This window comes from Danio rerio, chromosome 12, assembly GCF_049306965.1.
Source record: "Danio rerio strain Tuebingen ecotype United States chromosome 12, GRCz12tu, whole genome shotgun sequence".
NCBI lineage: Eukaryota > Metazoa > Chordata > Actinopteri > Cypriniformes > Danionidae > Danio > Danio rerio.
Genome location: NC_133187.1, coordinates 36,937,406 through 37,081,584, shown reverse-complemented (window position 1 = coordinate 37,081,584; position 144,179 = coordinate 36,937,406). Strand labels below are relative to the sequence as shown.

The 144,179-nt window shown below is 37.0% G+C and overlaps 7 protein-coding genes and 2 long non-coding RNA genes across 34 annotated transcripts in view; 6 read left to right on the top strand and 3 right to left on the bottom strand.

Moving 5' to 3' along the window:
* Positions 1–51,613, bottom strand: part of si:ch73-127m5.1 — an 80,555-nt gene extending 28,942 nt beyond the window's left edge. For all 3 annotated transcript variants that reach the window (XR_012388102.1, XM_009306832.5, XM_073918681.1), the window contains exons 1-6: positions 51,283–51,613; positions 42,189–42,231; positions 24,482–24,724; positions 21,165–21,303; positions 12,660–12,838; positions 3,793–3,940 (exon numbers count right to left, since the gene is read on the bottom strand). Coding sequence is in view for 2 of the 3 variants with exons in the window: in XM_009306832.5 (XP_009305107.1) it covers positions 3,793–3,940; positions 12,660–12,838; positions 21,165–21,303; positions 24,482–24,724; positions 42,189–42,231; positions 51,283–51,342 (812 nt within the window). In the remaining variant the exon portion in view is untranslated. The remainder of the gene's footprint in view (positions 1–3,792; positions 3,941–12,659; positions 12,839–21,164; positions 21,304–24,481; positions 24,725–42,188; positions 42,232–51,282) is intronic.
* On the top strand, positions 37,348–42,237 carry LOC141376849 (uncharacterized). The gene is made up of 2 exons (XR_012388114.1): positions 37,348–39,352; positions 39,494–42,237. It is a non-coding gene; the product is annotated as an uncharacterized lncRNA (long non-coding RNA).
* Positions 51,614–62,865: 11,252 nt separating the features above from the next.
* On the bottom strand, positions 62,866–141,922 carry syt15 (synaptotagmin XV). 16 transcript variants are annotated; one of them, XR_012388105.1, is made up of 11 exons: positions 141,588–141,893; positions 100,934–101,123; positions 98,163–98,307; positions 97,781–98,076; positions 92,016–92,186; positions 89,133–89,244; positions 88,848–89,027; positions 86,550–86,745; positions 64,698–64,850; positions 63,706–63,852; positions 62,866–63,565 (listed from the first exon to the last, which is right to left on the bottom strand). XR_012388105.1 is itself a non-coding variant. In XM_073918699.1 (9 exons), the coding sequence occupies exons 3-8, from the start codon at positions 98,206–98,208 to the stop codon at positions 86,597–86,599; spliced, it is 954 nt and encodes a 317-aa protein (XP_073774800.1). In that variant the 5' UTR covers positions 98,209–98,307; positions 100,934–101,123; positions 141,588–141,893; the 3' UTR covers positions 78,116–83,436; positions 86,550–86,596. The 16 variants fall into 16 exon arrangements, 13 of the variants coding, with proteins under 13 accessions (XP_073774800.1, XP_073774789.1, XP_073774799.1 ...); XR_012388104.1 differs by having other exon boundaries at positions 62,866–64,309; XR_012388103.1 differs by lacking the exon at positions 141,588–141,893 and having other exon boundaries at positions 62,866–64,309; positions 98,156–98,307; positions 100,934–101,248.
* Positions 65,584–72,374, top strand: si:ch73-127m5.2. The gene is made up of 4 exons (NM_001278598.1): positions 65,584–65,708; positions 67,569–68,251; positions 70,318–70,447; positions 71,364–72,374. Exons 2-4 carry the CDS (start codon positions 67,612–67,614, stop codon positions 71,773–71,775), a joined length of 1,182 nt encoding a protein of 393 aa, NP_001265527.1. The 5' UTR covers positions 65,584–65,708; positions 67,569–67,611; the 3' UTR covers positions 71,776–72,374.
* si:dkey-21e13.3 lies at positions 74,351–86,485 on the top strand. 5 transcript variants are annotated; one of them, XR_012387457.1, is made up of 6 exons: positions 74,351–76,076; positions 76,168–76,272; positions 80,847–80,969; positions 81,207–81,332; positions 83,186–84,385; positions 85,873–86,485. XR_012387457.1 is itself a non-coding variant. In NM_001328017.1 (5 exons), the coding sequence occupies exons 1-5, from the start codon at positions 76,031–76,033 to the stop codon at positions 83,659–83,661; spliced, it is 876 nt and encodes a 291-aa protein (NP_001314946.1). In that variant the 5' UTR covers positions 75,716–76,030; the 3' UTR covers positions 83,662–84,461. The 5 variants fall into 5 exon arrangements, 2 of the variants coding, with proteins under 2 accessions (XP_005156435.1, NP_001314946.1); XR_012387460.1 differs by having other exon boundaries at positions 81,207–82,526; positions 82,570–86,485; NM_001328017.1 differs by lacking the exon at positions 85,873–86,485 and having other exon boundaries at positions 75,716–76,076; positions 83,186–84,461.
* Positions 101,043–115,608, top strand: LOC798089 (uncharacterized). 5 transcript variants are annotated; one of them, XM_073918683.1, is made up of 4 exons: positions 101,043–101,414; positions 103,414–103,519; positions 109,811–109,914; positions 111,706–115,608. In XM_073918683.1, exon 4 carries the CDS (start codon positions 111,716–111,718, stop codon positions 113,105–113,107), a length of 1,392 nt encoding a protein of 463 aa, XP_073774784.1. In that variant the 5' UTR covers positions 101,043–101,414; positions 103,414–103,519; positions 109,811–109,914; positions 111,706–111,715; the 3' UTR covers positions 113,108–115,608. The 5 variants fall into 5 exon arrangements, with proteins under 5 accessions (XP_073774784.1, XP_073774783.1, XP_068080905.1 ...); XM_073918682.1 differs by having other exon boundaries at positions 103,375–103,519; positions 109,811–109,907; XM_068224804.2 differs by having other exon boundaries at positions 103,375–103,519.
* zgc:112285 lies at positions 116,994–119,686 on the top strand. The gene is given in 6 exon segments (NM_001025514.1): positions 116,994–117,130; positions 117,373–117,482; positions 117,565–117,659; positions 117,776–118,056; positions 118,341–118,504; positions 118,593–119,686. Coding segments are annotated over 6 exon segments (951 nt in total). The 5' UTR covers positions 116,994–117,009; the 3' UTR covers positions 118,773–119,686.
* Positions 119,910–124,592, bottom strand: timm23a (translocase of inner mitochondrial membrane 23 homolog a (yeast)). Its single transcript, NM_001105598.1, is given in 7 exon segments — positions 119,910–120,417; positions 120,512–120,622; positions 120,726–120,784; positions 122,890–122,974; positions 123,047–123,140; positions 124,066–124,124; positions 124,242–124,592. Coding segments are annotated over 7 exon segments (627 nt in total). The 5' UTR covers positions 124,348–124,592; the 3' UTR covers positions 119,910–120,304.
* Positions 141,923–143,671: 1,749 nt separating the features above from the next.
* Positions 143,672–144,179, top strand: part of LOC141376847 (uncharacterized) — a 5,933-nt gene continuing 5,425 nt past the window's right edge. Inside the window, exon 1 of the long non-coding RNA XR_012388108.1 lies at positions 143,672–144,179. This exon is cut by the window's right edge and continues 1,301 nt beyond it. This is a non-coding gene — a long non-coding RNA (uncharacterized lncRNA).

Genomic DNA, 144,179 nt, shown 5'->3' with positions numbered 1-144,179 from the left:
TGTAGACCAATGGCTTTTTTGCAGACCTCACAGCTATACTGGGACATCATGAGCAGCAGAGAGCTGAAGGTTAGAGCAGACCTGCTGGCCCCAATAACACCGGTCCACCAGCAGCCTTAATCTTACTCCTCCCAGGCGGTCTCCCGTCCAGCTGCTGACCACCAGACTCAACCCAGCTTATACTATATAGCTTCAATAGGAAATCAACAGGCCCTGTAGAGCACTAAGTACAGTATGAAACCAAAAGGCACAAAGAGACCTTTAAAATGCGCTTTACTAAAAGGCAAAGTGTTCTGACTGTGACAAAAAACCTTCAGCTGCTTTAATGCTGCAGTAACTGAAGTGGTGCGTATCATTTCTGCAGCTGAGTGAGCCTGTGAGCGTGAGCCATCTCAACGTTTTTATCCTCAAAAACAACATGATGGAGATGTGTAAGAGAGCAAAAAATACAACAGCGCAAAATAAATAATTCAATCTTCCTCTCGTCGAGATATGAGCACCGAGGGATGAAAATAACTCACTAGCGATGCCGTGTGCACTTAAAACCTTAAAATCTGTTTGCAAAAGGAAGTTCTCCTACATAGAAATCTTTAAAAAATCAGATAGAAAATGACAAATACAGTATGAAATACAAGTTCCTATTTGGATACATATAGTGGGAGGAAAATATTATTGAACATATCCTGTTTTTTCCTGGTAATAATATTTTTAAAGGAGCTGTTGACATGGAATTGAGCCAGATTTTGGTAAAAACCCAAATAATACAAGCATAAAAATATAACAAAACAAATAAATCGGAAACATTAGTTACGTGTAATAACAATGAAATGGAGAAAGTCTTGAACTATTAAAATGCATTCAAAACTTTATATTAAAAGTTTTTTTTTTAGTTATGGCAGCTTAAAGACTAAAAGAATGAGATCACAAGAATTTCTCAGGTGTGAGTGCTGTCTGGGCTCTCGTTGTCTTTCTACACCTTTCATTCTTAATGTGTTTTTTGTCATTTCATTTCATCACACATAACTTTATTTATAAACTATTAAATTTGTTTTCTTTGCATATATGGATTTCTTTGGTTATTACCAACATCCAGTAAACATTTCAAGTCAACAGCAACTTTTAGAAGTATGTGTTCTAAGAAAAAACAAAAGTATTAAATAATATATGACATACATTGTACTGTATGTCATATTTGCAACATATCCTTCAAATTCTTATAACATATATGTTTCTTTTTTTTAAATATCCCAAATGATGTTTAACAGAGCAAGGAAATTTTCAAAGTATATCTGGTAATATTTTTTCTTCTGAAGAAAGTCTTATTTGTTTTATTTTGGCTAGAATGAAAGCAGTTTTAATTTTTTAAAAACCATTTAAAGTCAAAATTATAAGCCCCTTTCAGATATTTATTTTTCTAAACAAACCACTGTTATATAATAACTTGCCTAATTACCCTAACCTGCCTAGTTAACCTAATTAACCTACATAAGCTTTTGAATGTCACTTTAAGCTTTAAAGAAGTATTGGAAAAGATCTAGTCAAATATTATTTACTGTCATCATGGCAAAGATAAAATAAATCAGTTCTTAGTTATAAAAACTATTATGTTTAGAAATGTGTTGAAAAAATATTCTCTCCGTTAAACAAAAAATTGGGCAAAAAAAACTGGGGGGCTAATATATCTGACCAGATCTGTAGGTTAATTTATGGCCATCTCTAATATAACAGTTATGTACATATTTGTAATTACAATGTTTATAAAAAAAATATGTAAGTGGCCATGTTTGCTATAAATCAAAAAATATGTTGTTATATAACATGTTTTTTAATTAAAAGGTTCAGATGCAAAAACCTCTAAATGTCATCTGCAATTCTTTCTATAATTAGCATTTTTCTCAGCCTTCTATGATTATGATCAGTTATTTCACTTAAAAGACAAAGAAAAGAACCTATCTACTTCCATAAAAGTACAATTACTGCACCTACACACAAGATCTCAAAAGGAATGCTCATTTTAGAAGAATTTCAGATGCCACTTAGAGGTTTTTGCATCTAAGCTGAGCTCTTCATATGTAAAATCCAAATGTGACATGTTTATAATTTGCATACATTTCCATTTATCATTGTTCTAAAAGGGTTGAAAGAGTGGGAGATAAAGGTTTAGTTTACCACAAAATTGAAATTCCTGTCATACTAACCCTGCAGCATAAGAATTTTGTTAATCTTTGGAACACAAAAGAGGATATTTTTAATGATTCTGAGAGATTGTTGACACTCAGAATCCTAACGCTTCACAACTCGCTTAAAAAGATTAATACATAATGGGTTATGGACTGAGTGGTTTAATTAGTCTTCTGAAGAGACACAATGAGATGAATAAATTTCATTAATTTTCTTCTAAACTCCTGTGAGCTCACTCCAAAGAAATGTTTACTGGTAAACATGTTGAAGATTAGGGCACAGGCTGTCAATTAATAAAGTCATCAGCTGTTTCTTCACAAAAGTCAACATAACAACCTCCAACTTTCCTTCACTTTCCTTAAACATGACCCTTAGGAGCATTTAGAAATTGATCTATGATACATCAATACACAATCTGCAAATGCTTTTGCAAAAAGGGAGGTCTAGATGACTCCTTACATTTGTTTTCTGCAGTGTTTTTAAATAAAATCAGTAAAAATAGACCTTGAAAATTGATTTTTATTTACATTAATAGCTGCTTTTTTCCATTTCAAGCACGAGTACGCCATGCGCATGATGGCTGCTGCTTCTCATCATCAGTTTCTTTGTTGCAAGCTGTGTTCCTGCTATGTAAAGTTTTATCTATAAAGGTTTTTGAAAGGCACCATATAGATAAAACTAACACTGGGCAAAAATTTATCGGGGTAATCCAAAATTAAAGTTAGTTTTGACAGTATATATGTGTGTTTACTGTGTATATTTATGAATAGTATAAATACACACATGCATGCATATATCTGAAAACACATGAAAAAATGTGCACTTACAAGTTTTGTACTTAAACAGAGGTCGGAACAAGCTGGGAACATTTTAGGCGGGTGAACAGGTGTAAAATAAATCCTGTGGAAAATCGTATAATTTTGTTCATGTATGGAAATTGAGATATATTTTATATTTTTAGATACCATCACAGATCTTAGACCAATATTCAGGAATAAACAGAACCCCCAGATCCCGTTCCATAGTTCAAGATGTCAAACTGAGGATTCAGAGTAAACTAAATGAGCCATAGAATGTAGAAGAACTTACTGACAGCATGGGTTCTTCCAGTTCCGATAATTTAAAATCAAATTTGTTTTTGCTTTAATAGGCACTCTATAAAATGACAAATTTGAGAATATTTTTAAAAAAGTCTTTAAAGGAAATATCAAACTCTGCTCTAATTTGTTCAAATGATTTCACAATTTCAGAAGTAAACATCCCTGAAAAGTCAGACAAACCTTTTGAATTCCAGTCCAGCAATCCGTTGATCCTAATCTGAGTGGGTATATCCAGGTTCAAAGCTGGCATGCCATTTTTAACTGTTTGTTTTGCTCATCTTTGAGGGTTCTCTTTAGAGGGAGGGCTCTGATAATGATTACATGCATTCATAATTTTATGAATCATAAACTGCCAAATTGGCTAGTGTGTTGATATGCGATACCTGCCACGGTCAATTTTCACACTCATTATAATTTACAACCCTGTGTCTCTGTGAAATCCTCCACTATATGTCATATACAGGGGTGTGTGGGGTCAGCATTTGATGTATGAGCAGTAGACTGGACTCACCCCAGTCCGAGTTGCCTGCAGACCACCTCAGCGTCCATGTCATCCCACTGATCATCACAAATGGTCCCCCAGCGTCCATCATGGAAGACCTCTACACGTCCCTCAAAGTCCTCCTCCCCACCAACCAACCGCAGCGGCGGGCCATTACCTGAGAGAGCAAACCAGAAATCATGACCCAAAGCCACAAACACATCAATAAACAGAGTGACTCCCACAATGCTCTGCATGAAGAACTCTCTCTCTGCAATAACCTTGCAGTTCTTAATGAGTCAAAGGTCTAATATGGACAAAGATGAGAAGGAAAAAATGAAACTAAATAAAAATAAACATAATAATTATGCATAGTTGGAATAGCAAAATATGCTTATTAAATGGTGGAAAAAAGAAAAGTAATAGTTGCTGAAAATTGAGCTCTGCATCATAGGAATAAATTATATTTATTAACAGTAAATTTATAATTACAATTACCTATTTAAAAGCCTTATAATAACATAATATAATGTCATAATGCATTAATATGTATTAATGATAATTATTGTACAATATAATTTTTTTCATTTTGTCATTTTTTCAAAAATAATATAGAAAGTTTTTTCTGAAAAAACAATTGTCGTTTCAAAGCATGAATCAAAATATATATATACCTTTTGCAGTGAAGCAGTGTACCAGAGTATGATTCCTTTTGCCATAATCATTGATGAGTGCCATGATCAGTGAAGTCTAAAGCTTTGTTTTCGCCTATACCCATGTGACTGCTTCGAATTTGATTAAAAGGTTTAAACATGGGTTAGTAAAGTTTATAGCAGGTAATTAGGCGTTCATTACATACATTTCTACTATTTCAAAGCACTGCACCAGTCCCACACACCAACTAAAATACAATAGTAATTTATAGTAGATAGCTTTTGAACCATACAAAAGTGTATTAGTGTATAACTTACAGCTATTTGTAAAGAAGGCCACTGCAAATTGTAGTATACTGTGTAACGGAGGCCAGCTGGCGAGCGCAGCACAAAAGCCTCCTTTTAGTGCATTTTCCTCCCATGCAGGAATTGCCGGTTTGATCCCAATCGGCAACATCCCCTCTCCCTCGTGAAGCAAATACTGAATTAACTGAAACTGCAATTCCTCGACTGGCCTTTGGGGGCTGGCTCCAGGAAGTTTAGATGTTTTCTGATTGCAATGCTAAATTGGCCAATTTTACAACTGATAAAAACATGTTTACAGAATAGTACAAAAGATGGTTTTGGTGCATATGGCTAATATTACCCTTCATGACAACTATGAGGGGGTGAATTTTTTCATCTGAACTCATCTGTTTCGTTTTTTTTAAGTTATATTTAGTCTGCATAATTAAGGGCGTGGCCACTTGAGTAACAGCTAGGCCTCGCTGGTCGCTGTCATGTAAATATAAGAATTCGATTTCTTTGACCATGGCGATGTTATTTCCTCAAATCTTAAACATGTGCACATATGAAAACCGCGGCACAGAACACACTACAAAATAATATTAGGATTAATATTAGGATTCGTGCCGGTGAAGCACATCACCTGATTGTTGTGTAACTTAATTTATCAGTAGGCTATTTATTATTTATTACAGACTATGTTACAAATATTTGACCAACTGCCACTACATGTAAAACACTCTTATGTACTTAGAACTAGTGGCAGTTATGAATTAGATAAATGGGTATATCTGCACGCAAAGTGAGCCGCATATTGTTCATCGTCTGTTCATTTTCTCTGTTCATTTTTCTATCACACGCATGCAGAGAAAGAAAGAAAAAATTAGCTTGTTCAAAAAAAGCGCATTATGTCTAAAAATAATAATAATATTAAGCTAATATATAATGCCAGGATGCGTGGTGTTTTGACTGGATATCTAAGTCAAAAGCAAAATTGTTACCTGTTGCTTAGCATAGATAGTGTGGAAAAATATAATTCACAACCTGGGGTGCGTTTCCCAAAACCATTGTTAGCCAACTAAGGTCGCAAGTTCGGTCGTTACAAACATAGTTTGTTGATTTGCCGTTTCCTAAAACCATTGTTTCAGCGAACATTCGCAGACTTCATTGCAAATTTGTGCACTTGCAACTACACCTCTGAGGCTGTAAAAAACGTAGTTCCTGGCTGTGTTCTATCCCCACTTATCCCCCCCATGCCCTATTCCGTTGTATTTTTGTTTTGTTTTATTTGGCTTTACACAGCCAGTTGCCTTTTGGAATTATTTCCTACAATTATCAGATACTAGAGGTCCTCATTGAGCTCTATTTTTGTAAGCTTTGAGTAACAAATCATTTTTCAGCATCACTACTGAAAAATACCAAAGCAACTTTACTCAAATTTGTTTTCAGTATATATGTTAAATACAATTCAATAAAATTGTCTTAGCTGTACTATGTAATAAAGCTCGCGCAATGAGGATTATCAAAGAACACTTATTTATTTACACAAAACACCTACAACAGGAAACATCCAAATGCAGGCAGGAGTTGTGACAATACAATACCAAACAAAGCAATAAACTGAACTAAATCTGCGGTCACTCTAGAGTTTGAGCTTGCGAAATACTGTAGTACGGCACTGCAAAAAGGGGCGGGATTAAACAAGATAATTAGACATTTAAAAAAGCGAGCGATTGGTCCATATTTGAAAATTCTGTCCAGGGAGGTCATGTTTTGATCTTTAATTGGTCTCATACTGTCATGTGATGCGATTTCTCAGGTCAGAGTTCACAAAGCTTGAACTTTGCAACACAGCGAACTGTGAAACCTCTTGCTCGAGCTTGCATTTCTGGTCTGACGCATTCGTGTGCGTATGAATGAAAGTCTATGGGGAGAAAAGTCTAGTGTGACCACAGCTTTAGGGGTACAAACACAAAAGACATGATTAAATGGATTACAAACAGGGGTGTGATACAGGAACTACTGAAACTTACGAATGGCGGGAAAAGTGAACAAAGGAATCACATGACAATAACAGAAAGCACATGGAATGCAACACAATGAAGAGATCAGATTGTGACAATTTTCTACATCAAATATTTCAAACCACATTTGAGAAAAATAATATGTAAAATTTGAAGTTAATTAAAGTTTCATCATCATTCAGTGTAACATATATTATGCAAAAATGGACAAAAAAATTCATTGATGCACATTGGTTTAGGACAATTTTGATTAAAGGCTTTGATCCACCTCAAATGTTGACTATTGTTTGTATATTGCTGACAAATGAGTTTTCATTTTTGTCCTACATACAGTATCTCTACATTGTTGAATCCAACACAGTTTTATAATTTAATTATAATAATTCTGTACAACAAAAAATTAGCCCTGTTGGATCAACAATCGATGTACAATTGTACAATCCAATGTACAATTTGAGTCTTGAATCAAACTAGCTACAACAACTCTATGCAATGTTTTATGCATATCTACCATAATACTGCAAATATGCTAAAAATAATTCAAACCAGGGACAAATTATATACAGCCATTTTCTCAATTGACACTAATTCGATGGACAAATACATGCTTTGCTGCCCTGGTAACTCAGCGCAGTGCACATCTGTCCGTGTGTCCTCAGACTGTGTCTTCAATAAAGCTCTCAGCAGGCAATCATGATTTCAGACGCCATTGATTTGCTTTCCAACCTCTTTTCTAGTTTTTTTTTCTCTGCTTTGTTCCTTTCTACAAAAGAAAGTATGGCTCTTTTGATTTGACCAATGAAAGTATAAGCCCCCACTGAAATGTTTCATTAAAATTTCTAATCTCAGTAAGCGACGATTTAATAAGTCAATATGAACAGACAAAGAAGCAGAAATAAAGGCAATTCAAAGGTAACACAATCATCTTGATGATGTGCCATCAAAAACCCTGTGCTTTTCTGTTCTCCTGTTCATATGGATCAGAGATGCTCAAATTACGTGGCTGAGGGTGAATTTTTGGAGACCAGAGAATTGATGATAGTTATTAGTTTTCATTCGGCTTTATATTAAATTCTTCATTAACCATCAATTAATAAAACTTGAAGTCTCAAACAAGGCTCATATTCATTAAACAACATTCAACAAAAGCCAAAGTGTCACAAGAGATAGGCTAGAGACACTTTTCACACTTCAGTGCTATTTTTAAGAGCAAAATCTGTGAAATGGATCGTAATGTGGTAAAATGTGACAGAATCGAGAAGAGTTTACTAATATCAGAAAAGGAAATATTTTATGTATAGCAAGTGAAGATGCTCTTAAAAACTTCACCAATTTTCTACAACAAATGCTCTCTTTGCACGATTTGATTAATATCATCTTATCCAAATACTTTATAACAATATTTCAAAACTCCTTTGTTGTTTATTGTTTTTAGTAAATATATTTTGGCTATGCCCCATATGGTCCAAAACCTGACAGGTGGACAAATCTAAGCTTGTTTTTAATAAAACAATTAAAAATATGCATATAACAAAACATACAGAAATGTTACAGCCACAGTAAAGCGTGTGACTGCAGGTGACAAACTGCAGTAAAGCCATATCTGCAGGCGTCTTGAAATTTAACAAGAACTGATAAGCCCTTGAAGAGACCCTACCTGTCACTGTTATGAGCTCTGTGGTTGTTAACTGATTGTATATGCTCTTGTTGAATCCATCTGTTCACATAATTTTTTAAAAATTATTTATTAACAACAAATACACATTTATACAGTAATATACACAAATAAAAAATTTCAGTTTCACTTTAAAAATCAATTCAAAATCTTATATTCCTTAGGAATATTACAAGTCCTCTTTGCTTTTTTATTAACAATGTTCTTCAAACTTAGCAGTCCTTAGTCTCTTGAGGGAGGTGAACAAAATTTGGCTTTGATCCGGTCCATTTTGTTAAGTATAATTTTAATAAATTGTACTAAAAAGGTACATTTTTTATAATGTATTGACATAATAAATGCAAACATCAACATTTTGTAACTTGAATACAATATATATAATATATTTATTCTTTTAAAGAAATTTTTTCACATCCACCCAGAAAATCCTCCGTAATCCTATGTATATACACTTACAAAACATATGGACAGTAGATTCCTTTTTCATCATTTCAAAATCTAAAGCAAAACCAGAAGGGTCTGACTTCACTGTAGTTTTTTTGGAAACAAGCTCATTTTACAACTCCCCTAAAGTTAAACGGTTGAGTTTTATATCCATTAAGCTGATTTCCAGGTGTGGCGGGAGCACTTTTATCTTAGCTTAGCAAAAATCATTAAATCCGATTAGATCATTAGCATCTTACTCAAAATTAAACAGTCTCCTCCCTTGACTCATTTGTAGATACACTGTGTATACGACAGACAGAAAATAAATGTTATGGCTAGGAACTATACTCTCATTCTGGTGTAATAATCAAGAAACTTTATACCATAGCTGCAGCAGACGTAATGATATTACGCAGCGCATGAAAATAGTCCCAGGTATTTTTCAACATGAACGCCTGGAAGTGTTTGTCAGTCATGCATGGATCCTCACACTTACTTCAATCAATTATCGACCGTTCATGGATCATTTCATCCCTGTTTGTCTCGAAAATGGATGATTTGGTTCATGCTTCAGCTCTTTATGGAAAGGCTTTTAAAAAAATCAATATAAACAAATAAATGAACGGAAAAAATTCTTCTGGCACCAGAGTTACTAAGAGTTACTAAGTACTAACAAGGGCATTAAAAATGTTCACTGATGGATCACAATATTTGCAAAATAATCAACCCAGATTGAGCTTGGGTTGCAAATAATGCATTAAAGTCCATGTGAATCTGTAGTTGTCTGAGACTTTATTTTAAGTATGCTGATGTACTTCTTTTGAGCATCATTCCCTTGCAGTAAACTAACAGTAAGAGTGGCATGGTTAAAGAACCGGTAGCTACGACAAAAGCAGTTCTTAAATGAGAAAACAGTGAGTGTGGCTCATGAAAAGATCATGAAAAGAGTTTCAGGAGAGTTATTAAAACCTAATAGGCACCTTCTCCTCACCATTTCTGTTTGTTGTCAAAACTGACAGTGGTTACATAAACTCACCGACCACTTTATTAGGTACACATATCCAACTGCCCGTTGGTATGTAGACACGGTCAAGACCATCTGCTGCAGTTTAAACTGAGCATCAGAATGGGTAAGAAAGATGAAGAAAGCAAAACTACGGTTCGCTTAAAGAACATGTTAACAAATTTAGTTACAAGCTAGCTAGTAGTTACAAAACCTCTAATGAGGACTTTACCTTTCAATTTTAGACAGAACTTACGAACAGCTGGTGCAACCCTAACCAGGAGATAACTAATGCCATAACGCAGTACCTCACTAAAGACACAGTGCCTTTTAATGCAGTGACCAAACAGGGATTTAAATAAAACTCATCTAAATGCAGGATTGGAGATACACACTTACATCTCGCACCTATTTTAGCTATTTTGGAGTACCACAGCTGTACATTTGGCGTCATAATATTTTGTGACACATCTGGGATAATTATTTGGTTTAATACAACATAAGCTACAGAAAGGCTCTTAACAGCCATATTAGTTTGCTGAGTGTTCTATACTTTTATCATTATTATTTTTTGTTTGTATAGTAAGCTACACTATCTCCCTATTTGAGTTCAACTTGTTTACTAAAAGGTAAGGTCAGTTTATTTGTGTTTACCGCTTGCTCTGGTATAAATATCTGAATAAATGTTTAAGTAAGTTAATATCTTTTTAGCTCCTTTTTTTAACTAACACTCATTGCATTTTAGAAGTAAGAAGCTATGATACGGTAAGTATGTAAAGGTTTATTTATACAGCACCTTCTCCAGACATTGAGTCACAAAGTGCTTTACAATAAGAGAAAACAAGTAAAGAACACATATCAATAAAAGAAAACATGTTAAAACATATTCCCACATGATAGAAACTATATGAGGACATATGTGCATATATGAAACCTACTGTATATGCAGTATATAGTCACATATATGATAATATATATGGTGCACATATGTGTATGTATGCCACATATAGTCAATATTGAGGTGCATATATGTGCATATACAGGCCAAATAGGTCTCCAATATTGCTTCTTCATATCCACATATAAACCCTATATGTTCATACATAATATGTCTCCTATATAGCTCATATCTCACTTTGGCAACTGTCATACATGATGTCTTGACTAGCTCATATTTTTTATTATCAAGGCAATAACTAAGAACTAACTTTAAAAAGTGCAAAAAACGTATGTATGTGCCACTTAAATGTGGTATCACTTGTAATTGGCATGTTATAGATTTTAACTATGGCAAATAAGTGAGAGGAGATGGAAAGCTATGATGTCTACACGTTTTCCTAAAACATTTTTAAGGTCAATTCTTTCTTATATTAAGATAGTACAAAAAAAGAAAGATATATAACACTATGGTTTGCCTTTTTTTTTCTTTATTGTTGTTTATTCTCTTATTTTTGTTCTTGTACTACATTTGTTTGTTGTACTATTTGATTAAGTAAATAAAACTGAAAATTTCTTTTAGATAATGTTGTCTAGCAGCTGTATTTTAATAATTTTACTAAAATATAGATGAATATGTATGTACCCATATATGCGCATATATGTACATATAATATAGAAAACGGCCAATTTTATATATGTATATATGTCACATATATCAGAAACCTATATCAACACCTATATTAAAACATATATGTTTATATAGTTTCTTTCCATGTGTGTTAAAACAAGTAAAAAATCCAAATAAAGAAACACCAATACTGTTAATTAAAAGCTTTACCAAAAAGATGCATCTTTAAATGCTTTTTAAAAAGATCAACTGAACCCAGAGTTCTCAGTGCTATCTGGAGATAGTTCCAAACCCGTGGGGCCACCACACAGAAGGCACAGTCACCTTTGGTCTTTAGACAAGTTCTGGGAATGGTTAAATGTCTTTGTCAGAAGACCTCAGAGACCGGCTACATGAGTGACTACGTAAAAGATCTTGAATATATAGGGGTGTTTGACCATGCAAAGCTCTATATGTAATGACAAGAATCTTAAAGGTAAAAAGCAACAGATTATTGAGCTGAAGCTTGACAACAAAAATAAATCGCAAATCAAATCGAAATTGCAATATCTGTCAAAAAAAAAAGAAAAAAAAAAAGAAATCGCAATTAGATATTTGCCCCATATCTCATAGCCCTAATGTTGACCTTCAGGTGGAGGTGTAGAAGGTGCAGTGCCCTTTATAAGAATAATGGCTGTCAAACTGACGTCAACTGAGAAGGACCGCCACTCCAAACATAGAAGCAAATGGTCAGTCTTTGAAGATTACTAAAATAAACTTACTTTATCAGTGGATTACTTGCACGAATGAATTGTTCACCTAACAATAACAATGTGTGCCAGCAAAATGAACATTTCACATAGACTTTAATTTAGATTATAAGAAAAATGAATGAACATCAAATCCTTTCATGAATAAATCTGCAACTGAATGTCTTTTAATTAACAAGTTTTACACCCCATCTGCAAGCAACGAGGTGCAGCACGACACAACATGGAGAGAAAAAAAACAGGACGCTCGCATTATAAGCACTTGCAGGCAGCTTTGTTGATTATAATAGAAGCAATCTTGTTTGTCATATTGCGGTGTTTGTCATAAGTGCAGACATGGAGGCGTTAAAAGAACTCTCGAAACCAGACTTTGAGTAACCCTGATGAGCTTTTATATTCTATTCTGCTGCACTGCAGCTTGAAGGTTTGTCGAGGGCATCTAAATGCATGAGTGTTTACATCGGCTGTCACTTTAAAGGTCATTAAAGCTTCACTCTCACTGAAAATACACTGACCTTCAGGTGGTTCGCACACCACTCCGGCTTCGCTTCCATGGTTACAGTCGCTAGTAACAAACTTCCTGCTCCTGCACTCCAGCAGGGATTTCTCATCTCCCCGGCAGCCAAGACGAGCGTAGTGAAAGAGCCCGGAGCCAGGGCCAAAATATGAGTGCTGGAGAGCCGTGCCAATCTCTCTGCAACACACAGAAAGACATGTGAAAAGGGGAGGAAAGAAGCACAGAGTTATCCCAGAGGAAAGTTGTTTTCCAGCTACTCATTTTATAAAGCTAATTTAAAAATGCAATATACATAAATAATAAATAATAAACATACATAACTGTTTAAATATGGAAATTAACAACCTTGCCTTCTTGAAAAGCTGATCAACCATAACCCAAAGACTGACAAGACTTCTTTTATTTGATTACATTAGTGATTCAAAATTATATGTGTGTATATATATATATATATATATATATATATATATATATATATATATATATATATATATATATATATACTTTTATGTCAGTTATAAGAGGCTAAACATAACCCTGAACCACCAAACCTTTTCTTGGTTTAGCCAAAAATGTAGTGTATGAGTAACAATGTTAGATTTTTACTCTATGCCAAAAATCATCAGAATATTAAGATCATCTTATTTGAGAACATCTTGTATATTTGCCACCGTAAATATATTAAGATAATTTTTTTGATTAGTAATATGCTTTGCTAAGAACTTAATTAGACAAAATGTAATGTTTTTTTAAACTTTGAGGTTCCAGAGCTGTATATTTGCCAAATGTTGGCCTAAAAAAACTATAAAATATCATGAATATCATAACAAACCACATGCTAATGAAAAGCTTCTTTATTTAGCTTTTATATGACACATAAACCTAGATTTCCAGAACCTGACACTTGTATGCATATGTAGACATTTTGATCTGTTAATTGCCTTTTTCAAGAGTTCACACTTAGCTGATGATTGATTATAAAGCTTGCTTGGCATGCTGTCCCGGGAGAGAGCCCTGAGCTCATAGGATCTTCAAGCCAGAGCTCCCTCCCGCTTGCAAGAGAGTTTGAGCTCAGGTAGATCTCGATAACTTTCCTGCTGTAGTAGCTAATGAACAGATAGGGATTGCTCTTAAGAGATAATTGCTTACTAGGAGCACGTATATGGTGCTGATTTGGATTAGTCAATTGACTTAAGTTGCATGTTTTTGGACGGTGGGAGGAAACCGGGGAACCTGGGGAAACCCACGTGAGCACGTGGGTTCCCCTTCGGTTGGGGAACTTCAGTGCCATGAATGGGAGGATTCGGATCAGAAGCCGCTTATCTGGAGAGTATTGAACGGGCCAATGAATGAAATTAATTGGCAGCGTAAGCTTGCGCAGGTGTGCGACATCTGCAATTATCTCAGCATATAAGCACACCTGAGCCAGCAGACGCCATCCTTTTCGCTTCAGATCCTTTCTGAGTGAGTCGATGAGGGTTCCTCTTGCTGATCAGCACTTCAGAGCGAACGAGTGTGTCTCCCGGTCCAGAGTGGGTCTTCGCGGTGGCAGACGGTCGAGCTGGGTTACTCCCTTGCCTGCGGTTCTTTGGGTCCGGTCCTCCAGAGCGGTGCGTATAGTTGCAACTTTCCTAAAAGAGCAACACAGTCGTGCAGCACGTCCTTTTCAGGATGGCGCTCCGACTGTGCGTTTCTGGATGCGGGGGTTTCCTGTCTCCGGATGATGGACACGATCACTGCATTGCATGTTTGGGGGTCCAGCATGTTAATGCGGTGCTCGCGGGCGGTTCATGTCGTCATTGCGATGCCATGACCGTTGCACAGCTAAGATCGCGGCTAACTTTCGCAAGAGAGCGAGCCACCCCAGTTGCCTCCTGTTCTAAAAAAGCAGCGGGCGCTCGGGCAGATCTGAGGGTTTCAGCGGGAGCTAATCCGCCGCCCACGGGCTCGCGGACCTCTCGCTCCTCACGGCGCTCCATCCAAGCTTCGGGTGGTGAGAGTGATCCGTCTAACCAGATGGTAGCTCTCACACTCGCTGACACCGGAGATCAGATGTCCTCCGCGGCATCGGAGGGTGGGCTTTCACTGTCCGACGAAGATCCGGACCCGCTCGCCCCCTCCGGGCAGGTGAGCGCTGTCAAATCGGATCCTGAAGCGGACATGTTAGCTGTGCTTTCCCGGGCTGCTTCGGCCGTGGGGTTGGAGATGGTTTATCCCCCAGCTCCGCGGCCGGACCGACTAGATGGGTGCTACGTAGAGGACCAGAAGGCGAAGCCTTCGAAGCCTCTCGTCCCCTTCTTCCCGGAAGTGCACAGTAGGCTCACGCAGTCCTGGAGGGCACCTTTCTCTGCCCGTGCTGCGAGTGCCTCCGCCCTCACCGCCCTTGACGGCGGAGCTGCCAGGGGGTATGAGGCGATCCCGTCAGTGGAGCGCGCTATCGCGGTCAATCTTTGTCCGCGCGGCGCCTCTACGTGGCGGGGTTTGCCCCGCCTCCCGTCCAAAGCCTGTAGGTTGTCTGCCTCCCTCGGAGCCAGAGCTTATAAGGCTGCGGGCCAGGCTGCTTCTGCTTTGCACGCGATGGCCACCTACCAGCGCTACCAAGCGCAGGCGCTGGCCGAGCTGCACGAGGGCGGGTCCAACCCAAGCTTATTACATGAGCTGCGCACCGCGACCGACTATGCTCTTCGGACTACTAAGTCCGCCGCGTGTGCGCTGGGGAGGACGATGTCCACACTTGTGGTTCAGGAACGCCACCTCTGGCTAAACCTGGCCGATATGCGCGACGTTGACAAAGTTCGCTTTCTTGACTCGCCCATATCCCAGGCTGGCCTGTTCGGCGACACCGTCGGTGAATTCACCCAGGAATTCAAGGCGGTGAAAGAGCAGTCGGATGCGATGGGCAATGTCATCTATCGGCGTGGCCGTAAGCCCGCTCCGCCCGCCGAGCCATCCACCTCCGCTGTTCCTCGCCGAGGGCGCCCGCCAACGAGTGCTGCCCCGCCCCCGCCTGCGCCTCCGGCCAAGCGGGCGCGGCGTTCACCTCGAAAGCAGGCAGCCCCTCCTGCCCAGGGTGCCGTTAAGTCCGGTAAACGGACCGCGAAGCGTCCCTGAGACAGGCCATCCGGAGAAGAGGAAACTTGCTCTTTCCCCGCTGGAGGGCGGGGCCCCGATAACAACGGTACTTTTCAGTGCCACCAAAACATCAGTAAAAGAGCACTTTTTCCCTTCCCCGGATGTGACTGCACGAGTTCTGCCAGTCCGGGACGCGCTGCCTTCCGGCTCGCAGACTCTACGTGCTTCGCCAGTGGCTCACGAGCGCTGGGGGGACGGTCTCCCTTCCCTCAGCCCTCCAGCCCCCTCTCCGGAGTCAGGGTGCGGAGCCAGAGCGAATCGCTCTCCTCCAGCTTTTCCGCGGGACCCTGGTGCTTCCCGGATCAGCACACCCACTCCGCGCTGCCCCACCGCTGGTACGTCAGCGATTGTAGCGATGACTCCATTAGCGAGGGCTCTGCCTGCCTGGTTAGCGCGGGCCAGCCCCTCGCGGTGGCTCATACGCACAATCAGACTCGGTTACGCGATTCAGTTCGCGAAACGGCCCCCCAAGTTTACGGGCGTGTATTTCTCCAGGGTCAACCCCCTGTCCGCCCCTGTCTTGCGAGAGGAGATTGCTGCCCTCCTGGCGAAGGGTGCAATCGAGCCGGTTCCTCCAGCCGAGATGGAGAGTGGGTTTTACAGCCCATACTTCATCGTACCCAAAAAGAGCGGTGGGTCACGGCCAATCCTAGATCTGCGCATTTTGAACCGCTGTCTGCACAAGCTGCCGTTCAGAATGCTCACGCAGAGGCGCATTCTCCAATGCGTTCGTCCTCGGGATTGGTTTGCAGCCATAGACCTGAAGGACGCGTATTTCCATGTCTCCATTCTTCCACGCCACCGCCAATTTCTGCGGTTTGCGTTCGAGGGTCGAGCGTGGCAGTACAAGGTCCTCCCCTTCGGGCTCTCTCTGTCTCCGCGGGTCTTCACCAAACTCGCGGAGGGTGCCCTAGCGCCCCTTCGGCTCGCGGGCATTCGCATACTCAGTTATCTCGACGACTGGCTGATTTTAGCCCACTCGCGGGAGCAATTGATTATGCACAGGGACGAGGTGCTTCGGCATCTCCGCCTACTGGGGCTTCAGGTCAACCGAGAAAAGAGCAAACTCGCCCCCGTGCAGAGGATTTCTTTTCTCGGGATGGAGCTGGACTCGATCACCATGGTAGCGCACCTCTCCGAGGAATGCGCTCGCCTGTTGCTGAACTGTCTGAGGGAGCTCGACAGCAAACTAGTGGTCCCACTGAAGTTCTTTCAGAGGCTCCTGGGACATATGGCATCCGCAGCCGCCGTCACGCCGCTCGGGTTGCTCCATATGAGACCACTTCAGCACTGGCTTCACGATCGGGTCCCCAGACGCGCATGGCACGCGGGCACACACCGGGTCTCGGTTACTGCGCTGTGTCGCCGCGCCCTCAGCCCTTGGAACGACCCCTCGTTCCTACAGGCCGGTGTGCCTCTAGGACAGGCGTCCAGCTATGTTGTTGTTTCAACAGACGCTTCCAACACGGGTTGGGGGGCCGTGTGTCGCGGGCATGCGGCTGCGGGCCTCTGGAAGGGTGCCCAGCTGCATTGGCATATCAATCGCCTAGAGCTGTTGGCAGTGTTCCTCGCTCTCCACCGCTTTTTACCGGTGCTGGAGCGGCAACACGTGCTGGTCAGGACGGACAGTACGGCGGCGGCGGCGTATATCAACCGCATGGGGGGTATGCGCTCTCGCCGCATGTCTCAGCTCGCCCGCCGTCTGCTCCTCTGGAGTCACCCGCGGCTGGAATCGCTGCGCGCCATTCACGTCCCAGGCACGCTCAATCGTGCAGCCGATGCGCTCTCACGACAGCTGTTACGCCTAGGAGAATGGAGACTCCACCCCGAGTCTGTTCAGCTGATATGGGCGCGATTCGGGGAGGCCCAGATCAATCTGTTTGCTTCCCCCGAGAACGCTCACTGCCAGTTGTTTTTTTCCCTGACCGAGGGCTCTCTCGGCACGGATGCACTGGCCCACAGCTGGCCTCGGGGCATGCGCAAGTATGCGTTTCCCCCAGTGAGCCTGCTCGCGCAGTTTCTGTGCAAGGTCAGGGAGGACGAGGAACAGGTTCTGCTAGTTGCGCCCCTTTGGCCCAACCGGACCTGGATATCAGAGCTCTCACTCCTCGCGACGGCCCTCCCCTGGCGGATCCCTTTGAGAGAGGACCTACTCTCTCAGGGACAGGGCACCATCTGGCACCCTCGCCCCGATCTTTGGAACCTCCACGTGTGGTCCCTAGACGCGAGGAAGACTTAGGTAACCTACCGACTGCGGTGGTTAATACCATCACTCAGGCTAGAGCCCCCTCCACGAGGCGCGCCTACGCCCTGAAGTGGAGTCTATTCACTGAATGGTGCGTCTCTCGCAGAGAAGACCCCCGAAATTGCCAGATTAGTGTTGTGCTCTCTTTCCTTCAAGAGAAGTTGGACAGCAGGCTGTCGCCCTCCACTCTCAAGGTTTACGTGGCCGCCATCTCCGCTTATCATAGCGCGGTAGCTGGCGGCACCGTGGGAAAGCATAACCTGGTCATCCAGTTCCTTAGGGGTGCTAGGCGAATTAATCCATCTCGCCCCCCTCTCATGCCCTCTTGGGATCTCGCCCTCGTTCTCACGAGTCTGCGATCCGATCCCTTTGAGCCACTCGAATCAGTATCTCTAAGATTTCTGTCCCTGAAGACAGCTCTGCTGGTTGCGTTGGCCTCCATCAAGAGGGTCGGGGACCTGGAGGCATTTTCGGTCAGTGACTCGTGCCTGGAATTCGGGCCGGATTACTCTCACGTTATCCTGAGACCCCGCCCCGGTTATGTGCCCAAGGTTCCTACCACCCCCTTTAGAGATCAGGTAGTGAACCTGCAAGCGCTGCCCCCGGAGGAGGCAGACCCAGCCCTTTCTTTACTTTGTCCAGTTCGCGCTCTGCGCATTTATGTGGACCGTACTCAGAATTTTAGATCATCTGAGCAGCTCTTTGTCTGTTATGGCGGTCGGCAGCAGGGAAGTGCCGTATCGAAACAAAGATTATCCCACTGGATTGTGGATGCCATTTCACTCGCTTATTCGAGTCGAGGTCAGCCGTGTCCCCCGGGAGTACGTGCACACTCCACTCGGAGCGTTGCATCCTCTTGGGCGCGTGCACGCGGCGCCTCTCTAACAGACATCTGTAGAGCTGCGGGCTGGGCGACACCCAACACATTTGCAAGGTTTTACAATCTGCGAGTGGAGCCAGTTTCCTCAAGGGTATTAGGTAACCCTTTGGTGATTGAGGAGACAACTCGGTAGGGTGTTGAAACACGCTTGCTGCGCCATTCTCCCTAACACGGAGGTACGTGCGCCTTTTTTATCTGTCAGTAAAGTTCCCCGTCAGGTGAGCCCTGCAGATTCCTCCGTGGCCCCCAGCACTGACTCAGCGGAGGAGTCACTTGCTGGCCCACTACGTTGTAGGTCTGCCCGCTGGTCAGCCCGCGTTTTGGGTATAGGTGCCTGCTATGCGTGATCCCCACTAGGCGATCCCATATGCTTATTCCGCCACGGTTAAGTCCCCCCCCTGGGCGGACCCGTGTCTTCCCTCTCCGCTAACCACTCTTTGCTATGCGTACTCCCCCTTTTTAGGGCTAGTCCATAGGTAAATTCTGCCATCTATCCCCCCCTTGGGTAACGGATGGCCTCCGCAGCGTCCTCCCTATCGGGATTGCACGCTTCCCAACGTACTGTCGTATTTCCTAGAATTATCTAGATGCTCACGACTTCCCAAAAAATATATCTAAATCCGTAAAACTTCTGTTGAAGTAGGATAAATTAGGGCCAGGGACACGTTGGAGGACCGCGCCCCCCATGATGTGGGTGCGTCACGCTTGCTTGACTATCTCCTCATCGGGGGTGTTGGTAAGGTGCAGTCATTATGGCGCTTTCCATATTCTCCCATTCATGGCACTGAAGTTCCCCAACCGAAGGGGAACGTTCGAGGTTACAGAAGTAACCCTTCGTTCCCCGAGGAGGGGAACGGAAGTGCCATATTCCGTCACCATAATGACTGTCCCTTAGCTGTTTGAAAGTCTCTTCAGCTTAAAAGGATGGCGTCTGCTGGCTCAGGTGTGCTTATATGCTGAGATAATTGCAGATGTCGCACACCTGCGCAAGCTTACGCTGCCAATTAATTTCATTCATTGGCCCGTTCAATACTCTCCAGATAAGCGGCTTCTGATCCGAATCCTCCCATTCATGGCACTTCCGTTCCCCTCCTCGGGGAACGAAGGGTTACTTCTGTAACCTCGAACGTTTCCCAGGGTTCCCCGGTTTCCTCCCAGAAACGTCAGCTAGCTTGGTAAGGACTAGAACCAGAGATGTTCTTGCTGTGAGGCAACAGTGCTAACCACTGGGCCACCGTGCCACCCATCTAGCAAAGGAGGAGGAGTAGGGGTGGAAGGGAGGATTCTTCAAAATGAAGATGGCTGTTATAAGGAAATTAGGGTATTTCTTGGGGTTTAGGAATCGTCTGATTGGGGAATCATCAATTAATTAATGTGGGACCAGCTGCAAGCAATCATGAGCATCTGATCCTCTCGAAATTAGTTTATAAATAAACTTCACTTATAGTAAAAGTAAAAATAGTTTGTGTTTGTTTGTTTATAGTTTAAAGAACAATTTTTTATAATTTAAAGGTCCTTTCTCCAATGTGAAAAAAAAACATTTCTGGGATGAAAAGTTTCCATGAATCTTAGAAATTCCTCATGAAGTCTTTAAGGCCAAGAAAAAACCTTTAATTTTAGGAGTGAGACTTTTTATGAGTAAAGGACTATAAATGTTTTTGGACATGGTGAATATGGTTTCCCCCACAGTCTAAAGACATGCAGTATAGCTGAATTGGATGAACTAAATTCATAGTGTATAAGTGTGTGTGTGTGAATGAGAAAGTGTATGTGTGTTTCCCAGCATGATGCTGGGATTGTGGCTGAAAGGGCATCCGCTCTGTTAAACATATGTATTTGATGGTTCATTATGCTGTGGAGACCCCTGATATATCAGGGACTAAGCCGAAGGAAATAATTGAATACAAATGATGTCTGCAGTGTCTCTATTTTACTTTGTGAAACATGACACAAATGGTTAAATATCTCAAATTTATTGCTAAAAGGGTCATTCAGTAAGGTAACATCTGCTGGTACTTTTCCATTTAGTATGGTTCAGTAAGGATAGTTTTGGGGGAAGTTACCACTGTGTTTAGTAACTGGTACCTTGTATTTATTTTGGTTGAGGTTCCAAGCATTAATTGGTTCCAAGCAACCAATGAATAAACATGATGTGTAAGCCCTGCAGATACTGACTGGCCAGAGAACTGAGTCTCTGAATTCTACATAATTACCCCTTTAAAGTAAAGTACCCATAAGTTTCATACCCTAATCCAAGCTGTCGGCAAACAACGCTGGCATCACGATCTGTCCAGTGTGTGTCACAAACTGAGCCCCACTGGCCATTCAGGTAGACCTCCAGTCGGCCACTCTTTAAGGAAGAACCTCCTACTAGCCTGACCGCTCCTGAATGACAGAGAGAGAGAGAGACATTTAGCACACAATGTCTGAAGCAATTTCTTTCTTTTAAAGAAGATGACAGAAAATACTGGTCAAACATTTTCATATGTTTTGATTAAAATACTGTTTTCATATCTTTTCTGAAGTTAAAACCTCCTTATGTGAAAAGATGAACATAAATGCACCTTTTTGCTAATTTGTCCAACTGTCATTTTATGCTGTAAATAACATTTTTAGTTAATGTTTTATTTTTTACTAACCACTTTACTTTGCTATATAGCTCTGGGTTAGACTCCTACATATTCTATTTATAATAGTATATTTAGAAGCCTCATTTTAAAATCAGATGCAGATTAAGATAAAATTGTTGTTCTTATCAACGTATTCGTGTCTCTAATCCTAGCCCTAAACACAAACGCATGATTGGTTGATAACAGGAACAGACTGCTGATCCAGGAACACGTCCCACATTGGCAAAGTCACTCAACATTTGTCTCAGCGGTGCACAGAATGCAAAGAGGGTTTCTACCTGAGCTTCTTCTTTTTCTCTAACATCAAACCATCCAATTTTCCACAGATATATGCAGAATATTCTTCTCAAGAATGTCAACCGCTGATGTCTAAATATACAGTTTATGCAAAATGCAACAGTCTTCACAGAGAGACAGAAGGGGAAGTAGGACAACAAGGAAAAAATGGGTACTAAAATAACATATTTATCATCTGAAGAATGTTAGGATGTTCTAACATCTAAAGCTGAAGTCCCACTTGCTGATTTTGAGTCATAAATGCCTGTGTTTCTCTTAGCGGGGAAGCGTTAACAGCCTCAGAGGCTAAACTCCCTGATGAGTTAATGGATCTGCTGCAAACTTTTTTTTCGGCAGAACCGAAACTACATATTGCAAAACATTGATTGTGTTTTTCTTGGATTCTCAGAAAGCACAATGAATAAAATAAAAACAGCAAGGGCTTTTTTATATTGAAGGTGCGTTTTTTTGTTCATCACTGAAGCTCTGCGTCAATATTCCACAGTAAAATCCTGAGGGATTCAGGGGTAAAGGTACAGTGTTTAAATGCAGGATTAAAATAAACAACACAAAAACAGCAGCAACAAATCTGAACAATACAGGTTCCGAAATAGAGCTTTCACAGTGAACCAGTTAGAATTTTTTTTTTTTTTTTTTGTGTGAAGAACATTTTTAAAATCTTAAAACGTGTTTCATCAAAACAAGAAGTTGTGGAGTGAAAAGGTTCCAATAGTTTTTCATAGAACCTTTGATGTCAATACAGTAAAAAGTAATAAAATCACATTTAAAGGGTCATGAAACCCCCCTCTTTCGGTTCAAGTCAACCTCAGAATTGTTTCAAAAAATGCTTCATGATGAGCGTGGAGCCCTGTGAGCAGAGGGAGGAGTGGGCATGGCCAGCAGAGCAGGGGAAAAAGAGTTGTTTTTTCATTTTGCGCCACGCTGTTTAAATAGCAAATGCATTTGCACTCATATGTGCGCATATAGGCGTTCTGGTCTAAAAAAGCAGGCATGTTTTGGCGCGTTGCTATTTTGAGAAACTATAATAGTCTGTTCTTTAGACCAGAACAAATCCGGTCTATTGTCCGGCGCAGGGTGCGCCTCGCTTACACACTTCTTAATACACACAAGATGCAGAGCAATACGCAAATATATTTACATATGAAAAATAATTAAAATATTAATATATTATTATCACATGCCATATATAATAAAGCTGTATGAATGCATATTGCCCATCAGTCTTGTTATAGTCCTGTTATTGCCTGTATTGTAAGAAGGTCTATGTATTGTACACATCACTGTAAAAAAAAAAAAAAAAACACCCTAGCTGCCTCATGGAAAAAGGTTAATTATTAAAATTTACCAGAAATTAAAATTTATGGAAATTTCTGTCATTTAAAGTTATTTTTTTATGGTAAATGTCTGTAATTTAATGGCCGTTATTTTACACTTTTTTCCTGCACCCATGAAATAAACTGTAAAATTAAAAAATTTTAACAGTGTTGTTTATACTGTATTTTCTGTTTTTAAATAAAAATAATAATAATATACTTGAAAGAAGTGCTTAATATTAACCTGAAGTTTTTGTTACTGCATTAAAACTAAAAGGAATCATATCTTTGGTTTAAAAGATGTGGTTAAAGTGATAAGATGAATTGGAGTTATACTGTTATTCCACACTAACTGAACATATATCATTCTTCCACATTTGAGAAATATAAATCCCAAAAACTTTTGATTTTTAATGCTGACACTGAAAAATGTTATCTTCGTTGAATTGAGAAGCTTTTGTTTTTTATCTTCAAGTTAAATAAAAATATATAACTTTCACAATCCAAATGAAAAAACCTTATTATGCACTTTTATGGTTCTTTGTCTCAAGGCGTCATTAACTGTACTATACTAGATCAATAAAGCATTCTCAGTGTAGGCAGAAGAGCCTTTCATATATGAAGATAGCGATATTGTTATGTATCCATTATGTTGGTGCCATGTTTGTTTTTAAGTGTAGAGTATTTCTGGTATATGCTGTGTACTGTATGGATGCTGGCTCTCCAAGCTGCAATCTACACGTAATTTACATATTTCTTTTCCTACAGGAATATGATTGGAAAACAATATATATTTAAACCTTGGTTTCATTCAGGAAGATTCCCCACATAAGGCTTACTCTTAAAACACAAAATGACCACTTTAAATTTATTTATTTATTTATTTTTAATGTGGTTCGACACATAACCCAGCTCTGGTAGGAGAGTGATGGAGTAGTAAAAAATAAATAAAAAGAAAAAAGAAAATAAAAATAAAAAATAATAAACAAATAATATAATTAAATTAAATTAAAATAAATAAAAAATGTAAATAAAATAAAATACCATAAAATACAAAATAAGATACAAAAAATAACAAAATTATATTAAATTAAAAATTAAATAAATAAAAACAAAACAATATAATAAAAAAAAATTTTTATATATAAAAATAAAACAAAAAAATACAAACAAAAAATAAATAAAATAATAAAAAATAAATAAATAATAAAAACTAAATGAAACTGAAGTAGTATTTTCTTGTAAAACATGCTCCACACATCTTTATTTACCTAATTTTTTTTAGAACATTTCAGAGTTTTAAATAAGCGCTATGGCACTCACCTTGATGACAGTCACAGTAGGCCCAGCCAATGGCACCTGAACTCTGTCTGAAAAAGCACCATGGGTTGGATTCGCGGTCAGGATTTCGACAAAAATTGTGCTCTCCTAGACCTCTGCCCGGATACTGCTGCACATAATCTGGGAATTCAGTCCACTTCAGACAAGGTGAACCTGAGTCTGTCTGGGAAACAGTGCCATTGTAATAGCCCAGCTCGGTGAAGCCCTCGGAGCAGGACAGAGGAACTAGGGGTGGGGGGAAAGAGAGAAAGAAGGATTTTATACCACAGGCAAAGCCGATTTAAGTTTCAAATCTTATCTTTAAGGCTGAATGTTCGCACTGGAATCCACTTGTTCAGACAGTATGTCAATTTCTGCTGTATCTACATAATATGAGCGTCAGCACGATGCCAAGAGAACTTCTCATTTAACAACCGAAAGAAGCTGTCAGCGTGGAAAGAAAGGGCAGAAAGTGGAAATTTCACCTCTGCTTATATCTATCATGACAACTCGCTGAAGTCATGAGGTGCTCAAGAGAACAGAAGTGACAATATGATGCACTCACACGGATAGCATTACATTCATTATTTACATACAGTGAAATGACATAATTGCAGGTACAAAATGTTAATAATGTAATCTTATAGATTTGAAAAACACTGCTTTCCCTATTAAGCATCTAAATATAATATAAACATGGAAAAAATTAATTAATTTTATCCTTATTTTAGAAACAAATAAGCTAAATGAGCATATTTGGATTTGGACATGAATCCAGACAATTTTTCAAAAGAGATATTTTTCTAAAAATACATTCCAAAATTTTAGGATTTGTTATCCTAGGATTTAGGATTTGTTTAGGATTTGTTTTTTAGGATATGTCATACCCTCTTACTGTGCATTTCAAGAGTATTTTACTGTTTTGTTGACACAAACAACTCTGTTCCCAAACTAAAGAAAAAAACTTATATTAAAAATTATATTATTCGGACTTCTACTCAGCATGCAACTGCATATTTATTTATTTTTGCAAAAATTTAAATTTATAATAAAATAAAATAAAACATAAATAAATAAATTTTCTGTTTCAGACCATAAATATTAGTTCTGAAAAGGCTCAGAAACCATAAAAAATAAAATAAAAAAATATAACAAATTTTTTCTTTAATAAAAATACAGATAAAATAAAACAAGCAAACAATAAATAAATAAATAAATAAATAAATAAATAAATAATAAAATAATAAAATAAAAATATGTTCTGAAAAGGCTCAGAAAAAATGTATTAATTAATTAAAATAAATAATAAATAAACAATAAATAAATTAAATAATTTAATAAAATAAATTAATAATTTTTATTAATTTAAATAAATTAATAATCTGTTTCTGACAATAAATGTATGTTCTGAAAAGGCTCAGTAAACATAAAGAAATAAAACTAAATAAAATAAAATAAAACATAAAATAAAAAATAAAATAAAAAACAATAAATATATTTTTCAGGCAATAATATGTGTTCTGAAAAGACTCAGTAAAATAAATGTTAAAAAGTAAATAAATTAATGAAAATAAAGTGAAACAAAACAAAACAAAGCAAAATAAAATTAAATGAAAAAATAAGTTTAAAAAAAATAAATAAATAAATATATGTTCTGAAAAGGCTCAGTAACCATAAAAGATAAGATAAATAAAATGTAATTTAATTCAATTTAGTTTAATTCAACTTAATTTAATACAGTCAAATTAAACTAAATAAAATAACATAACTGTATATTGTATATTTACAACATAAATATATGTTCTGAAAGAGCTCAATAAAAAATAAAATAAAAAATAAATAAACAGAATTAAATAAAGGTCAGTTTCATATATACTTCCAAAAGTGCTTACTATCTACCTAACTCCTTTGTTAAATCCTAAAATGAGTCCAAAATAATAATCCCTATCACAAACTGCCAGTGTGTAGAGCTCTATCAAGACAACTCTTCTGCCAGCATCTCATATCTGCTGTAACAGCAGCCCTTTTGTTTATCTCTCCAGAACACCCACCTTGGCCTCTACATCTCCTAAAAGCCATGAGAACTGATTCCTTAGCTCCAGGCCTGGAGACGGAAAAAAGATGGAGACATCTGGATCCTTCATCCAGCCTCCTTTCCAGCATAAAGGACGAAGGATTAGACAAGGCTGTGCTCAAAGCAGGTGCTGAGAAGCCAAGATGAGCAGCCAAGAAAGCAGCAGGGAACAGAACTCTCTCTGACCTGCCCTACTTGAGCCTCGCCAGCAAGAGCTCCACTAAACCACCCGGGCTGGATTTAAAGGCACAGTTAGTGTAAACGTCCACCTTGTATTGAGGAAAACAGGTGGCTGTGGTTTCTAAGGCCCAGTATCGAAACAGCACGCATTAATCTCCTTTACAAAGACGAACCATAGGGTTTCTATGAATATAACGGTAAAACTATGTACAGCAATTTTGTACAGCATTTATTAATAAGTTAATATAGTTAATAAGCAACATTTATCTTTTAAAGGGTCCTAGCAGACTCATTTTTAGACTATTTGTGAGGTGTGTGTGTGTGTGTGTGTGTGTGTGTGTGTGTGTGTGTGTGTGTGTGTGTGTGTGTGTGTGTGTGTGTGTGTGTGTGTGTATTTTTTATCTGTTTTTTATATTGACAATGTTAAATATCAATTCATTCATTTTCTTTTCGGCTTAGTCCCTTTATTAATCTGGGGTTATCACAGTGAAATGAACCGCCAACTTATCCAGCATATGTTTTTAGGCAGCGGATGCTCTTCTAACTGCAACCCATCACTGGGAAACACCCATACATTCTCATTCATACACAAACACTACGGACAATTTAGCCTACCCATTTCCCCTATACCGCATGTCTTTGGACTGTGGGGGAAACCGGAGCACTCTGTTCTCGGGGAGAACATGCAAACTCCACACGGAAATTCCAACTGACCCAGCCGAGGCTCAAACCAGCAACCTTCTTGCTTTGAGGCGAGAGTTCTACCCATTTTTTCAAAATCCAAATTTTATGTCAAATTTAATATTATAGAATTTTGAATTACCTCTGGATAAGGTTTTGTCTTCTATCCTTGTAACTTTTAAGTGTAAAGCACTTTAGTTTTAAAGGTGCTATATTAAAATAAATTATTATTATTATTATTATTTTATTTATTTTTTGCATCACTAAAATCCACTAAGATGCTTGTTTACATGAGGTAATGCACTGTGAGTTAATTAGAACTAACATTGAACCTTTTTTTTTTTTAACTAAAATTAACTAAATTAATGAATACGATAATGAATGTGGTGACGCAGTGGTGCAGTAGGTATGGCTGTCGCCTCACAGCAAGAAGGTCACTGGTTCGAGCCTTGGCTGGGTCAGTTGGCGATTCTGTGTGGAGTTAGCATGTTCTCCCTGCATTTGCCTGGGTTTCCTCCAGGTGCTCCGGTTTCCCCTACAGTCTAAAGACATGTGGTACAGGCGAATTAGGGAAGATAAGATAAACACCTGCTGCCAGCAAGTGCTTTGGAAGTGTTATTGCGCAGATGTTTTACGCAGCGGATGCCCTTCCAGCTGCAACCCAGCAAGTACCCATACACTCTCGCATTCACACACATACACTACGGCCATACGCTAGCTTATTCAATTCGACTATAGTGAATATCTTTCGTCCAAGTAGATGTTTTTTTTATTATTATCCCAGGGTGCATTAATAAGGATTAGCATTTACACTACAAATGTCACATGCATTTTTGACAATCTCCGCAATGCGAAGTGACTCTTCACATCACACGCACTTTGTATGTAGAATATCTTGATTAAATTCGTGCTACAAGAGCCATTTTGACAAAGAATTCTAAATCTCAGCAATGCAAACGCCTATGAGACTGAAATTATCACAAAGCTTTATTCACAGACAGACATCTGCCATGCCTAGCAATTATACTGTCACTATTATTACAATGCGTCCCAGCAGGTATGAATTGACAAGCTTCCAGTGACAAGTAATTTGTCTGTCCGAACTCAAACACAAAATTCTGTGAAACGTGACACAATTACAGGAACATGAAGAATGAAGAATGAAGAATATCTAATGTTTAATTGAGAGTATTAGTGCCCCTTCCCCCCCTCCCCTTTTCCAGTGGTGTTTTTTTTTTTTCAGATGTATTTTCCCATTCATTTTTCCTATAGAATAAAAGTCTACATTAAAGTGCCGAAAACCAAACCAACAAGCTATGATCATAAAATCACAAACACTGAATTTGAGGCAAAGAAGTAAATGAAAATCAGACATAAAGACAAAGGTACAATAATTACAATAAATGAAGTATTGTGTTTGCCATCACATATAAAACAAAAATTAAATACACTGATAAAAAATTATTTATTGGATTTACAAACGTTTTGTAAGGTACCATGGTTACAAACAGTTTATATGGGCTGAATTTCAACAAACTGATTATTTTGAACATTACTAAAAAAAAAAAATTGTTTTGTTTAAATTTAGCCCATATTAACCGCTTACCTTAAAAAAAAAAAGTGAATTGAATGATATAATTTTTTAGGGTATATAAATAATATAGTATATACAGTTGAAGTCAGAATTATTAGATCCCCTTTAAATTATTATTTTTTTTTTATATTTCCCAAATAATGTTTAATAGAGCAAGAAAATTTTCACAGTATGTCTGATCATATTTTTCTTCTGGAGAAAGTCTTATTTGTTTTTTTTTTTTTTTTTTTTATTATTATTTTTATAAAAGCCGTTTTTAGTTTTTTAAAAACCATTTTAAGTTTAAAATTAGTAGCCCCTTAAGCTATATTTTTTTTCGATGGTCTACAGAACAAACCGTCATTATACAATGACTTGTCTAATTACCCTAACCTGCCCAGTTGACCTAATTAACCTAGTTAAGTCTTTAAATGTCACTTTAAGCTGTATTGAAGTGTCTTAAAAATATCTAATAAAATATTATTTACTGTCATCATGGCAAAGATAAAATAAATCAGTTATTAGAAATGAGTTATTAAAACTATTATGTTTAGAAATGTGTTGAGAAAATCTTCTCTATGTTAAACAAATTGGGGGGAAAAACAAACAGGGGGGCTAATAATTCTGACTTCAACTGTATATATAAATTTTGTAAAAAATTTTAAAAACATATTTCAAGTTTATTACAAAATATCCACATATTGATACCCAAATATGTAAGTATTGAGAGTGTAAGATGATTTGTTGTGCTCCATGGGAATAGTCATAGCTAAATATAAATAAATTGTCTCGTATTGGTAAATACAAGTCTACTTTTATTTGGCAATATTAGATAAAAAAATCAAAAAAGGCATATACACCAGCCCATATGCCTTGTTTCCACCGAGTGGTATGGTTTAAGAACAGTACGGTTCAATATAGGTCACCAAACTGAGTTGAGTATGTTTCCACTGGCAATAGTACCCTTACTTATTAAGTGTGATGTACATTAGTAAGACTGAAGTAATTTTTTCTGGAAGAAGAAAGCTGTACAGGCCATTCACATATCTCATCTTTCTCCAACTTAAGTGGTTATTTAAAATGTATATGCACAGCAGGGTGGCACACTGGCTCAGTGGTTAGCACTGTTGCCTCACTGCAAGAAGGTAGCTGGTTCAAGTTTGTATGTTCTCCTCGTTTTCGTGTGGGTTTCCTCCGAGTGCTCTGGTTTCCCTCACAATCCCCCACAAAGACATGTGCTCTAGGTGAATTGGATGAACTCTATTGGCCATAGTGTATAGGTGTTTTCCAGTACTGGATTGTGGCTGAAAGGGAATCATCTACGTAAAACATATGTCGGAATTGTTGGTGGATAATTTCGCGCTGGTGACCTCTGATAAATACGGGACTAAGCTGAAGGAGAATTAATGAATGAATATATGCACAGCACTTTCCACACACTTAGATACAATCATTTTTATAAAGTCTATGGACATGTGAATGTACATGTGAATGGCCTCATTGTAAACAAAAATAGAGGACAAACAGTAGATCCCATTCTTGCTTTTTAGCTTGTGGATATTTGTCATAAGAAGACCATCGGTTTGTTTGAGCATGGGCAATGCGTACTATGCAACCCAGGCTCATTCTAAAAATGTACCCCTATATATATTTCTAGAGGGAATGTGCCAAATACGTCCCAGGAACTACGTCTTTTTCAGATCTCAAATTTCTCTTGCGAGTGCCTTCCGTGCCGGCTCTTCTTGCGTAAATCAACCAGGCTGCTGTTGACTGAATGACTGACCGATCGACTGACCCACCCTCCTCCTTCCCTGAACCCAACCGATAGTGTGTTAAAAGTCGTCAACACGGGGGTAAGTCATATCATAACGCCCCGTAGTGCTCATTTTAAAGACGAAATGCAGCCATACGTACTCCTGGCTACATAATTCACAATCTCCAGAAATGTATTTAGGGGTACATTTTCAGACTGAGCCTGTGTTGGTACTATACTTAACCGAATAGCTTAGTGGAAACGGTCCAATAATCCATCGCTTTAAAGAATGAAAGTGGTTAAAGGTGGTTCAAAAAAGATGGATTAAAACATGTGGGGTAGACAGGAATGTGTCTTTCCAGTCTGTGTGATGAGATGGACCAAATCTTAACTTAATACTAGGCGTATATAAGACACCAAAAGAAAAAAACTGTGAAAAAAATGACTGCAGTAAACAGAAATCCTTACATGATTAGGGCTGGATCACAGCTAGCTGGATGGAAAAATCATAGCCGGTCTTCTTCCAGAACTAAAACTTGATTACGCTAACTCGATTTTGGTGTTGTAGTGCTGTGAAAATCTGGATCAAATTGCATTCCGCCCATAATAACATCACACACGCTGCGAATGGCTAGATAATGTGTAGGAAAGATTATTAGCGGTGCCTTGGCGAAACTTTCTAAGAGTTTCAAACGCAACTTTTCTTCGCTAGGGGGCTTTAGAGTTTGAATTTATAGCGCAGTGCTGATGGAGACACAAACACATCTCTCGCCGGATGACTGAACACATGGTGGGGAAGAGAACAGAACTATGGGAAGTGCTCGTGGAGAGTTTCGATGGTGCGGTCCATATGGAGTGTGAAATGCTGCAGACATGGCACAAAAAAGCCTCCGAGAGATGTCAGCAGATTTTCCACGCTTGTCTGCAATTTGTGAGGAACCCAAAGACAGTCAGGAAAGGACAGAGAGGCTGTGATCTTTCACTTCCCGTAATCCTGCGTCAACCAACAATTCCTTTAATCCCAGAATCCAGCACTCAATGACTCAGCAAAATGTCCTTTCCGACCTGTCACTGGAAAGCGCTGTAGATATGAAGGCTCCTCCACCTTTCCGTTTGCCTTTGAAACCACATCTCTGACAGTGGGAAGAACAGGCTGTTAATCACAGTCACGACTGGCACGTCTTGCAGCCTTTTTTGTCTGCATACTCATGGCACTGCACTTTCTGAGCCAGGCCGTCTGCATTCAAGAGATATCAGAAAAACATATATTACAGAGGAACAGTGTGTGTGTGTGTGTATGTGTGTGTGCGCGCGAGCGACAGTAGATTAATGTCTCCATCTGCAAGCTCAGACAGACTCACTGCAATCAGGGCAGAGCTGAATTAGACATATTAAAACAGGATGACGGAGAGCGCTCTCAGAAAGAGTTGTGCCAACCTCAGGGAAATCGTTCGCTGCGTTTCTGCTTAATTGGATGCATAAAGATGTGTGGGCAGGAAACGCCATAATGCTGTCGATAAAGTGTCTGGAACAAACTGAAGAATATTTCATCCATAGAGAGTGGCGTTGAATAAAAAAAAAAGCTCATAATTGCATTTTACGTTCATTTTTGTCTTAATTAGCATTGTGTTTTGTTTTTTAATAAAATATCTAAACAATCCTTAAAATAGATCAGTTTGCCTATGAGGCAGATAATGACTTGTTTTCAGGAAATTTTTCTTTATTTAAGATGATTTTTCTTATCCTATAATCCAAATTTTAATAAAGAGTTTATGCTATGAAAACAGGTCTCCAGTGTTGTTCAAAAAGCTAAGGTGGGTATAGTATTTTACCGCGACATATGAGATAAATGACGTCACTACATAATAACTGGTTATGATCTATTACTAAACCGATACCATTTTGTCCACATCTGCATCGCGGTGCACAGAAGAAACAATAAATTTTGACACCCCATCATATGTATTATAAACAACATACGGATAAATAACGTCAAAATGCCTGCTGCACCATCCCTTTAGAACTGCTAAATTCAGCTGACATTTAAATCCCTTTCCAAAGGAGAACAGAGGTGATAGACATCTATGTGATGGAATAATACGTTTGGCTGATAAAAAGAACCAAAGGGAATTTTTAACAGCAATGACAAGGAAGGTCAGGCAATGAAAGAGTGTAAAACAAAGGCGTCAGGGCATCAGGCCCAGAACCAGGAGTCGACCAAGCTTACTCAGCACAGCCTCAGACATTTCCATCCTATTTCATTACGATGCAAGAAGAAAAAAAAAAGGCTGATCCCCAGGTGCTAATGACTCCTATGACATGGAAAAGCATGGGGGAGGGGATGCAATAAAGAAAACACAAAGAGAGAGAGAGCGATGCATGTAGAATACATGCTCTACAACAAATCTGATAAACTAACACCTCTAGTTCATTAAAAGGATGCCTTAAAACAAGAAATCATCTAATACTGACATTCTTTTCCAAATCTGAACCAAAAGCACACAGATCTGAAGATGGGGGATGAAGCATCAAAGCTATCCGAGAAGCAAAGACTGGCCCAGATGCACAGACGAAGCTGAGAGTCTTTCCTGGGATGTTTTGATGTGGTATTCCAAAAAGAATGATTAAGAAAACGACCTTATGAATCAACTATTATAACTGGAGGACGTAAGCGAGTCAATTAAAGTCAGCCACGGGTTTCCACCAATGGAGAATTTCAATTTTGTGGCACAACAAAAACCATTTTGAAAGCAAATATCAAGTAAATAAGTGAACATTCAATCAAATGGCTTATTTATCATTTCAGTTTTGAGATGATACGCAGTTAGCAGTGGGAATATGCAGACAAACTATTCAAAATAATAATAAAAAGAATGAAAAATAAATAATGCAGTGCATTGTATTGGAGCTCTTTGGCTGGGATTGATTCACCTTCAGCCACTGACACCCTCTGTGCCACTTCTAGCTAATGGAAGCACACTGGCAGAACGAATGGCAGCAGAAATCAAGTCATTTACGCAAAGCATCCGTATGGCGTACTTGGACACACACGCTCTCAGCTCTGCGCCATAGGAGAGCTCATTTTCCCTCCCCAAAAAATCCATTTCCCCACCACAATGAATATTTGATACGCTTCGCATAACGTGCTTTGGCATGTTAGGCGATCAGATGCATAGTGGGGCACCAATGGGTATCAGAGAGCAAAGGGACTTGATATTATAAGAAAATATTACAGAAATGAACTATCCTATGGCTACTGCTTTATGAAAAGCTTCAGTGATGTTCTGTTTATGCACAACAAAGACTTTGCATGCAATCACTGGGCATTGTTACAAGCATCTCAAATGACCACTGTGCAACCTGGATCTATAGGAAGCAATCTAACCGTGCAACTTTCAAGGGACCAATGAAATCACAGGCTGACCCATTTCTTTTGATGTATAAGGGATGCTTCGGGCACAGTTTATGTTTTCAATGAGAAGGAAAAAACCTCAAATCGCTCAATCTAAGCCCTTTCCGTTGCCGGGACCATAAAGCTGTCTGATTGGCTGGTCCGGGGCGGCTTGTTTATCTGTCTTGATGCAGTGACATCAAAGCGCTGACAGTCATTAGCACTCTGGGATTGGTGCTGGGAAATTTCACGCTGTCGAAGTATATGAGAGCGAGATGAGGAGGAAAATCTGACAGAGCTCAGAAAAGATGGGACACCATCACAGGGCAGATGCCCTTATTAACCAGCCACACTGGAGATATCCAGTGCCCAGCGCACAGTGATGCGGTGTAAATGTCATATTTTGGAGCTCTAGGGGAATTGATGAATTATTTATACAAGGCAAACCGTCGCAAATCCATCTTTATCGGCTCATTTCCAACACAGGCAGAGCTGAGAGAATCAGACAAGGGGGAATGTAACTCTAAACAAGCATTTGTTTTTAATTTCGTTCTCCATAAATGCGAGAGAGATAAAAACAAGTGTCTTCATTTTAAATCATGAAAGGTGGCCTTTAGTACTCTCAAACCATTTTATTTCATTCTAGTGGACGCATAAAGGGGATTTAGAAGATAATTTATGCACATTTAAAATGTACGGCCTTTCTCTTCTTAGAAAAATCATTTACAGGATGTTAAACATTCATATTGCTCTTAAACAGATTCTTTTCAGCCAAAGCAACTAACAAAGAGCAAGTCATGTTTACAGCAGTAGCTACAATATAAAAAAATGCCAGGTTCTACACAATCAAATTGTGTAAGGTCAACATAAAGGATATGGCTAACTTAATACTTTTTACACAAATTTAAGTGGATTGAACATAAAACAATTAAATTATTCCAAAAAAAAAAACGAAACCTCAATACTTGTGTTGTTTCAGCTCATTTTAAATACATCAATTGTCATTTTTTAAAAGTATACAGTTGAAGCCAGAATTATTAGCCCCATTGAATTATTAGCCTCCCTGTTTATTTTTTCCCCAATTTCTGTTTAACAGAGAGAAGATTTTTTCAACACACTTCTAATCATAATAGTTTTAAAAACTCATTTCTAATAACTCTTTTATTTTATCTTTGCCATAATGACTAAATTATAATTGACATAATATTTTACTGAATATTTTTTAAGACACTTTTATACAGCTTAAAGTGAAATTTAAAGGCTTAAATAGGCAGGTTGAGGGTAATTAGGCAAGTTATTGTATAACAATGGTTTGTTCTGTAGTCTATCGAAAAAATATATAGCTTAAAGGGGCTAATAATTTTGAACTTAAAATGGTTTAAAAAAAATTTAACTGCTTTTATTCTAGCCAAAATAAAACAAACAAGATTTCTCCAGAAAAAAAAATATTATCAGACATACTGTGAAAATTTCCTTGCTCTGTTAAACATCATATGGGAAATATTTAAAAAAAAAAAAGGAAATTCAAAGGGGGGCTAATAATTCTGACTTCAACTGTATATCAGCTCTTTAAGGCTCTTCAAGCAAATAGATTTTTATTGATTAATTATTTTACTAAATAGCTTGTCAATCAATTTCATGCACTGTTTTCATTTAGTTTTCACATTTCGTCACCTTGTAATTATATGGTTTTATCTGCGTTATACATCATTTTGAGATATTGAGCTTCAAGGCTTTACATTCCATATAGTAAACAATATGCTTGTTACAGTTCTCTTTCATACATTAACATGAGAGAGACCCTAAATGTACTCTAAACATAAACGATCAAAGCTCTCTTAAATTTGCAAATTGGGGTAAAAACGACCAAGAAAGCTGATACTGACTGGTACTTGTGCGTGCATTCAAAATGCTGATTGGCTCACGGAAAGAACCTTAAAGAGTCAAGCTAGAGTTCAATTTTGAGGATAAAACCTTTTTTTTGTTTTTTAATAAAAAGTTTTAAAATATATTTATAAAAAAAAAATCACATAATGTAAATAAGTTGTCATTTAATAAGAATATGTGAATAACTCAATTTTGACTAAAATATCAGATAGAACCTTATAATTCTAAGGTGATGATATGTTTGTTAATCTGATCGTGAGTTGACAGACGATAGACATTACACGCAACTTTAGTGTGTGACCTTCTGAAGATGTCTTGTGGTTCCTGGCACCAATACATTCACGGAAGATACTTTGAGTCATATAGCTAGCTTGTGATATGAAATGGGGCATATGAACCAATGACTGTAAAAAATATGGACGACGCGACAGCCCTTTTTCCCATTGAACGCCTTGAGGGCAAAACGCCTGCTTGACGGGCACAAACTGTCGCAAAAGACTGCTGAAATTGGAGCCAGACATGCGCAGAAGGACTGTCTGATGGAGCCAGATGAGGAGCCGCGAAAATGAGCAGAGTCGAGCTTCCAATCAAACGCTTTATGTAAAATCAACTACGCCCCCTGAACTTCTCAGCATGCGTTTGCTGTCATATCAACACAAATGGATGTAATAACGTTAACAAATATGAGGGTTTTATATATTCAATCGCGCCAGCTCCAGGCCGCAGCGCACAACTTACTCGCGGCGTCGCGGGCTGATTCCGGCTCGCATGCGGCAGCGCCTGCTCGCTCGGCCGCCGCATCTGGCTCGATTGACTCGGACTGGAATCGGGCAGTGAGTCCAGGCATCCGGAGTAGGTCCAGCAGAGGTAACATTAGTCAGTCTGAGCTCTAAGAGATAAGTCTCCGGCAGGCGAGAATCTAGACAGAACTGTGTTTTGGTATCTGGGTGGCTAGGCGTGTATCAGCAAACTAATAAAGCCCGAAAAAAGCCCTGAACTTAGCCAATAAACAGTGTTTCACCAGGATCATGTATGTCAGAAACTATAGTTTACTGCTGAACTTATTTTGTCATGGTAAAATAACACAGAAATCGAATAATAACATTTCAGTCTACTTCAGTCTCCTGCCGAAGCTCAGACGCCGCGCTTTGAGAAACTGTCAATCACAGCTGTCAATCACGATGACACGCCCAGCATTAAATTACTGCTAAAAACAAACTGTTTACAAAAATGAAGATCTGCACCTATTTCAGCACAATAACCAGTGCCTTAATCCACCAGAACTATCTTTCGGGACATTTTATTGCAAGTGTAATATTTTTTTTTATTTGGGCTCAAGTCTCCTTCATTAACACGGAGGAGGCGGGCTTTATGACTTGTACTGCAGCCAGCCCCCAGGGGCGATCTAACGGCCGAAACCTTCACTCAAACGTAGGCTTGCGGCACACTTGATATGAACACTGACTTTGAATTTCAGTCAGTCAGCCCCAAAGCTAATTAAGGTTAATTGTCATCCTACACAAAATCGTAGCGTTTAAGATGTTTTCTTTAGAAAAAAAAAAAAACAGCGATCTTCACTGCCTGGTTGAGATATGAGATAAGGTTGGTATCAGACAAAACAAGAAGCACTGCAATAAATTAAATTTTTCCGCGCCATGTCTTTAAATTATGGAAATTAATTTTACCTCAGTATTTTTAATGGAATTTCTGCATGCATGCCTTTAAACTGTCTTTCGCCTCTTTAACAACCAAATGGATACTTAAGTCTATTTAACTGATTATATTTGAATGACATTACAACATCAATGATATAAAAAGAATCTTATGAATTTGACAGTCACATGAAGCTTTCACCGTAAGTTCATCATTGGCTGTGCATATGCCATAGATTGAATAGATAGCTCAATTGGGATTGTTGACTGTTGAAATAAAGGGACTCGTCTGAGCAAGCAACTTTTTACCACTGCTCCAAGGTCCAGTTCAAACATGTATGTGCTTATTGAAGATGGTTTTGACAGAGAACAGGGGTCATCGTGGGCACTCTGATTGGTCTGAGGCTATGCACTGTGCATTGTGTTGTGACACATTCCTCCTACGACCATCATTAAAATTTTGTGTGACTTGTGCCACAGTAGACCTTCTGTTTGCTTGGACCAGATGGGACAGCCTTCATTGCCCTTGTGCATTAATGAGCATTGGGTCCTCGACACCCTGTCATTGGTTTGTGGTTTTAGTAAATTTTCACCACTGCAGACAAAGAAAAACCTGCGCAATACTGGACAAATATACTGTAGCTGTTAATGAAGCTATTTTTGAAAATCATTTTACTAAACTAAACAGATCATTCAGTTTTTTCTGATCTGAAAAAAACAACAACTGTCAAAGTGCAAACATTTACACTTTAGAATGCTATGAATGACTGAAAACCTTGGAAGATATTCTGACTCTTATTCACTAGCTGGGTTTCCATCACCTTGTGTTATTGCACATTTTGAAGTATTGCATGAGAAACAAGTCACTGAAATGCCAATTTATTTTTTTTGAATCTCTTGATAAGCCAAAAAAATGTTTTACACTAACATTGCCAGCCGTACAATAAATATTATATTTGTACGATAATTTCGACCTTTGTACAATCAATAATAAGAAAAATCCCATCATGTACTATAATTAGAGAATTCTATGGCATTTAAAATGAATTTCATTGTAATCTTAGGGCTTCTATACCTGCTGTCTGTGAAGAGAACGTGGAGTTAGGCACATTTTCTTTCTCATCTTACGTTACTTTTTCTCAGCCAATCAACGTGGAGAATGGCTCTCTCTCTCTCACGAGTTAACATTTCTGTCGTGCGCGCTGTTCTTAAGCCAGTAGTTTTCAGGTTGAGGTTGATTGTTTAAGGAATAAAGTTTTTAAAAATTGTGCTGAAAAGTAAAGTGAGAAGGACAGGGGAGTTTGCCCTTGATGTTCTCATTTTTCCCCATTCAAATGAGTCATGTGAAAGTGTTTTTCCAAAGATAATCTCATCAAAGCAAACACAGAAATTCGGCTCATTACAGACACTCTGAATGTGCTCACCTCAGAGTGTGTTGAAAGTTCAGCAGGGTGCACTCTTTTCAAGCCAACCAGCACTATGTTAACCATGATGACATCCTATTTATACTGCAAAATGAAACATCTGGCAACACACAGGTATCTGATGACAGCAACTCAGAGGTGGAGTTTGAACGTTACCACTAAAGTATGCCTAGTTTATTTTTCTTATTTGCGTATTGTGGTAATTGTGGTAAAGTTGCTATTTATCTAGATCATGCATAGACTTGGTCCTGGAGGGCCGGTGTCCTGCAAAGTTTAGTTCCAACCCCAATCAGACACAACTGGGCTAGCTAATCAAGCTCTTACTAGCCATTCTAGAAACATCCTTGCAGGTATGTTGAAGCAAGTTGGAGCTAAAATCTGCAGGATGCCGGCCCTCCAGGGCCAAGTTTGGACACCCCTGATTTAGATAATAGCTGTATACTCTCCATTTGATTCGTGTACGATAAATTTCTGGTACGATACTTTGACATTTTCAATCTGGCAACACTGTTTCACACACACTTGAGGTGGTTGTAGAGTTACTGTATGCACAAAAGGGTTCATGTGAATAATGGCAGATGGAAATGCATTTGCCAAATAAATTCTGATGACTTGAACATTACTCCCACGTGACTAATCAGTTGACTCCATTATGCTTGCCTTGATTACTGTTGGTTACTATGTTACCAATACTACAGTCAGACACTAACAATTTGACGGAAACACACCTAATTTGCGTTTTTAATATTAATCCCACTTTTATATTAAGTGTCGTTTATACATGTAAACACATGGTAACTATGTGTAAGTAGTATGTAACTACAGTGTATGTACACACTGGTACATAGTATTTACTTGTTTAATACTGGTGTAACTACTGTACAGACATGTAGCAACACACTGAATAGTTTGTGTAAGTTCATCGATAGGTACCGAATTTCAGTATCGTGCAATCCTAATTGGTCTAATGCAATCAAGTGACACAATTTTGCAGGTCAGAGTTTAGGAAGCTTGAACTTTGGAATGCAACAGCATGCGAACGTCACATGAGTTTGCGTTTCTGGGGCCTCGTGTACGAAGACTTGCGTGGAAATCATACTAAAACATTGCGTACGCACAAAGCTGTAAATGTGCGTACGCAGAAAAAAATTCAGATGTATGAAACACTGCGTACGCCGAGTCTCACGCATATTCTTTTGTACATCTGAATGAACGTGAAACTGAGCGCAACATGCACGAGCACAAAACCCCTCCCTGCCTCCTCCCCCGTATGAATATGCTAATGACTCTACTTTGACAAAACCCAACGAAAAAGCAATGGCAAAAGCAAGCAAAAATAGAAACTTTGAACAGAATGTGAATTGTAGGTGCTGCTTTCGGAGGTAGACCGGATAAAAGCGGTGTTATTTGCAAGTTTGTTCTCCTGAGTTAACAACAAAAGAAAAAAATTGAGTGGGAGAGTTTAGCTGATGCGGTTAACACAATTGGGTTTGAACATCGCACTGAGTGAATTAGAAAAGAAATAGTGTGTTTATAGGTGTAAAATGTTGCAGTACCCTTAACAGTCTCAGTGGCGCAGCTCGTAAGACGCATGTCAACATGTTTTGACACGTTCGAGCATGAACTCTGTTTGAATCCAGCGTCTGATGAACTCTTTCTTCTTTTTTCCCCCGCTACATATCAGATTTTGCCAACTATTTATCACGAGAAAGACAAGTAGGAATCATTAATAAGTTTTGTGCATCATATTTTATTTGCACATTTATTGAATGGAAATGTTTCTGATTCACGCATGAAAATTCATCTTCAGATAGTGTCTTTATAGCAATGTGCGTGCAGTAGATCGCTCGGATTACATTGGGAAAACAGGCGACCGCTGCAAATTGTGCTTTAATGTTTGGCTGGTCAACTGTATGGTATGGAAACCTTATATACCTGCTTGACGAACCCGTCTTATACAGCTGCCATTGCAAGGTTTAAAGACACTTTGTAGAGTGCAATTTAACACAACTGCCTCTAGGAGTCACCAATGGAAATAAAACAGACACGCACAAAAAATGTGCGTACGCCAGCCAAGAAGCTGCCGTGGAGCTGCGCACATTCCCACGTTCAGTTCATCGTTAGTAAATCCAAACGTGAGCGATTCTGAGCGTGAAACATGAGCGTTGATACATGAGGCCCCTGGTCTGCTGCATTCATGAATGGAGCATGAGTATGAATGGAAGTCTATGGGACTAAAAGTGCATCTGCTTCATACTACCGTGAGTTTTTAGCTCATCCATAAACATGGTTTCTGCAGGAGTCCCGTATCATATAATAAAGAAGACAACTTCCATGATTCCACACTCAGTCACAGCATCATCAAATACACCTTCTGTTTGTTATGAATACATGCCCACTAGTGGTGAAAATCCCATACTCTTCCTTTTATATATGCATTTTTAAAACATGATCAATGATATTAATTTAATCGTAAATTACTAATACATTTTAATTTGTATTTTATATTGGATTCAAGTCAGGTGATTGGTTGGGCCATTGTACAGCTTGATTTTTTTTCTCTAAAAGCATTTGAGTTTCCTTGGATGTGTTTTGGATCATTGTCTTGCTGAAACGTCTACCCTGGTTTCATCTTCATCATCCTGATAAGGTAGATATTGGCCTCAAGCAGCCGATGTTAATTTACACTGAGGAAGGGCAGAGGGTTGCTGAAGAACTACTACAACTCCTGTCTCGGCTTTCACTGTCTTTCTACACCACCTTTTATTTATGTGTTCAAAACATTTACCCTTCGTTATTTTATTTTATTATGCGTCACTTAATTTGTAAACTAATTAGTTTTGTTTTCTTTGCATATATGGATTTCTTTGGTTGTTCCCAACTTTCAGGAAAATCTTCAAGTCAATGGCACCTTTAGAAATATGTTTGGTTACGTGTTCAATACTTATTTGCCCCACTGTATATAGCAAAGTTTAAAGCCTTATTTCAGCACAGTGGTTGATGAGTAAATATCAGTAACACTGCATTTTTAACAACCTCTGAAGTGGTTTGATTCAATTGCTGTAAAAACAAAGAAAAAAAACATATTGACTCACCTGTATTCTGCACTGCATTCAGGTAGCTGTCATCCCCATTCACCTGCAGGGAGGAGAAAAAGGAAAGCCAGTTCAATTGCAGAAAGCTGACAGAAATATGAATTGATTTGTTCTGAACACTAAAGCGTCTGTTTTTCTGGAAAAGCGAAGTTTTATCTTCTCAGATGTGACACACATTTGAAGAGCGGTACATTCGGTTTCTGCCGACACTTCTGTCTGGCTGAGAGGAAACTGCGAGAGATGTTTCTGACAGAGAACGAAGATAATATCTGTTAATATTTAACTGCGGTTTTCTTTCTGCATTTTCTCACACAGTGACTGAAGTGCAATTAGCAGATGAGTTAGTATCTTAATATTTAACTGCAACTGCTGTCTTAAATTGGAAGAGTCGTCGAGGATGCAAGTTATAGGGTAATAATTACAACGGAGTAATCATGCATTTCCACTATATATACAGTTGAAGTCAGAATTATTAGCTCCCCTGAACTATTAGCCTCCTTGTTTATTTTTTTTTTCCGATTTATGTTTCTTTTTTTTCAACACATTTCTAAACATATTATTTAATAACTCATCTCTAATAACTGATTTATTTTATCTTTGCCATAAATAACCATGACTAAATAATATTTTACTAGATCTTTTTCAAGACACTTCTTTTCAGCTTAAAGTGACATTTAAAGGCTTAACTAGGTTAATTAGGTTAACTAGTCAGGTTAGGGCAATTAGGCAAGTTATTGTGTAGTGATGGTTTGTTCTGTAGACTATCGAAATAAATATAGCTTAAAGAGGCTAATAATTTTTATGTTAAAATGTTTTTTTAAATATTAAAAACTGCTTTTATTCTAGCCGAAATAAAACATATAAAGCTTTCTCCATACGGAAAAATATTATCAGATATACTGTGACAATTTCCTTGCTCTGTTAAACATAATTTGGGAAGTATTTAAAAAATAAAAAGAAATTCAAAGGAGGGCTAAAAATTCTGACAACAACTCACAATCATACATTTATCACCATTAAAATGTCATTCAGTAAGACAATATTTTATACCAAAAAATCTTTATACCAAAAAATCATTTGATAAAATAATAAAGATTCTAGTGTGCCGTGTTTTACCTAATTTTTCAGCAAACTTAAAATGATATTAAAATAAATATAATATAATAAATTAAAAAATAAAACATTAATATGGCCATGTACCGCTGCTTAATTCTTACATAAATGTTGCTGAATGAGGATTACTCATTTTATTTTTTACAAAATGTGTTTGATTTATTAGAGTATCAGCATTTCACTTGCAATCAATGTGAATTCTGATGCTGTTTATAAAATCACACCAATTTAATTTCATATAGATATGCATATAGATAATATTTTGTCAACACAATTAAAAAAACTGTTTAAATAACTAATTTCTAATAATTAATTTATTTTGTGTTTGCCATGATGACAGTATGATATTTCACAAGTTATTTTGCAAGATACTATTCAGCTTAAAGTGCAATTCAAACAACAGTGGTTTGTTTCTTAGAAAGAAAGAAAGAAAGAAAGAAAGAAAGAAAGAAAGAAAGAAAGAAAGAAAGAAAGAAAGAAAGAAAGAAAGAAAGAAAGAAAGAAAGAAAGAAAATTTACCTTAAAAACACATATTAAAAAAAGCGTATAACATTTATTCCAGTCAAACTAAAGAATCCAAAGAAATACTGCAAAAAGTCTCCTTGTTGTGGGGGGTTTGCTGAATTTTGATGACGAAAATAATTCCAACCTAGTTTTTTAAAGTGAATTTAAAATTAAAGATGAAAATTAAGAGAAATAAATCATAAATGAATTCTAATCACTTAGTCAAATGAAATGCAGTTTAAAATCTCCACAATATCTAAAAATTACATTTGTTGTTTGTTCAAAGTACTTATTTAAAATGAGCTGAATCGACACAATTCTTTAGTTTTTTGGGATAACTTAATTTTTTATGTTTAATCAACTTAAATTTGTAAAAACTAATAAGGTAATTTTAATTGCTTTATGTTGTTCCAACTCAAATCGATTCTGTGGCACCCAACATTTTTACAGTGTATCGTCACACATTTAGCACCCATTATTGCTTCCAAATATGTTAAATACTCAATTGCATATCACTGCACAACAGTTCCACCATGGCTCTGCAAACAATGCAGCAACAACAACCCGGCTCTCAGTTCTGATTCAAATATTTAGCTGAAAATAAAGCTAATACACTGAGTAAACCTGGCACAAATCTTCCAAAGCATTCAGCTGAAATTTGGGTAGCTGTCAAGGTTGAGTACACCCTAGAAATCTGAGGATTGCTGATAGAGCATCAGTGCGGCCACAAGAAGGAACTAAAGCTGCTTCTGTGACTTGAAATGCAATGAGAGATTTCAGTGAGGCAGGAAAACGGCTATAAAGGCTTGAGCCTTCCAGATCCAATTGGACTCTGTTCCCCCAACTGATTTCTCGCTGGGCATTGGAAAGCATGCAGCTTGTAATCCTAAATTTGACCATTCATCACTGACCCAGAGGAATCTTTAAACATTTCTTGTATGTTTACCGGTTTTTCAAGAAATATACTGTATAAAAACCATGTAAATGAATTCTGTCATCATTTACTCATCCTCGTGCCTTTCAAAACTACTATGACTCTTCTGTAAAAACATTTATAGTCATTTATAGCATAAACACTTTTTTTTCTATGTAATCACAGTGAATGTATAGGTATAATATATAGTATAATGTATAGGTGTTCTACAGACACACTCTTAGAAACAAAGGTACAAAATCTGTTACTAGGGTTACTTTGCAAAAGGTACATTTTTGTTCCTAACAAGTCCTTACAGGTGCATATTAATACCTAAAAAGCACAAATGTGTTCTTCATTGTAACATAAAGGTACAAAAGTGAACCTTAAAAGGTGCAAAAGTGTTCCCTAAAGGTAGTACACTGAAAAAACACTGGGTGCCTTACATTTTTTAAGCTGAATCAAATTAACAATTTCAGTCCTTTGAACTTATATTATATTAAACTGACTTAACAGTATAAGAGGTTGTGTAACTAGTAGTATGTAGCATTTGGCACTTTTAAAATACATTTAAATTATTTTTGAGTAAAGGAAAAAAACTGTACCAATCAGGTCACACGCATGTCCATAGAGCGAAATGCTTCATGGGTTTATCAAACTCACTGCAGTCATATCACAAAAACATATCTGGCCCAGTTCAGGCCCAGTTATGGGTTAATAACTTGGCTGAAATTTAGTCCAGATATGGTCCAGGTTTGGCCCTTGTACAGAAGCCAGAAAGGGTCCAATCTTGTACCGTAATTCACTGCGGCATGTGGGCCAAGCAAAAGCTGATTGTTTGGGCCAGAGAAATGTTGCTGTGTGGGTGATTAGTTAACAGCATAAACAAATTAGTTTAATAAGTTACAATGAACTAAAACATATGTTGTGATGACTAATTGATCATATAATTTTTTTTACAGTGTAATGATCACCTATATGGTACAAAAGTATATCTTTTGAAAAGATAACACCACAGTGACAGATTTTGTACCTTTATTCATGAGTGTGCAGTGACTCAATGTTTCTCACACAACACAGTGACATGACTTCACTAGACATATCAGCATCGTCGAGTGTAAATTGTTATTCTGTGACAATTTATTTACACCTTTAAACTCTCTAATTTAAATCTGTAAGATTCTACTTTTTAAGCCAATCAGCACTTTGAATGCATACAAAAAGACTAATCATCTCAGGGGTCAAGATAAGTAATATTAACCCGAGTTTAATTTTACAGTAATACAGTGATAAAGTAGCCTATAATAAAGCTACAAATTTTAAAAGAAGCCATTTTTATAAAAAAAGGTAAATCAAATGATATTTAATGCATCAGCGTAAATCAATCGACGGCATGGTGGCACAGTGGGTAGCGCTGTTGCTTAACAGCAAGAAGGTCGGTGGTTTGAGCCCCAGCTAGGTCAGTTGGCAGTTCTGTGTGGAGTTTGCATGTTGGCATGGGTTTTCTACAGGTGCTCTGGTTTCCCCCACAAGTCCAAAGATATGTGCTATTGATGAATTGGGTAAGCTAAATTGTCCGTAGTGTATGTGTGTGTGTGTGTATGTCCTGGTCCTCAAAGTTGGGGGTTGATCGCTGGGCTAACAGCCCACCTTGTAAAAATTAGATGTTACGAAACACCAACATGGTGCGGCTAAATCAACTTTGATATAAATGGCCCTGGGAGTAAGTCAAATCAATAGAAACCTTTAATGCAGAGCTTAAAATCATCTCACCCTTTTTAACAAAATGAGTCAAAATATTTTACATTGAATAAAAATTCTAAGTTTATGAACCTGTAAAACCAGCCTGATACCTTCACAAGAAAACGTAAGTATTTTATGCCTTGTCAGTTAAGTGGCTAACTCATACAAATTTGTTTGAGTTCAGTTGTACAAAAGTGTACGACACCCAACCCCACCCCTAAACTCAACCATCATTGGGTGATGAGAAAATCATACTAATTGTGTGAATGAGATTGTACAAATTGATGTAGCCTCTAAATCAAAATGTATGAATTGCCATGAGATTGTTTTGGAGAAACAACACAAATTTATTATTTTTTTTTTTTTACTGCTTGTTCAAACTACCTATTTTAAATGAGTTGAAACAACACAATTTTTTATTTTTTGGGGAAAACTTAATTATTTTATATGCGATGCACTTTAAGTGGTCAACATTAACTTAATGGATTTGTGTTGGGACAACATAAATTAATTGTGTGGGTAGCCCTGCATTTATTACACTGAACTTTGCTGAAGTATTGTCTATTTTCTGCACTTTTTAAAGTCTTAAAATGACTAAATTGATGTAATTAATGGAGTCTCAATTACAACTATAAACATTAGCATGTTATTTCAGCCTTACTGATCTCTAGAGAAAAATTACAGTAATACAGGAGCTGCTTTCTGATCCTGCAATTATGCTTTACAACCCGTTATATTCCAAACTAAATTTAACATCTGCACTGGATGAAGTATTTAGCATGGCCTTTTATGATTAACCTGAGAAAGAAAGAAAAATGAGTCCTGTAATATTAAATACGTCTGTAATTAACACAAATATGTATTCAAATGCAAGATCAATTATTGCTTCACATATTGTTTTACAAGACAGAATCTGCATTTTGTCTATTCCATAACTCCAGACTTCTAAGTTTAAATGGATTATAATATTGTACATTAAAAATCCATTTAGGCTCATTTTAATGTACGAAAGAGACTTGTTCCCTATCATTTTTGCTTTAAACTTTAAAGCTCAACACCACTCGGAATGCAAAAAAAAACAAAAACGTATAATTCTAAGGTTGTGAGAATACGCCGCATGATTTAAATGGATCACTTTTATGATGCTTTTTAGAGTTTGACAGCCCCTTTATTGCATGAAAGAGAGCCGATCAGCCATTTTTTTTTTTTGTGCACGCAAGATAAAAATTAATGCAGGTTTGTAACGCCATGAGTAAATAACAACATTTCTGTATAAACCAAAATCCTCTGTTTATCCTGCACTGCACAGTCATGCATATGTAGATGAAAACATGTTATCGATTTACTTCATTAATTTACGACCAATAAGCTGATCCTGGGATTTAGCACCACCGGCAAGGCTAATTGCATTACAGATAACAAGCCCCAGTTAAGCGCCCTGATATTTGTGCTCATATCAACACACTCCGGTCAGTTACGGCCATAATTGCATCTGTCATTCTCGTTCCCAAGCAGCAACTGAAGACAGACTGACGCTGTCCTTGATTTTGTTCCTTCCACTGAAATAGTAAAATACACATCAAAACATCCTTGATTCAAACAGCAGCTTCTGATTGCTTTCTGTTTCAAATGACGCTTATATAAGGAACAGATTGTTGTAATGGAGTATAACACAGATGAATGAGCATATGACCAGGTGTGTTTGTCTGACAGCTGCAAATAAAGGAAGGCACTCAACTATCTTGATGTCTAGCCTATATAGCACATAACTGGCATTATGCTGCTGCTCGGGAGTCTAATTGCGGATGCACATCTTAAAATGCATTCAGATATTTAAAATCGGTCCGCTGTATTACACCATCTCTAGAGCAAAGCCCTTGCACAGATTTGTCGGTGCTGTAAAATCTTCATAATCAAGAGGAGCATAAAGTCTCTAATGAAGCACGGCAGGCATATTACTCATTAATTCCTTCCCATAGTGCTGCTGTTTCACCGCCCAAACAGATGTTAAGATACTTCAGCTCTGTAGTGGATGTGAACTGTGATGAAGGTACTGTTATCTAGCTGGTGAGTAACACGGGTGACTACTTTTAAATGTATAGGGTGCAAAATATTGTTCATACACAAAGTTCGGAATTAGTTTTTTTTGATCACTTAAAGAACTTTCATTACATTTAAGGAACGCTTTTGTAAAAAATTACAATAAAAAAAATCTTCATTTTTAGAAGCATGCAGATATTAATACATAAAAAAAAAAAATAAATAAATAACCAAATAAATAGATAAATATTGAACTAAAAAGTGATACATTTATTATTGTGATTTATGATTTAATCATTTAATTCTTTGTTAATTTAATTTATAGATTTTGTTATACACACACACACATACATATACACAAACACACACACATACACATACATACACATATATATATATATATATATATATATATATATATATATATATATATATATATATATATATATATATATATATATATATATATATATGTATATAAAATATATAATACACATAATTATTAGCCCGCCATTTAAATGATGTTTAACAAAGCAAGGAAAATTTCACAGTATGTATGATAATATTTTATTCCTGAAAAAAAGTTTCATTTGTTTTATTTTGGCTACAATAGAAACAGTTGTAAATTTTTTAGAAAACATTTTAATGTCAAAATTATTAACCCCTTTAAGCTATTTTTTTCAATTGGGGGAAATTGGGGGAAAAATAAACAGGAGCTTAATAATTCTGACTTCAACTGTATGTGTATATATATATATATATATATATATATATATATATATATATATATATATATATATATATATATATATATATATATATATATATATATATATATATATGTATGTATATATATATATATATATATATATATATATATATATATATATATATATATATATATATATATATATATATATATATATATACACACATACATACAGTACTCAGCATATATAAGTACACCCTAGGGTTGTGTGATTAATCAAAATCGAGTCGCAATTTGAAATGTTGTGATTAGTTAAATTGCAAGAGGATGCAATATAAAATATATACGTATATATGTAAACAAGAATAATGAATAACATCTGAGGTGAAGAGCTTCAAAACCAGTCCGCTATGATTCAGAAAATTAAATATGCTAGGCTTTCTGTGAGGCATCGCAGTCACAGGGATGGTATTGGTCATGGTGAACCATGCCACATTACATGAAAAGAAATGATTAAAGCTTGTACCACGACGTCCATTTGTCGTTTACGACTCCCCACGACAGCCGACATCAAGGAAATCATGCCAAAATCATGTGATCTGACTAAGGCTGTATAACTAGCCATTTGAGTGGACACACTTTCAATTTCAGAATTGCCCAACTTAACTACGCCCACCATTAAAAAAAGAAAATAAACAGGAAAGCGCTGACAAGTGGGATAATGGCTTCTGCTGCTTCAGAAGCATTAATATTTTAATTAATCTCAAAGAAAAACAGCATTTGTAATATGGGAATATTTTGGTTTTAAAGTCACAGACACCGAACAAAAAGAGGTAATTTTTAAGAGCTGCCACAGAATTGTGGCCATGGCTTACAGATTATTGAGCTTGAATTGAATTAAAATCTATTTGAAGCTTGAATTTAATCGTAAATCAAATCGCAATCACAATATCTGTATAAAAAAATAAATAAAAAAAATTCACACCCATAACAAATCTGTCTTTTAAATTCATATTCTTAATAGGAAGCTTTACAATATTTGGAGCTTATCTAACAAAAAACTTATGATAACGGTCCAAAAACTAGTACACCCATATTTGTTACAGAAAAATATTTAATTAAAATAAAATAAAAACTATAAAAAATCAAAGAAGCAAAAAATTGAAAAGTTTAGTTGAAATTTTGTAGGTTGTAATTTTTTCTGCAACATTATGGTTGAATTTGATTGTATTATCTTTCAATTTCTAAATATGTTTGGTGACTAAAATATGATATTAATAAATATATCTGTTTAATCAATCTGTTTTGTTTAAATGCATTAAAATACATTGCCTGTAAATACTGAGAAATGGATAAAAATATTCATTTTCAAAATGGGGTGTACTCAATTATGCTGAGCACTATGTATAGACATACATATGCTGGATTTTTTTTTTTCCACAACTGCATGTTTCTTTGTCTTCTTTGCTGGTCTGAGTTTAAGGACTCTTGTGTGTAAATATACTCCAGTACCCAAGAAAACAGGCATTGCTTTCAAACAGTCCTAATGCTGAATTCTTCTGCAAATCCCCTGAAATACCATTAAGTGTGTGGTCGATCATTTTATTCTAGCACACTCATCAAACTCATTAATCTTTGAGCCAAATATGGGTCAATGTGTTGTATTTTAGCCTCTCAATCCCTGTGGTTTGAAAGCTCTAGACATTTATGCATACAAAATGTATCAAACAAATTATAATAATGATAAACTGAACTCAAACATCTAATAATTCCCCGTGTCTAACGTGTTTCATTTAAGCGACATTTCCTCCCTACAGCATGTCAGATCCTCTATTAGAGGGAGGTGGCTTTGCCTGAATCCATTAAACAGCATGTGAGTGTTTTATTGCACAATGACAGACTGAGATGCTGAAGTAGATTTGACCAAAGGGCGCACTTTAAAATCATGCAGCATTAATATTACCTGCACAAAGCAATGGTCTACAGATACAACACGCAAAACCACACATGGTGTTAGCAAAACGGCCAGTTTAGGCGTTTTTGCTTTACGCTATTAAAGGCGCAATTCTTACCTCCAGGAAAACTGCAAACACACCGAGCAGGGCGAGCATCCTCCACACTCTTGTATCCATCCCTATCTCCGGCTATAGCTCAGTGTCATTGTCCGGTGTTAAGCCACCTCCTGAGCAGGGTGTATCCGCGAGCGAGCGCTGTTCAAATGGGTTGAATGGCACAAATTTGCGCGGACGCCGTTTAAGAGCGCTGCCTTCCAGGATGAGTGATGCGATGCTCCGTGACCCTCCGTAGGTTGATGTGTGATGATGTCTAATCGGTGTTGTGGAGTAGTGTCATGGACGCGCGCACACACACACACCCCTCGTAGCGACCCACGCGCAGCGCTACGTCTCCAAGCGCGCGCCGCACCGATCAACCAGCAGCCAACAAACTGGGCGTCACTGCTGCCTCGGTGCAGTCCTGAAAGCAACACAATACAAATGATTTATTTCAACTAATAACAAGTAAAAGTAACTAGTCATTTATGTGATGATGTGGATAATTTAAGCTCTAACAATACAGAGTCTGACAAAACAATCCTCAAAATAATCCACAAAAAAAGACCTAAATAAATGTATAATACGGAAAGTTATTATGCTTTTCGCATGTTCAGCTCAGTGAATAGCCTAATGTTGCTGTTTGACCATTACAGAGCTGCAAAATTGCAAAAAGAAAGTGTATTTCTAGTGTTTTTTTTCCCTCTAGGGCACAGGTGTCAAACTCAGTTCCGGGAGGGCCGCAGCTCTGCACATTTTAGTTCCAACCCTGCTTCAACACACTTACCTACAGGTTTAAAACAAGCCTGAAGGACTCAACAAGTTTGATCAGCTGTGTTTAATGAGGGTTAAAGCTAAACAGTGCAGAGCTGCGGCCCTCCAGGAACTGAGTTTGACATCTGTCCTCTAGGGTTTCTAAACTGCTTCAAACGCATCTGTAGTAGATTTTTTTGTTCCAGTAATGTACGTCATTTGCATTGATGCTATGTGGTAATTATGAGATGACACGCTATCCCCACAGGTTTAATGTATCTTGTCAAAAGTCATATACAATACGATCCAAAAAAATATGAAGGAATCATCATTATTGCTGGACGGCATTGACATTTATGATAAAAAAAAAGTAATAATACGCATATTCATCTAATTCCTTATCAAAGAAATCGTTTTGTTCTGCGAGGCAGGTTTTATTGGGTTGCATTAAGTAATAATATAGACTGGAGAACAGTTTGGTTGTTGCCTCATAAATACTTTCTTCCTAATAAAGCAAAAGAAAATCCACTTTAAAATATTGCATAAACATGCCCGGCTAACTCATTTGTTTCCAAATATGTTGACGCCAACTTATCAAGCATTTGTTTTAAGCATCGGATTCCCATAGCTGCAACCTATCTCTGGGAAACATCCATACACACTCATTCACACACATACGCAATACAGATAATTTAGCTTACCCAATTCACCTATACATGTTTTCAGACTTGTGGGGGAAACCGCAGCACCCGGAGGAAACCCCCGCAAACACGGGAAGAACATGCAAACTCCACACACAGAAACGCCAACTGACCCAGTCGGGACTTGAACCAGCGACCTTCTTGCTGTGAGCTAACAGTGCTAACCACTGAGCCACCGTGTCGCCCTCGTACACCCCAAAGCTTGCATACTCTTCTGTTACTTCTTCAAAAAAAGTGACAACAGAAAATTAACAAAACATTCATTCACTTATTTTTCTTCGGCTTATTCCCTTTGTTCATCAGGGGTCGCCACAGCGAGATGAACCGCCAACATATCCAAAATATGTTTTACACAGCGGATGCCCTTCCAGCTGCAACCCAGTACTGGGAAACACCCATACTAATCCATCCACACACATACTTGGCCAATTTAGCTTATTCAATTCACCTAAAATGCATGTCTTTGGACTGTAGGGGAAACAAGAGCCGGGACAGTATACAGTATACAATATAGCACTTTTGTCATTCAGAGTGACAGCAATAAGTGTGATTTCTTAAAATACATATTTAGCTATACATCATTCAATATATATACATGAACTGAAATTAAATAGTGCTTACAGAATATTTAAATAATTATTTCTTCAGATAAGGTATGCTAACCAGACAAACTCCTCTCGGGATTAAGGTAAATCACAAGAGTGATTAGCTCTATTGTTAAATGTTCTATAAACGAAGTTAAACTGGATAAAATTCTACTTCAATTAATAACCTCTAGTCAGTTTGTTTTATTAAAAAAGTTATTAGCAGCGGCTGTTGAATCCTCTTACCCTCAAAATGTGCATAAACAAAGAAAAAAGTTATTTCTCTCAACAAATGTTTGCTTTACATGCAACAGTAGAGAGGTGAAAGTGAGGTCTGAATCATCACAAAAGAAAAAAAGACCCGGAGGGATTTTGAATAAATCCAGCAGAGGAAACATCACAAACTGCAGCAGAGATCCAGAGGGGAGAAAAAGAGGAAAATTAATACTTTGAGTGGGTGTTAGATGGGAAGAACAGAGTGTTCAGAATGAACCTAAAAAGAATTTGTTTTTAAATGCATGTATATTTTCAGAAAAAATATTTTCAAAAATTACAATTGAGCTGTGTTTTATTGTAAGTAATAATTCAATATATTTATATAGCGTTTTTTTGGACACTCCAAGCACTTTACACATTTGGTGGAATCTCCTCATCCACCTCCAGTGTGCAGCATCCGCCTGGATGATGAGACAGCAGCCATATTGCACTAGCCCACACAACACATAGAGGACAGTGGAGAGTAGATAGAGTGATGAAGTCAACTATGATATGGGGAGGGACAAATATGGCCCTACTTTTTTTTTTTGAAGGATTCCTTTTCCTAGGATTTTTAACAACCACAGAGAATCAGGACCTCGGTTTAACGCTCCCTGAGCATTATAGAGTCACCTTCACTATACTGGGGCGTTAGGTGAGCGCCCCTACTGATCTCACTAACACCACTTCCGGCAGTGACCTATAGCTTTCCCATGTGGTCTCCCAGCCTTGCCCTGCTTAGCTTTAGTGGGCGACCATGTGAGAGTTGCAGAGAGCTAGCTGCCAGTTTTATGACTTGTTACTAGAATATAGGGAATATTTTATTCTGTAAACAATTTTTTTATTATTATTATTATTTATTGAGTGAATAGTATAAATGTTTGATAAGACAGACATTGTGAAAGACTTCCCACTTTTTCTATTTTAAACTTAACAAGACAAAATACTAAAAATAATAAAATAAAGAATTAAAAAAAATAATAATGATTAATAGCATGACATAATAATAATAATAATAATAATAATAATAATAATAATAATAATAATAATAATAATAATAGTGTGGCACGGTGGCGCAGTGGGTAGCTCGATCGCCTCACAACAAGAAGGTCGCTGGTTTGAGCCCCAGCTGGGTCAGTTGCCATTTCTGTGTGGAGTTGGCATGTTCTCCCCATGTTTGTGTGGTTTACTTTTTGGGCGCTCTGGTTTACCCCACAGAACAAAAACATGCACTATAGGTGAATTGGGTCATCTAAATTGACCATAGTGTATGTGTGTGAATACAAGAGTGTATGGGTGTTTCCCAGTGTTGTGGCTGGAAGGGCATCCGCAAAGTCAAACATAAGCTGGATAAGTTGGCGGTTCATCCTGCTGTGGCGAACCCCTGATTAATAAAGGAAATAAGTCGAAAATGAAAATGAATGAATGGATAAAAAAATTATAACAATAATAATAATAATAATAATAATAATAATAATAATAATAATAAAATGGTTTTTGGTGCCAGATGGGCTGGTTTGAGTATTTTCAGAAACTGCTGATCTACTGGGATTTTCACGCACAACCATCTCTAGGGTGTACAGAGAATGGTCAGAAAAAGAGAAAATATCCAGTGAGTGGCAGTTCCGTGGGAACAAATGGCTTGTTGATGCCAGAGGTCAGAGGAGAATGGACAGACTGGTTACAGCTGATTAAGGCAACAGTAAATCAAATAAGCACTCGTTACAACCGAGGTATGCAGAAGAGCATCTCTGAACGCAAAACACATCCAATCTTTAGGCGAATGAGCTACAGCAGCAAAAGACCACACCGGGTGCCACACCTGTCAGATAGGAAGAGAACTGAGGCTACAATTAGCACAGGCTCACCAAAATTGGACAACAGAAGATTGGAAATATGTTGCCTGATCTGATGAGTTGCGATATCAGCTGCAACTTTTGAATGGTAGGGTTAGAATTTGGCCTCAACAACATGAAAGCATGGATCCATCTTGCCTAGTATCAATGATTCAGGCTGGTGGTAGTGGTGTAATGGTGTGGGGGATATTTTCTTGGCACACTTTGGGCCCATTAGTACCAATTGAGCATCTTGTCAGCGCCCGAGACAACCTGAGTATAGTTGCTGACCATGTCCATGCCCTAATGACCACAGTGTACCCATCTTCTGATGGCTACTTCCAGCAGGAAAACGCGCCATGTCATAAAGCACAAATCATCTCAGACTGGTTTCTTGAACATGAGAATTAGTTCACTGTACCCAAATGGCCTCACCAGAACTCAATCCATTACAGCACATTTGGTATGTGGTGCAACGGAAGATTCACATCATGGATGTGCAGCCGACAAACCTGCAGCAACTGCTTGATGCTGTCATGTCAATATGGACCAAAATCTCTGAGGAATATTTCCAGTCCCTTGTGGAATCTATGCCACGAAGGATTAAAGCAGTTCTGAAGGCAAAAGGGGGTCCAACCTGGTACTAGTAAGGTGTACCTAATAAACTGTCCGGTGAGTGTAGGGTTTAGGTATAAATGAATGACCTTAATGTAAACAAAACAGAAATATATAATACATTACCTTCATAGTACTTTTCAAAAGAAGTAATATAAAAAGTTCAGATGCAAAAACCTCTAAAAGCTGTCTGAAACATTCTTTTAAAATGAGCCTTTTTCTCAAGCTCCTATGTTATTTGTTCAGCTATTTCACTTTAAAGGCAATGCAAACAACCTATTCTTTGCCATAAAAGAGAAATTACTGAACCTATAGGAGCCTGTGAAAAATTCCAGTTTAAGAAGAAATGCTCAGGTGATACTATAAAGCTTTTGCATTCGAACACTTCAAATTTAAAGATAACATTTTTAAGAAGTTCTTATGAAACTTCCAATAACCATCGTTTCATTTACAAGTACAAATCATGAAAGTTCTGAATTGCATTAGCACAGTACTTTAGGTAAACATGCTATAAATCCCAAAACGTTTATTGGATGTCATGAGTACTTTCAATAAAAACAAATAGAGCAGAGCATAATGGATTTAGCTGCTTCATGTTTGCTCATAATAATAAAGCTTCAGCTGTGAAGCCCAGCATGAGTGACCTTCTACTGGTGGCATGCAAAGTCACCCACGGAGTCTTCGCACCCACACAAGCATGCATACATTACCCTCTCAGTCCTCCCTTTTTTCTAGTAAACTCATGACCTGATCATTGGCGCTGGTGTGTTTTACAGTCCTGTTATATCTGGGTGCTGCACAGACACCTGCTCCATTATGATCAGTGGTTGTAATGGGGGAAACAAGGATTTTTACTGGTGTTGCGCATTGATGGATGCACTGTTGTCATGGCAACACAATGGTTAAACTGCCAGCAGTACCTCCAACTCTCACAGCACATTTAGGGATTTTTAAGAGACAATTGTCTTTGTGCTCTTTGTGAAATTGGGTCATGAAGTGGGGGGTAGAGAAATATGGAGCAATAACCTGAAAGTGGCACTGTACTAAAGGACGATTTAAAAGAGGTAGCATTGAAAGTATGTTTCTTCTTGGCAACAAACATATCAGTGAGTCATGATGCTTTGCAAAGTCTTATATAGCCACAAATAATAACTTACAGTCACGCACACAAACGCACACAGATTTAGGCGTTCTGTTTTGTAAGTGCTTTTACCTGGAGGCAACAGCTCTTAGTTGCATTAACCCTCTCAACAGCAGCCAATCCTCACCCTGCTGGTATGGAGACTGAGAAGAGAGAAGAAAGGAAGATTTGTTTAAGTCATTGCTGTTCTGCACATATTAACAGATTTTAATACTTTCCAAGGGCGACGCAGTGGTGCAGTATGTAGTGCTGTCGCCTCACAGCAAGAAGGTCGCTGGTTCGAACCTCGGCTGGGTCGGGTGGCGTTTCTGTGTGGAGTTTGCATGGGTTTCCTACGGGTGCTCCTGTTTCCCCACAGTCCAAAGACATGTGGTACAGGTGAATCGGTTGGCTAAATTGTCTGTAGTTTATAAGTGTGAATAAGTGTGTATGGATGTTTCACAGAGATGGGTTGCAGCTGGAAGGGCATCCACCGCGTAAAACATATGCTGAATAAGTTGGCGGTTCATTCCACTGTGGTGACCCCAGATTAATAAAGGGACTAAGCCGAAAAGAAACTGAATGAATGAATACTTTTTTAAGGGGTCAATTTGACTGGTGAAGTGGCGATGTCTTTTTTAAATCAGACTTTAGGTTAACAGGATTTAAAGTACTAATCCTTTTAAAATACCTTATAATAAGAGGTCAAATAATAGACCTTATTAAAATAATGTGTATTACTTTTCCAGGGAAATGTTAGTCATTGTTTGTTTGTAAAATTATATTCAAAGTTTGTTTGACTGCATAAAAGAAGTCCATAAAGTATGACTCAAGTGTCAAATTTAAATGGAACCTATTATGCAAAAATAATTTTTATGAGGGATTGTGTGGCAAGCGTGTGTGAATATATCCAGTCTTTAATGAATATTCTATTTTTTGTAATGACACTTTTTAAAAACAGTCTGCAGAAACACTTAGATTGACATTCGCACTTTGTACATGTTATCAGAGGGGGAAAGCCCCACCCCTTAGTGATGATTTCTCCCTGATTAGCATAAACAGCGCTGAGTGAGAAGCAGCTGCTTCACATTCTGTCTTTATTTTTAACAAGTCTTGAAGCACTTTTTCGGATTCGAAAAGCAAAAAAAAAAAAACTAAACCGGTTTGAATTTTTTTATGATGACGAATGTTTCGGTGGCAGTTTGTCAATACAAATGCAATACAAAAAAAAAAAAGGTTGAATTATTTTTTTTAATGTGCGAACGTTAATCGTGTTTTAATCTGCTGCTATGCTAAAGCAAAGATGTTGGTAGCTTCGCCCTTTTTTGAAAAGAGTGCTGGGAGCACAATCTTATTTGAATTTAAAGCAACAGTCACCAAACTGGCTCACTTTGGATCAAAGTTTAAACGGGGCAGTTTCAAAAGTTACAAAAACATTTTGTGGGATATTTTGAGCTGAAACTTTACATACAAACTCAGAGGACATCAGAGACTTGTTTTACATCTTGTAAAAAAAAAAGGCATGATAGGTCCCTTTTAAGACCACCTCTCTGGATTTACTGAATTTGTTAGGTATGAGTTTAATTAAAATAATATTTTTTGTTTATTCTATAAATGTCCAATATAATTTTTCTGTGTAAATCCAACCAATGTTGATTCCATAACTCTACAGTATTCTTCTTTCTTTTCGGGTTAGGCCCTTTATCAATCTGGGGTCGCCACAGCGGAACGAACGAACCGCCAACTCATCCAGCATATGATTTTCGCAGTGGATGCCCTTCCAGCCGCAACCCATCCCTGAGAAACATCCATACACACTCATTCACACACATACACTACAGACAATTTAGCCCACCAAATTCACCTGTACTGCATGTCTTTGGACTGTGGGGGAAAGCGAAGCACCCGTAGGAAACCCATGCGAACGCAGGGAGAACATGCAAACTCCACACAGAAACGTCAACTGACCCAGCTGAGGCTCAAACCAGTGACCTTCTTGCTGTGAGGCGACAGTACTAGATACTGTGTCACCGCGTCGCCCACAGAATAATTATTATTATTATTGTTATTATTATTATTGTGTGTATTGTTTTTTTTTCTTGACATATGGATAAAACCTATACGAGTATGAAGCATAGTGCCAAAGAATTATTAAAATATTATGCGTTTTTTGGTGGCTGCACCATGATGCTCTTTTAATTTTTCAGCAAATAATTAAGCATGTATGAACAATATGCAATATGAACAATAATAAATCATAATGAATTTTTAGGGAAAATGTCATTAAATAGATCTGAGCTAACATAAATCTACAAAAAGTTGTCTTTGTATTTAAAAACATATACCAACCTTAATAACTGCAAGAAACATGTTGCTCCCTTCTAGTAAACTGCTACAGATTGAGTACATGATGACAATTTTAATTTTCAATGAACTAGACAAACACACAGAGGTGTAACAAATCACACCTCAGTGCATGAATGTGAAATATTAGTGCTAGATGTTGGTAACAACGATCTTCTACATTCATACAGCTCTGAACTCATTTGTAAGCATCATGTTTTGAAGCTGGGTTTTTTATGTGAATAAACTCTGTTATGTTTGTTGTCACATTTAGCATATAAATTCAAGTGTCATAAACACACACATTTCCAACATGATATAGACTTCCTTATTCAGTTAAATATTTAGAGATGAATTCTAAAATACTCAGACTTCCTCTACCCGTATCCCTTCCCCGGAGTCTGGCAGCGGGACAACAGCAGAGCGTTTAGCGTTGGCTGCCGCAGGCACTTTGGATGCTGTTAGGAGATACTGTTTGAAGTGGCACATGCTGTCGAAGATGCCAGCAACTTCATCGAGGATTTTTCCTCTATTAATGGAGCAGTTCAACAACTGTACTGATGTATCAAAAACCTGTGATGTATCTCAGCTTTGAAAGTAACACTTTGCAATACATTTGATCACACTTTATTAAAAGTACAATTGTCTGTATTAACAACACATTGACTTTGACTATAGCTCAATAAACTACTAAATCACTTTTTATTAATACACTGTAAACCATGTTTGTAAATAACGCAGTATTGAACTGTAGTATAAACTGTATTTTAGGGGCTTTCACCCCTGTGAATCGATTTATTTGTTCTGAAACATGGATTAACATTGTTACATTGCTCCTTTCTCTTCTTGGTGCAGTTCACTTTCACACGGAAAAGTTTCTAAATGGACCAAAATAGCTAAAACAAGTCATGTGTGAGAAAACTCTCCTCATGGAGTTTCACGGTTTATTTTGCAAAGTCCCGTTCAGCTGTTATGCGTCCTTATTAAAGTTATGACGATAAGCAATTAGACAATAAGCGATGTGAAGACCGGGGGGGGTGGTGGTGTTTGACAGGATGGGTGCGACGTATCTGAAGAGAAGATCGAGGAGGGATGGGGTGGGGAAGGGTGACAAGTGTACACGACGTATTTGAGGGAGACGTGCGATTTCCGGGAGATTATCACTGGTTTGTGGGCATCCAGGAGTCTCTGTGCATTTGCGGGAGACTCCTGGAACTTCTGGGAGACTTTGGATTTCTGGAATGACCTCTCGCCCAACTTATAATTCTCTCTTCATTTAGCCGTATGCCTATTACATATCCATAAAACACTGTGATATAGCCGGGCTCTGATCGTATTGCTTTCTTACTACAATCGTTCCGCTCCAGAGTTCGTTTCAATTGAGCCGAGACCACCTCATTCAGGCTATCTCGGCCCGTTTGTTTTAGTGCGGATCCGAGCGCGATTGCTGGATTCACATATGCCAAACGAACTGTGCTAACTGAGCAAACAAGATCGGTTCCAAAACAAAAGTCCAGGTGTGAAAGCACCCTTACTGTAGGACAGTTATGCAGCTTGTTACTGTACTTTAAAGTCGCATTGTGAAAGTTCCTGTATATATTATAGTAAAGATATACATATAATTCTGTAAATACATATACAGCATGTTAAATAATGGTGTAAATGTAAATACAGTGTTTTTGCTGTGATTGATTTACAGAAAGTTACTGGCAAACTGCTGGCAGTAAGTTACTGTAGATTCTACAGGAAATTGTTAGCAGTGTAGTTAGTAAGGTGGTAGTTAGGTTTGACATTGGTTAGGTTTAGGGATGTAGATTTAGATCTTACTTTATAAAAAAAACTGTTAATATCTTAATAATAGGCAGGAAATACGCCAGTAGTGGTTAGTGTGAATTGATACATAAACTATACTGCTTTCCATCAGATTGTATTAGTTAATGTAAGTTAATGTATTTACTAACAAATGACAATAACAATACATTACATTGGCCTACAGCTAGCTTTCTGCAACTTTCACATGGTCACCCACTGAAGCTAAGCAGGGCAGCGTCTGGTCAGTACCTGGATGGGAGATCACATGAGAAAACTAGGTTGCTGCCGGAAGTGGTGTTAGTGAGACCAGCAGGAGGTGCTTAACCTGCGGTCTGAATGGGTCCTTATGCCCCAGTATAGTGAACGGGACTCTATACTGCTTAGTGAGTGCCGTCTTTCGGATGAAACATTAAACCGAGGTCCTGACTCCCTTTGGATGTTAAAAATCCCAAGATATATTTCGAAAAAGAGAAGGGAAAAGCACTATATAAATGTAAGAAATTATTATTATTATTAATTACAGTATTAAAAGGCACCTATGATGAAAGTCAACTTTTATAAGCTGTTTGGAAGAAATGTGTGTAGTGTGTCCACAGTCATATATGAGTGATATAAACACAACAAGTCTCAAGTCCCAGACATTAAAATAGGATTCAAATCCCAGTGATTATGAGGCCGGCCGCAACGTGACATAGAAGTGCGATTTTCCATGCCTACTGAATTGATCGACAGGTGCCATGTCTCAATAACAACATGTATGAACATGTCCACACAACATTTTTTTGTAAATAAACTGGGATTAAAATATTTGTTACAACTCTCTGTGATTTCTATAAATTTAAAATGTTTATAAAACAGAGCCTGTTTGTAATAAAGGTAGTTAAATCGCTGTGATTGATTGATTGATTGATTGATTGATTGATTGATTGATTGATTGATTGATTGATTGATTGATTGATTGATTGATTGATTGATTGATTGATTGATTGATTATAGTTTAATTAAATGATACACAATAAAAACTGAGCCAGAAATATGTTTGGCTTCGTGTTTTATGTTTTTATTGTCAAGAAAATAATGTTGCAATTAGTATTTTAACATGAAACTATTGTCACAATCATATCTGACCAAAGCAATTTTACAATGCATAAAAACTATTTTATTTTGGCAAAAATTCAAATAAAAATGAATGAGAAAATTTGCTTCAAAATGCTGCCCTAAGGTCAGTGCATTATAGTAATATTAAATATGTCCATTTTATTGCTGCAGAAAATTTGTCTCATGTTTTTCTAGTTCTGCAAAGTCTGTTAAAAATAATTTATTAGTTTTAACAATTCCCTTTTCATATTTTATGAAGGAACTGTGAAGTAAATGATAACACTTCATTGTGCTTTCAAAGACTGCAATGATTTTTTTTTTTTTTTTTTTACAGTTTAAAGAAAGTTACTTGTATAATTCACACAAAGCTTCCGGGAGAAAAGGGAAGATTCAATACTAAGATATCCATAGTTCAGCATAATAAAATTGATCTGGTTCTTGGCAGGTCTTAAAACGTGGAAAATAAAAACTCATATGAACAACATCACAACATTTTGCACCGTATTTATTTAACAAAAATAAAGACTTGAAAAGCCATGGGTGACAGCCTAGATTCAATCCACTTTAAGAAGTTACTTGAAGTAATCATTTTCTGCAACATTACATCTCACATCATTCTGAAGGAATTTTGGTTCCCCTTTATGATGTTGCTCCAGTAATTTGAGGTTTGTAGACATTTGTTTCTGCACAGCATTTCAGTCTGGATGAGCTCTGGACCCTTATTTTCAGTAATTTTGTTTTTGGTTTTGCTAGTGTGTTTGGGTCCTGTTGCATGACCCATGATTTAGCTATCAGACAGAGGGTCTCATTTGACTCTAAAACACATTGGTATACAGGGACGTTCATGGTAGACCCAATGACTGACATGCTCAGGTTAGTTATTGTTTAAGGCCATTTGGTGAATTCAGTGATCATACAGTAAACACCCTTTCTCTTTTCATCAGTGGCATGCAGTCTAAACAGTCTCTGGGTAATTGGGTGCAAGTATTTTGGACATCTTCTTGAACACTTATGTCTACTGATGCCTACTAATGTTTCCAGATGATTTGCTGCATTTTTAAAGCAGCCATGTCTTGAGGTTGTTCAGTATGATGCGATTTACGTTCTTCGTTGGACGTGAATCACAGGACTGATTTTTCCACTCAGCGTATCATCTTAGAGAGGAAAAAATAAAGTATTGACTGCAGGCTGAGGGAAAATAGTGGAGCAAAAGTACTGATACAGCACTAAAAATCTATTCAAGGATAAGTAAAAGTTCATAAACTACTCAGTAAATAACAATTCCTGAGGAAAAACTACTCAATTACAGCAATTTAAGTATTTGTTACCTTGCGCCATGGCTTTCATCAAACATCTCCACCGTGGTCTGTGGTCTGCTGTGAAATTCTAGGTTTGTTGACCCTTTTTCTGAGCATTACACAGTCTGATCTTTGGGTTGAATTTGCTTGGTGGTCTGCTCAGGGGAATACTGGTGCCTGTTTTGAATAAACAAACTTCCTCAGTGTTAAATTATGGACTTCAAACTGCCTGGAAATGGCCACATTACCCCTCAAAGATTGATGGCAGGAGCAGTTATTCTCCAAGATCACTGCCTTTCCTCCTTGCCATTGTTTAATACTGAAGACTCCAGAGCAACAAACTGCCAAAACATCTGCATTTCTAGAGATGCTCACACTTGATGATGATCATCTAATTAAAATCATTTCACATAGCAGTGCTCTTAATTACGATGTGGGTGTTCTAAGCTTCACACCTATGGGCTTTATTTTTGTGAACGACACAATGTGCAATATGTCATGTGTTGTTGTTCATGTAAGGCTTTATTTTTCAGATTTTAAGACCTGCCAAGGACCAGATATTTTTCGTCATGATTGTTTGCTGGGGTTACTTGTGTTGATCCTTTTTTTTTACTCTTCTGTGCAATTATATTGGCTTTTACAGATGATTGTCAATGTGCAGACAGACAGACAGACAGACAGACAGACAGACAGACAGACAGACAGACAGACAGACAGACAGACAGACAGACAGACAGACAGACAGATAGATAGATAGATAGATAGATAGATAGATAGATAGATAGATAGATAGATAGTGCAGCTAATCTCTTACAAGAGCACCAGAGTCTTCAAAATTATCAAACAAAAATTACAAATGCTTTATCCAAACCAATAAATAATAATCATTTTGAAAATGCACACCTAAATGCAAGTATTTAATGCAGGTAATAGGCATGTAAAACATGTAACATTCATATCTTGGGTATATACAACCAAAATAATGAGTTTTGGCAGACCTTTTATTCATCTGTCAATCTGACCTGGCACATCTGATGCAGAGGTTGCTGAAGAAGGAGATATTTCTGCTTTTCCAGCACATATTACATCCGTCTCTTCATCTCTGGTCCCCTAGTGTCTCTTGTGCTGACACTTCATTTGTGACCAACAGATAATGTGGAAGATACATGACTTCTCTGCGTCAGGAAGAAACAACAGAAAAATGGAAAAACACAACCTCTTGTAGCACAGAGACCTCTCTAAACAATTACTCTCATCAATAGCTCCCAGCTCTCCTAGCTCTCTTCCACTGGCTAAATTATCAAGATAATGGGTTTGGCTTTAATAATTAGCACTTAAGACTAATTGTCCAACTAGCTGAAAACGCAAATAAACATTAGGGTACAGGCCAGCTTTGTGATGGGCAGCATCTAATGAGATCATTAGAGGTGGTGAAACGAAGCCATTTGAAAATACATACCGCCATCTAGTGCTAACAATTAATAGTGTCTTTAAAAATAATTATTATATTGTTATTTTGTATTTTCTGTAACCATTAAGAAAAACAGGCCGTCGTCAATATATTTCTAGGGGCAAAAACAATTGTTTTAAACATGAACATTTAACGTTACTTTCATGTCAAACTTGACACAAATGCAAGTGATTAATATCCAGGAATTATATACACCACTTCGACGTAAGATATGCAAATACATCCAATTTCACTGTATACATTTGTCAATAACATTGTGTAACAAACAGCGAGACATAAAGCTTTGTTCGCGTCCATCCATTTTAAGCTCCGGATATTCCACCTCTTTACTCTGACGTAACATGACTGACACATGCCTCGTCGAATAAGCACTAAAGATGAATATGATCGACAGTGACTTTGGCCAATGAGCGTTCGAGCTCCGCCAGCTATGGCGTCTGTGCCTCATCTGCTGATTTGCAATCCGCCGAAATAGGATCGGTGAAGAAGGGGACCTTCGATCGGCTCGCCATGGACTGTTCTAGGATCAGTAAGGTTTAAATACGACTCTAACCATTGAGCGGTAAGTAAGAATACTGTCAGTAACTTGTGTCCGATTGAAGGTTGGCATTCGTAACCAGAACAGTCCAAATATAACCGAGCTTTGGACTCTTTTGAGCACATGAATACGGTGGAATATCACGTTTCAAACATAATGGTGGCTTTGGCCTGTCCTACAATTCATCAAAACAAGTAGATTATCTGTCCTCTTCAAATCAGCACTGACTTGTGCACTTTATGCACATATGCATTCTCAAAATGCGAAGTAAACATAACATTATATCACATACTTGTACTTTGCCAAAAGCATATTCTGCACCCCATTTTTTATGAACTGTGTTGTTTAACGCAGTGTGTAGAAGAAACATACCGTCGCGCGCTCACGTGCACGCGCTCCAAACTTCAGCCGTCTCGCGCTGATGGGACGCTGTCAAAAACGTCATGTGCGCTCCTGTCGACCAAATATTAATGAATGTTTAAGTTTTGATCATCAGTGCAACAATAAGATCGAAATGCATGCTCTTTACTTTGTTATTTTTGTATCGGTATTAATGATTTTTTTTGTGCAAATAAAATATCAAAACATCTTTATGGTATGAACTTTGGCGATAATTGGTATGAACTTTGGCGAAATAAATACAATAACAAAAACAAATGTCTTTTTTGTCTGAAAGTCAATTATAAAGTGACAATAAAAGCAATACCTACTTTTCTTGTGGCTTAAATGTAATGAATTAATACTATAAATATGTTATGAATTTAGCAACTAAAATTCAATACATACCACATGAAAGTGGTGTAAACATAAGAAAACCATACGTAATCAAACATTATTTATTTCCCCCAATAACTATACCTCCTCCAATATCGTGTTATATAGGGGAGAGTGGGGACAATTGCAACACTTTTTGAATTTCCTTTAGTTTCTCAGAGACATTTTTTATGTGAAAGAAACTCAATTTTTTATATTATAAACCCACATCTATCAGACACCCATCCACATTGCTATATAGATATGACAATATATACAAAGTCAAACGTTGCAACTGAAAGCGGAGGACGGTTGCAACAACCCACAGGGACAACATTCAGTAGAATGTAATAATAATTACAAATTATTAAAACTAAAACATCATTAAATTAAAACCTTTATTTTTTGTAAACAGACTATGGTAAATATAAATTAGTTAAATGTGTTAAATTGGCCATAAATACTGATTGTTAAAAGAACACATAACAACCAATTATCAGACCTAAACAATATAAATATATATTTATTTTTTCTTGCCTGAAGCTTTACTAAAGGTGCAGTATCATGCACCATAGTGCAGTGGGCAGCACGATCACCTCACAGCAAGAAGGTCGCTGGTTCGAGCCCCTGCTGGATCAGTTGGCATTTCTGTGTGGAGTTTGCATGTTCTCCCCGTGTTTGCGTGGGTTTCGTAAGAGTGCTCTGGTTTTCCCCACAGTCCAAAGATGTGCTCTAGGTAAATTGGGTAAGCTAAATTTTCCATAGTGTATGAGTGTGAATGCAAGTGTATAGGTGTTTGCCAGTGCTGGGTTGCGGCTGGAAGGGTATCTGCTGCGTAAAAACATGTGCTGGATAAGTTGGCGGTTCATTCCGCTGTGGCGACCCGGGGTTAATAAAGGGACTAAGTAAAAAAAAATGAATGAATGAATGAATTTGAACATTCAGTTGGTCGATTATTGAGTTTATTTGGGTAATTTTTAAAAAAACATGTCAATAAATTGCAGTACAATAACATTTCTTGAATTATTTTATCCCCTTATTAACCACTACTTATAAAATATAAAACTACATACAAAATATTTAATATATGTATAATTTATATTTTAATATCTATTTTCTTCCTTGTTACAGATACAGATTTCATTAAAACAATTGTGCTGGTGAGAAGGAAAAGATGGATCCGTCTGCAGGAATGCACATGTCTGCTGTTCCCCAGAACACCGAAGTTGTCCATGTCTCAGTCGCAAACCCTATTATAACCATGTACCAGCCCCAACCACAACCTCAAAACATCGCCCAAATCATCACACAGCATGTGCTGCCCCAAGAAGTCTCCTGTCAGGCTGTACCGCACACGATGCAGTCTCACGTCCACATGCCAACTCACATCCAGACTCAGTCGCACATCCAGCCTGCTCCGCATCTGCAGACTCCTCCGCAAGTCCATGTGGAAGCGCAGACTCATATTCCACCTCAAGGCCACATGTTAACACAAGGTCCATCAGAAGGCCAAAGCGCTGCACCGTCTCAAGGTGGTGCTGTGAACTCGCTGCAGGTCCCGTTTGCAGAGGTGGCTTCCCTGCTGGACCCGAACATGAAGAGCTCAAAGGCTCGCAAGTACCAGATCCATTACGAGGAGGTGAAGAGGAGACTAGAGCCTCCTGAGAAGATGTCTCTTCGATCTCTGGCTGCCTACACCAGAGTGAGTCGAGGCCCAGCTAGTAAGAAAACTCTCTTGGAGTCTCTAAATGTTTTTGGACTTTCACCAAGCACAAATACAGCAGTGTCCAGTTCTTTTTCCAAACTAACTGAAGGTAAGTCTGGGAAATGTACTAAATGTACTCGTTAAGAATTCATGTTGTTGCAAACCCGTATGACTTAAAAGTAAAAGTGTGGGTGCTTCAGAATTCTTAGGATTCTTTAGAATAACTTGAATTAGTTTTGCACAATGATATCAGGGTATCCGCAGGGTTTTAAAAAGTCTTAAGTTTTCATTCATTTTACTTCAGCCTACAGCAGAATGAACCACCAACTATTCCAGCATATGTTTTACGCAGCGAATGCCATTGCAGCTGCAACCCAGTGCTGGGAAACACCCAAACACACTCTCATTCACACACAATCATACACTACAGCCAGTTTAGTTTATTCAGTTCCCGTATAGAGCATTTCTTTGGACTGTAGGGGAAACCGGAGAACCCGGGGGAAACCCACGCAAACACATGGAGACCATGCAAACTCCACACAGAAATGGCAACTGGCAAGGCCGGGACTTGAACCAGCGACCTTCTTGCTGTGAGGTGACAGTGCTAACAACTGAGCCACTGTGCCGCCTATGTCTTAATTTAAAAAAATAATATTAATTTTAGGACTTAAAAACGCTTAAATTCGCTGAAATATTGTGTTGTAGGTCTTAATTATTTTAATTAAATTATTTTAAACAGGTTTTAATTTTTCTCTGTCCATGTAAAGATACCCAATCGGGCTGACACCCATCCAATCACTAACATTTCATCTCAGTAAATGCTTTAACAAAAGTTTGTTTATTAACTCTATTTACCAATATGTGTTAATTACCTTCCTTACAAAAATAATTGTTTTTAATGGTTATTTTAACTATTTAGAAAAAAATCCTTAGCATTTGGTCTTGTGTATGGCCCAATTCCAATTAAATTTTTGTACCCTGTCGGTGCCAACAGCCTAGTGGTTAGTGCGTCGACACATAGCAGCGAGGTGCTCGCAGCGACTCGAGTTCGATTCCCGTCTTGAGGTCCTTTGCTGATCCTTCCCCTATCTCTGCTCCCCACACTTTCCAGTCTCTATATCTCCACTGTCCTAAAAATAAAGGTGAAAACCACTAAAAAATAATTATTAAAAAAAAAAGTATTTTGTACCCCTTCCCCTTGGCCCTTGAAACAGAGTGTGAAGGGGAAGGGCTTCAAAATATACCTCTAAGAAATGGGACACCACTACAACACCTGCCCACATCATCAGATGTCATCACAATCTCTTGCTTTATATGAGATCAGAAGATCGCAACTGCTGTAGTTATTCTATTTGCGTTAATTTTTTGTATTTATCTTTAGGAAATCACTGAAGGCAACGATATCATGTTATCATGATGATATAATGTGGCAAGAAGATCATAACTGTACTGTGCATTTACACTGTGGCCATAATCATCTATGTAAACGCACAAAAACAACATTAACATTTTAGCAGACACTGCAAAAAGGTCATTCCCAGCCACGAGACTTTTCTGACAGGGTATTCAAGAGTCATTGAGTGACAGAATGTTTTAGGACTGCTATACAGGAGTTATTATTATGGATTATAGTTCGCAAAATTTTGCATTTTTTATTTTGGCATATTTTTAAGTAAAACAGGAAAGCAGTTTTGAAGTTATTAAAACATGTGCTTGTTTGTTGTAAAAATTTGTAATAATGACAAAGAAATACTAATTTGTGCATCTCCTTACTTCCGTGTGCAGCCATTCTGCTGTTGTAGATGGTGTATTATGGGAAATTTTCAAACTCCTTGGTTTCGAGTGGTCCTGAAAAATGTTCGTTTGAAGGGGTATCTAGCCCTTCCCCTTAGCCCTACGCCTTCAAGCTAAAGAGAATTGGGACACCCCTACCCCTTCACATGAATGCAAAACGAGGGTTAAGGGTAAGGGCCAAGGGGTGGAATTGGGCCTATGTCACACCTTTTTTTCCTTTTGATTTAGCTTGAAGTAAATCAGAGCCTTAAGTCATACGGGTTTGGAAAGACATGAGGGTTCGTAATTTATGATTTTCCATTTTAAGCAAACTCTCCATTTAATATCATGAATGAATTTTGGACATAAGGTTGTATAAAAATCTATTTTTATTCTGTTCAGGTGACACAGCGGCTCTTTGCAAGGACATGAAGGATTTTGCACTGCAGTATGTCGACTACGAGAATATGGCAAAACAGTTGCTACCTGAAACGAATCAGGTGCAGCACTGGTCAAAAATCATTGAAACAAGGTAAAGTATTTGATGGCCCACAGAAAGACCACTAAGGCTGCATTTACACTGCATGGTTCACTTCAAGTGACCCAATTCCAATTTTTTTTCCTTCTCCAACGTGGCACAGATTGGATATGGCCCGTGTATATGTAAGCAGGAAAAAAATCACACAGATTTTGATTTACTCAAATCAGATTCAGGCCTTGTTTATATGTGGAAATTTATTCAATATGAATCGGATCTGTCTTCATGTTTGCAGTGTAAGCAGGTAGATCGGATTTTCACATCAATGCGAGTTGTGCGTCATTAAAAAAGATAGCGAATGACATAAACTCTGACGCTTTTATTTCAGAACAGACTTCAGCAGAGTCCCAAACCTTGAGTCTTAAATATTAGGACTTAAACAGCTTTTATATTGTCATATAGCACAAGTATTCAAGCATGTTACCGAGAAAGAGAGAGACCGTCCACCATGCTCAACCAATATAGGCTAGACTAAAACTAGCATAAATCACACCATGGACATTACATTAAGATGCCTAAGGGTTTAAAAAGGCCTAGATTAAAAGAAGAGGGCCAAATGAGAACTTTTCTGTGATAAACTATAGTAAAACAACTTGTCAAAAAGAATAAAAAAAATAAAACACTGCAAAGAGATTAAATACAGGAACGGAGAAAGGAGCGCTCTGTTATTATCAGCTGTCAATCCGGCTCGCTCTTTTTTTTTTTTTTTTTGCACCTTTTGCCCTGTGCCATGTAAATACAGACAATCGGATACGAGTCACTTTTAAAATGATGTTAGCAGGTCATCAAAAAAAATCAGATACAGCCACAAAATCAGAATTGACCATCGTGACCTGCTGTGTAAATGCAGCCTAAATGCTTCTGCTTTGATTCTAAAACGGATTTTTATTTTCTTAATGTTTTTAAACAGGAACTATCTTGAGGAGATGCGCAAGATTTTTAACGACCCTCTGAATACGCGCTTGTTCTCCAATGTTACGCATGGCCTTGGTAATGGGATGATGGATGTAGCTCTTGATATCATAGATAGCGTCATCGACCGACAAATACGAATCCTCTCGGGGAACACGGACCCCAAACCGGAACCTCCAGCGAGAAGGATCCGAAAACGCAACCGTAAGCCCAAAGCCGCCACAGAAGATGGCAAACCTAAAGAAAAGGGCAAACGGGGACGGAAGAAAGGAAAACAAATGAGGATGGATTCAGTTGTTCCTGAAGTTCAGCAGTCCACAGAGATGGAAAGCAGCGTTTTAACACTCGTCTCCGTAGGATATGAAACTATATCCAGTGGACTTAACACAACCAATACAGGTCTTGCGTAACATCGCATGCCTGATGAGACACTGTGAATCCTGAGTTTTCATAGAAGATTTTAGTTTTATAAACATTAGACTTCTCACCTTCTCTCAAGACTGAATATATCTAGTTATTTTCTGGGTAATCGAGACTACTAAAACCCCAGATTACTGTGGGTTTGAGACAGTGTTTGGCAGAGGTTTTTTTATTTTTATTTAAACCTTCCATCGCATGTCCTTTTCGTTTTTTCTTTTTTGTTTTATCATTTGTGGTAAAGAACAAATGTACACATACAATGTATGCTATTAAAGTAGCATGCAAGCAGATTTTTATTTTCATTTCAAGCACTATGTTGTACTCTCATGAACTTTGTTAGTCTCATTTAAGAGTTTTATCTCTGATATGTTCTTTGATTCTTACCTAATCTTACTTAGTCATACAATCTCCGAGTAATTTAGGTTGAGTAAGAACATATCTTCTCTTGGACATTATTTCACACTATTTATTTGGGTTTTTCTGTTTGTGTCTGATATGTAGTGTTGTGCAAACAGCTGTAACGTACACGGCAAGTTTTGCAGATTGCTCGTCAAATGCTTGTATTAAAAGCATTACTTTTTTAAAGAGATTTGTACATTTCTTTTCCTTTTTATTGGCTGCATAAACTATTCACTCTAATATAAACTGCTGTAAACATACCAAATATATTTGTAATTATGAAAATTTGTACCGTTACTTATTTCGCAATGTTAAAGCTATGAATCCAGAAAGTGCTTCTTAAATTTTTTAAAGAAGCAATCACTGGTAGAATTTTTCCATATGACAGAAGCAACAAAATCCAAAACATTAGAAATATATCGACCTTATTCTTTGCGTACGAGCGGGCGCAGCATTTGAATCTTTTTGGGTCGAGACTTCCGGTTTCATTTCTTTTTAGACATTAAAACAGCTTGTTCTTCTGCTTGATGTTGCAAACTGATATTTTCTTATTATGTTATTCTGCTTTGTCCTTATAGCCATGAACAAGTACAGTAGTTTGACTGTCTTCTGCATTTTCTTATTCATAGTCATTTCTCCCATAGGCGGCTGAATCGGAAGTTGAAAAACAAATGACGAGTGCAAGTCCGCATTGAAGAATAAGGTCAATAGATAGATGCCTCATTAGGGGTTGTTACTATGGGCCACTATATATAAGCCGTCTGCCATATTGGCATGGTCAAATGTGGTTTATCATCACTTGAAACAAGCTGACTCTAGATTTGACTACAGGTGCTGTAACTCATATGGGAGTAAGGTAATAGAGCTGAGTTTGACCTGTCTGGTTGTTCTGGCTCCAACGTCTAGCATTATTTGCTAATGTGCTTCTTGGGTTCAGGGGAATGATGTTTACTAAATAGCTAGCCCCCATTGCGGTGTCATCTTGGAAAACTATTATTTTTAATGTGTGCAATGTCACATTGACCATTGCAAGACAGCAGGCGCAAATCAAGCAGTTTTCCATTCAATGACTCAAAGAGAACACAATTTCATCTTTCTGATAAACTGGCACCAAATACAAAAAGGAAAAATGGATTTTGCTCTGTTAGGAGAAGCTATTGTGGGCCTTTTTCTTATATAATTACTTGCACCTCAGAAGATGAAGACCAAATACAATGAATGAGATGCAAGGGCGTAGATTAGCTCTTGCCTTAAGTGGGAACATAGGCCTTCATCCCTGGAGCACATGCATTGAACAGCACAAATTCTTTTTTGCGCTTTTTAAAAACATGAATAAAGTACTCAATAATATAAAATAAACACTTAATAATACAAATAACAACCACGTCCCATGCTGGAAAAAGTCAGTTTACATGATTTTAATGCAGTTGGGCTTTGAGGAGGTATCAATGTAGAGAAATTTAGAGATGTGGGACACAATTGAACTTATATCCCTATTGTTTTTCATAATCATGGAGGCCAAAATCAAAACCAAATTTTGATTTATTGCACAATTTTGGTTAATCGTATGACTGAACTTGTAGTGAATTGACTTTGTGCACATGTAGTTTACTAAGGGTTAGTGGAGCATTTTTTAATTTTGAAGTCTGTTAAATTATTGGTACAGTAGGAACATTTCAGTAAGTGGTGGATATTGGTGGAGACACGTCCCCTCCGTCCATAACAATTTTACGCCCTTGATGAGATGACTGTTAGAGCCATGAGACCACTTTTTGGGAGCGCAGTCGCTCAAGACTATTCTGTGAGGTAATAGTACCGAACCACTTAGATGACAAACATTGGCTGTAGGATTTAAGCCAAAACAGCATTTCAGATATTGCGAAACGTGCATAAATATAGGTGGATGGAAGCATATCTAGTGTTTTTCTGGAGTGGTTTAGTGAGCATCTATTCATATACATACACCTGCTACTTTATTAGGTACATCTAACTAGGTGCACCTTTAATGCTTCGTGTCATAGATTTAACAAGATGCTGGAAATAATCCTAAGAGATTTTGGTCCATATTGACATGATAGCATCATGCAGTTGCTGCAGATTTGTCAGCTGCACAGCCATGGTGTGAATCTCTCGTTCCACCACATTCCAAAGGTGCTTTATTGAATTGAGTTCTGATGACTGTGGAAGCCATTTGAGCACAGTGAAATCATTGTCATGTTCAATAAACCAGTTTGAGATGATTCGTACTTTATAACATGGCACGTTATCCTGACGGAAGTAGCCATCAGAAGATGGGTACACTGTGGTCATAAGTGGATGGACATGGTCAGCAACAATACTCAGGTAGGCTGTGGTGTAAACACAATGCTCAATTAGTCCTAATGGGCCAAAAGTGTGCCAAGAAAATATCCCCCACACCATTACACCAGCACCACCAGCCTGAACCATTGATACAAGGCAGGATGTATCGATGCTTATGTTGTTGATGCCAAATTCTGACCCTACCATCCGAATGTCACAGCAAAAATTGAGACTCAACCTGGCAACATTTTTCCAATCTTCTTTTGTTCAGTTTTGGTGAGCCTGTGTGAATTGTAGATTTAGTTTCTTGTTCTTAGATGGCAAGAGTGGCACCTAATGTGATCTTCTGCTGCTGTAGCCCATCCGCCTCAAGGTTGGACATGTTGTGTGTTCAGAGATGCTCTTCTGCATACTTCGGTTGTAAAGAGTGGTTTCTTTCTATCAGCTGGAGTCTGGCCATTCTCCTCTGACATCAAGCATCAACACCATTTGTACCCACAGACCTGCCACTCACTGGATATTTTCTTTTTTTTTGGACCATTTTCTGTAAACCCTACAGATGGTTGTGCTTGAAAATCCCTGTCTATCAGCAGTTTCTGAAATACTCAGACCAGCCCATCTGGCACCAACAACCATGCCATGTTCAAAGTCACTTAAATCACATTTCTTGCCCATTCTGATGCTGGGTTTGAACTGCAGCAGATCGTCTTGACCATATCTACATGCCTAAATGCATTGAGTTTCTGCCATGTAAATAGCTGGTTTAGAAATTTGTAATAACAAGCAGTACCTAATGAGTTGGTCGGTGAGTTTATGTCCAATATGGATATTTTTGACATGATCACAAAAGTAACCACATAACAACACGCTATGTATTCTGAAGACTTCAGCAGAACATAAGACAGAAGTAGTTTTAGTTGTTATGGATCTAATTTACACACCATGGCAAATATAAATAATAGCTAATTGTTTTGGTTTTAGTTACACTCAGTTCAATTGCTTTGCAATCCTTTGTATTTTCACAAAAGATTTCCCCCACAAAGCAGCTTTTCTGAATCCCTGGCGGGCGTGCAGGGAAAATCCTCACTATGGAGTCAGATCTGTAGCTGAGCCAATGATATTGTTTGTCTGTTTGTTTGTTGCACTCTCCCTCTAGGAGATGTATAATGTTGGCTTGCTGCAGTTCACGGTGTCACCTAAAGGCGGCCTGTCCACTGTGGCTTTCGTTGGACTGAGGATTTAGACTGCATTAGTGCAGGTCTGAATCGGAGCAGGTGGTGGAGAGTCAGGGATTGAGAAGAAGAAAATAAAAGAGTGAGGGAGGGAGGGAGGAGTTTGTGTTGCAAACATACATGTATGTACAGATAAGACAAGAGTGGGAAGAAGTGGAGGACACAAAAACGGATAAGATTGCAGAAACGCATACGAGTACAAATCAAGAGATGGAGTTGTGTGAGATATTAGAAGAAAAACGACGTCTAGACTGCCGTGGTAATCTGGGACACGAGCCGTGCTAAACAGGTCACTGCAAACTTACACAAACATATGGACAAAATGGGGGCCAGTCGTCCATTGCCCAGTGCGCCTAAAGGTAAGTACAGTAACAGCTAACCTAGACTAAAGCATGAAGAAAGACGAGAGACTAAATTTAAAATAATGTACATTGTTGTTTTTTTTCTCAGATTCGTTAAGTGCTGCAATTGAGGCCATAAGTGTGAGCACAGAACTTGTCGAGGACGAGCTGAAGCCATATTTGGATGCAGTGTTGAATGTTGCCATAGAAAGAAGTGAGTATCAGTATAGTTTTATATCAAATATTTGTTTATATAAAGTTTTTTTTTTAGATTTAGATGGGGTGTCAAATATTTGTGACTGAATGTGAGGTATTGGTATAAATCTAAAATGCTTAAGAAGTGAGTCCATGCCATTACTTGTTTATGAAAAACTAGGCCATTTTGTGACATTTGATAATGTTATGCAATGGTTTCTTTAAAAGATAGTAGTTGGGTTACCATGAGCTTGTTTGAACTAGTTAGATGCAGAATGTGGCAGCACGGTGTGTGAGTTCTGAAAGCTACTTAGTGCATATTGCAATTACACTTTGGCTTTAGTCATCACTCAGGCTACTATCGTAAGTTATTATGCATCTCTATGAACTGCTCAACTGTGATTGGTCAGTTGCAACACTTAACAGGCAAATGTTTTTGCATAATAACTGTTTTGTTAAAAGCGATGCTCTTTTCGTGTCTCTCCTACCACTCTACATTCACTTTCTGCCCATATTTTCATATCATTTAAACCTTAATCAATGCTAAAAACCAGGATAATGTACATCTTGATTATGCACCGAGATGATTCACGACCTTGTCAGGTTTATTTTGTGATAATGACCAGCTTACGCTGCATTATCCCTTACATTTCACAAATGGTCTGGGCACAAGTGACAAACCATAATTAATACTTCAACAAGGATGACTATTTGAAGCATACGCAACGCCTGTGAATTTGAATACAGAGACGCTCTAATCCGCATTTGTCTCTATGAGAGGCACTGAGTGACAGGAACGATTAGCAAGACTACTCACTTGTACACAAGCAACTAGATAGTTTTGAGTGTTATGCACTATAACAGTACAATTCAATTGAATGGTTTTATTCATCAATGATGTTTTAAAGCAGTGGTGCTCAAACTTTTTCTTATGAAGGGCCAAAATCCAAGTTTGATTGAGAGCTGTGGTGAATAAAGTAAATATAGCAAGCTGTATTACATTAAAGTTGCCATGGGTAATTTCCTCATTTATTTCGTAAAATTTATAAATACATAGAAATGATTAAAGCTGCAAGCATTTTCTTGGCTACTGCATGGAGGACGCCATAGTGACCAGCGTCTTCCGGTAGAATGTTTAGAACTTCCATTTACAGCAATAACAACCGGTAATTTCCGATCCGAAAATGGGTTCCAATAGCGTTTTGAATGGATTATGGAGTGTTTTTGTGACACAACTCTGAAGGCGTGTGTTAAAGCTGTTATACTCTGTCAGATCTGTGGTTTAAGTGCGAGAGAAAAACAGTATCGTAAGCCATGTTTCTTTTCATTCTGCTTTATCATGTGCCCCAAAAAAGATACTAAAAATAAACAAAACAATATGATGTTTTTTGACTGCTTTCTTTAATAAATATAGAACACAATACTTTTACTTTTACTTTCAGTACTTGAGTAATAAATTTTAAAATAAACTACTTGCAATACTTAAGTACAAAAAATGTTGAATACCTTAGTACGTCCACTTAAGAATGGTGCTTTAAGAGCATTTCAACTTCTACTCAAGTCACTTTTTGATAGAGCACTTGTACTTTTACTTATGTCTGCGTCTCTAGAACTTTATACACCTCTGGTTAACACACAGACAAAAAATGTAATAATTAAACTATTATATCAAGAGATTGTAAGAATGTATATTAGTAGTGTAATATAAATTATTTAATATACTGTTTGATTGACAGCAGATATCTTTTGAAAAAGCTGCCCAGAAAGGTCAAATCTACCAAATGTTATGTAGATCAAGTGTATTTGTGAAAAGTTGTGTAAAAATCAGCATGTTTTTTTTTTTGCAGTTTTTTTTTTATTTTACTGTGAAAAGCAGACAGCAGCTATAAATGTTCTTGTGCTGCCATCTAGCAGCTAAAATGGTAATTGAACCACTAAAATATGCATAAAGGCACACTGAAACTACTGTTTTGAGACCTTCTCTACGGTTATAGCACCACCTATTGTGCGATCTCTACAAAAATTCGCACACTTGTTTACAATCATGTCACAGGAGTACAACAAGTTTTTTGAGGTTTTGATTTTTCTTTTCATGTTGATTGGCATGCAGATCCATAATGCACACTCCTTTCGTAAACGAGCCTGTTACAGCTATCCAAAGTGCAAAGTAAAACATTTTTTTTCAGTAATTATTGATCTACTCAGTCAAGTGATTCTTACAACACTGGTTTTGTGGCAATTGACCAAAGCAACAGGGACTAGTTAGCAAAAATATATTTAGCATATATTGAAGAATCCTAAATGAACAGTTTGAGTGACAGCAGTGATTTTAGTGTCAACTGTTCAGTATGAGCAGCCCTATCATACGATATGCAGAATAAGTGGCTTTGTGAAAAAGTGTAAATGAAGTATATTTACTGCATTTTTAGTCATTTAGCATGTTTTAAGTCTTTTTTCAGCTGTTACAGTACCATTGTCTAAATATACCAAGTAAATATTGTCCAATCTCCACAAAATTGTCTGATTGCCCGATCTATTGTCCGATCTCTATGAAATTTTGCATGCTTGTTTACAGTCATATGTCAAATATGCACACCAGATTTTGTCAAGTTTTGCGTTTTCCTTTTGTATTAACAGACTTGTAAATGAGCCTGTTACAGCTATTAAAAGTAAAAAGTTCAACTTCTTTCAATAATTATTGATCTACTCAGTCCAGAGATTATTACAACTTTGGTTTTGTGTGGACTATCTGACCAAATTTTATGTCTCTATGCCTTACGGTTTGGTTTGCCTGTTCTGCATTATGGCTGAATAATAATAACAATAATAATTAAAATCCTAACAAAGACAATAGGGTTTCAGAACTACATACTTGAACCCTTAATTACTTAAACCGCATTTACTAATGTGTTCTAATTTAAAAAAAAAAAAAGGAATATTATTTTAACTAGCTTATTACAATAAAACCTTTTTTTTTAATCCAAGCAATGAAGTTCAATGCCAAATACACTAGTCATACTGAACCTGCCTTTGCCTTGATTTGCATGCTGATGTCTTCTGCTTTGTCCCCTATTCGTTGTGTATTTTTTTTATCTGATTAATTTACAACATTTAATTGAAACATTTAATTTCAGTTTGTAGCCCAACAATAAAACAAACTAAAGGTTACATTAAAATAGAAATGAGAATCTCTGTTAAAGGCATTCTCCAACTCATCCCAATCATTTAACCCTCTGACGGGCCAAATCAAAGGATACCATGGCAGCTTTGTTTGGGCATCTCTGCTTTAAAGGAATACTTCACCCAAAAATGTTTATTTACTCACTATTTACTTTCCCTCAAGTTGTACCAAACCTTTCTAAGCTTCTTTCTTCTGTTAAATGCTAAAGAAGATATTTTGAAGAAAGCTGAAAACACTGTAGCCATTGACTTCCATAGTATTTGTTTTTCCTTTATGGAAGTCGATGCGTAACAGGTTTTTAGACTTTTCTCAAAATATCAATCTGTGTTAAATCAGGGTATCTGCAGGGTTTCCTTAAATTTTAGGCCTTAAAAAGTCTTAAATTACTGAAATATTGTGCTGTAGGTCTTAAATCTTTTTTAACGGGTCTTAATTTTCCTTTTTCCATGTATAGCTACCCAATCTGGCCATTAACACGTATACAATCACCAACAATCCCAATCTCAATAAAAGGTTTTATCTAAAAATAGCATTTAATTATTTTCTTACAGTAACATTTGTTTAAAAGTTCTCCATTTATTTATGACTACTGACCTGACCTATATTTTAATTATTACGTTGTTATTATTGTATTATTAAATGTACTAATGTACTAAAGTATAATCCTTTTTTGATAGGGCAAGTGAAAATTTTTTTCAACTGAGATATTCGAAAATAAATCCTTAGCATTTAGCACTGTACAAGTCTAAAATTTCCCTGATATTGTTCTTAAAAATGTCTTACAAAGCCTTTGAAGTTTGTAAAATCTGCAGAAACCCTGTCAATGGAAGAAAGAAAGGAAGACAAACATGTTTGGAATAAGTAAAGGCTGAGTAAATAATGACAGAATTGTCAGTTTTGTGTCAATTATTCCTTAAACTGATTAAAAAGGAACGTAGATGTGGAAAAAAGGGAGTAAAAGCACTAAATATGACTGAAAACTGGACAATGGCTGCTGAAAATGCAACTTTGCCATCACAAAAAACAAACTACATTTCATATATATTAAAATATAGCCAACACTTTACAATAAGGTTATTAGTTAATGCATTTACTAACATTAACTAATCATGAACAACACATGTACAGCATTTATTAATCATAATTGAACATTTACTAATGTATTATTAACATCCAAGTCCATGCTTGTTAACATTAGTTAATGCACCATGACTTAACATGAACTAACAATGACCTACTGTATTTTCATTAACTAACGTTAAAAATGCAGTAGTAAATGTATTGTTCATTGTTTGTTCATGTTAGTAAATGCATTAATTAACATTAACTAATAAACCTTATTGTAAAGTGTGACCAAAATATAGAATGGTAGTTTATCTTATAATGATATGTATTGTTTTTGTCTGTCCTAGAAAACGGTATTTCTGAGCAAGTGGTGGAAAGTGGGATTCTCCCAGTTCTGGCTCAGATTTTAAGAAGAAAGAGCACACTCACCACTCACACAGCAAGACTGGTCGCTGAACTGGCCAGAGATGGTAAAAACAAATGTTTTATCAATGATTATAACGTATGCATTGAGTGGTGTAGCCTTATAGTTAACGTAACCAAACCTCAAGGGTGGTGCATTTATAAGAACCTACTATTAGCAACACTTCGCTCTCAGGTTGTTGGTAGGATTGAATGTAATGGCAGCTTTTGTTAAGCTTTTTGTCAATTAAACCATACGTTTATAGAGACTATATTGATTATTCTATAATTCCATCTGTCTTTAGCTCCTGTGAGAGATCAGTGCTTTGACACTGGCATTGTGTCTGCCCTTGTGACTTTACTGCTAAGCCAAGACCAGGACCTCCTTCTTCATGTTAGCCAGGCCATCGCCAGGATCTGCTATGACAGCAGTGAGTGGACCTGAACCATTGCCCATTTCTTCTAACCACAGGTCTTAAAAGAGATCTGATGTAAATATAAAAGACAGGAGCTCAAAGACATGCTTGTATGTAAGAGATATCAGTTTCAAGCCAGTGATTAAGGATTTAGATGGTAAATAATTGAGTAGATACTGCTACTATTACCCCTAGTTGATCTGAATTCATCTGTATGAGAAGTGATTTTAAGATTTCAGCTTCAGAGCAGACTTCCTAACCACAAACCTCCAAGGGGGATATTTCAAATGAGACAAATCAAGTATTAAAATAAGCTAAAACTACAACAAAAAATGTACTGAATTCTTATCTGTTTATAATTAGGCCAAGCTGTAAAATATAATATATTCGGTACTGCAGAAATTGAAAGGCAGATAATGTTGAGGATAATGAGGAGCCTTGAAGTCAAAAAGGGTTGAGATTAACTGCTTTAGAAAGACTCGTATCTAAGATAATGCAGTCCAGATGAGCATTTTGTTACTTGTATTTGTTTTTCATTTATTGGAACAGTTTGCTTTATCTAGAGAGATGAGATATAGAGTGAAAAAGGGCTGCCTCTGAATACTGGCCGGGAATAATTAATGTCACAAACTGTAAAATATTTAATGGCAGAATTCTGAGTAAAATAACCTCAGATCTTTTACTGCAGCTTCTGTTTTTAGAGAATACTAAGAGAAATTATGATTAGGTTTTTAAAGGGATACTAGCATTGTTTTCTCCTGTCATTTCCAAATCAATTTTTGAGATTTTGAGTCATGTCTTTGTTTTTCATTCAAGTCAAGCTCTTATGAAAACTACCCCTGGTTATTGTTGTTAAACCATGATAACCACAATTAAACCATGGTTTTGCTACTCTAGCCATTTAACTGTGCCATTTCTAGTAATAATGTGGTTAAACAACTGGGCTAACACTTTATTTTGATGGTCCATTTGAGTACTAGTAGACTGTCTGCTTAATATCTGTTGATCCTGCTCCTTCAACAGACATTTAACTGACAGTAAGAAACTTTGCACATGTACATGTCAACTTACACTAACCATAACCCTAACTTAACAGTCTACTTATAATCTAATTAGGTGGTATGTAGATGCAATGCGACCTAAATTAAACCACTAGACCATCAAAATAAAGTGTGACCACAAATGGCAATGAATATGCCAAAAAACATGGTTACTAGATTTTTACTATAATAAAACCCTGGTTAATTTTCAGAAGCGAAGAGATTCCCATGTTGATTGGTTCCCAAAATTAGCTATTTTGTGTTTTGCAGAAGAACAAAATGTATACTGGTTTGGAGTTCTGGGATGATAACAGAATTTATTCTTGGTTTGAGTATCCCTTTAAGATCATGATCATTCATTTGATTGTTAGGAGTCTAAGATGAAGTATGAGCCCCATTTATGATTGATATTAAAATGCATTTTTTCAGTCCGATCCCAAGTGGGCTTTGCTAAATACATGAGCAAACAAGGTCTAAACTGTTTTGTCAACCATATACTGTAGTTAAAAATACTTTGCTTTGACATATGATTGAAAAATACCACTTACTCTCCACTTTCAGGCTCGAAATGTTCATTCATACATTGCTGCCTTGTACCAAAATGCTTAAATTATAATCAGACATGTGGATTGGATCCTTTTTGGAGTTAACTTAATGCCTTAAATTAGTAAACACTAATGCATCTCAGCAGACCACTTGTGATCTAAGAACTGTAAACACATTTTGACACACAAGGCTTTAGCTAGCTAAGGCACCCATCAGTAGAGTTTAGAAATCTGCATTTTGACTCTGCAATTTTGGATGTAAGAGTAATTATTGTCTTGCCAGACTTGCAGCAGGAGCGCTTCCTGAGGCTTGGAGCTGTCCCACGACTGGTGTCGGTTCTTCTCCAACACAGTAACAATGAAGCACTGCGGAGCTCTTGCCTTCTGGCCTTATGCAACCTGGCCGACATGGGCGAAGAGGATGGCTCTATGCTCTCCTGGGAGGAAGGGGCTCATTTCGGAGAGGGAGAGCATGTGTTTCGCGGCACCTCGCGGTATTCTTTCGGCTTCTCTTCGGCAGTGACTGTGGTCAGGCTGAAACAGTGGACCAACGGTCAATACTCTGTGGCAGTGGAAGTGCTTCAAAGATGCTCCACAATGCTGTGGGGCGCAAACAACGGCCACCAGAATGGACACCGCTTATCAAACTTTTCCAATCTAAGCAGTTGCCCAAAATTGTATAAAGTTATCAAATGTTCGGTGAAGAACATCCCGAGAAACAGGAATCTGAGGGCAGCAGTGCTTCATACCCTCCTGTGAAGCTTAATTGTCTTGGACTAATGCTATTAATGAATGTTTGAGGTGGCCTAAGCGGGTGATCTGGTGTAAACCACGTCCCGACATTTAAGGAGCTCATTTCAGCCATTTATGTCAGAAAATGGATCTGAAAGACATACAGTATAACTGCTATCGCTGAGGATACCGATCAAAATACAGGTCACAAGACATGTTGTGTTCAGGCAGTTTGAGACTTAGAGATCTGTGCTGGCTGTGCACAGAACACGAGAACAGGTGGACGCCGAGCTGCAATCTGCTAGCCTTTCTGAACTCTCTGATTAGTCCATAAGAGGCCTTACAGTAGTGGATTATCCAGACCCAATGTTCAGGGTCAGAGCAGCTACACTCACCCAGGTCACAATATGCAACTGTGTTGCAAAATGCACCAAGGGAAATGGATTTACAGATGTCAGTTTTGACTTACTGTATGTTTACAGTCTTCGGGTATAGGTGAAGGCAGATTAGCAAATGAATCAGTGGTACTAACCAGTATAACTGGGTTTCAAATTGGATGAGCACAGCAAATAATAAAGTCCATTCATAACCATATAGAAAACCTCTGCTCAAGTGGCCTATACCCATATTTTACGCAAGTAGGCCCAGTGATTTCACACTATACAGGGTTCCAACAGACATGGAAACAAGTGGACTTGAAGTTACTAGATTTCCCTGTTCAAATGTTTAGGGTTGTTCATATTAAAAAATAGTTCTAATATACAGTTGAAGTCAAAATTGTTAGCCCTCCTGTACATTTCTTTCCCAAATGATGTTTAACAGAGCAAGGAAATTTTCACAGTATTTCTTTTAAATTTTGTTATGTGAAGAAAGTCTTATATGTTTTATTTTGGCTAGAGTAAAAGCAGTTTTAAATTTTTTTTAAACTATTTTAAGGTCATTATTATGGACTCCCTCAAGTGATTTTTTAAAAATGTTTACAGAACAGATCACTGTTACACAATGACTTGCCTAATTACCCTAACTTGCCTAATTAGCCTAATTAAGTCTTTAAATGTCACTTAATCAGAGAACTAGTATCTTTTAAAAAATGCAGTAAAGTATTACGTACTGTCACAGTGCTTCCCATAGATTTGAAACATACTTGAGGTGGTGTCCGGATTGAAACACACCATTAACCCACATCACATAAATAGTTAACTATATGTGACAATCAAAACATAATTAAATTTTTAACAATAACTGTATTTATTATGACAATGTTCTACACTGTTTATTTTCAATGGGTTAAAGTAAAAAAGACATCAATTGTTTCTTTCTCTAATGCTATACAGGAGCCATGTGCACCCACTGACAGGGAAAATCTGCTATTCTTTCTTTCAAGTTCAAAGCAAACTTGATATGTATGTAAAATAGCCTATGTAATATAGACTAATGTCATCATCAAATTAATAAAATATATAGCAAATGAGAAATAAATGACAGAAAAAGGAATAAAAACAGACAATATCTCTAAAAATGATCTTAATTATAAGATTAAAATGTGTAGATTTAAATAAGGCAAATGCGTTGAATAACCATTACTAATGGTGTAGGTATATTTTGCAGCCAGTTTAGACCAGTCATTTTGTCCTCTTTGAGTAAATAGCAATGTTATTCTGAGTGGTTTATATTAAAGAATCCGTTATTGAATGTTTCGCACGCTGACAGCTGCAAAGCCAAGCAAAAGTAAGCTTTAATGCAAAAATGCATACAATTAATAAACAACTTAAGAAACATGACTTAGGAGAACGACTTAGAAAGCAAAAGCCATTTTGGGCTTTTTAGGTAACCCGGCCGAACAAATTTTTAAGTGCCAAAAAGGCACACTTCTAGGTCTGCAGTGCGGGAGTGCTGACAGTTCACGTGCGCACAGAACAAAATGGGTAAACGAAAGAGAATTTTCCAATACATAATCGCGAATGTTTGGTTATATTAGGCAGATAGAAAATATTAGGCAGATACAAAATAGTGTAGAAGGATAATAATAACAGTATAGATGTCACTAAATATACTTGGACAGCCGTTAATACACCTGGGCGGCCCACCAATGTAAAGTCTGTGTTGTAAGTACTGCTGTCATCATGGCAAAGATAAAAGAAATCAGTTATTAGAAATTGATCATTAAAACTATTATGTTAAAAAATGTGTTGAAAAATTATTTTCTCTGTTAAACAGATATGGGGGGGAAATATACAGGCTGGGCTAATAATTCTGACTTCAACTGTATGTACAGCAAGGCTGCAAATATTGGTTAAAAAAAGCAACAATTTAAAATAATCTTATGAATTATTTGTGCTGAAAAACAGCCTTTATATGAAATCTTTTTGTAAAATTGATAATATATTTGTCACTTGTTCAATTTAGTGTGATCTTGCTATACAATTGAATTCCTCAATATAAAACAAACTGACCTCAAACATTTGAATATTACTGTATGTCCAGTTTTTTAATGAGTCTATTCTCGTTTCAATGAATCAATAAACACCAGTTCACAAATTGGAGCGAATTATTCAATAGCAGTCTTTGTGACTCTAAATATGACAAAAGGATTGGGAAATGGATGGATAATGGCAAATCAGTCTGAATTCAAATGTTATTTTAAGCAAAATCCTTATCCAATTACCACAAACAACGATAACAGAAGTGGAAATTCATTGGTCAGAAAGGATGGGAACCCTGTTGTACAAGTGGACTGTATTTTTACCTTCATTATCAACTGTTATGAGGGGATTTTAAAGAGCAAACTGGTATTACAAGTTAACCTCATTTGCAAATGTATGCTTTCAATAAACCTCTGCTTTTAACTTTCTTTTATTCCAATTGGTTTTCTAACATCAGCCTTGACTTAAAGCTTAAAGACGAGAAAACACTACCATTGCTTTCAAAGAGGGTGTTTGGCGTTGGGTTTGACGGATGTTGTTCATTGAGGGCCCTGCACTGTGTCAGCGGATCCCAGCGGGTGCCATTGCCTGACCAGCTCCTGTGGTTTGCTGACCATGTCGTTCCAGTGTTCAAGCTCTCTGCCCCTCGCATACATGAACGGCCCAATGACCACAATCGCCAACAACACTGCAAGTAAAGACAAACCAGAGAGACACTGAGTACACATACACAGGTGACACGTTTTAATGGTGCCTAATTAAGATTACTGGTAAACAAAACAGCATTTTGAACTACACATTACAATATTTGTCATATTATTGTATGTTAACACGAATAAAAAAACATTTATTGAAAATAATGATGAACAAAATGAACAATTTATTTATCAGTGTCCTTAAAAAGCCAATATTAAAATTATGATCTTAATTTTACATTATTATAAACATGCCTAATGCCAACAGGACATAAAATAAACATGCTGTACAAGTAGGTTTATTTTAACATCATTTATGATACATGTTATTGATTGTGTACATTTGAGTTCATATTTTGAATTAGCTTATAAATACAGTATATTTGATTTTCATATATAAAGTTATATTTTTATATATTTGAAATATTGTTAACATTAAAATTATATATTTTTCTTTTTAATGCATTTTATTTTTATACATTTTATTTCATTTAGTGCAGTAAAAGTTCTTAAAGTCCTTAAACCATATTAACATTAGAGATGTAGCTTTGGAAACTAACTGAATTAGTTTTTGTCATGTAAATTCTACATTTTATTTATTTTTACTTAACAAAAGTAAATAAAACTTTCATAAATGTTTTAATTATTAATAATAAACCTAGTAATATTTTAACCCCATGATATAATATAATATAATATAATATAGTATAATATAATATAATATAATATAATATAATATAATATAATAAAACATGAGCAATATCACAGAAGTAGCAGTGCAATGTGATTTTATATCAGCACTGGTGGGAGGTGTGCGTGCGGTGATACCTTTTTGTCCCACCAGTGATGATATACAGCCATATCGCACTGCTTTTAGTGTGATATTGCATTTATACAAAAGTTAAAAGACATAATCGAGTATGTATTTTTTTTTTAAATCATACAGGAGCCTAAAAGCCCTTTTTTGAGAGGAACTACTTTCTACCGCCATTCACATCTGCAGCTGACATCAGAACAGCAGAAACTGTTGCTACTTCACAAATGTCACCTTAGAACTAGTATTTGAATGATTCTAAGGCGTAATGTCTAAGTGATGACAAAACTAATTTTGCTGACATTTTAAGATTATAAGGCTGAACGGCGTGAAATGCCATCAGTCTACGGAGATTTCTCAATTTTCTCAGGAGATCACAATAATTAACCTCGAAAAAGCCAAAGCAACACAAACACTGCCAAATTACTGATGTGTTTGCGATAAGGAAAAACGCTAAACACATGCGGGCATTTCTTCTTTCTTTCTTTTTACTAGTCTGCAGTAAAGAAAACAGAAGACTCATTAGAAACAAGCAGATGGCCAACTAAAAAACTCATGGTTATACAAAGAGTCGCTAATACAAAATACATAAATTCCTGATATGCGAGTCCCATCTCACACCTAATACACGACTATTATATGGTATAAATACAGCACAAAATCATACAAAGAAGAGAGATCGACTTAGAATGTCATTTACGTGTTTAATATTGATTTGATCAGCTGTATTTAGTTTTTCTCCTCTAATGGCTTATTACATGGTCCTGTTGCCATCTTGTGGATGGACAACATCAACTGTCTTTGCTCTGCTCAGTATGACAGCAGGCTGATAGATGCCGACGTGCTGTATCTCCTAAATTATAAAATATTTAAAATAGTCACTATTCTTATAAATGAACTGCATAGCTGCAATCTGAACAACTGCATTCTCGCCTAAAAAGCCTCATAGGTACATTATGTTGCCTAACAGCAGCAATATTTGTCAAACTTATTGAGTTTGTTCATCTGCTGTCACTCTATGTGGGCGGAGTAATACACAAGGGTGAGGAGGCTGTACGAATGCTGGTATTAAGGGAATATCTCATGGCTATGAGCCAATCAGATTCCAGAACCAGACAGAACTGTTATTTAAATAAATAAATATAATTATACAGAAATAGTAAAACTGAAAAATAAAGTGCAACTTAAATAATACTTTTTTTTTGCATTATATGAAGTCTGCATGAACACTAGCAGGACAGTGTTGGCCTGTGCTGATGGAAATAACTGTTTGATAGTTACCGGGCTTCTCAGTGCTGGGCTGCTGGATCTGTAGGCTCAGACATGCTGTGTCCAGCTGCATGGGCAGGAGTCTGAAGGTAAGCTTCTCATTAAACGATGGGCTGTTTCCTTTGGCCACAGTGGTCCATTTATTCCTCACCACCTGAGTGTGTATCTTTAGACACACCTTGGCACATACAGCTGGAACCAGGGTTAAATGGAAGTTTAAAGGACACAAAGAGTTTTGGTTACCGAATAGTTTTTTTATTGCGCTCTTTTATTGCATTGTTTTTTATGTTTTCTCACCTGCTTCACTGCAACACTGCAATCCTCGTGCACGCAGAACCACCACAGTGAGGCGGTGTAGGGACTGATTGTAGTTCAATGATACTTGGATGTCACCATTTTTTGACAGGGGCTGTAACAGTACACAAAAGCACACAATAGCTCCTTTCACACTGTAATACCAGTCAAATTCCATAAAATTTACCAGAATGACTACCTGTATATTTTTTTTATTCTCTTTATAATTAAATTACTGTATATTCTGGAAAAGTATGTACGTGGGAAACATGACTACAAAGCAAAAGTCCAGCAATTTACTGGTAATAGCAGACCACTGCTCATTCCAGAAATTTGCCAGATTGAATTTACCAGTATTTTTTTTAAAAAGGGCCTGTTCACACCAGAGACTGTAAAATATATGTACATAGTGACGTCACCCATAGGTTTTTGAAGAGCACAAATTAAGCCACAAGTAGGCATGGCCAACCATCTTCATATTGTTCGCACGTCATCGCACCAACTGGGGGTTACCAAAAAAGGGCAAAGAGGCGGATGGTGAGCTTAGCTATAGACGCCTGCTAGCATTTTGCTTAGACAAGCTTTTCTTTGGGAGGAACACTTAATATTTCATTACCTGAGACTCGTTTGTGTTTTGAACACATGCTTGGTTGTACACTATATCAATAAAGTGTTTAGTCTTTTAAAAACACTGTTGAAAAACTTTGAACCACTAAACATTGTTCTTATGAAATTTTTCTAAAGGAGGAAAGCACAAATTACTTTCAAACACTTCAGATATATTCTGTGTTAGTAAATGCAAGGCTGATTATGAAAACCAGGCATAACACTGTATGACAATGTTTCAGATGACTGTTCTATAGCCTACAGCTAATCAATCGGTCAGATTCTGGAGTGCTTTACAGGTCTAAAGAAAAATATAAAAGATAAATGATCTTAAATAAAACAAATACAGATATTGTATATAAGTATATAATTTCACCCACCTCGGAAATGGAGTCCACTTGAATGGTTTGTGAGCACAGTAAAGTGCACACACCGCATGCCATATAATCTGATAGTTGTAGGAAATAATTCCAAAAGGCAATTGACTGTGTAAAGCCACATAAAACAAAACAAAAATATGATGTATATGTTCAGCGGCTAATCAGCCGGAATCAGCTGAGGTGACATGACGGTGACCAAGCTGTCCACGCCCTTAATTATGCAGACTTAATATAACTTAATAAAACGAAACGGATGAGTTATTACAAAAATTCACCCCCTCATAGTTGTCATGAAGAGTAATATTAGCTATATGCACCAAAACCATCTTTTGTAGCAGGCTGTAAACATGTTTTATTCGCTGTAAAATTGGCCAATTTAGCATTGCAGTCAGTGAATATCTAGAGTTTATGGAGCCAGCCCCTAAAGGCCAGTTGAGGAATTGCAGTTTCAGTTACTTTCATGTTGGTTTCACAAGGGAGAGCGTGAGGCTGAAGCTTGGTTCACACATAATCTCTATACAGAAAATTTCCGGAAACGCCTGTATGTGTGAAAGGGGCTATGTACTGTAGTTTGTTCAGAACAGCATTGTTTTGTCCAAAATGTCCAAAAATCAGATTAAATAGTATCTCAAAACCTAAATAGTTTTTTTTCTTTTGTGAAAAGCATGAGCCCTGGTTTTTTAAAACCACGGGAAAGTTGAATTTGTCATTGCTGAATGGCAGTGAGCACTAGTAGTGTGTGAAATTTCCACTATGTTATTTAATAGGGGACTATTCAAGGAGAAAGCCATTTGTAAAGGTGTCCTTGCCATGGTGGACTCTCATTCATTCCCACTATGCTTGGTGATAACAAGCATACAACCAGTACATGCGTGACATTTAGAGCATATTTACAATGCACTGTGAAAGTCATGCACTAAATGAATTTCTGCATGTGACCACAAGATGGCATCCATAGAGGAATCCTATCATTTTTTTTTTTTATTCTTCATTGTTCAGTATTTACATGTACAATAATGCTTTAATTTGCTGCAAATTACTAATTGTCTGGATACAGTCACTCATTTTTATTCACCCTTTTAAGTAAACTAATGTAGGGAATAGAGAATGAACTTTCATGAAGATTGTCTTTTAGTGGAAGTCAATTCATGCCATAGACAGTTTCTGTATTTTGTGATTCACAAGCTTTTCCTTTTATTTACGATTGTGAATTGCATTATGGGATGTTGATCTTTGCTCTGTCGACTTTTGATATTGAAAATTCCACTCTACAGTTTAACAAAGTGACTTTTCTTGAGATTTGAGTGGTTAGAAATAATATAAGAAATAATATAAAGAAAATAATAACAGGAAATGTACTGGCAGATTATTACAAGGTTTTTGTGCCATAATATACAATGCCAACCCAGACAATATATCACTTAAACTATTAAAAATGTTAATAAAACTCACCTTTTCTCACTTTTCAAGCGTAAAAGTTGTTCGAAAAAGATCAAGCTTCTATAATGCAATTCAAAAGCATAAATAAATTGAAGAAAATAAATAAATAAATAAAAACATGAATTACAAAATATGGAAAACAGTGTATAGTTTGATGAACAAAATTACCATCCAATCATGTTCCATATCGACCAACCTGTAGTTAATGAAGGCAAGAAAAACACAGGCCATTTTCACAGAATATCAGTAGCAAGCAACATAAATTTGGTACATTTGTGATGATATGGCCATGTTAAAAGCATTACAGCAACTATAGCTCTGGTTGAAGTGCAGCATGTAAAGCTTTCTTTGTGTTCCCCCGATTGAAAAGTCATACATTTTTGGAAAGACTTTGGGTGAGTATGCTATCGAAACAATCAATGTTTGAGTGAATTATATATTCAATATTAAAGTATCATACTTGATCGCTTTCATTGTCCAGATCTCTCCACTGCACTTTGCCTGCCGCCTCCTTCAGCTCAGAACATATGAGGGGAATCAAGATTTGGCCCATTAGATGGTGTTTCTTCTGATGGTCCACAGTGAACAAGCTCATATTCAGAGAGCACTGGTCAACACAGCTGTTGGATACCTGTTACAAAGCACAGGAGTCAGGTTTTCCATTTTTCTATGTTTGGGTTCAAGATTTTTATTTTATTTAGTATTTTGAAGGAAATGTATGTTATAATTCAGCAACCATCGATTTAATTGACTATTTGTAATATTAAAAAAATTCTATTTTTTAAATGAATGCTGTTCTTTTTAAACTATTCTTTGAAGGTTATAAAAATTTATATTTAGAGCAGCAAACAAATTCATGTAATATTTACAGTTGAAGTCAGAATTATTAGCCCACCTTTTTTTTTTTTTTTTCAATTTCTGTTTAACGGAGGGAGATTTTTTCAACACATTTCTAAACATAATAGTTTTAATAACCCATTTCTAATAACTGATTTATTTTATTTTTACAATGATGACAGTAAATGATATTTGACTAGATATTTTTCAAGACACTTCTATACAGCTTAAAGCGACATTTAAAGGCTTAACTAGATTAATTAGAGTAACTAGGCAGGTTAGGGTAATTAGGCAAGTTATTGTATAACTATGGTTTGTTCTGTAGACTATCTAAAAAAAATTGTTAAAAGGGGCTAATAATTTTGTCCTTAAATGGTGTTTAAAAACATTAACAACTGCTTTTATTTTAGCCTAAATAAAACAAATAAGATATTCCCCAGAAGAAAAAATATTATTAGACATACTGTAAAAATGTCCTTGCTTTGTTAAACGTAATTTAGAAAATATAAAGAAAAATCTAAGGGGCTAATAATTCAGACTTCAACTGTATATATTGGTGGGGTTGGGGTGACAGGTTGGGCAGGCCAGATTCAAGATTGACCGTTAGGCCACTGGGAAATGTTCCGGTGCTTCTTGTATAACAAATGGTTTTAGTTGACATGGAAAATCATGGTTATTCCACCAAATATTGATTCTGAACTCTCTTTAATTTAAAACATTGATCAATCTAAAATGTATGTAAAGTTTTTTTTTTTTTTTTAATTGAATTAGAATTTAGATTTATTAAATGAGATAGCCCCTTGAGATTTTCGAGGGGGTCCCTAAGAGATACAGTACATAAATCAATCAGAGTACAACACATAATAACAAACAAGCAGCACACTTCATCTGAACCCCACAATCTAAACCTATAAGCAAAATTGGAATTACAAAGTTCTATCTGCGTTCTGAATGATTTTGAAATACTAACCTTCAAAGTTTTTGCATTCCATAGCAAATAGTATGTGTGTTGCATTTGTTTGTTTTTTAAATAAAAAGTAAACAACTTATTAAAAAAAGCATCCTATAATATGAATAAGTTGTCATTACATTTAATTAGAATATGTGAATAACCCAATCTTGACAAAAATGTCAGATAGAACCTAATAATTCTAAGGTGAAGATATAATCAAAAAGTACAAACAATTTGATACACAAATAAATAATAAGCATTTAAATAGGAACTAAAATTAATAACATTTACAAGTTGTTCCCAAAAAAGAAATTTGTCTTGACAAGAGTAAATTACTTAATTGATCTAAAAGAAGAAGGAAGATTATTCCAGTCAAAAGAAGCTTTGTATTGAAAGGATCTATGGCAACTTTCTGTTGTAATCATTGAAACAAAAAGGTAATAGGGTATAAGCAGAGCTAGTGTTTCTTCCCTTACTGATAAACTTTTGCTGAACCCCTAATGTGATTTTTTTTTTCCATTTTATACGGTTCCTTTTACAGCAATATAATAATATAATTAAAATATAATCAGTTAAATAGACTTCAGCATTCATTGAGTTGCTAAGAGTATTAGAGATGAAAAAACGTTTACATGCACGCGCCCGTCAGAATTAGCAGGGTAGTGCAGAAGCTTGATGGAATAAACTGGGGTAAAATAAATTTTCATATTTTAAAGACATGGAGGGGGAAAATGTAATTAAATGCAGCGCTTCTTGTAAATTCTGAGACCCACTTTATATCGGATATCACTCAGCCAGTGGAGATCACTGATTTTTAAAGAAAACAGACCTTAAACGCGCCAATTTTATAACTTAATGAACCTACAGTGGGTAACAGACAAATTAAAAGTCCTTCTGCATACTTCTGCATATACCCTAATCTGTTGCGTTTGTCGAAGAGAATATAAGAGGGTAAATAAAAAAAAAACTATTTTTTAATACAAAGAAAAATAAGAGGGGCAACTTAAATAAGCACATTTCAAAAGAAACAAATAAAATGATGTGATAATTTCTACGGAACTTATTGTAGGTTCCAACATTATACATTTGAAAGACATGTCATTAATTTAAAGAATAAAACCAGCATGTTTTACTAACTATAATTGAGAAACTGGTCTTCTTTCATACCTAATGATTAACTTAAAATTAATATATGTGATAACAATAATCAACACTTTTGTGTCTAATGCCTGCTATGAGTTCAACTGTGACTAAGATAACCTAACCAAAATGACCAGTAGATGGAGGTATAAAATACCACAAAAACATCAAAAAGTTTAATCGTTCTTGAATACTTTTAAAAACAAAAAATAAATCTGTCCACAAACAAACCACAAAGTAATTCAAACCCCTTTAAATCCCCAGATGGAAAAATACTATAGTAATTTATAGTAAATATTATAATGTTTTTCAACCATACTATAAAGCACTTGAACTAATCTGTTGTGATAATAGTTGCTGTGGTAATACAATACTCTGAAGCCTAGTATAAACAAAAAACCCAACACACCATGCTCTTCACAACTATAACACTACAATACATTACTAGTAGGCTACAGTACACCACATTCTACTGTAGTAACAACTAAAGTAAACTACAGTATTTACCTGTACAGTTTAACAGATCACAGTAGTTAATACACTGTAAACTAATGTTTTTATTATAGGATTTACAACACTTTGTTAATGAGTGCTACAGAATAATGCAATACAAAAATGATTCATTGGATTTACTCAATTCTTTTAAGATAAATGGTTGCAAATAATATATATAGGATGAATTTAAACAAGCAAATTAAAGTTAGTAATGTTCAACTTAATTAGTTTGTTTAAATTCAAATAGTTTGCAACCACCAACCTTAAAACAATTTTAATCCAATGTTTCATTTGTTTCAGTGCACTACTGTACATTGTGCTGTAGCACTCATCAATAAAGTGTTATAAATCATATGATATAAACATTGTACTAAACATTATGATAGTAATGTAATAGTAATTGTAATATAAAAATAGGGCTGCGCGATATTGGAAAAATCTTACGTTACAATATTTTGTCTCTCTGCGATATATATAAATGATGTAAACAGCTTTATTTGGAAAGAGTTCTTCATTTTAGATTGATTGGGGTGATTATGTAGGGGAGTGAGTCTCGAATAATATATTGTATAAATATAATATACTGTAATATACTATAAATAATTTAGATAATTTTAATTAATTATTATTGCATAGAGTGCTAAAGTTTTCCCTGCGCACTTGTGTTTTTTTTTTTAAGGAAACTTCTTGGTGCGGCAATCTTGTCAATGCTATTATTCCAAAAGGTAATGATTCGCACTCATCAAGTAATTGATGTTATTGATTTAAAATTACCCGAAGAATGTAAAAAGAAAAAAGAAAAACAGTACGAAGCAATTACTTGATTAATGCGAATCATTAACTTTTGGAATTCATTATTATTGCAAAGATGAAAGTGAACTATAGTTTTCTGTAGAGTCTAACATTATTCAAGTACAGATATTGAATAATCAGCTCTGCACAGTCCTCATTGTGTATGATGTAATCTTTATAAAAGTAACAAACAATTATAATTTCTTGAGGTCGGATGGTTTAAACTCTGAAAAATACTGAAATGTTCACACAGTCACAGGCCCAAAAGGGATAGCTTACCCAAAAATGAAAATTTACTCACCCTTTACTTGTTTCAAAAGCTTATGAGTTACTAAAATAACTTCTTTTTGTGTTTAACATAAAAAACTCAACATTTAAAACTAGTGAAGGGTGAAATGAAAAAAGTGAAAAAACATTGGATTTTTTAAGTGAACTATCAAAACTTTTACTCCATTATGATTAAACTCTGCATTGATTATAATTAACTATAATCCAAACTCCACATACCATATCCTGTGATGTGACTAGGCAGGAGACGATGACCAGTTTCAAGGTTTACCGCGGTTTGGAAAAGTCACAGTTTTAAAATTTCCTGTTATAACGTTCCTACGGTATATGTAAGGTTTTTTTTTCAACTATATTATTTAGTTTTTTTAGGGCAACAGTATGTCCAGCAGAAAAGGACCTTTCACATGACAAGCTAACGGTCAGCCCACAATTCAGGAAACATCTGAAAAAAAAAAAAAAATTCGCTTATCAACCAACATCTAAGCATGCTATAGACCTGAACAGTGCAGTGGCTTACTCTATATCCAAAGAAAATAAAGAAATTCTAAATTATAAAAATAATTAAAATGAAACACACTGTATTCAGTGGAGTTGATGGTTTTTACCCAGATGTTTAAAAATAACTTATTTGAGAGTAGTAATCACAATATATATATCGTGAAACTGTGATATTTTTATTACACAGTTAGAAGCTTCTACCGGTGCCCATGCCTAGATATTAGTATTGCAGATGCACACATTGCGATAATGATGATGAAGCGATATACAGCGGGGAAAATAAGTCTTAAACACGTCATGTTTTTTTGGAAATAATATTTCTAAAGGAGCTGTTGACATGGAATTCAACCAGCTTTTGGTAAAAACCCAAACAATACAAACATAAAAATATAACAAAACAAAAAAATAAAAAAATAGTAATGTGTAATAATAATGAAATGACACAAGGACAAAGTACTGAACTACTGAAATGTGTTTAATACTTTATATAAAAGGTTTTTTTGGTGACGGCAGCTTAAAGACGCCTCTTTTATATGGAGAATGACGTCGCATGAATTGCTCAGAAGTGAGTTTTTCACAGACTTCAACAGAGTATAAAAATCTTGATAGTTCTGTGGGTCTTGCCCGGCAAATCTGATATTTAATTTGAATTTTTTATTGGATTCAAATCAGGGGATTGGCTGGGCCATTATACAGCTTGATTTTCTTTCTCTGAAAGCATTTGAGAGTTTCCTTGACCACGTTTTGGATCTCTTTCTTGCTGAAATGTCCAGCCTTCACTTTATCATCCTGAATATGTCGATGTTGGACTGAAGCAGCTAATATTAATTTACAATGAGAAAGGGCAGAGGGTTGCTGAAGAACTACTAAAAGATTTCAGCAGCTGTCTGGGCTTTCACTATCTTTATACACCTCCCTTTCTTCATGTTTTCAATCCTTTTTTATCTGCGCCATTTTATTTTATTAGACATAACTTAATTTTAAAACTAATTAGTTTTGTTTTCTTTGCATATGGATTTCTTTGGTTGTTACCAGCATCTGGGGAAAATTTCAAGTCAACGGCGCCTTTAGAAATATGTTTTTTGAGAAAACTGGTGACATGTTCTACACTTACTTTCCCCGCTGTATTGTGCAGCCCTAGTACAAAAGCATTTTTCATTTGGGCCTCACAAAATTAGGAAGACTTTAATCATGCTCCACATAGCATTCAGATGTTTCTTTACCTGAAACACGAAGGTGTCGTTAAACTGAGGATGGCAGCCTTTCCGCCGTGCTTTGGCTTGTCGGTGTCGTCGGTCGTCAGAGGGCAGCAGCTGCAGTTTGACAAGTGTGATGTTACGCTGGCACTGAGTTGGCAGGTTGGCGGCCCGGAGCAGAGAAACCACCAGCTGCTCTTTGTCCTGCTGATAGCGCAGAGCGAACCACAAACGCACCGCCGAGCCATCAGGAAGAGCCCATTCACTGGGTTCCTCTGGAAGCTGGTACAGGTCTGGTCTTATGCTGCCCAGAGGAAACCAGCCTCAAAAAACACAGAGCAGAATGATGAACTGACAGATTAAGGAGCCTTTGACCGTTTTGAGGAATAATGTCAGACATACTGCCTACTGTTAGAGAGCCTCGCTGACTGTGCAGATCTGGATTGAGATCCCATTGCTCAGCACTGTTGCTTTCCTCCTTCTTGTCGTTTAATTGGGGAGCCCGTTTGAATCGAGGAGGCACGATGAAAGGAACATCACCTGACCCGTGCGAACTGAAAAATTATATGCAAATGATTGTAAATGCATTTTAACCACATTTCATTATCAGTGCCAGTAAAAAAAATAATAATAAAAATTAAAATAATTTAACAAATAAAAAAGGTTGATGAGTAAAAGTTGTTCTTTATAAATTGTGGTAACACTTTAGGTTAAGTACCAATTCCCACTATTAACTAGTAGCTTACCTGTCATATATTAATACATTGGCTGTTTATTAGTAGGCCTAGTACAGGCCATACTCATAACATGTGATCTTATTCCACATTTCTAATCCTCTTCAATAATACCTTAACTATAAGCAGCATAGGAGTTTAATGAGCTAAATGTGCTGGTTAATAATTTGTTCATATTGAGAATCATACCCTAAAAATAAATGTGACCAAATCTCCATGATGTTGTGTATAAATTAAATGCACCAATTAAAAATAAAACAATACTACAGTAACATAGGCTACGTAAATATAAATGAATGTCTTGTTTTACCATACTGTTTTGTTATTGTATTAAATTGTAACTAGGACATCTTATGAGAGAACTGAGTTTTTCCATGTTAATTTTTTATTACTCTTAAAACAAACGATTAATAAAAACAAAATTAATTAAAAACAAACGATTAATAAATATTGTTATGTCATTGTATTATGTTATCTGACAATGTTAAGATAAATGTAACATTTTACCTATTTTTTATTATATTAAATTGTTTACTTGTGTAAAAAGAAAATATATATATTCATGGGGGTCGCTGGTTGGAGCCCCGGCTAGGTCAGTTGACATTTATGTGTGGAGTTTGCTTGTTCTCCTCGTGTTCGAGTGGGTTTTCTCCGGGTGCTCCGGAATAAGTGTGTATGGATGTTTCCCAGTGATGGGTTAAAGCTGGAAGGGCATCGGCTGTGTAAAACATATGCTCGATAAATTGGCGATTCATTCCCCTGTGGTGACCCCTAATTAATAAAGGGACTAAGCTGAAACGAAAATGAATAAATGAATGCATATTCAAATGTACATGTGAAAAAAATAATATAAGGAAAGGCCAGGCCAGATAATATATAAAATAGTTGTTTATAGTGATAAGTGCATACATGTTTAACCAAAAATATATATTCTATAATAAAAAATCAAGATAGTTTCGATAAATAAATAAAATATACACTCATCGGCCACTTTATTAGGTACACCTGTCTAACTGCTCGTTAACGCAAATTTCTAATCAGCCAATCACAATGCATTTAGTCATGTAGACGATCTGCTGCAGTTTAAACCGAGCATCAGAATGGGGAAGAAAGGTAATTTAAGTGACTTTGAACGTGGCATGGTTGTTGGTGCAAGACAGGCTGGTCTGAGTATTTCAGAAACTGCTGATGTACTGGGATTTTCACGCACAACCATCTCTAGGATTTACAAAGAATTGTCTGAAAAAGAGGAAATATCCAGTGAGCGGCAGTTCTGTGTGCGTAAATGCCTTGTTGATGCCCGAGGTCAGAGGAGAATGGCCAGACAGGTTTGAGTTGATAAAAAGGCAACAGTAATTCAAATACCCACTCGTTACAACTGAGGTATGCAGAAGAGCATTTCTGAGCGCACAACACGTCCAACCTTGAGGGGGATGGGCTACAGCAGCAGAAGACCACACCGGGTGCCACTCCTGTCAGCACAGGTTGACCAAAATTGGACAATAGAAAAAAATGTTGCCTGGTCTGATGAGTCTCGATTTCTGCTTTGACATTCGGAAGGTAGGGTCAGAATTTGGTGTCAACACCATGAAAGCATGGATCCATCCTGCCTTGTATGAATACTTCAAGCTGGTGGTGCTGGTGTAATGGTGTGGGGGATATTTTCACACTTTGGATCCATTTGTACCAATTGAGCATTGTGTCAATGCCACAGCCTACCAGAGTACTGTTGCTGACCATGTCCATCCCTTTATGACCACAGTCTACCCATCTTCTGGTGGCTACTTCCAGCAGGATAACACATCATGTCACAAAGCGTGAATCATCTCAGACTAGATTCTTGAACATGACAATGAGTTCACTGTAGTCAATTGGCCTCCACAGTCACCAGATCTCAGTCTAATAGAGCACCTTTGGGATGTGGTGGAACGAGAGATTCTCATCATGGATGTGCAGCCGGGGTCCTGACATTTTATCCTACCCATCAAATTATGCTACCAATTAATAATCGGATGGTTCTTCTGTGGTTGGGGTTAGGGATTAGGACGGTTGGGCGATATTACAGCTTCAGTAGCTTTATCTGATGGGTAGCAAATTTCCAACCCAGTACTAGTAAGGTGTACCTAATAAAATGGCCAGTGAGTGTAATTTTAAGAAGATGGAGAAGATGAGGAGGAATATATAATGGAATACAATACATTGATTTACCCTTTAATGAAGTAAAACGTATGACATCCAGCACCAATCTTTTATGTAACCTTTTCTATAAAATTTAGATGTGCTTTAACAGAAGAACTGCTAAAAAATACAAATTAATCTACAAAACAAGTCATCGGAGATATGAACCATTTCCAAACTCCTTTATCTTTCTGTTTTTTTTTTGTTTTTTTTTTGCTTCACATTACAGAATATCATTGGCACCAGACCAGCATCTACAGTTACTCACCCATATGTGCTGCTCTGTGAAGTCTGAAGCACCGGAGTGATGCATCGTGGGATTGTGGGGGTGGCAGGTATCAGTCCTCTGTAGAATGTTTGAGTCCGTCTCTTCCTCCACAGTAGATACACCGACAGGCCAAACAGCAGCAGGAGGAGAAATGCAGCCGACAGTCCACAGGCAAGAGCTACCAGCAGATCTGAAGGCAGCGACACAGAAAAAAAAAAACTCAAACAACAGAGAACATGGCTTGGCATTAACTAAAGCTGCTGTGTGACATCACTGGCGTGTGTCTTTCTCTCATGCCTTTTAAACAGACGTGTCAAGTGTCTTGTGTCAACACACTTTAATACCAGAGACCTGCAATGCAAGAGGTGGAGCACATTGCGTGTCTGCGGATCAAGAAACACAGTATTTCTGGAAAAACACCCAGTATTTTTCTTTAAGGAATAACTGCAGCCACCTGGAGGAAGCTGGCGTGGGTGAAAAGGTATGGTAAATCATTTCATCAAACTCAAAGTTCAGAGTTGACAATAAGATATGTTATATAGAAACATTTAAATAGTAATTACAGTATATATCAAAATCAAGTTTGTTGCCGATGTTTAGTAGAAAACTATATACAGTTTAGCCGCTCTCCTGCATTAGCAAAAAAAAAAAACAATATAATACAATAATATTACAAATCATAATACATTAATATTTATATAAACACTACTGGTCAAAAGTTTGGGGTCAGTAGGTTTTTTAAATGTTTTAAAATAAGCTTATCCGGCCCACCAAGGCTGCATTTGTTTAATCAAAAAAACAGTTCAAATTGTGAATTTCATTAAAACTTTTTTAAGTCTTTTAAACTTTAAAACAATTAAAATTATGAAATGTTATTGCACTATAAAATAACTGTTTAAAAGTAGTTTATCACCATAATTTTACTTCAGGGTCACATGATCCTTCAGAAATCACTGTAATATTAATTATTCTTATTATTATTATTATTAATGGTAATAGTAATAAAAGCAACAATTACTGGAGTAATAATTTCATTTAAAACTACATACAATGAGAAAGCAGTTGTTTAAAGTTGTAATAAATATTTAACTTTTTTTTACATTTAATTAGATCAACATAAATAGCTTTACAATAAACCATTTAGAGTATATATATATATATATATATATATATATATATATATATATATATATATATATATATATATATATATATATATATATATATATATATATATATATAAATTTCTTAACATCATTAAAGACCTAATGACTTTGAACAGACATTCTATTAATAACACTAGAAGAACATTTGACATGCATTTTATGGGAGATTTTTACAGATAATATGGGAATGTTCCTTTTTATTAAACAAACATTATTGGAAAGTAATGCAAGTGTTATTTGATCCCAGTTACTTTTTAAGAAGCAAGATAAAGTCAAATGTACTTTTAAAAAATCCATAAACCACATACAGCAGCTTGTAAAATGAAGTGTTTGTTTTTATTATTAATAAGTAGAGTATTAAAACCCTGAAAAATTCTATTAATATTACTTTAACAATGTTTAACATGCACAATCCCAACTAATAAAAACATGCGCTATGAATGTTTCACCATTCTTCTTGTTAATTCTGAAAGTGTTAATAAACTCCAGTGTTTTTTGTATTTGAAAACACTGTTCTTGGTTATTTGAAAAGTTTGAAAACATTATGGGAACTGTACTTTTGAAAGCTAACAATTAAGTAAGAAGCAAACATAAGATAGAATAAGTATAAAATAAGATGTAAAAAGTATAAAATAAAAAGTAAAATAAATAAATAAATAAATGAAAGAGTTAAATTAAAAAAATTCTTAAATCTAAAAAAGTTATGAAATTTCTACTCTTCATGTAGCATTTGAATTCAAATTATAGAACATTATCAAACACAAGGTAACTTTGAACAAACATCCTGTTAACATTACTGACAAAAAAAATAGCTCATATAGTCAGAAAGTTAGCAGAACATTCTCTTATGCTAAAAAAACGGAACACCTTGTCCCTCACTGGTCAATAATTGTTCAAATGCATGTGAAGATTATTAGCGTACAGAGGTCAACCAACTGCTCAAGTGTTTAATGGCATAACACAAAAATACATGTCGCTATGACAGCCCTCATGTCAGGTGAAGAAAGTGCTCTGGCACAACAAACACGTAACATGTCAACCCGCAACTTATTTTAAGTCGCATTAAATGACTGCGCACTAGTCAAATATTTGCAGCCTGGTAAGACAAACAATGTCTGTTTGTCATAAAGATCCTCTATCACGTAATTTTATATCTGTGTAAAACAGGTCTGGAGTATACGGTTCGTGCAATTGTTTTCTTTACTCACCAGCCATGGATAACCACAGTCTCCTACCGAATAATAACTCCTAACTGAATGATCTCTCTATCTCCAGTGCTGTCTTTGTGAATCACCGGTTTCTCATTTTGCCCAGAGGCTCTCACCGACTCCCCTGACGTCCCATTGAGAGTATAAGCTGTGGTTTCTGAAAGTCTGGTCACCCTACATCTGGACACTACAATCCCCCTGAGGTTTCCCAGGTTAGTTAATCAACACCGTACACTGGCCCGATATTTATTCACATCCAGCCTGCATTTATTTCCAAACAAACAAAACTGGGATGCTGTGCAGTGAGCTTACAAACAGTGACTATTAGGAAGCTAAATGAAGTACTGAGAATATAAGCTGTTGTGGCAAACGATGTAATGTGGATTTGAGCCGCCATTGGGCTCAGAGACTGTAGTTTAATAACTGCAGATTGAATGTTATGGTGTCCGCAAAAGCCTAGTATGCATTAGCTGAGCGTTAATGAATAACTCTTGGACAACAGGGGAAGTTTATCGAGGCTGTAATCAGGCAACACGTCTGCTGTTCCCACAATACACCTAAATGTGGTTGACTTGCAGTTTTTAGACACTTTGTCGACAAAAATAATCACATCAGACGTAGCAAAAACCTACAGTAATTGAATGGGATTTCAAACTATGTTTAATTATTAACACAGTCATTGTACTATAAAATACCCATAAGCTTTACAAATCATTCAGAATAGTGATGACAAGTTCGGATCATTTTACAAACTTGGACCTTTGAATCTTTTTTTTGCCAAAATAACATTAAAATGTTACGAGATGCTGCTAAATACATCTACAACTAGACCAAACGTTAATCACACTACAAACAAGTCATAACTAGAATGGTCCTATACAATGCAACACTTTTTCTATGATTTATCTATGATTACCTCTGCTCACCTCTTCTGGCACATCTTCAAATTTGAGACATTCGCTGACCGAACACTGAGTATGTTTACATGGACACCAAAAAATCTGATTTTAATACTATTAAGACAATACTCTGATTAGGAGTCTACCATGTAGACGGCGATTTTTGATTAATTTAATCTGATTATGGTCTTAATCGAAATAAACAGATGTACATTTACATGTATTTATGTAAATATTACATCACCTTTGCTTTAAATTACAAAAAACGAATTACTGCTTGTGCGAGGGGTTTCTAATGCCAGGACAGCAAATTTAACGTTATTTTCTCCTCTGGTTGTCGTCATCACTCTCACACAATTTTTTGCCTATTTCTGTACGTCTTTATAACACCATGGTGGAGTTTTTCCTTTATTATTTGAGCAAATAAGATTTTTTTTTAATTATTTGTTGTACTCTCCCATTCAAAGTTTTCCCAATTATGACGAGTTCTGCTACTGAGAAACACGGAAGTGTGATAAGGGTCTATTACCATCATGTAGGACTTGTCACTGCATTTCGCGACAGGATAGTCTATACACACACGGCTGTTTGACCCAACATTTCGAAGCTGCACCTACTGACTCAGTGAAGGACCATAGACACACACATTGTTGGAGTAAAAAAATAAATAATGAAACACCTGAAATTACATGAAACTTTGAAAGAAACGTGGATAGCGTGGTGACGCAATGATATGAGGTGCCGTGTAGGATTTAAATCAAACTTTGCTTATCAACGCATACATAAAACATGTGTATATACACCTATAAATTACTCGCATATACACCTATACTAATGGATGTTCAAAACAACATAGATGAAACTTGTGTATATACATATAAACTTGACGCATAAATACACCTACATACACACGTACGCGCATACATATAAACTCGATCCTAACATAAACACTCACATTAACACACGCACATACATATAAACTTGCTGCATGCAAACACACCTATACACACTCGCACATACATATAAACTTGCTGCATGCAAACACACCTATACACACTCGCACATACATATAAACTTGCTGCATGCAAAAACACACCTATGCACACTCGCATATACATATATACGCTGCATGCAAACACACCTATACACACTCGCACATACATATAAACTTGCTGCATGCAAACACACCTATACACACTCGCACATACATATAAACTTGCTGCATGCAAACACACCTATACACACTCGCACATACATATAAACTTGCTGCATGCAAACACACCTATACACACTCACATATACATATAAACTTGCTGTATGCAAACACACCTATACACACTCGCACATACATATAAACTTGCTGCATGCAAACACACCTATACACACTCGCACATACATATAAACTTGCTGCATGCAAACACACCTATACACACTCACATATACATATAAACTTGCTGTATGCAAACACACCTATACACACTCGCACATACATATAAACTTGCTGTATGCAAACACACCTATACACACTCGCACATACATATAAACTTGCTGCATGCAAACACACCTATACACACTCGCACATACATATAAACTTGCTGCATGCAAACACACCTATACACACTCGCACATACATATAAACTTGCTGCATGCAAACACACCTATACACACTCACATATACATATAAACTTGCTGTATGCAAACACACCTATACACACTCGCACATACATATAAACTTGCTGTATGCAAACACACCTATACACACTCGCATATACATATAAACTTGCTGTATGCAAACACACCTATACACACTCGCACATACATATAAACTTGCTGTATGCAAACACACCTATACACACTCGCATATACATATAAACTTGCTGCATGCAAACACACCTATACACACTCGCACATACATATAAACTTGCTGCATGCAAACACACCTATACACACTCGCACATACATATAAACTTGCTGCATGCAAACACACCTATACACACTCACATATACATATAAACTTGCTGTATGCAAACACACCTATACACACTCGCACATACATATAAACTTGCTGTATGCAAACACACCTATACACACTCGCATATACATATAAACTTGCTGTATGCAAACACACCTATACACACTCGCACATACATATAAACTTGCTGTATGCAAACACACCTATACACACTCGCATATACATATAAACTTGCTGTATGCAAACACACCTATACACACTCGCACATACATATAAACTTGCTGTATGCAAACACACCTATACACACTCGCATATACATATAAACTTGCTGCATGCAAACACACCTATACACACTCGCATATACATATAAACTTGATCTATGCATATACACCCATAAACTCTCACATAAGAATATAAACTTAATGTGTGCACAAACACCCAAATGACACTTGTGCAAACATACAAAATAAAATTCACAAATATATATACAGTTAGTTGTGTATATACATATATGCAAGTGATTTCATATGTGTGTATGCATGAATTTTCACAGTAAAAGGAAGTTATTTCACTTTAAAAGGAAGTAGCTTAATTTCAATGTAAAAGTCCTTTGAGTGTAATGAACAAGATTATTTGTCATTAATCAGGTTATTGCAAAGCTTAAGAAACAGAAATAATGCGATTAATAGAGGAATTACATCTGTTGAATTATGAAAATAGATTATGCTAATTATAAAAAATAAATAAATAAAAAGGTAATGCTAAGGAATGCTCCTGCAAAACTAAAGGTTCATATGCAATTAAATTATTGGAAATGTTATTATGGTTTAATAAATATAAGGTTGCTTAAGTAATCACTTTAAACAAAATATGTTTGTCTAATATTAGTTTTTTATGTTTGTTTTATTATTGGTGTCACTATTCGTCAAGGGTTATGATACACACTTATGTCCAGTAGGGGGCAAGAATGCACTTAAGTGGCTTTTCCTGTTACCAATAAACAGGCTAATGCACCAAAATGCTGGATGCCAGCTGCTGTAAAAATATAAGTAGTAGTTATTAAACACAAAAGGAGTGTCCAGAGAATATATATAGCTTTTCCATGGGGGTTAACTTGACCAACATGATGAGCAGAGACTTTTAATCAGCGGGGTTTTTTTTAAATTTTTTTTTTTTTTTATTTAATCCCTCTATTAATCGCATTATTTCTATTTCATAAGCTTTGCAATAACCAGATTCGTGATAAATGTTTGTGATTTTTTTATTTATTTTTTGTGTGTTTTGTGTTATTGCATGCAGTGACTTTGTGTATGTGCGCGTTGTTGAGGCGGTATATGCATAGATCGAGTTTATATGTATATGCGTAGATGTATGTAGGTGTGTTTGCATGCTGCGAGTTTATATGCATGTGCATGTAAATGTGGGTATTTATGCGAGAATCAAGTTTATATGTTTGTGTATAGGTGTGTTTGCATGCAGCAAGTTTATATGTATATGCGAGTGTGTATAGGTGTCTTTGCATGCAGCAAGTTTATATGTTTGTGCGTGTTAATGTGAGTGTTTATGTGAGGATCGAGTTTATATGTATGCGCGTACGTGTGTATGTAGGTGTATTTATGCGTCAAGTTTATATGTATATACACAAGTTTCATCTATGTTGTTTTGAACATCCAGTAGTATAGGTGTATATGCGAGTAATTTATAGGTGTATATACATGTGTTTTATGTATGCGTTGATAAGCAAAGTTTGATTTAAATCCTACACGGCACCTCATACAATGATGTTAATCGAACTATGTGTTATAACACGTAAAACAAGATCATGAAGGGATCATTCTAAAAGCAATTCATGTAAACACCTTAATCATATTATTGTCTTATTCAGATTAAGGCAAATAATTTAATTACTGATTTCCATGTAAATGTAGTCACTGACAGTCCCATATAAGCTTAACCAACGCATAGTCTGAGGTGGAAACACCCATGATTAGTTCACCTTTTGAGTCGTTCGTTCATCACGTGACACCATGTAAAGAGATAACTCAAAACCAAAGACCTAAGAAATGAATGGATCAAATCTTTTTCCGGCTCTTAATGCATGTGTTTGGCTTCTGTCTTTCAAGTGATGAACGAACAACTCAAACCCGACAGAAGATTAGAAAAAGGAACAAATGTGGGCATGCGCAAATGAACGAATCACTTCCTGGGAGAACTCGACATTCTCGATTCATACAAAGGATTCGTTCAAAATGAACGGATCGTTCAAGAATGACCCATCACTAATTCAGAAACTTTCTTGTTAGTCTAAAAACAGCTTGCACTGAAGCACTTTATTAAGTAAAAGTGTAGGTAAACAGTTTCTCCACCGATGAAGATCAATGTGTCCTACATTTATGCATGTTTTGCACTGCCAAACCAATTTGTGCTTTGGTAGGTAAAATAATGAAAAGGCAAACAAACGTCTATGCAGAAGTGATAAAGAACAATACAAATACTCTGAATACAACAATTAGCTGTACAGTGTCACATTGATTATGTTCACATTCAGATTAAGGCAAATTATTTGATTTCTGAAGTCCAAGTAAACATAATCACTCTAACCATTTTAATGAATGTCCAGACTTCAGTCCTTTTTTATTTAATTAGTTTGACCACTTATTAGTTTATAAACAGGGCACAATTAAACAGTTTTCAGAAAGACTTTAAGTAAAACAATACTATACTGACTGTCCCAAAGTAATTTGTGTGTGTTGTACTTTCCTTTCATGTCGTTTTTTTCAAGGTGTCCTCAATAACATAACATGAAATTAAGGTTGGGCTTTTGACATAAGGGTGGAAACACACCTGACACAACTGACTTAAAGTAACAACAAAAAGACAGCAACTGTGATATTTTGCCAACAAAATGTCGTTAAAGCCACAGCTTCCAAATGTCTCCGTAGAGACGGAAAAATACAGTCGGGTTTATTCAAGGGCGATTAAAAATGTGTGCATGTTTATACATAAAACAACAGGATTTTGGCTTTGCTTAACCTCTGAACCCAAATCATAAATAGAATGAGTATTCTGTGAGCTTGCAATGGACAGGTGAATCAGAAAGATGAGTCACAGATATATTTCATAATGGTTTCCCGGCACCGCAAGCCCTTCTTCAAAGAGACTGTTTTCATTGTTCCCATGACAACTTAAAAAAAAAAAAGGCATGATGAAAATTCATCGGCTCCTATTGAGCATGGCTGTTTCTATAGCAACAGGAGGAGAGAGACTGGATGAGTAAGAGGCAGGAGCTACGAGTGTGTGAGAATGAACATGTGTGTGTAAGAAAGACAGAAAGAGTACTTATTGTCTATCTGATTTCCTTTTCTGGGAACTCAACAGAATCCACCTGTTCCTCCTCTAAACCCCACCCCCTTAGCCCATGCACACACTTTCACACAACTACATCCAACCCCCCACCCCCCTTCCATCGGGCATGCAGCGCTCCTTGGCTTCCCACCATTTTTGTCAGTGTGTCTTTGCACCTCCTCCCCCCTCCACCATGGATTTCCTCTCAGAGAGGGAGCGTGTGGTGTGTAATCAGATGACAACGACTGATAATCCAGCAATACACCCACTCTGTCCTGTTCACTTAGAGCGGAGCGAGAGAGCACGGGTGCAGGAGAGGAAAGAAGTAAAGGAGGCGGGAGCTGTCTGGGCAGAAGGGAAGGAGACGAGAGGAGGAAGTGGGAGGTATGTGGTACGTGTGCATGTGTGTGTTTGTGTATGTGTGGAGGGAGGGAGGGAAGTTGTTGACTTACCTGTGGCCATGAGGGAAACCGCAGCTGTGTCTTCATAAAGCTCAGACTGAAAGGAATGGTAAAAAGGGAAGTGGAGATGACAAAGGATGACACAAGGCCTTGACTGGACATTGTAGGTTTGCTATTAAAATTCAAAAGGTGAGATCTTTTTCTATGGTCTTCTTAGATCGCACAAGAGTTGCATTAGACTGTTTATATTTACATATGTGTGAGTCCCAGTATGGAGCTTTTACAGGTGGTTAGCCTGTGGGGCTGAGGAGGAAGAGGAGGGTTAACAGTGAACACCTAGTCAGTTATTTTTAGATACAGCTGGTGGTATCATGTTTTCTCATGATAACTGCGGACCGATAACATCTGTCATTGTGCTTGAGTTGCGATCATTTTTAACAGGTTATTTCCAAGATGTTGTTCAGTTGGTTGCCTTAATTATTAGTCATAAAATGACATTCACTAAATAGTAATTGATAACTTGTTGCATGATAGTGCTACCCTGCTACCTTTTGGAAATACTGCATGTGCAGTTTTTTTCGTATTATTTTATTTCTTACCTTTTAATATGTGTGTTTTTGTCGCAATTAATGTGCTGGATAAATTTTGGTGGTCCTACAGAATCGATCAGTTTTCATTAGAACATATTATTTGATCTCTGCACTGTATTTTCTGGGAGATAAAAGCATAATCAAATTCACCACAACATGCTAATAGCAAACAGTGGTCAGAGTTTTGTAGAACTTGTAAATGTTGCATGGTTTAATTTTAGCGGAAACCTGCTGAATGTTCTTCAGAGTTTGCAGATTCTGTGTGGGCATCTTTGGAAGTTAGATTTATATGGTATGATTCAGCAAAGAGTCGCGGAGGGGCATCAACAGATGGAGATGGTCTAATGATTAAGGATGGGCGAGAGAACACTAGAAGGTTGCAAGTTTATTCCTAATTTTTCTCCTGGAAGCTTTGAAATTTTAGGTTCTTTATGGCGCTTGCTTCAAATGAAATATTCTGGCACTTAAAACAATGGCACCTTAATAGCAAGTAAGTGAGGGTAAATAGTGTAAATATTGTACAGTATTAACATTTACCTTGAATAACCGTCACAGATTAGAGAGTGAGTGTGTTGTAGTTTTGAGTCAGCAGTATGTATGCTGACAGTAGGGAATGACAGACCCAAAAGTGTCTCCCAAAAAATCTGCTGTAGTGGCTAAAGTGTTATGTAAACATGGACAGGCCTGACAAACATTCACTCAAATGTTCCTAGTAATGAGAAACACACACCCTCGCGGTACTATTTTGAAGTCCAGTACACTTTAAAGCTCAGGACAGTTTGTAAAAGAGTGGATTCAGCCACCTGTTCTGGTGCTCATCTCTGACAAAAGCTGGCGTACCTATGTCGTAGCTAATGATCTTAAGACTGAACTTGGGCTTATCCATCTTTAATCTGGTCAATCACCCAAGAGAGAGATACCTAGACAGCACCCTGTTCTATTCACTTTAATCTATGTGAACGAAGGATAAAAGAAATGACAGCATTGTCTACTGTTGAAGTAAGTGTTTAAGGGTCAATTGATCATAAATGCAATGCATTCTCTGGAAGACTACAAATGGGAAGAACATGTATGCTTCATACAAATTATGAATATTGGAATTGCTAAAACATGTCATGTAAATATTACTTAGACATTAATTGTAAAATTTTTACAAACAATTTATCATTGTTTGTGTTTCTTTACCAATAGAAATTTCACTATGGAGGAAGAACAACGTCCTACATCTGAGATCTACCTCCCAAGCATCAGTCTTGGATCTGTTGACGCTGAAACAGTGGATGACCATGAGCTGCCAATAATTTCTTTATCAAAAAGCTCAACCGAAATGGTGAGTGGACCTCCACAAAGAACAGAGCTGGCATGGTATCGCCAGAACTTGCGCAAGAGCGTCAGCAGCGCAGCATGCACTCAAAGACCTGTCAGTCTGGGTGGACCAGCGACAGGAGTTTTTGAACATGAACAAGGGAGTATTTGTAGTGGCAACAGCACACCTGAGACTGTAATCTGGCATGGAGGAACTGCAGGATCTTGGAGCGTCATGGAGGACTCGCCCAGAAGGACTCCAACACAAGATCTATTCCTGGGGCAAAATCAGGTCCACAGTGGTGTGAAGTGTGTACCACACTCTCCATCCACAAATAGAGATTTAAGGATTAAGGGTTTGGTGTGCAAAGAGGGATGCTGCCGATTTTGTGGACCTGCAGAGAACCTGACGGGATGCAGCTGTTGCAGAGTGGCTTGCCAAATGAGTTCTTCGGGTCTAAATAACAGCTACACTCCACAGGGAGTGAATACAGAAGACCATGTTCAGAGCAACTGTGAAAGCCATCATTTAACTGCATGCCATAGATCTACCTGTTCTGGTCACATGATGAACACTGCCTGTTTGAGAAACCCTTGCAGTGTTATTCCATGCCCTGGACATTTCATATCACGACCTCCTTGTACAGGAAGCCCCTGTGCAGGACAAAGATCATTGCTCCATTCAGGCTTGCTTGGTTTTCCACCACTTGTGTCCTCAGTCAGTGAGACCAGACTTGACAGCAGAAGTACAGTCCATTGCTGTGGATCCGAGTTAAGGGGACAGAACTCCTCCTGCCTCAGACTAGATCGTAAAGGCCAGACTACTCTTAACAGGACAGTCAAAGATGCCACTACCATGACTTCTGACCATCAGCTCAAAGATGCTGGTGTGCAGACCATTTCTAATTCCCTTGTTTCCTCTCTTTCTCACGTGTTTCCTGAAATTAGTTTGAGAGCTGATCCTACCTCAGAAGCACATTTGACCACAGAGCACATGTGTCATAGGACCCCTGTGAAAGAAGTGGAATGGGATGCTGAGGGTATGACCTGGGAGGTGTATGGTGCAGCTGTGGACCCTGAAGAGCTTGGCTTGGCAATCCAAAAGCATCTGGAACTTCAGATCAAAGAGACGGCAGCCGCTGCAGCTGCGGCTGCTCAAACCGAAGACTCCACAGATAACATCAGCAACCTAGCACTGCAGTCCAGGCCTCGGAAGAAAAGCGAAGGCATTATAAGAACCCTGCGTAGTTCAGCATGTTGCTCTAACCCAAGTACTGTGGGCGACTGAAACAATCAACGTTGGGCCCTAGCTTGCCTTATTGGTATGTGGTGCCTGGTTTAGGTGTAAGGAAAAGTACTTTTACCATAAGGTGGAAATGCACCCGAACATACCAGGCTATTTGTCCTTTAAATAACATCTAAATATATAAAATATTGTCTGGTTTGTTGAAGTTATAAAGGCTCAACAGTTGGAATAATAGTGCGGTGCAAGCTAATGTTGCAAAGAGATACCATTAAAAGTTTACAGATTATGGTGTTCAACCTTCACACATGGCCTTGTCCCTGTCTTGACTTTTAAAAAACCTTCAAAATTCTCTTTTTGGCCAAAAACAACACAATTTTTAAAACCCAAAGTATATTTAAAATATATCTGGTTTCACTTGTTATATTTAAACAAGCAAACAGCAGGTTAATGCAAATTAACTAGTGAGATATGACAGATACTCTAAGACAGGGGTCTCAAACTCAATTTACCTGGGGGCCGCAGGAGGCAAAGTCTGGGTGAGGCTGGGCCGCATAAGGGATTTCACAAAAAAAAAGACCTCAAATGTCATTATTAACAGTTTTAATTATTTCTTCTGAACATGAAGTGTCCTGAACATTAATAGAACATTGAGTGAAGATTATGAACAGTTCTTCTGAACATGGCATCTCTTGCCTACTTCTTGCTGCCAGAGACTTGACAGCGCTTCTTCTCACAAATCTGAACCACATTTGGCTTTAGAGCGGAAGCAGTTGAGACCTTCAGTATGGCTTGAAGATGATCATCATTAAGTCTAGGCCTGTACTTTGACTTATTGAAGTCCTAGGGAAAAAAGTGGGGGAACTCACTCAAAACTTCCATTCCCTCACCTAAAAAAAGGCGTATATGTATAAATAAAACACCCCCACCCCACTCCAGTCACATCAGTCTGTACCAGTCTGTATCTACCTATAATATCAATATATATAAGATGCAGGGAAGGCACGTGCACACATAGGGCTCAACCTGTGCAGAGCACATGCCCTTTTTAGTCTTGCATAGAAAGTGCCCTTCCAAACTGATCAAAAGTGCCCCCGCGACGCGACACACCCTCGGTCCCCCCCTTCAGTACGCTCGCGACAACACAGCTGATCAGAACGCGCGCGACAACGCGCATTGAGTGACAAGCGCGCTGTGTACGGATAGAATCAGCGGAGCGGGGAGCGCTCTCTCTCCCCGCTCCGCTGATTCTGTCAGAGTACAGCGGTCGGCGCGGGCCACAAAATATTGCACTGAGGGCCGCAAATGGCCCGCGGGCCGCGAGTTTGAGACCCCTGATCTAAGACATTCTAAAGGGCTCCCTGGAGCAAGACCTGAGGGTGAAATCTAGTTAGCCTATGAAATAGTCCTCTAATTAAGATGTTAATCTATTTTCTAGTTTTCAGGTTGATTGTTAATCTCTGTGTAGTCAATTATGATCCACTGACACTATAAAGCAGAAACAGTTTTGATTTTTCCCTCAGTTGTTAGTAGTTGCAGTTTAAAATATGGTTAAAGAAACATTTTACAAACAACATGCTCATCTAGTGTGCACAATGATTTTAATGCAAATACAGATTGGTCCGGTGATGGCTTCTCCTGGTGAGTTTTAGTGGGCTCAAGGCCAGAATCAATCCACAGAGCTAAAATTATGAATGCTCATGGGGTTTGTGGGTGTGTAAAGTAAGGTTCTTTTTGAACCTATGATGATTAGAAAATATAGACTCAAGGTCAATGTGCCTGCACTTTTATAATGCATTATGAGCTAAATCTAAGCCTCAGTTCTATGTTGAAGAACAATCTCAATTAGTGTTAAATGGTAAAGCATGTGTACTTTTTGGTACCAAAATCTGAATTAACATACTCCACTATTTAACAATTTAAACTAAGGTGAAACACTGAAACATCTTTGGATGAAGATGACAATATATCTCAATTTCAAGCCATTTAACATGTTATTAAATCTTAGTTTTTGTTATATAATGTCATCAATGTTACCGGTATGTTTGTTATTGTATTAAAATGTTAAAGTTAAAATGGTTTATATCGCATTTTGTGCTGAATTTTGACTCTATGTATACCACGATCATGTGCCGTGTCATATCCATAATAGAGCCATGATTTAATGGGTAAGGGATTGGAATTAGAGCAATCACTGCCAAAAATGTTTAGATTTTTTTCATTTAAATAGCATGGCACTTATTGTAGGTAAATGTGAATCCAGAACCTCTTACCAAATCAACAGTATGTGCTGCACAAACCTTTTGTTTTGTTTTCTTGCCAAAGCAATCTAATTTCTTCTCTTTTTTTTCCCCATTTCCTTTTTATGGACCAGAGCATTGTGATTTAACATAATATAGATGTTACTGGATCAACACCTTACAGTATAATGAAAACAAGCTTTATATAGGCTTTCTGCAGCAACAACTATAATAATGTGTTTTAATATTGAGAAAACTGAATGTCATGAAATGTATGAGCAACAATAAAGCGTTTGGTAAACAATATCCTTTGTCTGTTATTTTAAAAACAGTACAGTATGTGTTATGTTAAAATCATTCGCCCAAAGCCAAGGGAATTTCTCATTGGCTTACTGGCATTGCAATCTCTGTTTGTTTTCGAAGGACGTAGACAAAGAGAGCAAAAACATGTGAGGAGGTCCAACTAAACTTGGTGAACCGTGTTTTAGTTCAACTGCCCTGGACATTTCCATGGCCCTTTCATTGTAACTTTGACTAATTGGATGAGCAGGCACATTCCCTAGTATTGACTATCCCTGAGCAGGTGCTCCTTTCTGTTTTGTTTTTCCTTGTACTGTATTTCACGTTTGGATTAAATACAACAGGTGACACATCATGAGCAAGCATAATAAAACTCCATTCAGCCTAAAAAATAGTCACACGCACATAGTAATTATCTCAGCATCTCCTGGCTTCAAAACTGCTCCACAAGAGCAAACAACTTTTAAAACTCAGTTGGTTTCACCCTGTTTAATCTTGCTGTTCTAGTTCTTATGCCCTCTGCTGGTAACAAAAAGACTATACTGTACAAACCTTATGTCCTTGAGAAGTTTAGCTAAAGCAATGAGACATACTATAACAGGGGTGTCCAAACTTGTCCTGCATAGTTTAGCTCCAACTTCTTTTAACACACCAGTGTGGAAGTTCCTAGTGTATCTAGAAAGAGCTTGATTCGCTGTCTCAGGTGCGTTTAATTGGAGCTGGAACTAAAACATGTAGGACACCGGCACTCCAGGACCGAGTTTGGACACCCCTGAACTATAACATCTCTTATGGAAATTAAGCAGTGACATAAGGTCCTCTTAAAAAGTAAGTTTTTGGCTATGAACAATCATCCTTATGCCCTTGAGCAAGGCCCTTAATGCAGGTTGCTCCAAGAAGATTGTTTCTGTAATGAGCAGACTGTAAGTCACTTTGCATAAATGAGTGCTTACTAAGAACAGGTTCTACTAATCTTTAATGAAATTAATATATAAACGACACAAGGATCAGTCATAACCTTGTTAATTATTTATCAGGGCTTTACCCTGGTCAAACTTCCAAGGGTTTGAATGGAAGACAGATGAAGGTCTCATGAAGGTCTGTCCCTTTCATCATCCAAACAGCATGGTGTGACTGTAAGGAGGCTACTGGCAATCTATTCTGGGCGAGTTGTTTTGCACAGAGGCAAGGGATGAAAGTGCTGATGGGACTCCCATGATTCCCTGGGGCCAGCTTGTTCTGAAAACCCCTCGGCCACCACACCAGAACAATCCAGGATTGGGAGGGGTTTTGTCAAAGTGCTTTGTCCCAAAGACAGGGGAGTGGAGTGCACAAAGGATAGTGCCTGTAGTAGGCACAGTATAAATGGGTAATCGCCACAGCACAGCGCACAGTTTACTGTAGATCATGGCAGTACGGAGCCTTTTTTTCGCACTGTTGCTATTGCTTCTGGGTCTGGTACTGGACAGAGCCTCCACCCATGCATTCAACCCCAGTCGCCTTCAACAGCACAAAATCCTCCACCTCGGTGAGAAATTAAATGAAAACTGACCACTGACATCTTTCAAGTGCATTTCAACTTAAGAAAAAAAAATGACTTTATACTTATTTCTATGTCTTTCTCAAAGATCCAAATATGGATTTCCTTTCCTTCTTTCCTCTCCTGGTACAACACCTTTCATTTGCTTCCTCATAAATCCTGTCTACCTGGTGTTTGTCGTCTTTGTGGCACTTTAACTGACATTGACTCAAGTGTTGTTCTGTCCTTAGACTGGCCGAAGGACTGTGGCCTGGCTCATTTCAAACCAAACACAGTGGAGCGTATTGTGTCAGGCAACGAAGCAAGACCTCACTCCTGGCCGTGGCAGGTCTCACTGCAGGTAAATTGAACTTGGAATGACACAGAATTACTCAATGTCTACCAAAAGAGGAAGTCTCTGACGCTCGTTTCTATTTCTGTAGGTTCGTCCCAGAGGCAGCAAACATTATGTTCATGTGTGTGGAGGGACTCTGATCCATAAGAATTGGGTTCTGACTGCTGCTCACTGCTTCCAGAAGTAAGGCAAATCCTTAATTGATCACGAACGTTGATTGAAGTCACGTAGGGCATTGTTCCTAGATGTCTTCCCCCTTCAATGTCCTAACCAGTGTGTGACACTCTCTTTGTGTCCAGGGGAAAGGCAGAGGATGCTAGTAGCTGGCGTATTGTTTTGGGTAAGCATCAGCTAAAAAGATCAGAGACCGCAGAACGATTCTTTCCAGTGAAGAGGATCTACAGGCATGAGCACTTCCGTTATCCAGCTCACAGTGAACTGGACTACGATATTGCATTGGTTAAAGCTGCCACGGACATCCAGCCAAGCAACTTCATTCGCTATGCCTGCCTGCCGCGCAAGCAGATCAACCTTAATCCAGGGCACTACTGCTGGGTGACGGGCTGGGGGGACACACGAGGTACAAACGACAACTTAAACCTTTGACCTTAAGTTGCATCGTCTCATATATAAAAGATGGATGCTTTAAGATCAAGAAAAAACACTTATTGGTTTAGATGTTGAATCAAAGATGAGGTGTAGTAATTGTGTGGTAACACCCATTCCATCTACATATAAACCTGGTTTATTTTAAGCCCGGGAGGCAAAATAATTAACATTTTGAATGTTTATTGAGTTTACCAAGGGGGATGATCCAATTATCCAGAACTTGGGTTTAGCATCTCTTCTTTTGTCAACTTTTAGGTGGAAAAGAAAATGTGTCACTTGCTGAAGCACTGAACCAAGCTAGGCTTCCAATCATTGACTATAAGACCTGCCGGCAAAAGAAGTTCTGGGGTGACCGTGTGAGGGACTCCATGATTTGTGCTGGCTTCAGAGATACAGAAGGGACCCCAGCTGCATGCCAGGTGAGAAAAGAAGTTCAATGATGAAATTCATGAAGATGCTCTATATTCAGTTGCCCTAACACCTTGTCTCTGGGTCTTTCTCTAACAGGGTGACTCAGGTGGCCCTCTGCTATGCCAGGTAGGGCGTGACCGCTGGGAGGTTCATGGCATTGTGAGCTTTGGTCCCATTGGATGCACGGTGGAAAACAAGCCCAGCGTCTTCACTCGCACTGCAGCCTACATCCCATGGATCGAGGCCACACGCATCAGGGATTTCTTCTTGCACTAAATTCCCACCTCCAAAAATTCCCTGCCTACAACTGTAGGCACAGGAAGAGTCATTGAAGCAACAGATTTAGTGCCATGTCCCTGTCTGGGTCAGGCCCATGGACCTGCTAATTCATTTGTGGTCCATGCCCTGGGAGCTGGTGAGCAGCAACACAATCCCCAGCCACCAAGTTAGGGTAGTTTGCACCAATATGTTGGACTTTTCTCCGCTATGTGAGATTCTTCTGGGCTTCGCTGTAGTACATAAACTGCTTTCAGCTATATCACAATCATCTGCACTTTGTGTTCGGCAAGCCAAGCAACATTTTTTGTTAAACAAGTGCTGGCTATTCTGCATTACACTCATCAGTTCAGTTGGCTTTGTTTTTTTTTTTTCTGTAAGGACTGGCATGTGCATTTGCCCTCTTGTGGGCAGTCCAGCGTGCAGCTCCTAAGGTGCTTTTAGAGTCAGCATCCAGAAGCAATAGAAAATATCACCTGAAGAGGGAGACAGTCTCCTGCTTTTCATCAAACACAGGTAACATCCATGCAAGATGGAAATTGATACCATACACTATAAAGTGGTACAAGCACTGTATCTAGATCATTTCCATAAATGCCTCAAATTTAATCTTTTTAATTGTTATTCTAACACCTACATTTAAATAAAGTACGATTTAATATATTAACATATATTGCTTATATTATAATTATTTAATCTTTAGGGAGGTTTGGGTACACTACTGCTAAGAGAAATATTACTTTTATTTACATAAAAAAATTTTTTTTGAAATCTAAAATGCTTTAATTATTGACAATGAGTGCCTATTTTTACAAAGTCACAATGAGGGACATTTATTATGGAATATTTCAATATTCTTCTGTACTCTGCATATTGACTGTTGAAATTGAGGCTGACCTGCTTACAAATAAACCATTTGTAAAACAAGACCTCTGATAATTCATTTCCATGCAGTCAGTTAATTTTTTTATACATTAAAATAACTTAATCTGTTACAAAGATCTTGATTTAAAGGTTGATTTAGTTATTAAAAGTCATTTAATTATTATTATTTAAAGTCGCATGATTCTGGAATAGTGTAGTACTGAATCGTGTAACTACCAGTAAGTTATCCTGATGCTACAAAAACACAGAGTATTTAACAGTGGGAACTTGCATTTTATTACAGTCCATTCTAAAGAGGAAGAACCCAGTTTAATCAGCACTGAAAAAACGCATAAATCCACAATGAGAACAGATAAAATCTCGTAATCAAAGCATAGAGTTCCTCCAGATGCAACTTAACATCAACAAAAACATACATGAACGAACACGATGTTACCAGCTAATTCATTGCAACATAGTCCACATATTTGGAGGCAGTTTGGTATTTCCATTTAAATAGTTTACTTAACCTAACTTTAAAGAATCTGTGCACATGTGGTGGTCCTTTTGTATCTTGTAGAAATGAATGGATCTCCAAAGGGGGGCAATAAATACCAAGAATTGGCTCAGAGTCAAAATAAGTCCATGGTTTGAGTTCTCAGTCATTCTCAGTAATGTGAAGGAGATTTCCCCTTTAGGTGATCCCAGTTGTTGTACAGAGCATACAGCCCTGACATGGCTAAACCAATGAGACCTCCTCTGGCAACTCCTTTGAGTCCACCTGAATGGAGATTGCCATTAAAATAAAATTCTCAACAACATAAAATCTTTAATAGCCACTATTATTAGCATTTAGGTCATTGTGTCTTGCTCACCTGTGGATTTAAATACCATCCCGGTTAATGTTCCAGCTGCCACTGTGTTGAGGTCGTCCTCTGCACCCCTGGCCTTCTCAATGGCCACACCAAACACGCTATACAAAAGAGCTGTTCAGAAAGAGAAACCAACATTTTATTAAACAAATCTCTCTAACAAATGATATGACTGGTTGTGATATTTATTTTATAAGATTCTTTGAAAGCATCTCACCTACTGATCCTAGTGTGTTGGCCCACGATGCCCCTTGTCGTGTGACCATGTTCAAAATCCTGGCAGAACATTAAAAAATTCAATATGAGTAAAATTATAAAGTTTTTAAGTCAAATAATTTTAGTGAAAGTTAATAGGAAAGTTAATAGTACAAGGAATAAATATTACTCCTACATTCATAAACAAAAACAAATATATGTGTGTTTCAGGGTACAGTGTTCACAGTAGGTGGTTGCACAGGCAAGTCAACTGGTTGAATTTAATGCTCTGTCATGACGCTTTTTGACTAACATCGACTAGTTGCAGTGCACAGATCACATGGTTTTTGACCTGAACTAAATGGCAGCTTTACACACGAAAGTGGTTTACTGAATGAAATTGCCCTCAGAACATTGCCATTTAAAAGTTATTTTTCTTATGATAGCGTCAATGATTCCCAAGAACTTTGAATGAACTTTAGATCGCCAAACAGGTGTCAGCCAGTCCCATGCAAATGTCCAATAGCAGATGCTAGCCAATCATGTTTTACGAAACGTTGGAAAAGAAATGCGATTGGCTGTTGTCCTCTTTAAAGCATAGACACTCACAAAAAAAGGCCGTACTTCAGCAAGATTTTGAGCAGCTTTTTTGGCTCGCACTAAAATATTATTACTTTTCTAAAAAGTATGGGCATTGATCACGGTGTTGACTGCAATTTTTAGCACTAAAACAAGCCTGTGCTAAAGTTCAATCATTATGAAAGTGTTGAGAATCAAACAACGTGAATATATTTGTTCTGCAAATAAATTGCTAATTGTGGCGTTTTGCTAAATATTTGCATCTTGTGAATTATTGGTGACATCACCAGGGACTAGTCGACATCAACTTAACTTTAATAACATAAAGTTGACTTCGAAAAATTGATGTTGCTCAACGCCTTGTTTACAGGTGATAAGCTACTTTAAGTAAAGTTTTCAGCAACAAGCCACCTCTCAAAAGCTCTAGCAAAGCTTGTTTTGGTAATGGTTAAGTTTTTGTTGTAGCTTATGCAGTTTGCCAAAAGCATAAAAAAAAAGAAAGCTCTCTCTCTCTCTCTCTCTCTCTCTCTCTCTCTATATATATATATATATATATATATATATATATATATATATATATATATATATATATATATATAGACACACACACACACACACACACATACATAGTTGAAGTCAGAATTATTGCTTATTTTTTTACCCAATATCTGTTTAACAGAGCAGATTTTTTTCAACAAATTTCTAAACATAATAGTTTTAATAACTCATTTCTAATAACTGATTTATTTTATCTTTGCCATGATGACAGTAAATTATATTTTACTAGATATTTTTCAAGACACTTCTATACAGCTTAAAGTGAAATTTAAAGGCTTAACTGATTAATAAGGTTAACTAGGCAGGTTAGGGTAATTAGGCAAGTTATTGTATAATGATAGTTTGTTCTGTAGACAGTTAAAAAAAGCTTAAAGGGACTAATCATTTTGGCCTTTAACAGGTTCATAAAAATTTAAAAAACTTTTTTTAAAAAGCTTTTATTCTAGCCGAAATAAAACAAATAAGACTTTCTCCAGAAGACAAAATATTATCAAACATACCGTGAAAATTTCCTTGCTCTGTTTAACATCATTTGAGAAATATTTAAAAAAGAAAAAAAAAATCAAGGGGGCTAATAATTTTGACTTCAACTGTATATATAAATACACACACACACACACAAACACACACACACGCGCACGTGCACACGCGATGTCACTATTTTCACAAAAACATCTTTTTGTAATTAACTAAGACAATAAATTAACAAATTGTAATTAACAAAGTGGTAAGTTTTCAAAAACGTGCACTTGTAAACACGTGTTTCACAAAATTTGTGTTATCATAATTCAGTTTCTGTGTAAATGCACACATGTTGTGCTTGCTAAATAAATAAAAAAAGCTGTTCATCGCACATTATGTACATGGCAGCATACATGAACATTAAATTTGAATAATAATGCTGCCTCTTATCAGCATTATATCAACCCCTGATAAAAAAAATACATAAAAAAGACTTAAATTGATCTTCATTTCGAATGTAATCTTCATTTTAGTTCATCTAATATTCTAATCTAATAATTTCTAAATATTTTGGAATTCACACTTACTGTACATTTCTGGGTTTTGACCATGGCATGTCTCTAGTTTCTGACAGGCCCATACGGAGACCATTGAGTGTCCCAAAAGCAGCTCCTTTAAAGAAACAAGCACCAGTTAAAATGAATAAAGACAAACGGTTGATCAAGACTACAAAAAAGGTCTTACCTGTTATACAACATCCACCAATGGTGAAGAAGGCCAGCTCAAAGCGACCACGAGTTTTATTTGCCCCAGTTGGCAAGATGAACTCATCAGTGTCCTGTGACAGCAGGAAGAAAAGGATTGCTTTCTTAAATGGAAGGTTTTTGAATTTACTATAATTCCAATTTGATATAATCAATAGTAAAAGATACATGTCCCAAATTAATTGAGCATTGCAAAACAGCTTTAAAAGGTGACTTTATAAAACTAAAATATTCAAAAGAAACAGAAGTGGAATTTTATCATCATACAGAAAAGTACATGTATTATAAAAATACATAAAACATTTATTCAGAACTCTGTTTACCAAAATACATAAAACAACACTTGATATTACTAAATTGTATTATATTTTAAACTTTTAAAGACAATGTATAACTAACACAAGTAAAACCTAGTGTCTTGAAACAATGGCAAATTATAAAGATTTGAAATAACCAATCTGTAGTTTTTTACTACACATTAGTCCTAAAAACAAAGTATTTCAATGTGTCATAAAATGATTGTAGTTTAAATATGCAACAATTATTTGACATTATAATATCATATTTGTATTATACCTAATTCCATTTTAGCGGGTGTCTGTAAATATTGAGGTAAGTTTGTCTTATGTTTGCACATTTGTTCAGTGACAACTTGTGACATGCTTCCTATGTTGTTAATATGGCAAACTTTAATAACTGGTTTTAATAATAACAATAAAAAACTATCTAGAAAACAACATTTTGCATAAATGTCAGAACTTGTAATAATTACATACAATGTATTGATCTTAGTTTATGTAGGACAAAACAATGTTGTTGTTTTTTTGTGACATTTGACTTACTGTTTCCCTAGAAAACATTAGATATAGTATTGATTTTATTGACAGTTAACCCCTTAATTCAGCTAATTAAGGCTTTAATTGGCTAGAGGATGTTTTATGAATTAGATCAAACGCTTGTAATAGACTTTTATGAATCTGTGGCCTTCCAGAACCTCACCTGTATGAGGTAACGAGGGTCAACATTGAGGTATGGGGAAAGAGGACTCATTCCAGTCACTGTGAATAAAGGGTAACAACCATTCAAGTTACACGGTATCAGAAAAGAATACTTCATAAACATATTCAGGTTATATTGGCTAACATTAGGTTAAACTTTAAACACCGAACACTTACACGGTACTCCTGAAAGCTCAGTGTTTGAATACTCAGGGGTTCCTCCACCAAAAATGCTCCCGAGTCCTCCTTTAAATCCTCCCGGTGGCGGTGTGTTGTTATCCATGTTTTCGGAGATTCACTTATACAGTTAATACCGCTTCGCTGATTACAATTCTTCCTTACTGACCCGCGTCAAACTAATGGAGACTATCCACACAAAATCTCTTCACCGACAGCCTTGTGTTCAATAATGTCTGATGTAAATCCGCATAGATGACACTATGTCGAGTTATCAAACGCTGATGTTTAATAATTAAAGTTTTTATTCTCTGACGAAGCGTTTCTACATCTCTGACCTCCACATGCTACCCTGCCGCAAACCGAAAGGACACCACTGACGTAACACTGCCGTAAAGTTACTCGCGTGATTACAGAACAGTAAAATAAACGCGTATCACATATAGATTAAATAAAACATAATGTGTCATTGTAAATTATGCTGTCAAATTATGTTGTTTTTATTTATATGACCTGTAAAGACACGGTATTCACCAGTTAGTTAAAGAACCTTTTGCGACCAACCGTGTTTTGTGACGTAAGGGATGAGGAAAGATCTACAAACATAAACAGGCATTTTTGTCTTGATAAGAAGTTGGAAAATGAAGCTTATATTATCAATCTTTTGATTATACTCACTGTTTCATATCCATCAATATAAATTCACCAGTCAGAACCTTTTTTTTCTAAATTAAGGAACTATATATTTATATAAACACCATTGAGGAGAGTACAAACAAACTAAGCTGTAAAAACACATTTAACTTATTGTGAATTAGTAAGGCCCAGCATTATTTGTAAAATTAGTTCTTTTAGTTATTATTTTATGTCTTGGTTTTACTTTTTGAATATATGTATTAATATTTGTCTTAATATTCTCTTCATATCTTTTTTACTACATGTACACTCCTAGCATTGTTCTGTAGGTTGTTCATGCATTAATAAAATATATTTGTTTTAAAAGCAGAGGTTAAAATGTGCTTCTATGCTCATTGACAGAGGTAACATCAACCGGACTGCAAATAATTCAAAATGAAAATAAAATGATAGTAATATTAAAAATTAAAAGCATTTGAAACTTTTTACTTTTTTTTTCTTCCTCTTATTATCATCATCATCATTATAATTGATATAAAAATGTTAATGGTGCGTTATTGCAAACAATGACCCTTTTAGCTCCATTAAATGTAAACTGGAAACTGTTATAATAGGCATAATACGTATTTTTCTTCAGGATTCTTTGATGTAGGATGTTTAACAAACGACATTTTTTGAAACAGAATCTTCTGCATCATTATCAATGCATTTTCTGTCACTTCTGTGTGTCTTAAAAAAAAGCCTTTTATTCAGATAAGTAAACAAAACATTTGAATGGTAGTCTATCATAGCTTTCAGAAAAAGCCAGACAGTATACTGATCTGCTGATTACACAACATTCTGCAACTAAACTCGTTTTGTCGAGCTTTAAAACAGGAAATAGAGACCCTACAAAGATAGGTAAACAGAGGTTGATGCTATATGGGATATGGATGGGGCCAGAAGTTAACGAGAATTATTTATATTATTTTATGAAATTTCTATTTTATTGTATTTTATTAACGTCTACCCCCACACCCACCCCAACCCTAAACCAACTGTTACAGTATTGTAAAAACAGTAGTTGTAACAAGTATTATTTATGTTATCTATTAAATTACCCAATAAACTTTATTATTTATTACCTACCCCCACCTCAACCCTAAACCCAACCGTCACAGTACTGTAAAACTATTGTTATACAGTGTCAGTAAAAAAATGCTGCAATATTATTGTGCATATCGCACTTCCGGCTGGCCGCGAATCTGATCTAGACTTTACCTTAAACAGATCATTCATGAGTTTTCATTCATTTTCTTTTCGGCTTAGTCCCTTTATCAATCTGGGGTCCCCATAGCGGAAAGGGCCGCCAACTTATCCAGCACGATTTTATGCAGCAGATGCCCTTCCAACCACAACCCATCTCTGGGAAACATCCACACACACTCAATCACACACATACACTACGGACAATTTTGCCTACTCGATTCACCTTTACCGGAAACCGGAGCACCCGGAGGAAATCCCACACGAACGCAGGGAGAACAAGCAAACTCCACACAGAAACCCCAACTGACCCAGCCGAGGCTTGAACCAGCGACCTTCTTGCTGTGATGCGACAGCATTACCTACTGCGCCACTGTGTCGCCACTCATGAATTTTCATTAAAATAAAAAGACATATCAGTATATCTGTAGGCAGTGTTGGGAAAAGTTACTTTAAAAAGTAATGCATTACAATATTGCGTTACACCCCAAAAAAGTGATTAGTTGCGTTACTTAGTTACTTTTTAAGGTAAGAAATGTGTTACATATTTTTACAATCACTTTCAGAACTTACAGAGTTTTTTCTTATTTTTGTAATAAACAAGCTCTGCAATTAACAACACACTATATAACCTTCATTTACCTTTAAAAAAAAAAACTAATTTTGGGTAATATTATCATCTAAGAACTTTCTGACCCCAGAGCTATACATCACTTATATAAAGATTAACGAATGTTTAAAGCAATGCGTTTGCTACTTTTATTTTGTTGTCTTATAAATTCAGTAAAATCACAGTCCATTCAGATAATCCCCTTTTCTTTTTCTTCCATGTATTCAAAATAATAAATATGTCTATAGCAGAGATGTAATGTTCTGCTGTTTTCCTTCCTGCATTCTCCCATTGTGTGTGGGATTCAACGCGACTACACTCATTTTAATTCAGCAATATATTTTTTAAAAGCGAATTAACTAAACTAACTTCTCTAATCAGCTATTTCAGATGTTAGTGTAGGTGAAACTACAAACTATGAGAATAATTTGATTTTATTTTCAAGGTGAATATAGATAAAAACCCCTATTTTACGAACAAGTCTTGTGAACATGATGATCGGTTGCTCTAGATCTGCCGCATTCAGACTTTTTTTTTCTAATAGAATGATTGGTATAATTACACATTAACAATAGTTTGAACTGTTATATGGGTGGTCAAATGAGTATTAATGTTATCTATTATTTTATTATTAACATTATTATTTAAAATGCAGATCAAAGTGAAATATTTATCAGTATTAAACAACTGACCCACCATACAACTTGTTTTGACCTATTTCAGGGGGTGATCGAGCGTTAATTACGGGGCGTCAATCCCCCCAAACGCCCTGTAATTGGGAATATGCACAGCTAGTGTTTCTTCCTATACTGATAAACTTCCAGTGAATGGTCAATGTGTCTTTCTTCCATTTTATACAGTTCCTTTTACAGCATCAGTGTTGTAATGTAAATAAAATATAATCAGTTAAACAGACTTTGGCATTCATTCGGTTGCTCAAGCATAAAGCGGGATGAAAAGCTGTTTACTCGCATGTACCCATCAAGATTAGCAGGCTAGCGCAGAAGCTCTATTGATTATTTGGATGTAAAATAAATGTTCATATTTTAAAGACACTGCAGAGAAATATGTAACTGAATGTAGTGCTTCTTGTACAATCTGAGACCCACTCTATATCGGTTATCACTCAGCCAGTGGAGATTGCTGATTTTTAAAGAAAACAAACCTTAAACTTGCCGATTTTGTAATGGCAAACAGTTCACCAGAAGCATTTATCCCAGGTTACTGACAAATTAAAAGTCCTTTAGCAAACCTCCGCATATACCCTATTCACATTCTTAATACCCCCAATACTGTCTATGGGTTATGTATCAGAAGTGAAAGTTCACATGAAATGGCCAAGACCACCCAAAGTGCCCAATACAAATTTCCCAATCTCGATGGAAGTAGTAGGTAATCTGGGATCTTATTTATACTTTTTATATTACTTATTTATATTTTATGAGTTCTGTAAACTCACTTCACTTCACTTCCTAATCTGCAATTGCAAAAAAAAAAAAGGAAAATTACTAATACTTTCCTTCTTAGACTTTACAGACCTGAAACTTGCCTATAGCACTTATTCATTGTTGCTCTTATAGTTGTGTAAGTTGCTTCCTTGTCCTCATTTGTAAGTCGCTTTGGATAAAAGCGTCTGCTAAATAAATAAATAAATGTAAATGTAAATGGGGATGTTTTGAGAATTAAGTAATTTCAGAACCATTAACAAAGTTCTCACTAGATGGCAGACAAGGACAAATTTCAAAAGGTTTCTAATGGAGTTACATCAACTGTTTTCTTAAAGAGTTAGACAGCTTACTTCTTGTTGTTCGTTTGTGTAAATGTATGTGTGTGTGTGTGTGTGTGTGTGTGTGTGTGGGTGTGTGGGTGGGTGGGGGGGGGTCTACCTCACACCAAATCGTGTGCCACAATAAAGCATGTCCCGTGAAGCATGCTTCAAAGAGCAAATGGTTGTTTAGCACCATAAAGGTTGTGTTGCGATCCTCCTCGCTCACACACGAGATTGAAGAGGAATTCGCCATGTGGGAGGATGCTGAAGCAGAATTCTGTCACCATGGCTAATTTTTTTTTCTGTCTCTTTCTTTTCCACCCCTTGAGGTGGAGCAATAACGTTTGCCATTGTTGTCATTCTGTGAGCTCAGACTTCCTGGCATCCACACTAAATTACCCAGGGCTTTCTGTGGGAGCAGAAATGGCTCACTGTTCCCCAACAAAAAGACCATTCACAGTCAGTGGAAGGCCTCCTATAGACAGCCCACAGAGCTGGAGAGAAGCAGAGGCAGCCGAATAGAGACAGGCACCCCGAGGAACATGGCCGCATTGGGAAATGACTGTATGATGTCATAATGAATGCATCTCACAGAATATCTTTTTATCGTGCTTCTGTTTTATCATCACGCTTTGTTGTCAGCCTCTTATATCAAGACTTTTTTTTGTGTGTGCCAAACTCAAACAACAACGCTGAGTGCACACTAAAACTCCACAAGGACCCCAAAGGGGGAGTGTTTCCATGGGGATATGAAAGCTGCACTGAGCTTCTGTTCCTTAAACTAGTTTTGAGGAGATGAGAGGGGAGAGAGGAGGGGGTGGGGGTTCAAAGGCCTCCTCTCAAACCTTTCAGATGAAGACTTTAAAGCTACACACTTTTTTTTTCTTTTCTCGTGAAGAGAAAACAAGCACGTCACATATACTGTTGCTGTTTGGGAATTATACAATTGCAGAGTATATACAGGAATCAGAGAGTGAAATTCAATACCTGTTTTAAGTCTTTCCATATATTTAAGACCTTATAACCATTTTTCAACTGGAAACACATGGTGAGAAATTTTAACTTCCATTATATTTACTACACATTAAAAAAACTAATCAAAATGTTTGTAAATTATTCATATACTGAATAAAAATCTAACTAATTCAGCAGGTTGGCACCTTAAGAGCTGCAGAAATAATGGTGTTGCTTCAGTTCCTGCAGTAAACAAAGCAGCATGGTGTCAATTTTAGCAGGATTTCATTGATTTCCCAAACTGCACAGCATCCTGATATTCACAGATTTAATTCAGACAAACCTTAGCATACAACAATACATTGCATAATCAAAAATGATATAATATTAAATATCTTGCAAAATAGCATTTAAGACTTTTCAATGTTTTAAGGCCCTTCAATTTCTCTATATTGCTTTATCAACTTTTAATACTTTTAAGACCCCACAGACACCCTAAGTTGGTTCAAAATGAAAATAATGTATACTACTTAAAACTTTTTGTTCAACTGTTTTTAAAAGTCTTTTTATGCTCACCAGGGCTGCATTTACTTGATAAAATAGTAAAAACTATAATAGTGAGATATTATTATAATGAATTTGAATATTAATTATTACTATTAAATATTTCAGCAAGTTTTTAGTTCTAAAATGGGAATTAATTTTAACTGCTTTTTATGTAGCGGCTGCTAAAAAATGTGTTAAATATTTTTCTTATTACATATTAATAAACAGATCATAATTATTTCAGAGGTTTTTTAAGTATTGTTAAATAATGTATTTAATAATAATAATGAGGTTTTTCGTTATTTACAAATAAATGCCTTGAGCAATCGAATAATTGATGAGAGTAAGAGACTTCTTTAAATATCTATATATTATTTGTGTGTGTGTGTGTGTGTGTGTGCGTATTTATATGAGCAATATCACATGTATAGCAGTGCGATATGGCTGTATATCGGCAATGGTGGGAGGCGTGCGTTGGCACGAGTCTGCAGGCCGAGTGCCTTAGTTCCCCCAACCAGTGATGATATACAGCCATATCGCATTGCTATAAGTGTGATATTGCTTTTATAAAACATTAAGATGTTATGATCGTAATTATAAAAAAGAAAATCAAACATGGAGTCTCAAAAACATTTTTGTATGAGGAACTACTTTCTACCATTCATTCACATCTGCAGCTGACGTCAAAACAGCAGAAGTCATTGCTCATTCACAAACGTCACTTTAGAGCTAGTATTTGAGTGATACTTTAGCACAATGTCTAAAGTGATGACAAAACAGGTGATTTTGCTGACATTTTAAGATTATAAGGCTGAACGGCACGAAATGCACCTGAATAAGATGCTCCAAAATCATAAATATTTAAAATAGGCACTATCCTTATAAATAAACTGCATAGGTGCAATCTAAACAACTACATACTCGACTAAAAAGCCTCAAAAGTACATTATGTTGTCAAACAGCAGCAATATTTGTAAACTGTAGTGTCCTCTGCTTGATGCTGTATGTGGACTAAGTAATACACAAGGGTGAAAAGGCTCGACGAGTGCTGTTATTTGCAGAATATCGCATAGCTATCAGCCAATCAGATAAAAAATATTTATATATTAAAAAAAAAATAAATAAATAAATATATATATATATATATATATATATATATATATATATATATATATTTATATATATATATATATATATATATATATATATATATATATATATATATATATATTTTATATATATATATATATATATATATATATATATATAAATATTATTAAAATATATAAATATGTGTGTGTGTGTGTGTGTGTATATATATATATATATATATATATAAATATATATATATATATATAATATAAATATATATACACACACACACACACACACACACACGTATGTATGTATTTATGTGTGTATATATATATATATATATATATATATATATATATATAGAGAGAGAGAGAGAGAGAGAGAGAGAGAGAGAGAGAGAGAGAACACCATCAAATTATATCATGAAGCCATTGTATTTTTCTTCTACAGTATGTAAAGGTAAAGAGCAGACCAACATGGCACACAATGTTGCTATTTGAGATACATACAACACATGTATAAATAAAATCAGCTAATACTGGATAGATGAATCATTAATGAACGTTTGGCATTTTGAAATGAGCTCCCGGTTCTTAATTCCAAATATATTTAAGGCACAAACAGTTTTAGGAATGACAGTGCGTTTACATGTTCTACTTAGCTATGCTTTCATGTGACGATCAAATAACTCCTTGAAAATGGAGCATAAAAAACCCCAGCAAAAGTTAAACAGAATCACCTGTTTCAAAGTCTCTGGAAACTTGGAATCCCCCCAAACTCAATAGCTTCCCCCTTTATGTCGACTTGTTTCATTAAGGCCCAGCTGACACTCGCAACAGATTTACGTAAGCCTTATAATATCCCAGATACAAAGTAAAATCCAAGAGCCATAGTGGTCCCTTGGCTTAGCTCTTGTCATTTCAAGCTCCCCGTTATTCTCTGGCAGCGCTTTAGGACTTTGGCTTGGCTGTGAGTGATCTCCACTGTGGCCTGCCAAGATCTGCTGTCCTCTCCCACCAGTCTGGGCAGCATCCAGCCTTGTGGAGCCAGTGTGGGGGGCGAGGACTGAGCCAGACCCCGGGCCCCGTCCCATGAGAGCGAAGAGGATGGGCGGGGGACCCCACAGAATGAGAGGAAGAGGAGCGGAGACATGGACAGAAGAAATTGTCCTATAGGGATGTGGATTTCCATATTAATTGATTGTCGTTTATTAATGGTTACATAAATTAACTATAAATGAACTGATTAATTGTTAATTATGTAGTCCTGTTGAACCGGAAGTTGCTGGAGACTTTGATTTCAGTGTGTTGATATAGTTCTGTTTCCCATAAAAAGTATTTTGCTGCGTAAAAAACATATGCCATAGTACTTGGCGGTTTAGGGCAGCACAGTGGCTCAATGTTTAGCAATGGTGACTCACAGCAAGAATGTCACAGGTTCGAGTCACGGCTGGGCCAGTTGGCATTTCTGTCTAGAGTTTGCATGTTCTCCCCATATTGGTGTGGGTTTCCTCCGGGTGCTCCGGTTTCACCCACAGTCCAAAGACATGCGCTACAGGTGAATTGAATAAACTAATTTGGCCGTAGTGTATGAGTGTGTATGGGTGTTTCCCAGTTCTGAGATGTGGCTGAAAGCTGCATAAAACATAAGCCAGAGTAGTTGGCGGTTCATTCCTCTGTGGCAACCCCTGATAAATCAGAAATTAAGCTGAAGAAAATAAATTACTAAATGATGTAGTTCCAGATTAAGTTGAATATTGAGTAGGGGGTGGGGTTTGATTTGAGCTCCTCCTCTCATCTTTCATTCGCAGCAAACTAACAGCTGAAGGGGCATGGCTAAGCATATTTCACCCAAGGCGTCAAAACGATGTCATCAGAGAAGTGACTGCCATTCCAGAGCAGAAGCAGATGGTTAGGTTTTGATTGAAGATTACACAAGCTTATTTCAGTGGATTAACTTGCACGAATTATACATTGAAAATATACATTGTAAATTTTGATGTCATGCAGACTTTAAAAATGAAAGATATGTTTACTTTGAAGGCAAATTATGTGCAAAGGATACTCAAAACACAAAACAATTTTAATAAAAGGCTAAAAGGATTGTTCATTCAATCATTTTGCTTCAACCTAGTCCCTTTTTTTCATCTGGGGTCGCCACAGCAAAATGATTCACCCACTTATACAGCATGTGTTTTTACACAGCGGATGCCCTTCCAGCTGCAACCTGTCACTGGGAAACATCCATATACAATCATTCACACACATACACTACGGCCAATTCAGTCTATTCAATTCATCGATAGCACATGTCTTTGGACTGTGGGGGAACTGGGAGCACCAAAAGGAAACCCATGCCAACACAGGGAGAACATGCAAACTCCAAACAAAAAAGTCTTCTGACCAAGCCAGGACTTGAACCAACAACCTTCTTGCTGTGAGGCCTCAGTGTTAACCATGAGCCACCGTGCTGCCTGCTGCCCCTAAAAGGATAGTAAAATGGGTATATTCAAAGAGACATTAACCGATAGTAGCATGATAGTGTGTGTGCGTCTGTGTGTGTGGTCACGTGATGTGCATTTTCAGCGGTAGTGTGGAAGGAGGGCTGCTCAGAAATACTAAACGCCAGTGTGGATGTGGATCGTTTTCGTTCTAAAAAAGGCATTTAAAAACTAAGCCCTATTAGTGTAAACGGGGCCTGAGTGTGTATTTTTCGCAACAGGGCGGGGCGGAGGGTCGCGATGCCGGCTTAGCATCGTGGCGTCTGTCGGCCATCGGCGATGGACGATGTCATCGTCTATTGGCCCAACCCTAGTGTACACCATAAATTATTAGTACTTTGTCTTTATCAGAGGCGATTACGGGCTCTCTGGGGCCCTAAGCTAACCTTGCGACCAGTTTGGGTATGGGTTGATGTGATGCAGGGCCTTCTGTAATTTGCAGGGCCCAACAAACCTTGAGTAGAGAGCATATAGGACAGATTGGTGCTGGTTTTTATGTACCTGACCAAGGCTCTTTACTAACTTTTTGATCACCAGCCACTGTGGCTAGTAGGTTTCCAATGTTACTAGTCACTCACCATTTTCGCAAGCCACATTTTTGTTGTTGGGAAAATATATTTAAATGCATAAATTTGACTTTGAAATGCTAAAATTACTTGATTTAAATGATGTCCTATGTCCTCATACCTCCTTAACTTTTTTTATTTTATTTCACATGATTTTTTAGGGCTCAACACCAAAGATTTACCTTTTTTTTTCCTCGCTGATCACACCAAACTAATTATTTCCTTGCTACGGTTTTTTAAAAATGTGTCAAAACAAGCAAAATATAGCTCTATACATACAATTTTCATTAAAATAATTTTTTTTAAAAACAATTGACGTTTTAAAAAATTATTCTCATTGGTCTAAAACTACACACAGTAGTTTTTCCAGGCTAAAAGGTCACAGATCATTAGATAACTAGATAAATGGACAGTTAATCTCCAATTAAAACAATGTTTGTAAAAAATGATAACCAAGTCATATTAACAAAAATAACCAAGCAAAAGAAAGCAGATGAATAACATTAGGCCAATTAATAATCTGCTCAAAGAACGGTTAAAGTGAAAGCGGCAACAGCTGCTGGATACAAAAAATCTGGAGATCTCTTGAAGTCAGCAAAACTGTAGGTACCACCACTTTTTTTTAATCTATTTAAAAGAGAAATGATTGCCACAGTTGCATTTACAGACAGAGTTTTGCGCAAGGTTGAGGAAGTTTTTAAACACTCGTGCGATGCTTCACATCGCCTGTGTCTCACCGTGCGCCCGATCATCCTCTCATTCGGTATTAACCTGCTTTTCATTGCATGCGAACAGTTATTAATCGTGCTGCTTCTCAGTTCAAAGGGGCACATTTGCGTGCATACTGTATTGGCAAATACTCTTAAACTAAAATTCTAAATATTAGGAACGAGGCAGCTCTGGCAACTCAAAATATTTTCAACCAGCCAAAGTGGCTAGTGGGGGTGTCTGTCTAACCTGCCACTTCTGAAATCTACCCACATCTGGCGGGCTGGCAGGTGTTCAAGCCTTTTACCTGATACAAATAAAACATCAATAGGTTACACAGAGTAAAAAAAAATTCTGGGTTCCACACAATTCCAGAAAAGTTGTCTCAACACAAATTGATTAAGTTAACTTTGGATTAAACATAAAACATTTAAGTTGTCCCCAAAAAAACTTGTGTGGATTCATTCATTCATTCATTTTCTTGTTGGCTTAGTCCCTTTATTAATCCGGGGTCGCCACAGCGGAATGAACCGCTAACTTATCCAGAAAGTTTTTACGCAGCAGATGCCCTTCCAGTCGCAACCCATCTCTGGGAAACATCCACACATACACTACGGACAATTTAGCCTACCCAATTCACCTGTACCGCATGTTTTTGGACTGTGGGGGAAACCGGAGCACCTGGAGGAAACCCACGCAAAGGCAGGGAGAACATGCAAACTCCACACAGAAACGCCAACTGAGCCGAGGTTCGAACCAGCGACCCAGCGACCTTCTTGCTATGAGGCGACAGCACTACTTGCTGTGAGCAAGCAGTAAAACAAATTTTGAGTTTTACTGTTTTTATTGAATTTTCTGAGTGCATGTTCAAGAACTAAACGCACCAGTTGAGTTAGATGATATGCTAATCATTTCATAATCTGATAACTTTCGTCACAATAGATTCGAAGTGGAGTATGGAATACTTTCTGAATGAAGTTCTCTCGTCATTCGTCCCTTGTACCTGCAGTTCATTTTTTGTAAAATCCGCATGTACCTCAAAACTATGCACGTTATTGGAATAAAAAATAACTGTATCTATCATCCAAAAATCATTTACATGAAGTTCAAACACACCATTTGTCTGTCTGAAGAACACGAAATGGGTTCCTGTACACCTCTTGGATGTAACCAAAGTGATGTAGCGTCCCACTGTGACTGTGGCGTAACATCTGTTGTGTCATCCGGTTTAATATTCTGCGTCCCTTATTTTGCGCCCCACCATCAGCACCTCTGCCATTTCTCAGATCTTTAGCTATGAATAGAAACAATTACACAAGCAAGGTAAATAGCGATGACTTCCTGCCTTACATAAACACTGATGGAAGTGTCTGTGGAAACGGTTCTTTAATAGAGCAGAAGGAAGTGTTCCTTGAGGTTTGTTCTGTCCGGGCCCTTTGGGAGGACATTCCCCACCCTCTCCATATCCTCACGCTGGACATGTCTTTGTGGTCATTGTTTAAGATCAAGTGTGGTTTGTTTCCTAGAAGACACAGACATGTGCTGACAACGCCTTTGCCTCAACAGAGATGAGAGAATCTGATGAAAACCTGCTTTGCGACACAATCATGCTCATCTAAATGGGAGGAATGGATGGTGGTGTAATGTTGGTAAACAATGACAAAATGAATAATCAAAACAGAAAATCTATGTTACCATTATTTGGAAGTACATTTTTTATTATTATCGGTTCAATATAAGATTCATTACAGCATACATTTTATAAAAAGATGAAAAAAGCTTTCAAGAATCAAAATAACAGAAGTAAAATCATAATTTTCTTTTATACATTGATTAAAATGTGATATTGAACAATAAACGATGATTATCATATATACACACTACTATCCACAGTGGCTGGTGAAGTTAATGTCAATATGTTAATATATATGTGTGTATATATATATATATATATATATATATATATATATATATATATATATATATATATTAGGGGTGTAACGATTTATCGTTGTACGATTTATTGCGATGCAAAAATGTCACAATATGCATCGTGGCGTTATGACGATTTGATTACGATACGACGTCCGTTTTCTCGTATTAGTTGAGCTGTTTGCACGTGAGCTACGTTCCACCTGCTGTCGCACGTGAGTTCAGATTGCAGCATCAGTAATGTTAGCAGACCAAGATGAGTGGAGCTGAAATAGAGGATGGCCCATCCTCTCAAAATCAGACGTCTGGCAACATTTCGGTTGTACAGTCATTGCTTTAGACTCGTCCGCTTTCAGTTTGTGGAACAGAGTGATCGTTCAGGAGCCGCGTGGGAAGTATCAACAGCACTTAGCAGTGGAAATGAAACTGAAAACGTGCACATTATTTAAACAATCATATCGCATTTTAGTTATGATTACGATGAGCATTAACCCTTTTGAGTACAGAGTACACAAAAATGCACGTCAACATGATACACTTGATAGCGCCGACATCAGCGACGTCGAAGAAATAGTAAACCTGCCTAAACTGCTGAAAAGAGCCACGACTGTCCTGTGTAATAAAAAGACGGCCACCCTGTCACCCTATACATATATATACAGGAGAGATATGGGACGGAGCGGGAAGAAGAGCGACCGCCTTCGCCGAGAGCCAAAGAAGAAGATATATATATATATATATATATATATATGTATGTATGTATGTATGTATGTATGTATATATATTAGGGATGTAACGGTATTGTAAATACCGTCATACCGCAATATTAATTTTTTTCGATATTACCGAAGTCGCATGACTCGGTAAAACTATAGGTCTCCTGAGAAAATTTGCTCAGGCGAATGAAGCGAACGGGACGTAGCTGAAACTTCATTTCCCATCAGCCCCGGCGTGGCCATAATCCTTTGCGGTCTGTTGTCGCTACAGATCCAGTAATGCGGAAATGGAGTGTGCTGCTAGTAGCGGAGATGAAAAAAAGATGGAAATGATCGAACCTAAAGCGGGTGTTGTCGCCGCGCGCGTGCTGAATAGCGGTGCTGTCGCGCGCGTTCTGATCAGCTGTGTTGTGGCGCGCGTTCTGATCAGCTGTGTTGTGGCGCGCGTATTGTAAAGCGCCGAGGGGGGGTTGAGCGCGCATATTCAAGAGAGGTGTTGTCGCGCGCCTACTGAAGGGCTGGATTGGACGGAGGGTGTGTCGCGTCGCGGGGGCACTTTTGATCGTTTTGGAAGGGCATTTTCTATCCAAGACTAAAAAGGGCATGTGCACTGCACAGGTTGAGCCCTATGTGTGCACGTGCCTGCAAGTTGGGGAATACGACTAATAAAAGTCATGGGGACTGCAGAAACACAGCACACTGTTCAGATTGATTCAGACATTGACTTGTACCGCAAAGAGACCTCTATCTCAATCATGATTTGTCTTCTCAAGTGGGGGAAAGACAATGCACAACGTTACCCCACTGCTGTCAACCTGGGCCAAGTCATATCTCTCTTGTTCCAGAAACCTCAGTACCAAATGAGAGGGTTTTTTTTTTCTGTTGCAGGGGACATTGTAAATGCCCAGAGATACCAGCTTTTACCAGATTATAATTATATGATAATTTTCCTTTAAACCCATCTCTATCTAAGTGAGTGAGTGATTAAATGTTGAATGTGATGAGTTTTCAACAATACTAAATTGAAACTTTATTTTTTTACATGGTTTAATATTTTTTTGTTATTAAAATTGAAGTTAGTGTTTCAAAGCTTACCGATAGATGGCTAATTTGTATGTCATTGACACTTTTGGCACTTTTTTTGGAGTATTTTCAAAAGTTTTTTTTTTCCTGTAAATGATTCAATAAATACCGTACCGTGACATTCATACCGAGGTATTACCGAACCGTGAAATTCTGATACCGTTACATCCCTAATATATATATATATATATATATATATATATATATATATATATRTGTATGTATGTATGTATGTATRTATATATATATATATATATATATATATATATATATATATATATATATATATATATATATATATATATATATATATACATACATATATATATATATATATACATATATATATATGTGTGTGTATGTGTGTTTGTGTGTATATATGTGTATGTATATGTGTGTGTGTATATATGTATAGGTGTATATATGTATGTGTGCGTGTGTGTGTGTGTGTGTGCGTGTGTGTGTGTGTGTGTGTGTGTATATATATATATATATATATATATATATATATATATATATATATATATATATATATATTTATTTATTTATTTATTTATTTATTTATTTAGGGCTTGACATTAACTTTTTTAATCACCAGCCACTGTAACTAGTGGTTTTCCACTGTTACTAGCCACTCCCCATTTTCACCAGCCACAGTTGTTGGGGAAAATATATTTTTTGTGCATAATTTTCCCTTTGGCATGGGTTGCGGCATGCTAAAATTACTTCATTAGGATTTTGTGTTTTTTCCACTTGCCTCTTCGTTAATTTAACAGTTTTTTTTTTTTATGAGCTTACTCAATGAGCATAAGCAAATGGGTTATGCTTTCATAAAAAGTATCGCATTGCAATTAGTTTTCTTTTTACAGGACTTTTCAGGGCTCAACACAATAAGGATTTACCTTTTTTTTCTCTGGCCACACCAAAATAATAATTTCCTAACCACAAATTTTATACTGCTGTGTACATACAGTTTTTATTCAACAAAACAGCTGACATTTAAAAAATAAATGTTCTCACGGATCTAAAATTATGCAAAGTGGTCTGTACTAGCTCAAGATCCCAGATCACCAGTTAACTATGCATACAACAACATATTAAAGCAATATTATTGTAAATGATGATTTTTTAAATATATTTACAAAAATAACAACAAGCAACAGAAAGCAGATAAAAAAACGTTCTGTGCGCAATAATGAAAGGATGATGCCGCGCACACGGTTAATGTTAGGCCAATTAATAATCTCTTCAAAGAATGGTTAAAGCGAAAGTGACAACAACTGCTGCTGCTTACAAAGAATCTCGAGCCCTTGAAGGACTGTGGGTGCACGAGCATCACACTAGTTTCGTTTCGAGCTAAACTCAGCAAGACACCGGCCCTCCATGACCGAGATTGGACACCCCTAGTCTAGACTAGTCTAGATGATTAAAAGGGTGTAACAGTAAATGTACATTATATTTCAAACAATACACTACTAATAATATATTTCTAATAAAACTGACAATATTGTCAACCTTATCTGCTTCTTGAAAATGAAATCAGTCTGAACTTGATGTCTCATGTTTAATTAATGAGCATTCTAAACCACATTTTTAATTATTTTTTCATTTATTTTTTTAGATATTACTGTTGTAAATTTCTAAATGGAGAGAAGCCCACATCTGTCATTCACAAAGTTGCAATATTGAGGTGCAATGCAAATGATCCCTTTTATCTTTTTAACACCACCTTTTCTTTAACTGTCTGCGGGTTTGGCCTGCCACTGGCATCAACTAAGATCAGTAGATTGTCAAGGAAGGAAGGAAGGAAGGAAGGAGGGAAGTAAAAAGTTCTATTTTGGCTTGGTATGGAGAGTTCTGAGTTTGTTTGTGGCCATAAAGGTTGTAAAGGTCATCACAGCCTCTGAGGGGGAAGTCAGAGTGCAAGAGAGGATACAGTGTCCCGTTCTCTCTCTAAGCCTTTTACTGGGATTTATCCAGTTCATCTTTCCTCTCTGACCCATTATAAAACCCACTGAACTCGACTCGCTGAACTTGCTGCTGCTTTATGGTCCATTATTGTGAAAAGTGGCTGAATTTGCACATGTTTTAGATAAGGTAAGCAGCACTGTACATGTTATCTGCTTATACTTTAGATTATTACAAGTTTACTAAAAGAGTTTCATGCATGTAGTGTCATTTCTGCATAAAACAGCAGTGCAAGCATATCGCAGCAAAGCAGCTCTGTGATGTAATGCACGCAGCAGGTAAGTTGGCTGCCTAACACAGTGAGACCAAATCATGTTAGCTGAGTATACATAAGCTTATTAAATGTTCACTATGACAGCATCATCCATATAATACATGCACCAGATAAGTTGCCTGTCTAACACAATGGGAGCAGATCATGTTATCTGCATATTTCCCATTTCTGCCTGAAACAGTGGTGCACTGCACACATATCCCGGCAGAGCAGCGCTGCTATGTAATGCATGCAGCAGGTAAGTTGGCTGTCAGTGGGTCTGTAAATGAGGCAGGAGGGAGAACCAGACGACGAACAAGACAGGAAATTGAGGCTTTAATTGCAGGTTAAAGATAGAGGATGAGGGGGAAAGGGAAACAGGGAATGATTACCTAACATAGCAGCTAGTAATTTGGGATAGGCAGGAACCATTTAACACTAAATGCGTGGTGTTTAATGAACAGTTTGCCTTCTGCGGGAGCGAATTAATCACACTTTCGACTTTTTCATCCACTTTCACTGTCTCCGAGCCTGTCCAATTTTTCATTTTTGTTGTTGGTGTGTGTATGTGTGTTGTTGTTGGCTACAAAAGGAACTGTGCGCTTGTGTGTGTTGGACACAAACTACACACCATAAAAAGAAATTCCTGTCATTAGGCCTGCTTTACTCACCTTTATGTCGTCCCAAACATATGCTGCCTTTTCTCATATTTAGAAGTGACCAGATAAGCTCCAAAAATGGCAAAAACACAGTTAAGTATCCTTACTTGTAGGCTTACTTCATGTATTCTTCTGTCCTTCTGTAATTCCATTTGTACCAACGATCGACACGTTTGTCATGAGTGCAAAATATTTCATTTCCGGTTAAAGTTGGCCATGTTTAACAGAAAGATGTTAGTTTTAACATAAGAAAACTATTTTTTTCTGAGCTGTACTTCATACGTCGCTTACGAAACATTATCGACAATAGATGCCTTTTGGCCGAGACGCGAAGTGAATTAATTACTATTTTGAACTGATTCTTTTGAACCAGTTCTGAAAGATTCTTTCAGCATTCCGACTCTCGATTCACCGTTCGAACTTTCGAATCATTTGCTTATATAAGTTTATAGCAGGGGTGCCCAAACCATTTTATTTGAAGGGCCAAAAATCTAATTAGATTGAGGGTAGTGCACCAAAAGTAAATATAGTTGCTGGGTGCCTCCTAATTTATTTAGTAATATTTAAAAGTAACTAGAAAACATTGCTTCAAGTATACATTTTCTGTTTTACAATGAACTTTTAACACTACACTAGTCAAGCTGCACCTAATTTTGACTTGATTTGCTTGCAGATGTCTTCTGCATTGTCCTCTATCTGTCGAGTGACAGTATTTACATTTTACTTTCAACTATTTATTTGCATATTTACAATTAACATTTAAATTAAACGTTTAATTTCAGTTGTTTTTGTAGCTCAGCAATAAAACAAGCTAACAAAAAAATGGTTATTTTAAACTAGAAAAAAACAAGTTAAAATCATTTGCCGGAACCCTGCTCATCATTCATAGATGGGATGGTGGGCCAAATCAAAAGTAACTTTGGTCCGCAGGCCCTTGTGCATCTCTGGTTTATGGCATACTAGTCTCTTTAACAAAACTATTAAACATTCTACAAATTATCCTGAATTAATGACTTAGATCCGTTTTTCTTTTTTGATTTAAATGAATTTTGTCCTTAAAATTACTTTAAAACAAATATAAATTAATTAACTGTATGAACCACCTTAATGACATGATGAATGAATAAATGTAGTTGAGTCATTCAACAAAACATAATAGTCTACATATCATCAAAGTCAATTATATATTATTTGAAATAATTAAAATGTACTTATGCTTATAAGTGTAACAACTGGCCTGTCCATTATTTTTTTCAACAGGGCCTTTAATTTGTGTTAATTAGTATTAATTAAATTAGTATTAACAATAGTAATATTATAAATTCATAAATAACCAGCCCAGCAGGCACTAGACATGAGCCGATATATGATTCTGACGGTATGATAACATTGGATAAAAATATCCCGGTTTTATGGTATTGTGATTACTGCTCTAAAATATGTTCTACTTAAATGTCTGGGTAAAAAAAAACGAAAACTTTTTTCCATTTTGAACACAATGTATTGTATTTATTAAACTATATTTTGGGAAAGTAAACATGTCAGGCTAAATAATTCAAATGAATCATTGACTTCCGTTTCAAAAACACAGATTTTATTACAGTTTAAAACAGCATCTTTGGACACCTTTTCTGCTGAAGATATTGTTGTCCTAAAAAACTAAAACCACAACGTTAAAAAAAACCTTGCATATACCAAATTTTGGTGGTTTTAAATCCTTGACTTTTCGAAACCGCGGTATACCTAGAAACCGGTTATTCGTTCCATGCCTAACAGGCACAGGACGTAAACATGAGGTCAGATTGACGTTGTACCCCAACATCGTGGGGACGTTGCATTTTGTTTGGAAATGAATATCGGGTTGATGTCAAAACCCAACGTCCGGCCGACGTCAAAGTCCAACCTAAAATCAGCCAAATATCAACGTCTAAAAATGTTACAGCTCGACGTTGTGTGGATGTATGACGTCTATCAGACGTTGGATTTTGGTTGCTATACCTGATGAATAAATGTCAGTATTTGACATCAATATTACTTTGGATTTTGGTCACTTTCCAGCACAACCTAAAATCAACCAAATATTAACGTCATTTGATGTTGTGATTAGACGTTGAAATAACCTTTTCCTTATAAAGACGCTGGCTAGACATTGAATTTAATTCTTAATTTAATAGGAATTGTAAAATATATATTAAACCACACTTTATAGTTAATGGCTATATGAAAAATGCACAAATTAGGCTACATAAAATGACCAACCTGGATGGACAGTAGCAGCATGTTTTTAAAGACCTTCCATCTGAAAACGGCATGAGTTAAGAATAAAATAAAGAGTACTGCTGCTCATTTTGTCATTCCTTTAAACCGCAGTCTTCGTTGCCAGACTGTGACGGTCACAGATTCAGCTCTTCTTTTGGATATGAGCAGATTTGTTTAATGTAGGCTGGCAACTTTGCTATTAACCGAAAAGGAAACAAAAGCTAGTAACTAGGACTCTTGGGTGCCATGATGAGGTCTTGTGGGAGCTAAAAGAGTCTGATTAGCATTATCAGCTAAACACAGACCATTACACACAACAGCAAGTCATTAAAACGACGTGCGAATGTTCAGAAAAAACGAAAAGCAGTTTTGCGGAGGTTATTGAGCCTTATCTGTTTCCTTCACGATAGTTCCTCTCAGCATTGAATCATGAGGTAAAC

What these genes read in the sequence shown, in the direction of transcription:
- si:ch73-127m5.2 (NM_001278598.1), top strand. Translation starts at nt 67,612, where the DNA reads ATGGATCCGTCTGCAGGAATGCACATGTCTGCTGTTCCCCAGAACACC. An exon ending in TTTTTCCAAACTAACTGAAG is followed by an intron (nt 68,252 to 70,317) that starts GTAAGTCTGGGA and finishes TATTCTGTTCAG; the next exon opens with GTGACACAGCGGCTCTTTGC. An exon ending in TCAAAAATCATTGAAACAAG is followed by an intron (nt 70,448 to 71,363) that starts GTAAAGTATTTG and finishes GTTTTTAAACAG; the next exon opens with GAACTATCTTGAGGAGATGC.
- syt15 (XM_073918688.1), bottom strand. Translation starts at nt 101,181, where the DNA reads ATGCCAAGCCATGTTCTCTGTTGTTTGAGTTTTTTTTTTTCTGTGTCG. An exon ending in AGGCTCTCTAACAGTAGGCA is followed by an intron (nt 98,077 to 98,155) that starts GTATGTCTGACA and finishes GTGTTTTTTGAG; the next exon opens with GCTGGTTTCCTCTGGGCAGC. An exon ending in ACGACACCTTCGTGTTTCAG is followed by an intron (nt 92,187 to 97,780) that starts GTAAAGAAACAT and finishes GCTTTGTAACAG; the next exon opens with GTATCCAACAGCTGTGTTGA.
- si:dkey-21e13.3 (NM_001328017.1), top strand. Translation starts at nt 76,031, where the DNA reads ATGGACAAAATGGGGGCCAGTCGTCCATTGCCCAGTGCGCCTAAAG. An exon ending in ATTGCCCAGTGCGCCTAAAG is followed by an intron (nt 76,077 to 76,167) that starts GTAAGTACAGTA and finishes TTTTTTTCTCAG; the next exon opens with ATTCGTTAAGTGCTGCAATT. An exon ending in GAATGTTGCCATAGAAAGAA is followed by an intron (nt 76,273 to 80,846) that starts GTGAGTATCAGT and finishes TGTCTGTCCTAG; the next exon opens with AAAACGGTATTTCTGAGCAA.
- LOC798089 (XM_021480390.2), top strand. Translation starts at nt 109,717, where the DNA reads ATGGATTTCCTCTCAGAGAGGGAGCGTGTGGTGTGTAATCAGATGACA. An exon ending in ACGAGAGGAGGAAGTGGGAG is followed by an intron (nt 109,908 to 111,705) that starts GTATGTGGTACG and finishes CTTTACCAATAG; the next exon opens with AAATTTCACTATGGAGGAAG.